The sequence below is a fragment of the Pristis pectinata genome, chromosome 24 (assembly GCF_009764475.1).
Source record: "Pristis pectinata isolate sPriPec2 chromosome 24, sPriPec2.1.pri, whole genome shotgun sequence".
Classification (NCBI taxonomy): Eukaryota; Metazoa; Chordata; class Chondrichthyes; order Rhinopristiformes; family Pristidae; genus Pristis; species Pristis pectinata.
In genome coordinates, this window is record NC_067428.1 from 23,994,464 (window position 1) to 24,121,690 (window position 127,227).

At 41.2% G+C, this 127,227-nt stretch overlaps 1 protein-coding gene across 10 annotated transcripts; it reads right to left on the bottom strand.

Annotated features, from left to right (window-relative positions):
* Positions 1 to 7,973: 7,973 nt before the first annotated feature.
* Positions 7,974 to 81,595, bottom strand: LOC127582749 (interleukin-6 receptor subunit beta-like). Of its 10 annotated transcripts, XM_052038314.1 has the most exons (19): positions 81,471 to 81,595; positions 80,415 to 80,492; positions 80,292 to 80,321; positions 63,585 to 63,651; positions 55,512 to 55,600; positions 46,124 to 46,438; positions 37,325 to 37,457; positions 35,722 to 35,903; positions 33,031 to 33,188; positions 30,038 to 30,191; positions 29,217 to 29,299; positions 27,632 to 27,836; positions 20,523 to 20,708; positions 16,018 to 16,119; positions 14,043 to 14,189; positions 13,349 to 13,489; positions 10,492 to 10,588; positions 10,260 to 10,342; positions 7,974 to 8,892 (listed from the first exon to the last, which is right to left on the bottom strand). In XM_052038314.1, exons 5-19 carry the CDS (start codon positions 55,576 to 55,578, stop codon positions 8,864 to 8,866), a joined length of 2,082 nt encoding a protein of 693 aa, XP_051894274.1. In that variant the 5' UTR covers positions 55,579 to 55,600; positions 63,585 to 63,651; positions 80,292 to 80,321; positions 80,415 to 80,492; positions 81,471 to 81,595; the 3' UTR covers positions 7,974 to 8,863. The 10 variants fall into 10 exon arrangements, with proteins under 10 accessions (XP_051894274.1, XP_051894273.1, XP_051894272.1 ...); XM_052038313.1 differs by lacking the exon at positions 80,292 to 80,321; XM_052038312.1 differs by lacking the exons at positions 63,585 to 63,651; positions 80,292 to 80,321.
* Positions 81,596 to 127,227: the final 45,632 nt, after the last annotated feature.

The window sequence follows — 127,227 nt, forward strand, 5'->3', positions numbered from 1 at the left end:
GGCACAAATTAATATTTGTATCACTATTTACCATTACCTAATTTAAGTGAGATGAAACTTGACGTCAAACTACAATAATATAATATAATTAAGTTTGGGAAAAATAAAAATATATGTAATGGTATTATGTAGGTAATGGTAATAAGACAAGTTTATATGAAAGCAGCCTGCATCTTATATATATATAATGATAATAACATGAGCGAACATTGAATGTAGCATTAATGTGGAGGATCATTAGTTAGGATCTGTGCTGCACCATTCTATGTGCCGATATCAGCACTCTCAATTAGCTATTCAAATAGTTCCATTACTCTGTCCATACCCTGTGGCCCTGCAATTTTTCTTTCTTCACCATATTATCCATTTCCCTTCAGTTGGGTACAGAAAAACTCCAATTATCTGTCACACTTGGGACTTTGGTAATGCCAGACTAGCAGCTTTTCTGCACTATCAGATATTACTCTTACTTATATCCAGCACAATTTTACTTAACTTTACATGTTACATGACAGTACAATATCCATTTTCTAGTGAACCAGTGAGTTTACAGGCAACAAGAAACATACAAACATGATGGACCCCGGCTCCTGTCCACGTTTGTGCCCCTTTGTGTTCTGGACCCCACCCCGGCTCTGGGTGCTCTCCTGAGCCCCATCTCTGACTGCATGCCCTGCTTGTACTCCGGACCTCCCGCTCACATTCCAGACTCATTAGTGAACTAGATGGCAAGCTATCAGGAGTTCCAAACAATAGGACGATGGATTATTGAAGTTTTACTGTATTGCTGAATCGTACATCATCATTTCAAAGTCCATTAAATGGCTGCATAAAAATCAAAATCACCTCAGCTAGCTTCTGATACCCTTGCAAATTAACTAAATGTTAGTTATCTGTGTCAGTGTTTGAACACTTTGCAATGACAGGGACATGGATAATTATTTAAATTCCTTAACAGCAGGTAAAGCCTAGGTAAAGTCTAGCTAATTTTTTTTTAATAGCCTTTTTGAGTCCTGATGCAGGGTCTCAACCCAAAACATTGAGCATCCCTCTGCCTCCACAGATGCTGCTTGACCTGCTGAGTTCCTCTGGCAGTTTATTTTTTGCTATGAGTGTGGATTGTTTAGTTCTTCCTTGTGACAGCATTATTTCATGTATTGCCCGTGATTAAGGGGCTCACCAATTGGGAATCATCGACAGATCTGGAAAAGTCGAGTAGTATTTGACATGAATGTCAGTGATGAACATTAGTGGTTCCATAAAGGCAGCAAGTTCTGCTCCGACGTTTGATCATCATTTTGAACTTGTCCTTCAAGCATAATGGTGGCCCAGCCATTAGTGCTGCTGCCTCAGGACTGGATTCGATCCTGACCTCAGGTGCTGTCTGTGTGGCGTTTCTACATTCTCTGTGACTGTGTTTTGTCTGTATGCCCCGGTTTCCTCCCAGATCTCAAAGGTGCACTGGTCGGTTAATTGGCTGGTGTAAATTACTCCTTTGAGTGTAGGTTAATGGCAAGAAGATTCAATAGGGTGCTGACAGACATGTGAGAGAAAATAAGTTGCAGGAGGACAGGGGAATAAGGAGAAGGGGGAAATCACTTCCCTGGGAACTGGCATAGACCCGACTGGCCAGATGGCTGCCTCCAGTGTCATTATAACGATAAGGAAACAAGTGAGTATTCTCAGTACTTTCAAATATGTAACATCTATTAATTATGAATACATTTGAGCCTCACTCAACAAAATTCAGCACATTTATAAAGAGGTGTGTAAACAGTTATCAATATCAAAGCAACAGGGAATACCAAAGCACTTCTGGCGTCAGCTTGGCTATGATTATCTAACTCAAGGATCCAATGATCCAAAAGATTTTGACCTGTTTGATCTGAACTGCTCTAAACAGCTGGTTGAACAGTGGACTCAGCACTTTGTTAGCTATTAAAATATTAGTTCATTTTTTCGTACTTTACTATTTTGCAAGAAACAGGTTTATGAAAGAACCTGATAATTATATGTAACAAATTAATGTCTATTATTGTATTACTTTCTCTGGCAGCCTGATCTGCACAGATTTTCTGTAACATTTCAAAAATGACTGTACTTCAAAAGTTCTTTGTCGGCTTTAAGGTGTTTTGGGATGTGCCGAGGTGTTTAAGAATTTATATTTTTACGCACCTTTTTGTTTGAAATTAAACTACTGTAAAACTGGAAGAGTTCAAGCAGAAGGAATGACCTGCACTCATGCAATAAAATACCGTCGAATTACAGAAACAATTATTAGTTTAATATATTAAGGATTTAGTGAAAAGTGGAAAGACTGCTGAGTTGACTCAGGAGACTTCACCGTATGAAAGACTCTTCCAAAAATAGAGAGTAGTTACACAAAACAGCCATCAGAGATCTCCACATCAAGTGCAGTAATAAAATAATAAATGTATAAAAATATATTTTTGCTCTAATTTCTTTTTACAAATATTTCTGCAACTTATTAAACTGAACATGGATCGTGCAATCATTAAATGTGAAATAAGTACTTAATTATTTTTTTCCACACACACAAACACACGCACTATATTGAGCCCAGTTGTCCAAATGATATAATATGAAATATGAATAGGAATGACCCATATTCTGAAACAAAGGTTATGAAATCACTACATTGTAAAACAGGTAAATCAAATTCCCTGCTTACGTTGACCACCGGGTGGAGCCAGTGGGCAAATTGTTACCTTATCCATACATAATTTCCTTGAAATTGGATCACATGGTACTGTTTACTTGAGTGCTATCGCAGGGAGCAAAGTGTGGTTATGACCATTTGAGTCATAACACATTTCTTTAGAAATTTGGCTGGTCTTTGAGAATAATTTGCACAGCTGTGGGGAAAGAGTGGAGGAATGGGATCAAAAAGATTGTTGTGCTAGGAACCACCATAGATTCAATAGGCCAAATGGCCTCATTCTATGTTGTATATCCTGGTACAAGCTGGCTGCTAGGCCTTAAGAGCATCAGATGGGCATCGTGTTGTGGCATTCCCCATGCAAAGTTCCTTTTGGTGCACTGTGGAGGAAATTAGTCCCTACAGGCAGTCCCCAAGGTTACAGCCAGTTTTCATTCCTGAGGACTGTTTGTAGGTTGGAAATGAACAAAAACAGTGCATAGGAGAGGATCGCAGGAACAGCTGTGATGAGAAAGTGAGTAGCTGCAGGAAAAACAGTCGCCAGCTGGCCTCACTGACAGTGAGCGAGTAAGACTGCTCAGCGGTCCCAGCTCTGCTCGGCTCCGCCCAGCCTGACTTGGTTGCGTCTCAGGGGTAGGGAGAGAAGGTGCACAGAAATGCCCCATTCCCACCCAGCGGAGGATGCCTGAAGCAGCCGGCAAATCCATCCCCATCCATCCCACCAGTCTTCCAAAACCGTTGATCATAGGTACAGGTTGTCCACAAGCTGGGTGCTCATAATCTGGGAAGGACCTATATTGTCACAGGAATGGTCATTACTGAGCATTAAGGAATGTACCATACTTATCTTTTATCTTTTACTCTCCACTTGTCCGACCATACTGACATTTCCATTTGCTAATCTCCCTCCCAAACCTATGGTCCTGAGGTCCCTACCTCCCTCCCTTCCCACTGATCTTTACTGTGACTCTTTGATCAGCCTAAGCTCAAACCCAGAAATCCTCCAAGGTTCCTCATTCAGATCCTAAACAGATTTCCCATCTGATCGCTGACCCAACCTCCCATCCCCCGACCTCTCCCTTGATTGCTAACCCAACTCCCACTCCCATCTCTCACCTGATCACCGACCCAGTCACCCCATTCCCCTGACCTCTCGTCTGATCAGCTCCCACAGAACGGTCACTTGACGATTGATCCACACCCTCTTCCCTTGACCCATCACTTAACCAACAACATGATCCTCCCTCCCTCTGCTTACTGACCCCATCCCACCTCCTTTGTCCCCTTACCCGATCACTGACCTGTCTCTCCCAACCTTCAACTGACCAGATCCAAGGCAAACTAAAGCGAGGCCTCAGATGTTATTGAAGTTTGCTGCACCCTGCTACATCAGTCTAATACACCCATTTAGGAACTCCAGAATTTCTAGGCCAATTTTGGTTTATGAGAATCCCCCTCATCCACTAAGTATAATGTTAGATTCTGATCAGTTGATGGGCAGTGGATAGTTCATCTATCACTCAGTTAGAACTGTAGCTTTAGTAACAGGCTAACTCAATGCACTCTCCATACACTGAAGGTATTCAGTGAATATTCATTATATTTAATCAAATCAGTAATGTGTAAATATCCCCAGCCTATCACTATTATTCAAAAATATAGTTAATGGTACCAGGAATAAATTGTCCCAAGTTGATTGAATCATTTCTGTTGAAACACTTGCATTCTATTATAAATAATTAAGCATTTATATTTTGCTTCTGTTTTAATTTTAAGTAGCATCTTCATTGTTCTATAGATTTCTCATGTCATTGAAGGAAAGAAGGGGAATTATCTGTGCCCTGGTCAATGTTTATTCCTCAATCAACATTTCTAAAACTGATTATCTCATCTTTGCTGTTAGTAGGAGCCTGATTTATCCAAAATGGTTGTCATGTGTTCTACCTTACAATATTGATTATACTTCATTGGCCATTTGGGACATCCTGAAAGGGATGTGAAAAACACTATATAAATGCAAGTCTTTACTTGTGCCAAGTTTTCTCACTCAGAAATTAAGTGCAAGATGCACATCTAAGTGAGAGCAGTAGACATGAGGGTAATAGATAGATATAATCCATGGCAGATATATCAGAGACACTTATATTTTCAGTAATGTAACCAAGAGAAATTGAGAGATAATGGCGCAAATATTGCAGAAGTAACAACAGTGCAACACTTGTCAATGATCCACGAAATTGAGAGCAATGTTGGGATTTCTGTACCAGCAGAAATCCCAAAGTTTGTCAGTGATTTGGTCAATTGCTTCTCCAATGCTTCTCTAACTCCATCTACAAGTTTGCAGATGATACCACTGTTGTAGGCTGTATCTCAAACAGTGATGAGTCAGAGTACAGGAAGGAGATAGACAGCTTAGTGGAATGGTGTCATAACAACAACCTTTCCCTCAATGTCAACAAAAGAGCTGGTCATTGACTTCAGGAAAGGGGGCAGTGTACATACACCTGTCTACATCAATGATGTGGAGGTCGAGAGGGTTGAGAACCTGTCTTGGTCAAATCACATAGATGCCACAGCCAAGAAAGTTCACCAGAGCCTCTACTTCCTCAGGAGGTTAAAGAAATTTGGATTGTCCCCTTTGACTCTCACCAACTTTTACTGATGCACCATAGAAAGCATCCTATCTGGATGTATCACAGCTTGGTATGGCAACTGCTCTGCCCAGGACCACAAGAAACTGCAGAGAGTTGTGGACACAGCCCAGCACATCACGGACACCAGCCTCCCCTCCTTGGACTCTGTCTTTACCTCTCATTGTCTTGGTGAAGCAGCCAGCATAATCAAAGACCCCACCCACCCAGAGCATCCTCTCTTCTCTCCTCTTCCATCGGGTAGAAGATACAGGAGCCTGAGGGCATGTACCACCAGACTTAGGGACAGCTTCTACCCCACAGTGATAAGACTATTGAACAGTTCCCTTATACAATGAGATGGACTATGACCTCATGACCTCACGATCTACCTGGTTGTGACCTTGCACCTTATTGCACTGCACTTTCTCTGTAGCTGTGACACTTTACTCTGTACTGTTACTGTTTTTACCTGTACTACATCAATGCACTTTGTACTAACTCAATGTAACTGCACTGTGTAATGAATTGACCTGTACGATCGGTTTGTAAGACAAGCTTTTCACTGTACCTTGGTACAAGTGACAATAAGAAACCAATATCAATACCAATGGAATCGGGGGAAATTATCTGACATGAACTTAATCCCACCATAAGATATCTTGAAACTATCCACTTTGTTACATTAGGTCCAAGTGAGTTATTAATGGCTTACAGCACAATTATTGGTTTGAAATGATTTGACCCTAAAAAAAAATTTTCCATGTGCTGATTGTAGTTTCCTGACAAGAATATTTCAAAATACAAGGGATTCTAAAATGATCTTGTTTTTGAGAAAACCTTATCCTTCAGTTTCTCATATTGCGTCAAACTTAATTTGTAATTTTACGATTCCACACCATGAAATTTTGAGGTTAGCGGTGAGCTTAGACAGTCACAACTGACCATAAATACTTGCCTATTAATACCAGATGTTGACTAGAGTTACAAATGATAGAAACGAGATGGATCTGAGCACTGTAGCCTCCAATTTTCTACTGGCACGCAAGAGCTTTGTATGTGCCCAGTAATTCAAGAAAAAAATATTTCTTTTTCTGGGAAATGATACCAATTTACAGGGTTATGTCATGCAGAGTTTCTGGATTTACACTAAGTTGCTGCGATGGTAATTCAACCCAGACTTAACTCAGACTTGGCATGTCTCTGCAAATTTGGAAAGCACCAGCAGGTGAACTACTCACCAGGCCAACAGAACAGCTTAGTGAAGCCTCTGTAACTTGTCTTTTGTTGGTTGCACTAGGCAGTAACCTACCACCAACCTACTTCTCTGTTTCTAATCGTTTGGCATATGTTGACAGTTTATATCAACAGAAAGTATAATCAGACCTCAAAGTAATCACCCATTATATCATCCACTCACCAAGTTATTTCAGCACTTGGTAACAATCACACATGAAAAAAAGCAAAATTGATTCAATCCCTTGACTTTTACATGCAGTGCAGTGCAAAATTGAATCATACAAGATCAGGAAACATCCCAGTCCCATTCTTGGTCGGTGCCTAGTGGGATGACCCTAGTGGAGTGGAGGTAGACTTCAGTACCTCACTGAATGGGAGAACAGATGTTAGTCTGCAGTCCCACTCACAATCCTGCAACCCCTGCTGGAAGAAAATGAGAGAACTTCAAATAAAATTGGACTTAGACCTGCAATCCAAGACCACTAGTTGCATTAGATAACATAGCACCGGTGACTGAAATGGGGGTGAGAAAGGTCTCCCAGAATCAATTAGTTACTTCAATGGAGAAGTAAAACAATGTAGAGATACTTCCTGTTGTCATGTAATTGTGACAAAGTACAAGTGGGGATAATGTGGTGTAAAGTTATAACTTAGTGTTTAAAAAGTTTTATGCTATAGTAGTGGGACTTAAAGGCTTCAGCAAATTGTATGAGTTTATTGATGATGCAAAGAGAACACTTACAGATCACTGCTTTGTTTATTAAGTATATATTTTACACTTCAGAATCTAAGTTGAAATACTCATTTATTGATTGACCGGGGTTTACCACTGAAGAGTCGAGGCGAGGTATTGGAACGTGCCTCTTCCAAAAGTGTGTAACTGACATGCCTGCATTCTGTGTTGTAACTGAATATTAAGATAGAATAATGTTCAGAGAAACAAAGGACTGCAGATGCTGGAATCTAGACGAAAAACACAATGATGCTGGAGGAACTCAGCAGGCCAGGCAGCATCCGTGGAGACAAGCAGGCGGTCAACATTTCGCGTCAGGACCCTGCTTCAGGACTGAAGATAGGAAAAGGGGAGTCCCAATATATAGGGGGAAAAGCAGAGCAGCAATAGGTGGACAAAGAGGGGAGGCGGGGGGGCACGGGTGGTGATAGGTAGATGCAGGTAAGAGATAGTGAGAGGCAGGTGCGGGGGAGGAGGGAAGAGCAGATCCACCGGGGGATGGGTCAAATGTAAGGAGAGAGAGGAAAAAGAAGTAGAAAAAAAGAAAGGCTAGGAAAGGGAAGAAGAGAAGAAGCATGGTGAGGGTGGGGAGGGGTTACCTGTTTACATGAAATTCCTGTCTGTCATTACTTTGAGGGATGATTCCACTTACTTCAAGGCCTTTGAGTTTTAACACCATCCACAATGACAATTGTTCTAGGTTCGATCATATAGTTTTATTTCATCTTGGTCTACCTTTCAGAACTGATGCACAATGATCACTCTGAAAACCCATTAAAATGTTAACACTAACAAGGTTAATCAGATTTTGCTGCACAGGAACTTTTAGAAAGTAGATAAAACTTAAAAGTAGATGAGGGAGAGGTGTTTTTTTTTAAAAAATAAATTCCGATCATTTTCCCTCAGTGATAGAACAAGCAGATTGCTCCAGAAAAGAGCCTTAGGTGTATTTGGTAATGAACCATTAACTATCATGAAGGCACACTATCAGCCAACAATAATACTTCTGGCACAAGTACAATGATTAGCTGGTCCCATGCAACTTTTGCATCACAGTATATGACTTTAAATATTTAAGTTAATATTTCAGAGCTTGAATGATTATGCAAGTTCATTAAAAATGGAAAGCTGCACAACATTTCCTGTTCGTCAAGTACACGACTCGACTCCTGTGGAGTTTTACCGTGGCCGTCACCTGGAATGCTCTGAAATAGCGATAACAGACTATGTTCATCGTGAGGAACAACTTGAGATAAGCAAGTGAGAAGAGGTGATGTTGAGTTTGATGGGAGAACAGCAAATGTTGCATTCCTGTGTTTCTTGTACTCATTTATGGTCACTCTGCTGTGCTCTGGTTCGAGGTGCTGGAAGTGTTCCAGTTCCTGTGGATTGAACTCATTTTGCTGGGCGATGAATTCCTGTGGGGATTGCTTGGTGCTGCTCTTGGCTTCATTCAGGCTGGTGGTGACGCACTTAGCACTGCTCCCACTCTTGGTGCCCTGTATCCAGTAATATTTGGTGCCATTGATGTTGGATTTGGCCAGACCCCCACAATGAACAACTTGGACTTGAGTCTTTGGATTATGATCCTCCTGAAGGTCTTTTACATCCTTTTGAAGCAAAAATTAGGGTAAGTTTCTGTTCTGCAGTGTATATGCCAACATCTGTGCATGCTAAAATAATGTTTCCTTTCTTTTTGGATAAGGCAGCAGGTGCATGGGAACAGCACTCCCTGTATGTTCTCCTCTAGGTTGCATACCACCCTGACTTGGAACTACATTGCTGTTCCCTCATCATCCTGAAACTCCCTACCTCAACAGCACTGTGGACGCACCTTTACCAGACAAACCGCAGTGGTTTAAGGTGACTAACCACTGGGCAATAAATGCTGGCGTGGCCAATTTTACCAACATTCCATAAACAAATAAAAACAAATCTTTGACACATGGCTTGCAAAGTTTAATTAAGAACCAACAACCACTTTGCAACATTGCATCCAGAATTTTCCAAGTATCTTAGATAGTTAGCCAGTATATAGTTCACAAACTCTTTTCCAAGTCTAACGAGGCATTATTAGTAGACATGGGCTACTATTGAATGGACATCAGAGAGTTTAAACAGATGCACGTTGCAAAAGCTTCAGTTCAGGGAAATAAGTTCAGTTCAGTGCCACCCATGAACATGTAATAAAAGACAAACTCCTCCCACAGGAAGGCAGGGTCACACAGTGGCACAGCAGGTAGTGTTGCTGCCTCACAGCTCAACTGACCCAGATAGGAAAGGTTGGTTATCTAAAATTTTTGAACTCAATATTGAGTCTCTAGAGCTGCAATGTGTCCAGATGAAAGATTAGGTTCTGTTCTTTGAGGATATGTTGGGCTTCTTTGGAATAGTATACGAGGTCAAAGATTAGTGTGGGAAAGAAGAATTAATGTGAAAGGCAACTAGAAGCCCAGGGTCACACCAGTGGACTCAATGGAGATGTTTTGCAAAGCAGTCACCAGATCTGTGTTGGTTTCTCCAGTGTAGAGGAGGCCACATCGTGACGGCAAACATATTCTAAATAGGAGAAGTGCAAGTGAATTGCTGCTTCACCTGTGTCAACAAAGATGAGTAATAGTTTGGGAGATGCTGTCAGAGCAGGCTAGGTAGCTTGACTATTGTGACAGTGCCTCCCAAATCATGACTTCAACCATCAAGAAGGACAAGCCCTTCACATTCATGGCAACACCACCACCTGCACACTCCCCTCCAAGTCACACACTATCCTGACATGGAAATATATCACTGTCCCTTTATTGCTCCTGGATCTATGTCCTGGAACTCTCAATCCAACAGCACTGTGGGAGTTCAATCACCAGAACTGCTACTATTCAAGAATATACCTTATCAAGAGCAATTAGTAATGGACAAGAAATGCTGGCCTTCCCAGTGGTGAAACATTCTGACAGATGAATAAATGAAGATAAAGAATTACCTGCCATAGTTTTTTTTGGCATCCACTGAGCGAGGGTGCTATTTGCAGGATCTGGAATGTTGGGCCAGAAATGTTTCTTAATTCTGTAGATTGAAGAGATAAATGTGAAGGATGAGAATGCTGCTTTGCTGTGATTCCACAGGCACTGTTTGCTGATGTTCTGATATCAGCCAGTGCTCCAGCTCAAATATTGTTTGCTACAAGTCAAAGAGAAAACATTTCTGCCTCATACCTGTGTCGTTGGTAGACGAAGGCTGCAATTAAAGCCAGGGCCGTAAACAGAGAGAAAGAAAAGACGCACATCAGAAACAGTTCCACTTCTCCATCATCTGATAATTGAAAATGGTGCATTCATTAACAAAAATCTCACAGATTAATAAACAAAGTATCATGGCATAACTTTTACGGGGGGGGGGGCAATCTACGTATCAAGTATCTGTTGCATTCTGTACAGGAGCAAAAAGAAACAAAGGGATCGAGGGAGTGGGGATAGGGAAGGTTGATGTTGGTTTGGAGTTCCATTCTTGGAGCTACAGTTTTCAGGTGGGCTGTAAGTTCTGCTACTTGGCGCAAGTGTGGGTGATGGAAGGCTCTCCTCAAGGACCATCAGGGTAGAAACACATTGTTATAATCCCAATGCTGTTTTTGTCCATCCACCAGACCGTGCATGTTACTAACTGGGGGAGCTGGCCATCTGCAATATCAGAGTTGCAGAGAGATACAATCCTTCAGCCCATTGTGTATGTGCCACCAATTTACACCAACCCTACATTAATTCCATTGTATTTTATTCTCCCTACATTCCCATTAACTCCCCCTAAGATTCTACTACTCACCAACACACTAGTGGCAATTTATATTGGCAACCTACCAACTCGCATGTCATTGGGAGGTGGGAGGAAACAGCACCTGGAAGAAGCCCACCCATCCACAGAGAAAAAACATGCAAACTCCACACAAGGTCAGGATTGAACTCAGGTCTCTGGTGCTGAGGGAGCAGCTCTACTAGCTGCACCACTGTGCTGCTGCCTGTTATTTAAAAGGGATCATCATCCACCCTGAGCCTAAATATTACAAAGCCTTAGGAGATATTTAGCTGACATTAAGATAATCTAAGTAGCAAAACAAAAATCTAAAGTCTTTGTGGTGACTGTAATCTCTTAAGCAGTTCCTCAGTATGAGGACCACTTGCTTTCAATTCCAGTTTTGTGGGGTCTCAGATGGCTGAGGAGGCCAATGTGAGACCTGCAGAATCTTCTACAGGTAAGGCAGGAGGTGCTCATCAGGACAGGTAGTTGGAGAGTTGGTGTACTCCTCCCACCACTTACACTGGGCTTCTGTGAGCTCACAACAGTTTAACTTCTCAATGCCATCCTGAAGGCTCCTTCTCCATTTTGACTGATCAAGGGCCAGAGATACCCAAGGATCAGTGGGAATGTTGCATTTTTTTCCTCATGGAGGCATTGAGAAATTCCTTGAATCATCTTCTCTGTTCACATGCTAATCTCTTGCAAGACAGAATTTGGAAGTATGCTTCAGGTGTCTGGTGTCAGACATACAAATGCATGGACATGAGCCCTACATGTGTCTGTGTGTGCATTTGCATGTTTGCACGTGTTGTACACGTGTGTGTGTTAAGGGGTTTCCTGACATAGATACATTTCCTCGTACAGGAAGAGCAGTGGAGCAACCGATTCCAGTTGCTCAGGCTTCGTGTGGAAGGAGACTCACTGCCTGTCACACAATCTACAATTGCCTGCCTTGACTGGCACAGCTTTGCTTATGTTGGCTCAGGTCAATGGACCCCTTTTACATCTTTGCCTCCAGCTCCTTCCAGGCTGGACACTGAGGAATTGGGTTCCAAATGTGCAGAAATGCTGCCAACCTGAGAGTGAGCTGTCGCTTGGAACGTCCACTGATGAGCAGGAAAAAGTACTGAAGGGTGTCCTGGATGTAACTACATTAGTGGTCAAAGGTGGAGATGATGCTGAGATCAGCCTTTGTAACCCAGTATGAGCATCCCTAGGAGTTTGTTATTTTGCCATAGACTCCAGGGCACAGCTGCATTGTCCCTGGAGATGACCCCGTTTCTCCATGGTTGGCTGCAATGTCAACATTGATGTGTGAAAACTCCCCACAGTTTGGCAGCAGATTCCTCCATGATCTCTGGTGTGGTACATGCAACCCAACACGATTGGTAATTCATGGGACACTTTCTTTCAACGACTCAACCCAATGTTTCCAGTGCTACTGTGAGAAACATGCAGCCTTTGTTTTTCCATTCATCAGTTATGGGCATTATGAGCAAGGCCAACATCTATTGCTCTTGCACTGAATATTCAGTGAGCTATATCTCCATGTGCAGCTCGCTGTGCTGGGCCATTTCAGTGAGCTGCACATGGAGGTATAGAGATTCCTTGCCTAAATAGCACTTGGTGAACCAAATGGAATTTTATGGCAAACTGTTAGTTTCATGGTCACTATTATCAGTATTAATTTTTGAAAATTAATTTAATTGACTGAATTTAAACTTCCCAGCTACAGTGACGGGATTTTAAACTCCGGCCTAATTAAATTCAGGCTTTTGGATAACGAAGCACTATGCTACCACACCGTGTAGAAGCTCTGTAGAGTACGTGGAGAAAATAACATTAGCAAAAGGTAAAGGTTTTCCAGTCTCCTTGTCCTTCCGTGCTTTGACTTCATCATTAGTAGTTACAAGCCACTAATTCGTGAAGAGACAGTCTGGTGAATGCTACCGTTCAGTTAACCCCATTTTAACCAACTATTCCACTGCAATTCAAACATCAAACATCAAAACCGGAGAGAGAGAGATATATATATATCTATCTTGCCTGGTCTGTTCACTGAGGTGCCCACTTTTTCTCTTGCTTATTAATTTCCCAATTAAGCAAACATTCAGCTTCAATCCAAAACCATATAGGGATTATGCAACCAGAAAGCTTTATTAATACAAGTCTTTAGTAATATACTTCAAAGAAGCTGTAGAAAGGCATTTGGTGCTGTGTTAAACATGGTACATTATTTCTTTTAAACTGTGCAAGACTATGGATCTAGATAATTCTTACCAAATGTCTTGGTAGTAATGGCCAGATTGGAGCCAGTAGCATTTCCTGCATCTGTTGAGGCCACGATGCTCACGTCATACTCTGTGTTTGGTGACAGGCCAGCAAGGATACAATTGTGCTCAGATCCATTGACGACAACAGCTGAGGAACAGAGAAGCTAAGTAAAATGTGTTGAAATTGGCACTCATGCAACCAGGCCTTCAGTCCTGTCTACAGTCTTTCATTAAGTGCGAGAGAGCCAGTGAAAATGGCATTTTCTGAGTGAGTCATGGGTTTGTAACATTGGGAACAGAAGAAACAGAAGGAGAAGGCCTCAAGCTGGTGCCATAATTTAATAACACTGTGGCTGATTTGATCTTGGCCTCAGCTCCTGTTCCCCTAAACCCTCACCTCCTTGTCGATCAAAAATCTATTTATCCTGACTTGAATAAATGCCCCACTGTGGGGGAAACCTCCTCTCAAGATCTATTTTATCAAACATCCCTCAAAATCTTGTGTTTCATTCAGATCACATCTTATTATTCTAGACTCCAATGAGTATAGGCCCAACGTGCTCAAACGTTGCTCATTACAGAATCCCTTTATCGCAGGAATCAACCCAGTAAACTTCTCCAAACTGCCTCCATTGTCAGTGCTAACTAATTTACTTCAACTATTACTATAACTAAATGAACCTTTCAATGGTTTCACTTACATTTCAGCTTGCCAATCCTATTCTTATATAATACTGTATAATTCCTGATGAAACCATTCCGATCATCAATTGGAAGCTCATGCCATTCGAGGTGAACTTTGGTCTTCCAGATCTGTTTAGAGCGAATTTCTGGACTGCGTCTTGGAGCTGTAATAATAATGACACCAACATGTGAGCAAGCAGGATTTTGTAAAAAAAAAATTTCTCACCTTTGTGCTAATTTTCTTTTTTTTTCTTTCCCCATGTTGGGTTTTTCAAAGACTTTACCTAAGTGAACATTCACTTAAAGGAAAGGCAGTAACCAGGAAAAGGTAGGGTTCATTAGGGACCAAAGTAGCAATCTGTGTGTGGAGCCAGAGGATATAGGTGTGGCCTTAAATGAATACTTCTCATCTGCGTTCACAAGCAAAAGGACATCTTATTGTGGAGAATTCAGGGAGAGGGTCAGTGAAATTCTAGAACATGTTAGCATTAACCAAGAGGAGGTATCAGGTGTCTTAGCAGGGCCTGATGAGGTGTGCCCTGGGTGCTAAGGGAGGAAAGTGCTGGGGGCACTGACAGAAATATTTAAATCTTCACTTTTATTCAAGAAGAATAGTAGGGATAAGCCAAGTAATTGCAGGCCAGTGAGTCTTGCATCAGCGACAGGGAAGCTATGGAAAAAAATCCTGAAACCAGGATTAATCTACACTTGGAATGACAGGCATTAATCAAAGATAGTTAGCATGGCTTCGTTGGGGAACATCATGTCTGACCGATTGGATTGAATTTTTCACAGATGTAACAAAATGTGTTGATGAGGGCAGTGCAGTTGATGTCACCTCCATGGACTTCAGTAAAGGCCTTAAAGAAGGTCCCACTTGGGAGACTGGTCTAAAAGGTTGGAGCCCACAGAAACCAAGGCAAATTGGATTCTAATTTGGTTTGGTGATAGGAAGCAGAGGTGATGATGGGGGGTAGTTTTTGTGATTGGAAGCCTGTGACCAGTGGTATGTCACAGAGATTGGTGCTGGAACCCCTTGCTGTTTGCCATATACATTAATGATTTGGATATGAATGTAGGAGGTATGATTAGTAAGTGTGCAGATGACACAAAAATTGGTGGTGTTTTTGGAAGTGAGGAGGATAAGTTACAGAAAAATATTGATTAGTTGTTAAAATGGACAGTGCAATGCCAGATGGAATTTAATCCTAATTAGTGCGAGGTGATGTATTTTGGGAAGACTAATAAAGGTAGGACGTACAAAATATATGGCAGCACCCTAGGGAGCATTGATGAACAGAGGGACCTCAGATTCCTGAAGGTGGCAGTACAGGTAGATAAGGTGATGAAGCAGCATATAGGATACTAGCCTTCATTAGCCAGGGCATTGAATGTAAGAGCAGGGAGGTCATGGTAAAACTTTACCCTTCATCAGGACTGGGAGGACTGAAGAGTCTTGGCCCAAAACGTCAACTGTTCATTTCCCTCCATAGATGCTGCCTGACCTGCTGAGTTCCTCCAGCATTTTGTGTTCGTTGCTCCAGATTTCCAGCATCTGCAGAATCTCTCGTCTAAGTTCTAGTCACCACACTAGAGGAAGGGTGTGATTGCACTGGAGGGGATGCAGAGGAGATTCACCAGGATGTTGTCTGGGATAGAAAGTTTCATTTGGGAGGAGAGACTGGATGGACTGGGTTTGTTTTGCTTGGAGCAGAAGGGGCTTAGGAGGGACCCGATTGGGGTTGACAAAATTATCAGAGCCATGGACAGGTTATACAGTAGGAAACTTTTCCCCAGTACAGAGGTGTCAAAAACTAGAGGACATAGGTTTAGGGTAAAGGTTTAGAGGAGAACTGAGGAAACATTTTTTTCACCCAGAGGGTAGCTGGAATCTGAAACAGACAGCCTGACTAGGTGGTGGAGGCAAGTACTCTCAGAACATTTACAAAGTAAACATTAGGCAAAACAGCAAACTTTATTCATAGTACTTACTGCCTTCTTTTGAATACGCTTGAGTAGATGCTGGAAAGCCTGGTAAGTCATCAAAAACAGGATAAACCAAAATGTTGTATAGATGCATTGGCTTAATGTTATCTAGAAAAGGAAATTCACACCATTTTAGTATTGCTCCAACAAAAAAAAATTCTCTTCTTGTCTAATAATCCTTTAGTATTTTACTTTCAGAGGAATATTTAGAAAGGCTAAGTTAGAGCAGGTCCGTTAACAACATTTTGTTCTGCAGAATATTTCCAGTATTTTCTATTTTCTATTTTTTTAAATTAAGATTGGTCATCAACATATTTAATTAGAAATCTGGGTACTAACTGTGTAGAGGTTAAGTTACTAGGTCAGTTTTTTTTTTACAGGACCATAAGTGTGCAACAGTGAACAATGTTTGAGAATCACCTACATGAATCTCTATCATTCACAATCCTTTAAAAAGTAATTTGAGATTCAATCCAATACAGCAATGTTACCCTTTTGACAAGGTTTTGCAATTTACCTAAATTCAACCAAACTGCCTTTTGGTACTCCACAATGATCCATATTTTTCTTGCATCAATTCAAAGATTTGGCTAAAAGGGTAGCATCCATACATAAACACAACAATCAGGAGATTTGGAGGATTCATTGCTTGCAGAGTCAAAAGATTTCCGGGTGGCCATGATTCCAACCTTACTTTTGGATTTGGGTCAGCATTAAGCTTGCGGGGTCAAAAGGCAATATATAGGTTTTTTTTTGACAGATATGGACACTTGTTCCATTTCTTGAGGCAATATTTCCTTGCTTTATTCTTCCACCCAAACCTTGGCTTTTAAAATAAATAAAAGAACACAAGAAAATAGCAGGAGGAGTAGACCACCAGGCTGCTCAAGCCTGCTCTGCCATTCAATAAGATCATGGCTGATCTATGCTGGTCTCAACTGCTCTTCTGTGCCAGTTTGCCACAACCTTTAGTTCTTAAATCTGGCCTCTACCACACTTGGGGACAGAGTATTCCAAAGATTTACTGTCCTCTGATAGCCAATGATTACTCATCCATAAGACCCAGTTTTATCCTTTTCCCTTCAGAATGAACATATACTTCCAACAGCCAGTGGTACAAGTTAAGGGCAAATATAAAATGGTTCCTTTTAACCTCTCATCTACTATTAATTCACTTTGTGTGTGTGAATCTAGGAGTGATGAAATAATTAGAGCAGGGAATGCAGATTTAATTTAATTCTAAAGCACAACATTCTACTCTGAATACATGATCAATCCTTATCATTTTAAATTATTATGCCCCAGTTAGAATGGACCCAAACAGTCCTTTCAGGTGAGACAGAGATTTACCTGCACCTCCCTTATCATCATCTACTGCATTCGGTGTTCCAATCAAATGCAGACTAGGTGACTGTTTCACAGAACACCTGCGCTCCGTCCATAACAGTGATCTGCATCTCCCCGTTGCCAGTCACTTCAATTCCCCCTCCCACACCATCACTGATAGGTCATAGATTTTCTCAGCCTCCTCCACTGCCGAGAAAATTCCATGCGCAAACTGGAGGAACAGCACCTCATTTTCCGTCTTGGAAACTTGCAGCCACTTTAAGTAACCCCCACTCCCCCATCATGCCTTTTCTTCCCTTTCCTAGCCTCTGTTTTTTCTACCCCCCATTTTTCCTCCTTACCTTTGACCCCAGTGGATCTGCTCTCCCCTCCCCCTTGTATCTGCCTATCACTGTCTCTTACCTGCATCTACCTATCACCACTTTGTGCCCACCCCATCTCCCCTCTTTTGTCCACCTATCACTGCTCTGCTTTTCCCTCCTATATATTTTGCTTCCCCTTTTCCTATCTTCTGTCCTGAAGAAGGGTCCTGACTCAAAACATTGACCTCCTGCTTTTTTCCACGGATGCTGCCTGGCCTGCCGAGTTCCTCCAGCATCTTGTTGTTTTCTCATCTAGATTCCAGCATCTGCAGTCCTTTATTTCTCCAGAATGGAACGGCCATTTTTAACTCTTCTACCTGCAGTTACACTCTCCAGCCTATAGTGGCAGTGTAGCTCACTGTTTCACAGAGATCAGCTCTTCAGTAAACAAAGAAACTTCATTTCCAAAACTACCCTAAATTTTCTAGTTAAATAAAGATACACATGTACCTGACTTTAAAATGATGATTATGTTCTGTCTGCGTTTTCCTGATTCAATTATTTCCACCCACCCCATTCCTCGAAATCTATTTCAACCTAGAAGTTCATAGTCTTGAACCATTAGATTAGAGATTACTTTCATAGGGTCACAGAGATCCAGTAATGGAAACAGGCCCTTCAGCTCACCGAGCCCATGCTGACCGTCAACAACCCATTTACACCAATCCTACATTAATTGCATTTTTATTTATTTATTCTCCCTACATTTACATAATCTCCCCATATTTTATCACTACACACCACAAGCAATTTATAGTGGGGAAAATTTACCTACCAAAGTTTTTGGGATGTGGGAGGAAACTGGAGCACCCAGAGGAAACCCAGGGAGATCATGAAAACTCCACACAGGCAGCACCAGAGGTCAGGATTAAAACCGGATCTCTGGCACAGCGAGGCAGCAGCCCTGCTAGCTGTGCCACTGTGCTGTCCATTTTTCCTATATTCTTTGAATAGTATTATAACAGCATTATGCTTCCCATAAAAATGGCAAACTGAGACTTTGAGAATAATGGTGCATGGTTTCCCTGCATCAGTGTGGTGTGCCAGTTTCAATGTGGCTACTCAATCGATCCACTGCAAGATTATGCTGTTGCTGGCATTTAGCATTACAACTGTGACCTCAAGAGCCAGCCCTTGAAAGGGACATATGTACAATACAATTGGCCCTCTTCCAACTCCTGGAAAATGATGTGACCATGTCAGGAGGAGGGAAGAGTGTTCCCAATGGCTCAGGAGGAACATGCAATGGTCAGTGATGAACAGTTTTGGTCACATGCACCACCCCCCTTCCTGAAGTCACTCACTAGCTCTTTTGCTGACATTGAGGGAAAAGATGTTGTCATGACACCATGTTACTAAGCTCTCTATCTCCTTCCTGTAGTCCAACTCATAGGGTAGTGAATCTTTAGAATTCTTGACTCCAGTGAGCTGTGGAGGTTTGGTCACCGAGTATATTCAAAACAGAAGTCAATAGATTTTTAGATATTAAGTGAATCAAGGGATATAAGGTTAGTGCAAGAAAGTGATAACAAGGTAAGAGATCAACCATTACCTTAATGGCAGAGCAGATAAAAGCAAATGTGGGGAGAGTAAAATTAGTGTCGGATTAGTGTAGATGTGAGCTTGATGGTGGGCACTGACTCTATAGGCTGAAGGGCCAGTTTCTATGCTGTAGGACTTTATGTCTTCTGACATCCACTGGTTCCCCTTTATTCACCAAACCACTTTGACTTTGCCGAATTATTATGAATTTTTTTTTTTAAAGTGTCTACTATAACCTCCTTAATCATATCTAACAATTTCCCCATTACTTCTTAAACGTTGTGAGGGTACCTGCCTCCAGCATCCATCAGCTGAGTATCTCAGGCATTTGAATCGCTTTAGCACCTCTATGGATAAACTTACTGCTATTTTTCTTTGCATTATCATTTCAGAGAACAGATATGACACAAACACATTGGTAAATCTGGAGTCACCTGGAGACCAGACAAGGATGGCATTTTTCCTTCTCCGATAGGCATTAGTAATGGGCTTTTATGACAACCCAGAACTTCATGACCACCTTTAGTGATGCTGACAGTCACACTACTCGACCACATAACCAGTTGTTATTATACTGGGGAACTCCCACTGTATCAGAAGTCTGTTGTTTCCATTTGGAGAAGCAAAAATGTAGGATAGTGAAACCTGCCCAGAGAAAGGCAATTTTGCCCTAAGAGTGTGACACATCTTTTTAAGATGTTTTTTTTCCCCAATTACCTATGGTTATGATCTGTACAAACAGTACACAAGACAAGTTTTTCACTGTACCTCGGTACAAGTGACAATAATAAACCAATACTAATCTTGCTACACATTTCTGGTTGGAATCAGATTTCACTTTAAAGCTAACAAAGACTTCAAGTTTACTTGAATTTAAACATCCTGGCTGCTGTACTAGGATTTGCCTTCAAATCAATCAGGCAGCTCTCTAGATTCTAATCAGTTAACTTACCCACTGTTCTACAGTACCCCTTTAGTGAGATGCTATTCATTCAGATAATTGTTAACCTTGAGGCACAAGATAATATTTCGAAGGAGTTGACCCACAATATAACAAAACTTCTATTCAATCACAATCCAACTTTGCATTAATATTAACTTCTGCCCTTAAACCTGTTACATTGCATTATCTCCTCAGTCCTGCCTATTAACTGTTACATAATGCATCTTTTCTCTATTGCTTTTTCAACCTTCATTATGACCGGTCCTATTGATGATGGTCCAGTTATTCAGCCATGACTTTAACATTCAGTTACTTACCTTGTACAATTACTTCTGTATTATTGGCAGGGACATTTTGCCAGTTGATATTGCAGGCAATTTTCTCAGACACTACACACCATTCGACCACATAACCAGTTGTTGTTGTACTGGGAGGCTCCCATTGTATCAGAAGGCTGTTGTTTCCATTTGAAAAAGCAAGAACATGGGGCAATGATGGCAAACCTGCCCACAGAAAGGCAAAATGATTATTTTGCCCCAAGAATGTGGCACATCTTTTTTAAAAAGTTTCATTTTCTTCAATTAACTTTGGATATCTTGTTACATGCTTCTGTCTGGAATCAGATTTTACTTTAAAGCTAACAAAGACTTCAATTTTATGGCTTGAAATTTGGATTCGCTCTCCTCATTTATAAGGAACTATACCATCGTCCTTGTGGAATTGTGCATTTACTCCAATCACATGGCTAAAGTATTCAAGTGCTGAACAGTTGAATATGTTATTTTCTTGCCCAGGAGACATTAAACCCAGGTCACATCTGCCCTATGGTGGATGTAAAAGATTCCAGGGCATTATTTCAAGGAAGAACAGAGAAGTTCTTCTGGTGCTTTAGTCATTATTTATCCTTAACCCTTAAATTACTTACACTTCTTTTCAACTTTGGTTGTGACCTATCTTATGATGAACCATCATCTAATTAAAGTAGTATTAATGAAACCATTGTTAAGCTAAATAAATGTACCTATGAATTTGTCATTCCTTTGCTTGCCTTGTACAATTAGCTTCTGTAATGATCACATTGCTAATCAAGATATCACCAGGAAGGCAGCAATCGTTGTCCATCCTTAATTGCCAATGCTAGGTCATTTCAGAGAATACTTAAGAGCCAACCATATCAGTGGGTCTGGAACAGATTAGGATAGCAGATTTTCTTTCCCTGCAAGGGATTACTAGATTTTTTTTATTACTATCATATAGTTTAGTCATCTTTACCAATGATTATTGCTTTAATTAAGAGATTATTAACAAAGTTTAAATTCCATAGCTACCATGGAGGGATTTGATCACAGGTCTTTAGACTGTTAATCTAGACCTCAGATTTACAAATTTGATAATTTAACCATTGCAACACCATCAGCACCATAATCCAAAATGGTTACCACATTTTCAACATTGACACAGTAACTGCATTTCGTAAGTTGCTGGCTGTGAATCAGTTTGGGACATTTCAAATTGATTCAGACTTCAATGGAGGGAGTGTGTTAAAGAAATTTGCAGACGCTACAGCAGTTGAACATGTGGTAGACAATGAGGAGGAATATTTCAGGATGCACGATGATATCAATAAACTGGTCAGGTGGCCAGAAAAAAATGGTCCTGTTTTCTTTGGAACAGAGAGGGCTAAGTGGTAATTCTTTGAGATATTTAACTCTGGGGGGTGGGTGGCAGGGCTGGATATAGGAAGGACCCATTTCCCTTTGAAGGAACAGTGTCAAAAGCCAGTGGACATAGATTTAAGATGACTGGTAGAAGGATTAGAGGGAAGATGAGGGTTGTAGGTCTCTGGAACTCACTGCCTGAAAGAGGGGTAGAGGCAGAAACCCTCATTACACTTAAAAACTACTTGGATGTACACTTGAAGATCCGTGACCTGCAGGGCCAGGGACCTGGTCATGGAAGGCGAAATCAGACTGGGTTGTTCTTTCTTGACTGGCATGGACACTGTGTGTAGAAAGACTTCCTCCTGTGCATACATTATTCATGACTATGATCCAGGTGATATAAAGAAGGGTCATTTTCAGTCCTTCTTTTCAAAAACCCCTTTCTTCTCTGGGTCTGATATGTCCTTGCCACAAATTCCCCTCATATCTACAGGTGCATAATCCAGTGCTCAGTTCCCAATTCAATGTATGTTGATGGCACAATGCAGAAATACCAAATACCTCAGATTGCCAGTAATCACATCTCTTATTTTGAGTAATGCACAAAAGGTGGAAATGATACCTCACTTTCAATAAAATAAGCAAATGAACCAAAGCAAAAACCAGAATATAGTTCAATAACAATAGGATCGTGAATATGGCATTCAGCTCTTGATCTTGTTAAGTACAACCATAGCTAATCTTCCATCTTGATACCATATTCCAGATCTCTCCCCATACCCCTTGCTACTTTTCGTAACTAGAAATTGATTAATCTCCTTAAATAAGATAAGATTTCTTTGTTAGTCACATGTACATCGAAACACAGTGAAATACATCTTTTACGCAGAGTGTTCTGAGGGCAGCCTGCAAGTGTCGCCACACTTCTGGCGGCAACATAGCATGCCCACAACTTCCTAACCCGTACGTTTTTGGGATGTGGGAGGAAACCGGAGCACCCGGAGGAAACCCACACAGACACGGGGAGAACGTACAAACTCCTTACAGACAGCGGCGGGAATTGAATACAGGTTGCTGGCACTGTAATAGCATTATGCTAACTGCTACACTAACGTGTATTCATTCGTAATATATTCAGTGACTTGGGCTCCACAACCTTCTGTGGTAAAGTATCTTACACTACACTCCTTTTACCTCAGTTCTAAATGTCTTATCCCATATCCTAAGACTATGACCTTAAGTTCTTAACCCCAAGGCAGAGGAAAACATCCTCCTGTAAAGGCCTGTAAAGTCCTGTCAGAATTTTTCTCCTTTCATTCTTAAAAACTCTGGTGAACAGGTGTCTGGTTGACCCAATCTCTCCTCAAACAGCAGACCTGATGTCTCAGGGATCAGACTAAGGAAACTTCCTTTATGGCAAGTATGTTCTTTCTTTGGTATGTAGACCAAGGTTGCAAAAAAATTCCCTGTAAAATTGTATTAAGATGTCTTTGTTACTGTGCTCAAAACCACTTGTAATGAAAGTCTGTTTAATGCACTTTCATGTTTGCTTTCAGTAAATGATGTACAAGGACACCAAGGTCCCCTTTTACATCAACATTTCCTGATTTTTCACCTTTCACCTACCTAAATGTATAACTTGATCTTTAACCAGAAGATATTGCATATGCCATATATTTGCTTGTTCACAAATACAAGCCTCATTCACAGTGCTGACGCCAAATTTATACATCCACGGAGATATACAGCACAGAAACAAACCCTTTGGCCCATCTTGTCCATGCCATCCAAGATGCCTATCTAAGCTAGTCCCATTTGCCTGCTTTTGGTCCATATCCCTCTACACCTTTCCTATCCATGTGCTGTCCAAATGTCTTTTAAATGGTGTAATTTTACCTGCCGGTATCACTTCCCCTGGTAGCTTGTTCCACATACCCACCACCCTCTGTGTGAAAAACCTGCCCCCAACTTCCCCCTTAAATCTTTCTCCTCTCACCTTAAACCTATGTGCTCTTGTTTTCAGCTCACCTACCCTGGGATAAAGACTGTGACCATCTATCCTATCTATGCCCCTCATGATTTTTACATCTCTGGAAGATCATTCCTCAGTCTCCTTCGCTCCAGGGAAAATAGTCCCAGTCTATCCAATATCTCCTTATAGCTCAAACCCTCCAGTCCAAACAACATCCTTGTGAATATTTTCTGTACCCTCTCTAACTTAATCACATCCTTCCTACAATGTGGTGACCAGAACTGCATAAAATACTCTACATATAGTACAACCAACACTTTGTACAACTGTGACACGATGTCCCAACTCTTGTACTCAAGGCCATTGCCAATGAAGACAAGCATGCCATATGACTTCTTCACCATCCTGTCTACCTGTATCACCACTTTCAGGGAACTATGTCCTTGTACCCCCAGATCTCTCTGTTCAACAACACTCTCCAGGGCCCTGCCATTCACTGTTATTGTGGAAAACTACACATTAAGGCCTGGATATTGATGATATGTGAACTTCCTCTAGACTGGAATGCAACAATGGATTGACAGATTTAACGGGATAATTTACAAAGCAGCAGAATAACATAGTGGAAATTACAATGTAGAACAAGTTCATTCAATTCACTGCATTTGTGGCAGAGTTAACTGTTAAACAACAGCTTCCTATACATTAATCTTATTTTCCTGTACTTTTTCTATTCTTCATTTTTCACACATTTAGCCAATTGCCTTTTGATGGTATAGTAGATTTGCCTCAATAACCATTTGCAGTGAAGCTTTCTTGACTGTGAAGAACAACTAATTTCCTACTTTGTCCCTTAGTGCTGATCTTTAGTTTTTCTGCTTTGTCACTGACTCACATAACAGCAGAAGCAATTTTTCTATGTTCCTCTCTTAAAACCTTCCATAAGTTGAAACAGGTCCAAAATATTCCTACATGTTTGGATGGACTCTTGCTCCCATAAAATAATGAAGCCTTCTGTCATACTGTGAACCTCTCAGCTCCAATCGCTTTACTGAATCTTTGTGATAGAGTCTCCTTGATTCTTACATTATTCTTAAAATGAAGTACCCAAAGATTAAAGTTGTCTAATATACTCAACCCAGAAATTCAGAATTATTTCTGTGCTTCGAAGTTCCTATAAGAAGTTATCACCATTTTTGCTTTCATGATTCTTTGAGAATACATGGAAGAAATCTGTCCTCAGTCATCTGGTGCTAAAGTTATGTTAAAGTAGCATCTGAGTATTGTACTCTGCTTCTGAAATTTGCTTTCACTGACTTCAATGGATCTGCAGTTCAAGGGCTGCTACTGTATTGCATGATTATTAATAGATAAGCACAATTAGCATGTAAAAGGATACAGGGGAATTAAACTAATGTATTAAATCATAGATGCATTAGGTTTGTGTATTAATTTCAATGATTGTTGCAGTGTTCTGCAGAATCAAACAGAACAATATGAAGTTGAATCAATTCTGAATCAACCTACCCCTCATGGTAAATTGATTCAGAAGATAAAGGTGCATGGGATCCAGGGTAAATTGCAAGTTTGAATTCAGAACTGGCTTGCCCTTAGAAGACAGACAGAAGAAAGGCTGTTATTCTGGCTGGAGGTCTGTGACCAGTGGTGTTCTGCAAGGATCGGTGCTGGGACCTATTATTTGTGATATATATTAGTGATTTTGATGAAAATGTAAGTGGGTGGATTAGCACGTTTGTGGATGTCACCAAGATTGGCGGAGTTGTAGACAGTGTAGGACTATCAAAGGATACAATGGGATAAAGGTCAGTTATAGATATGGGCAGAGAAGTGGCAAATGGAGTTTAATCTGGGCAAGTGTGTGGTGTTGCACTTTGGGAGGTTAAATGTAAAGAGAAAGTACACAGTTAAAGGTCGGCCCCTTAATGGCATTGAGGTACAGAGTGATCTTGGGGTCCAGGTCCATAGTTCACTGAAAGTGGCTATGCAAGTGGATAAGGAGGTAAAGGTGGTATATGGAATGCTTGCCTTCATTGGTAGGGGTGTTGAGTACAAGAGTGAGGAAGTCATGCTGCAGCTATATAAAAATTTAGTCAGACTATACTTGGAGTATTGTGTGCAGTTCTGGTTGCCCCATTATAGGAAGGATGTGGAGATGGTGGAAAAGGTGCAGCAGTTTACCAGGATGCTGCCTGGATTAGAGGGTATGAGCTATAAGGAAAGGTTGGACTAACTTGGGTTGTCCTCCTCGGAGAGGCAAAGGCTGAGGGGAGACCTAATAGAGGTTTTTTAAATTATGAGAGGCATAGATAGAGCAGACAGTCAGAATCTGTTTGCCAGGTTAGAAATGTCACATGCTTTTAAGTTTGGTGGGGTGGGGTGGAGTTTAAAGGCGACACGAGGAGCAAGTTTTTTTTTATATATACAGAGAGTGGTAGGTGACTGGAGTGGGTTACTGGGTTAGTAGTGGAATCAGGCAGTTTGGTGGAGTTTAAGAGTCTTTTAGATAGACACATGAATATGAAAGGAATGGAGGGATATGGATGATAAATAGGAGGAGGACATTTAGTATAAATTGGCATCAGTATCTGCACAACACCGTGGGCCGAATGGCCTGTCCAGTGCTGTGTCAATCCAGTGTGTTCTATTTTCTATAAGTTTATCTATGAATCCATTCTCATTATTTCTACAAAGTATTCCTTGTTTGATCTGTGTTGGCCTCCAATCCAGAGGAAGTTTTTATTTTGAAGGCATCCTTAGACTTCTCTATTTCAGAGTTCAATTAAGAATCTGATTTTTTTTATTATTAATCTTCTCAGCTCCCTCCAATCCTCACCACATCCAAAAATGTGCTCCATAATTTTCCGCATTAAGTTGCACCAACTATTCTGCTAGCTTCCTTCTCCCTATTGTCCTCTTCTGTATAATTTCTCAGTTTAGTTCACTCCCCAACTTGGTATTATTATAGAATCTGATGACATTTCTTTCATTGTTATGATTGTGAAAATAATTTATATCAGCAGAAGATGAAAGGTTGAACCAGATAGCAATGGGATTGACCACGAGCCACATTCCACCAATCTGCAAAGCATCTATTTACTCCCAAGTCTTTAGTTTGTTTGTCTTTTCATTATCTGTGCAACGTGGATACCACTGTAGCTTTTTCAGACTTATGACAATTATTAAAGATAAGCATTACCTAAAACCTGCTGTAATGTCATTGTAATATATGTCACATGTAACATTGGTTCTTAAAAATCTTTGCTACTTGAAGCCTACAGCTCTCTGACATGTAACATTGTTTAGTGTGGAATATGCCAGGAGCTGTCTGCTACTATGGAGAAAGTCATAGTAAGAGTGCTTTCCCTTTTATCTAATAAAGTACCCTTGTTATTAGCTTCAATGACCAACTATCTTTCAATATCCTAGAGAGAAAGTAATATTGAGACAGTCATTATCAATTTCCATAGTTAACTTCAGAATATTCGACTAAAAAATTATGACAGTAACAGGAAAGCAACTGCATCTCTGTGCATATTATTTTTATTATGTGCAATAATAAAATATCAAAATAAACCAATTATTTTGTTGCATCTACATCCATCAACTGTTCTAATAGACAGCTATCCAATCATCCAGCAATAACATGTTTAAATTTAATTTACAACTTAATTATATTGCTATTTCTTCTGTATATTTCAGCACAAATCTACTGCTTCAAAACCTAACCAATAATGAGTGGAAATTATTGCTAAAAGCATGCAGTTTGGGTTACCGAGTTTTTTAGATGATGGAATGACAATCTGAGCCTTTGGAGATTCTCCCACTGAATTGTAGGCAGATACTTGGATTCTGTAGTTACCATCAGGCAGATGGAAGGTGCTCTCTAAGAATGAAGTGTTGTATACTTGAAGCTCTGGTTTATGCAACCTGATCCTGTAACCCAAAATCTTTCCATTTGCTGTACTTTTTCTCAGTGGCTGCGTGGAAAACATTAACATGCCAATTTAAAGGCATTAAGCATATGAGAGCAGTACTTCAATGAATACAATTTTAGCAATCTCACAATTTCTTTAGTTGATAGCACAGTTTAAAAAAAAGTCATAATGTTTGCTTTAACTTTCCCTTGCCCCACTGCAACTTGTCACTTTCATTGTCACTTCATTTATAATTTTTTTTTTACAGGCCCTTTGATACCTTACAACATACAAGAGCCTTTGAACTAATGGGCCACTAGTGTACATAGTGAGAAGCCATAAATTTGGCAAAAGGATTTCAAAATACATTATAATGACTTGACATTGCATGTGACCTTAATTGGATAAGACAGTTCCACGAATAAGGGAGTTCAGCTACAAGGTTCACCTGAAGAAAATCAGAAATTTGATAGGGATGTGCAAGATATGGTGAAAGAGCAGGCGAATGGGATTGACGGGATTACTTAGGAGCCATCACAGTTCCAAATGGTTAAAGGGTCTCTTTGTGAATGTTAACAATGCTGCGCTGGGGTGGAAGTTCTGGTATGCTACTGCTGCTGAATTCATGCAAGAATGTTGGCTGCCAGGTGGACTCAATCCCTTGACTTCAAGGGAACTAAACGTGTTCAGGAGAGTACAACTGGATACCGATACTGACCAAGGCCAAATACCTTCCTCACCAATCTAGTCAGAAACGCAAAAAGAAATCTTTATTGATAATAAATTGTCCCAATGCGAGTTATTTTCTGCCAAAGTTAATGGGAATGGAGTCATAGTTAAGCCAGAACAAATAAAGATGGCAGATTTCCTTCCCTGTAGAACATTCATGACCCAGTGGATTTTTACAATAGTCCAATACTTTCATGATCATCATTAATCATAGTGGCTTTGAATTCTTGTTTTATTTAATTACATGTATACCTCAGCTACCATGGTGCCATTTAAACTCATGCCTCCAATGTCCAGCCCTCTGGATACCAATTCCAGTAACATAAACGCTACACTACTATGGCCAAAAATAATAAATGTAAGCAAGTGTTCTTTCTAAAAAGTTACTACCCACGTGGCAAAATTAGAAACATAGCAATGAAAGAGTTCTAACAATTCATTAAGTAATATACTTTCATACAAAAATAATTTCATTTGCTGTACCCTTGTTCTTCATGAATCATTTTAAATCAAAGCCTACTTTTTATTAAGATTTTTTTTAAACTTGAGAGTTGAAAGGTCAAGAATTTGAATTTGCAAGCAATTTGTCACATTGCCTTCAGATTGTTTGTTAAATGTTTTCACATCAAAGCATTGCAAACTGCAGAGGTACCACTAATGCTACCAACAGAAATAGCAACCGCCTTATTCATTTGGTAAAATATGAAAGCATACCTTCCACATTAGGCGCACCCTGCGTATTCCTTCTGAATTGGGCATCTCAATACTTCTCCAGAGTTGTAGTTTTTGAGTTGGAACTAATACCAAAAGAGAAACCAGTGCAAATTAATTACAACATAGCAAGAAAGTAAAACAGCATGAGGTACAGCTGAAGTTAGTCAAAATGCGATTTAGTTCCTCACATTTTGAAATTATTTGAAAGCAGCTAAAACAAACTACATTGTAAAAGGTCATAGGAAAAAAATTTGACATGTTATCCAAATATTTTAAGCACATGTTTTGAAGTGCGCAATTGGAAATCCAGTGGCAGAATCTCACAACAGTACAGAATGGAAATGTAAATCAGGACTCACTTCGTCAAGCCTCTACTCCTCTCCCACGAGGTCAAAACTGTTCAAAACAAGTGCTAATAGAAATGACTTCATTTGATAAAAGTAGGTTTTAATCCATTGATTGTAGAGGACATGCATTTAGGGTGAGAGGGGAAAGTTTAAAGGAAATGAGCAGGGCAGGTTTTTTATTTTACACCGAGAGTGGTGGGTGCCTGGAACAGGCTGCCAGGGGTAATGGTGGGAGCAGATACGATCATGGCATTTTAGAGGCTTTTAGATAAACACATGAATACGCAGGCAATGGAGGGATATTGATCATGCACAGACAGAAGAGATTTAGTTTAATTTGGCCTCACGTTCAGTGCAGACATCGTGGACGGAAGGGCCTGTTCCTGTTCTATACTGTTCTATGTTCTATAATCTGGGACCAACGTTTATGATTTATTACAACTGCAGCAGTTTGGAGTGGATTTTCATACGCACCACCCTCTGCTGTAATGCCTGTGTTCTCATGACTCCATTCACTCCATGGACTGGTCTCAGTTTTCTGCTTACAACGAATCTTCAGCTGGTACTCAGTGTAAGGCAAGAGACTACACTGTCTGAAGAATGTACTATTTATTGTTGTTAAGGGAACCTGAGTAGCAAGAAGAAAAAAGGACTTTAGATAAAAATAGGCATTGCTGCTAGAGCTCTGACGTCACAATAACTAGGATTTTATTGTGCAGGTTGTGGCTTATAATGATTTTCACTGGTTTATAGTCCTTAGCAGTACTAACGTGCTGGGAGGAGACTACAGCTTACTCTCACCCAATATTGCTGGAAAAACTGATCATCTAATGATTTTTATATTGTTGTTTATCGGAGCTTGCCATGCATTAATTAATTGCCTGTGTTACAACAGTGAATATGTTGGGATATCCTGAGGTCATGGTGAAAAGGCACTTTATAAATACAGCTCTTTATTTTCTTTTCAAAGACAATCATCATCTACGTGGTCTTACATCCAGGAGTGTTGTGGTATAAGTGACTATTTAAATTATTTCACAGGACTTGGCAGAGCTGATGCCTCGCCTGCTACTGTGTTTGTGATGCTGTCTGGTTGGGAGTTCCCAGACTGAAATCCATTGGCAATGAAAGAACAGCAATACGTTTCCAAATCAGAATGGCACATGACATAGAGAGTTGGTTTCAGGTGGAGGTGTTCTTGTGCATCTGCTGTTCTTGTCCTTGATGGCAGAGGTGAAAGATTTGGGTGGTGCTAACAGAGTATCTTAAACAAGTACCTGCAGTGCATTTTGCAGATGTTACACATGGCAGCCACTGTGTGCTGTTGATAAGGGAGCACATTTTTAGGAGGAGCACTGTGTGCCAATCAAATGGACTGTTTCTCTGGAATGCTGTCAACTTTGGTTGTCGGAGCTGCACTCATCCATTTAAATGGAGGATAGTCCATCCCGCTGATGGACTGTGCCCCTTAGAAGGTGGAAAGGAGTCAGGAGATGAGTCACATCAAAGGGAACACAGTCTGACTGCTGTTAAAGCCATAACATTTGTGGCTGGTCCAATTTTTAGCCGGCAATGACTCCCATAATGTTGATGGTTGGGGAGTCTTCCTTCGATAATGTTGATTCTTAACTATACATATTATCAATCAAATATATTTTTGGGAAAAAAGGCTCTTAACCTAGTCATTCAGTTAAAGGGCAATTAGGGATGAGTCCTAATACCATGAGAAAAAATAGACTCATTGCCGAAGCAAAACATCCATGGTCACATCCATCCTTTTGCAGTTCAATAAACTGTTTTCCTGTTAAAATTGGCAATGACATCACAGATCACAGTAGCTAATTACTGATTTCTGCATTACTTATTAAGAAAGAACAAGTAACTTGCACGTACATAGTGTTTTTCATGTCCCACAGCAGAGCACATATCCTAATGATATCCTGGTGGGTGCGTGGAACGCACTGTTGGCAGAGGTTGTGGGAGCAGATACATTAGGGACATTTAACAGACTCTTAGATAGACACATGAACGATAGAAAAATAGGGGGCTGTGGGAGGGAAGGGTTAGATAGATCTTAGAGCAGGATAAAATGTCGGCACAATACTGTGGGCCGAAGGGCCTGTACAGTGCTGTAATGTTCTATGTTTGAGAGGTATCAAACAAAAGAGACAATCTGTGTAGATTAAGGTTCCAGAACCAGCGTGGGGACATGTATTGGTCAAGGCATAAATAATGACAGAAAACCAAGAAACCTTCCTACTTTCTTAAAAAGGTCACTTAAATGGCCACATGAGATTGTTTATGTCCCTTGGCACCTCAAGACATCCCATTATATATCTGTGGTGCCAAAGGCTGAATTTGCTTTCGAAACCAAAATACCTTGTCTAATTGTTCATACCTTGGAAAAGGCTTAGAAAAGATTACGTTTTTGACTGATAACATTTCTTCCTACTTCCTGAAGCAGGATCAGAGAGAGATACAGCACAGGAACAGCCCTTCAGCCCATCAATTCCACACTGAGCACCAACCACCTATTTACACTAATCCCACATCATGCCAATTTTTTTATTGTCTTCACATTCTCTGCAACACCCTCCGTGTTCTATCGCACACCTACACATCACGGACAATTTAAGTGGCCAATTAACCTACCAACACATCCCTCTGTTTCTCTATATGCCCCAAGACCCTACGAATCATTGTGCAGGTCTTACCCTTATTAGTGCGTCCAAAGTGCATCACCTCACACTTACCAGGATTAAATTCAGTTTGCCATTGCACTGCCAATCTTGCCAACTGATCAATATCATCCTGTAGTCTACAACTATCCTCTTCATTATCAACACCACCACCAATTTTCACCTCATTTGCAAACAATAAGGATATTGAGCTATTATCGAGAATTTCCCTGGTTTTAAGCTATATGTTTTTAAGTTAATGCACATGATTTCCCACTTTCGAAAGGGGAAATGTGTATTTGGGTTAATCAAATGTGTTAAGACTAATTAATAATAATTAATAAACCATATGTCAAAATATACCCAATACCAAGGAACACTGGAGCAAGAATAGAATTGCTTTTACCTCACAAAATTCCCTTTTGAGGTTGGTTAAAATGATTCCCACATCACAAAAAAGTCACTTTATGTAACATTGTGACTTTCGACTTGAAAGCAACTCTGTTTTTGTTTGCATGATCTAAATGCAAGCAAGCAGGCATTATCAAAATGTTCAAGTTTGTAATCCATCCACAGGTCTGAGCACTACAAAAGATTATGGAGCTAGCTGAAATTAATCTGAATCAGTAAACATTGTTTAATAGGAATGCTCAGGCATTTTCTTTTCACAAATGCATCCTTATTAAGAAATTGATACTAAATGCACTATTACATTTAATCCCTTTATTAATCCCGCACCTGGGATTTGGAGAATTAAAACTCTGGCATTTTTCAATATAGAAAAATCACCTGGATCCATTTCTCTTCATCAAGTGCCTTGTACTGGATCTCAAAAGCAGCCTTGCTATGATTAGTCATCTCAAAGGGCATCTTCCATCGTCCAATTAAGCAGTCATTTTGTTCTGTATCCTGTGTCATTTCAGTTATTTGAGGAGCTTTGAATTTTACTGTGGGATAAATAAAACATTTGTTATTTGTTTAGTCCCCATTTAGAATTAGGGTAATGGCAAGAGATTCAGAGGGGATCGGAGGAGGATCTTTCTCACTCAGAGTGGTGAGTACCTGGAATACACTGCCTGAAGGTGATGGAATCATGGTCACTAACAGCACTTGAGAAGTGTCCAGATGAGTACTTGAATTGCCTAGGCAAAGAAAGCCATGGGCGAAGGGCTGGAAGATGGGATTGGTGCCTTCTGGTTGGCATGGATCTGACGGGCTGAATACCCTGTTTCCATGCTGTATGACTCTATTTGCCAGTATGGATTAATTGAGTCAAATGGCCTGGTGCTGAACCATATATTGTATGTTATCCTAAAGTTAAGGAAGAACATATTTACTTTGGAGGTAGTGCAATTTAGGTTCATTAGATTAATTCTTGTGTCCTTAAAGATAAATTGTGTAAAACTAGCTTAAGCTCATTCAGGTTTAATATAGTGACATTGCTCTTCCGACCTGGATGATGATTAACACTGTTTGGTCACTTATTTTTTTTTATTTTATTCAAAATAAACTTTATTCATAATAAAAGACAAACTATATACAATTTCAAAACAGTGCAAACTTTTACATTCTTGTACAGATCATTCATTAGTGTTACCTTTTTATATAGAAAACAGCACCGATGCCACACGTGTGGCTCCCTGGAAGCTACCCGGTCCCATATTTACAATATTTAGGGGCTTTCTTGCCTATCCCTGCCCCTCCCTCTCCAGTGGCAGAAGAACCCTAAACTGTAGTCCTTCCCCATGGGGGGGACATGTAACTGGGAGGATATAAAAAGGAGGTTGATCATCTTCCCCTCACTTATATGGGAGGCTCAAACTCTAAACATTGAGCAACCCCTAATGTCTTCAAATGGGGGTTTGCCAAACCCAATATTGCGTTGTAATATTTTGTCATTTGCTTCTAAAATATTATTTGCCAACAACAACTGGAGTTCAGAAAAATGAATGGCGAGATAATTAAAATTCGGACAAGAGACTGATTGGCTGATTCCTTTGATTGGCCATTCTTGAAGTGGTGATATATTTCTGGATAAGGGGCCAGTCATTTAGGACTGGAAGGTGAACTTGCTTCTCTCAAGGTGGTTGTGAATCTCTGAAATGTTCTCTCTCTCCCCCCTCCCCCCACACCCCCCTCCACAGAGAGTTCTGAATGCTCAGTCACCGAGTATAATTCAAGGTTGAGATTGATTTTTGGGTTCCAAGGAATCAATGGATGTGGGGATTGGCTAGAAAGTTGGACCCGAGGTAAAGGATTTTACTAAATGGAGGAGTGGACATGAAGGGCCATTGTCATCACTGAAGAAAGAAAAACTGAGTGAAGTATGAAATGGACTGTCTATTCACTATCACCTATGTGGTACTGAAGGACAAGCATAGTTTCACCCCTATTGTCTTCAGCACAAGAAGCAGTGTCATTATTGAGTGACCATAAATATTTCACATCAGGGTACAGTGCTCTAAAGTCAGGTACCTTGACTGAACATGGACACGCCTGCAAACTTGGCTGCAAATCACACAATAACCTGATCTGGAAGTATACTGGCATTTCTTCATCATCAATGGGTCAAAATCATGAAATTCCCTATTCAACAATACTGTATAAGTACCATCATCACAAAGATTGTTATAGTTAAATAAGGTAGTTCATCATCACTTCTCAAGGGTTTTTAGTGATGGACATTAAATACTGTCCTTGCCAACAACATACACATCCTATAAATGAACAATAAAACCAAATATTCATGCTGTAACTTTAGTTTATAGGGACATAATTTTGAACACATTATTTAAAAATGACAGAATGAGCAGATATCATCTTGCTGTGACTGACAATAGCAGACTGCAAAACCATAACCACAAAAAGGTATTTACACCCAGTGTTTGCCAATGTTGTTTTCCCAAGTAAAAATAACACAAGTAGAAGTCAGATGCATGTTCCCAGAATTATCAATTCTGGGTTTTACTTTAGTCGTAATCAACAGATTAGTGAAGCAAACTTCCAGATCAAAAGTTATCAGAGTGATACCAGATTTATCAGCAGCAAATACCAAGGCAGGTACTCTTATATTATAACAACCACCATTGGATGCTAAAGAATCACTTCTAATAAAAAAGGCTCTGAGATAAGAGGGATCTAGTTATATCAATTGGTGAAAGAACAACTTCTTTTACTGTTTCTATATTTATAAAACCTGTTAGAATTTTAAGATTGAATTATTTTCTATATTAACATTTTTTTCAGATAGGTTACAAAAGGTGGCTGAACTGTTGATGTATTTACTTTACCAAAGAGCAAATTAGCTTTTACCTTTATATAATGCAAAATATATCATTTTATCTGCATGCATATTAGCAGTTAATGTTACATCAATCAAAACATCTGTCTAGTTCTTGTCAAAAACTAATAAAATCTTGCACTACAGGACTCTCATTTTAATGCTTCTTTTTAAACATATGATAAAAAATTCCTTATTACCTATTAGCATGCCATCAAGGCACTTGTGGTTGGACATTTCTGTGCCAAGTGCATTCTTAGCTGTAACCCAGATGTCATGGTAGGAAACCAAATTTGAAACAAGAACCATACATGAATTCTTTGTCCTATTTGTAGTACAATTCTTTGGTTTTAAATATCTGGTACTGCAATTTCCAGTGGTTCTGAAATGGTCAACAAATAAAACACTTTAGTTTAAAGTTGCCTGTCTTTAATGTATGTGCTAAGTGCACAAAGACAAAGCTAAATAACTGGCATGGATACTTGAGCAGATCAGAGGATAGGCATCATACAGTACATGGATTCTGACCCCCAAGAACCTTTCCACTACAGTTTATGTGGAACAAATCTTTCATGATGCTTTCTGGACATCCAGGAGTGCTTGCATTCATTTTTTTTAAATTTACCCAATTTGCATGCAGCATGTTCCCAAAAACACCAATGTGATAGTGAATAAATAATCTACCTTGTAGCGATATTGAGTAAATGATCAATACTAGCTAGGACAACAACTCTTCTTCAAAATAGTGTTGGCAAGGTCTTTCACTTCCATGAGAAAGCAGACAGTGTTTCAGTATAATGTCACATTAGAAAGATGGCAGCTCCAATAGTGCAGCACTCAATCAACATTTCGTGGGAATGCTACCCCGGATTTTTGTTCTAAGCCTCTGGGATTTGTGGGTCTTAGAGGTGATGTAAAGAAAAACGTGTACTGCTGCATTATAACACCATTATGTGACTTCTTCAACTCATCCACGTGTCCATTTAGGAATGACATGATGAAAATCCTCTCCTCTCAGCTGACATTATGGGTCCTACATGATGCAAGTTTTAGCAAGCTCAATTAAGTCTCCATTGGATCTGGATCTACTGTAGTAAGTGATCATAATTCAGCATTAATTGGCATTTTCAGACATTTGGCTATCTGGTGCAATTTACAATTGGAACACATTGACTTAGTCTGCTATGGACAATGCCATAGATGCCCCAGGAGCACTTGAGTGAAACAATGTAGTGGCGGTTAGCGTAACACTATTACAGCGCCAGTGATCGGGGTTCAAGTCCCGCCGCTGTCTGTAAGGAGCTTGTACGTTCGCCCCGTGACTGTGTGGGCTTCCTCTGGGTACTCCGGTTTACTCCCACATTCCAAAGATGTATGGGTTAGTAGGTTAACACGGGTGTAATTGGGTGGCACGGGCTTGTTGGGCTAGAAGGGCCTGCTACCTTGCTGTATAAATAAAGTTTTTAAAAAAATGGGAAAAAAAAGTGGTAAATCTGTGGTATGCAAAAATATAACTGAGAAGTCCAAACATCTAAATAAATTAATTAAAAGGGTATCTCGACAAATTTTGTCACTTAAAAAGGCAATCTTAACAAATCAATCTAGTTTTTCCCTTTAATTGAAATTGTTTTAAAAAGATGAACGAGAAGAGCTTGGAAAAACCTTAAATTTAATGGGTTTTGTAAGGTCAGATCAAATTGAGCCTCTCTCAATGTTTTTCTTATGGATCAAGGCATTTCACTGGCAGACTTAGCTGCAGCACCCAGTTTTGAACAGAGTAAAAGACAGAATCATATTACTCACTCCGATACATGCAATGTGTAATTTGTTTCCAGGTGTGTTTCAGATCCTGGATCCCAATTACAAACAATGCTCTGGATTGCAAATGAGGTCCAGTATGATGTGCAGGACAGAAGGCGTGGTTTCATTGGAGGATCTGTAAGAAAGAAAGCGCCATAATTTAGGCACTAATAAATAATTTCTGATTTGATCTTGTCTCTGATTGTGTTTTTTTTGCACTGATGTCTTGTTTTTCCACTTTTTTTCTTCACTGTCTTGTATAGTTTATGTATAATTAATGTTCTGTGTTGTCTAAACCCAACATGATGCTGCTGCAAGCAAGTTTTTCATTGTATCTGTACCTCACCATACTTGTGTACATGACAATAAACTTAATTTGACTTGACTTGACAGACCAGATAGAACAACACCCAAACTGTTCTTTAACTGTTTTCTTTATACATAATGCACAATTTAATTACCAACCTTCAAGGTCATTTGCAGTTTTTTTGAAAACATTTTACGGTTAAGGATGTATGCGAAAGAACACAAGAAGTAGAGGCAGAAGTAGACATGTGGCTCCTCAAGGTAGCTTGACCATTCAATATATTCATGGCTGATCTTCTGCCTCAAGTCTGCCTCTCCCCCATATTCCACCCCCCCCCCATATTCCCCACAACTTCCAATTTCCTTTGCATTAAAAAACCTATCAAAACCCTGAACATAAAACAATGATTTAGCAACTACGGTACTCTGAGGTAGAAAATTCCAAAGATTTAGAAACTCTGTGGAAAAAAAATACTCACTGCAGTCCCACATGGCCTTTCGGAGACTCTGCTCCCCATTTCTTGATACTCCAGCCTGAATAAACAACCACACAGCTTCTCCTCTGCTTGAAATCTTGTATTCTCTGGAAGAGTCCCCTAAACTCCAGTGAAGGCTGAACTTCCTCAAATTCTCTTCACAGGACAACCCTCCATCTCAGAAATTACTCAAGTGAACTCGAACTGCACTTACTCCATGGCAACCATTCTCTTCCTAGGCATGGAGGCTAAAGCTGCACAAAGTACTCCAGGATATGTCACCAAAGATCTGCACAATCTCAGCAAGATCTTTATGTGTGACTAAATCCCCTTGCAATAAATGCCAAGGCACCATCCACTTTCCTAATTGATTGTTGTACCTGTACGTTTACTTCCTATATCTCATGAACTAACACGTCAAGATCTCTCCATTCACCAATATTTTCTAATTGAACCACTATTTAAAAATATAGTGGTTCAATCTTTCAGCACACAACCCCACATTTTCCTGCATCTACTCCAACTATGAGCTTCTCACCCACTTGCTTAACCTGCCTGCAACCTTTTGCAGGCTTTTATCTCTTCCTCACAGCTCAATTTCCCTCCTAAATCTGTATCATCAGAACCTCCTCTGTTTGTTCAATCTCTTCCTGCTCTTTGAAGAATAAAGGAGCTTTATGGCTGGGAATGTTCCTTCAGTGGTGGTATTCTGTTTAGTTGGTACTTTGATTGTACTGCTAAATATACTTCAAACTCGAAAAAAAAGGGACCATATCCCACATCTGTGGAATTATCCTAGTCATGCACCTCTTGTCTCATCTCTGGCAGAGTGTGCAATCCCATACTAACCTCAATCACCTCAGAGCTCACCGAACCAGATCAGAAGCAAATCATCCTCAATCCCAAAAGACAATTTAGGAATAAGAATCCCGATCCGTTCTCTTGGCTTTGGGGCGATTGCAGACCCACAGTGTTCCTGGCCGCACTTTCCCTGCCAAGAGGGTGTTCATCAGTCTCAGACAACAGACGTGCCACTGAGCAATGGCCCAGGAATTGAACAAAGTGAATACTGTTTGATGGGGCTGGAGCCTTTCCGGGTAAGTTGTGGTTTAGGTGGGGAGGGTGGCAGAATGGAAGAAAGAGAACCTTGATTGGACTGTCTCCATCCATGTGCCATTCCTTCCAAATTCCAAAGCTCACTGCCACATGGAGGGCATGGGAAGATGTGGAAGGGGGAGAACCTGACTGGGGCCATTGTCACCTCTACAGCAACAAGAGGAGATGACAGGATCAAAGATACTTCTCCCTTTGTTTATGCTGAGGTGCAGTTTTGAGAAGCTGCAAACTATTGTGTGGCATCAGTGAAGTACTTAGTAAGATTTATTAATACATAAGCACATTTAAAAAAACATTATATCCCCTGCTACAAACGATCTGCAGGAGGAACGCAGAGGGTCAAGTTAGCATCTGCGGGAGGAAAGGAATTGTCAACATTTCGGGTGGAAAGGGTTTCGACCCGAACCGTTGACAATTCCTTTCCTCACACAGTTGTTGCTCGATCCGCTGAGTTCCTCCAGCAGCTTGTTTGTTGCTCCAGATTCCAGCAGTATCATATGTCTACATTATATCCCATGAAGGGAACTACAAAACAATGACAATTAATTTGTTCTTACAGTTTACTTATTGGTTAGCACCTGGGTTACAAATACTACGTTGTGCATCCTTATGTTGAAAGCACTTAAGGCAACTATAACACAGTCTTGCCCTGTGGAAATGATTGCTTCTCACATGATGAGATATCAAGGCAGGCTGATCATATTTCTATCCGCCTTTGTTCGGAGTCTCTCAGCTGAATTTAAGTGCCTATCTATAGCAGAAGTCCATTCAACCCTTCCAACCTGTCCCACCAACCAACCAGATCACAGTTGATCCATACTTCAACAGCAGATACTCTGCTGTGCTCTATTTCTCTTGACACCCTTATCAAACATGACTGATCAATCTCCGTCTAGTTCAATGATCCAGATACAATGTACAGGGTAAGGGCGTGTGGTCACCTTAAGAAGAAGCTGCTTTTCCTGCTATGTCCCAGCTGCTGGACACTCACAGCCCGATGTCCAATTATAAGCCAGTGATAGACTCTTCCAAGTGGAAGTCTGAGGTCCCCATGGGCTTAGTCATAGTGTTAAAGAAAATTCTTTAGCCGTCTTCTTCCTTTCCAGTCCTGATGAAGGGCCTTGGCCCGAAACGTTGACTGTTTATTTCCCTCCATAGATGCTGCCTGACCTGCTGAGTTCCTCCAGCACTTTTTGTGTATTGCTCCAGATTCCAGCATCTGCAGTATTACTTGTGTCATGAATAGGACTTGCCCACTCAAAAGTCTACAGTGATCTTATTTGCCAAACAAATTATACGTCATTCGATAGTTCCGTACAGGATGAAATTTCAATGCTTGTGGAGGAGAGGAGGGGAAGTAATGAAAGGAAGAATATTGCTGGAGGATTTAAATGCTCCATGAAGACTGCAGGATCAGCTACCTCTATACAGTTGGTCACAATGCACAAAGGCAACATTTTCTTCTTCAGTAATTTCTGCAGTAATTTTACTTCTTCAGTAATTTTTTTTACAGCAGGTTTTCACCAGGATGACAGTTTATCGCCCAGTTTAAAGAGACAAACTTGACTTTATGTAACATAGTATCACAATTCTCTACAATGTCTTAAAAGTATTTTCTCCATCCAAGGAATTATTTTGAAGTGCAGTGTTTGGTTTGTAGAGCTGCACAATGCAAGATTCTACAAACAACATGTAGTTAATGTTCCAACTGAAGGCTGTATAGTGGTTAGGACACCAGGTAAACTTTTCCTCATTGACTAGTCACAGACGAGGTGTATCCTGTAACTACAAATTCAAACTTTAGTCCTGTACAGTTCCCATATTTCCAGTAGGTGGCAGTAATTTCCATGATTTCTCAAGATGGTTCTGCTTTGACAAACTCATCAACATACTGTAATAGTCCTTTCCACACTTCAAACCATTTTGTTGCATTAGTGGAGTGCCTAGTAAGATTTATTAATTCTTAACACACAAGCACATTAAATAAAAATGATACCCTATGATCTGAACTACAAAACAATGACAATTGATTTGTTCTTGCAGTTTATCTACTGGTAACACCTGGGTTAGAAATACTATGTTGTGCAGTCTTACCTTGGGGGAAAATACACTGCAACATTTGTTTCTATTTTGTTTTGGAAGTAAATGTTAAGTGTTACCCCCCCACCCCCCAAATTATTTCAATGGTACAGTTTAACTTACAGTATGAGAAAGAGGTAGATGGCACATGGACTGGATTTGAAACTGTACCCAAGTTCTGAGCAGGGTAAGAGGTAAACCTGGCAGAAAGTGCTTTCCTGAGGTCTAGCTGAATTTAACTGCACGCTTCCTGTATGTGGTATTCCTACCCACAGGGTACATCGTCACCTCAAGAAGATGATGATGATATTTTTATTAGTCACATGTACATCGAAACACACAGTGAAATGCATCTTTTTGCATAGTGCTGTGGGGACAGCCTGCAAGTGTCGCCATGTTTCTGGCGCCAACATAGCATGCCCAGAACTTCTTAACCGTATGTCATTTGGAATGTGGGAGGAAACCCACGCAGACACGGGGAGAACGTACAAACACGGGGAGAGTAGCAGGCTCGAAACCTTGTCGGCAGGGAGCCCAAGGTAGAAGAAACCTCACCAAATGAGGCAAGTAGGAATGAAGGAATGGAGTTTTGAATGCATTGTCTAGGGATTGGGGTGGTTTGAAATGCAGATTTTGAGGTTGCTTGCATAAAAATCATTTCTAGTCCAGGTTACTGATGGAGTTCCAGTCATGAAAGGTGCAGAGGTCAGGAATTGGGGGCAGTTTTGATTGTACGCAGAAAGGACAGCCAGGTTAATCACTGTAGCTTCACATCAAACAGATCATATCCAAGATCCTACTGACCCATCACCCTGGCTGATTCAACACTTGCTCCCACACACCCAAATTTTAAATTTCTTGTCTTGGCAGTTTAATTTTCTTGATCACTTTGCTTGTCTCTAATTTTAGACCAAGCTGGGAGGCAGTGTGGGTTGTGAGGAACATGCAGAGAGGCTTCAAGGGAATATAGACAGACTAAGCAAGTGGCAGAGTACGGAACAATGCAAGGTCATCCACTTTGGTAGAAAAAAAATTAGAAAGGTGAATCATTCTTAAATGGTGAGAAACTGCAAGTCGTTGCTGCTTACAGGGACCTGGAAGTCCTTGTACACAAATCACCAAAAAAACCTATCATTTTGTCCAACTTTATGGCCATCCTTTCTAATAATTTGCTTCCTGTAATCATTCAGTTTTTCCTTACACTTTTCTATGAAGGAAATTAAAATGCTTTTCTGTGGTGAAGCTGTTTTGTTTCAGCACTAATGAGGTGAACCCTGTTAATGGATATAATGACGCCAACATGGGATGAATCCTCTACTTGGAAACGAATGTCCTTTAATGGTTCCTGTAAATGTATCACATTGTAGTGACCTATTAGTTATGTTACACACAAACAAACAGCTGGCTGGAGGACAATGCGATTACACCATTCTGTATACACTGGTACTTCGAGTTATAATAACATTAATTTTTTTGCTTTCAAGGCATTTTGAACAATACATTTCTGCTGTTTTTATATTTAGTTCCCGCTGGCTTCATTCCAACAGTTGACCTTTAGCATGAAAATATGAATCCAATACATCAAGCTGCACAGAAAAAATAACCAAGGCAAAAAGAGGCCAGTTGTCCTATTTGCTCTATACTAGTTTTACTCTGGCTCAATTGGAAGCCAAGTACAGTCTTACTCTGGAAACATAGGCCTGGGCTGTTACCTCAGTGGCAGTACCAAGGAAGTGCTGCATTGTCGGCTGTGCTGTCTTACGGAAGAGATATTAAATCAGAAGCTCGTGAGCCCCCCTCAGGTGGATGCAAGATTCCAGGGTATTATTTTGAAGAAAAGCCGGGGAGTTATCCAACCGTATTCATCGATCGTATCACAAAAGAAAAAAGGTTGTCTGGCCATTAATCACGTTGCTGTTTGTGGGAGCTGGCTCCGTCTACACTTCACTGCCTCAGGAAAGCAGCCAACAAATCAAGGACCCTTCCCACCCCGGTCATTCTCTCTTCTCCCCTCTCCAGTTGGGCAGAAAATACAAAAGCTTGAAAGCAGACTCAAGGACGGCTTCTATCCCACTGTTACCAGATTCTTAAACAGACCTCTCATACGGTAAAGATTATTTCTTGATGGTAATAATTTCTTAATCTCCCAATCTATCTAATCGTGGCCCTTGCACCTACCTGCACTGCACTCACTATAGCTGCTACACTATCTTCTGCATGTTTTTTTTTACTTACCTTGATGTGCTAATGTATGGCATGGTCTGCCTGGATGGCATGCAAGCAGGAGTTTTTCCACTGCATCTTGGTACACGTGATAATAAACCAATTCCAACAATTCCAAATTGGTTCCTGCTTTCCTTTTGTTATTGCATAGCCTATAAAAGTACTTTATGTAAAGTGCTTTGGGACCCCTGAAAACTATTACACACACTTCCTTTAAATCAGCTCCACTTCACTTGCTTTTTCCCCAAGATTTAGATTGAAATAAACAAAGCCCAAAAGCTTCAAACTGCAGTTCTGCTAGGATGACTCACAGGGCATTTGCGAACATTGTACAGGTGGGATGGAAACAACAGCTCACAGTACAAGACAAGAGATATTAAGCTGCTCTAAGCTTGTAATAATCTCCATCAAAACCAACATTAAGTGTGATTTGAGAAACCCATTTAACCTTAAAACAAAATAATCTTGTCTCTTTGGGGTAAGAACATCATACACAATGGGGAATGGTGAAATACTGATCATATTTCACAACACAACATCTATTGATGCATCTTAAATGGAGAAATGTGGGTGGGATGCTTCAGAGGCATGGATGATAACCAACCCAAATAAAATATTAGGAAGGGTTGTCGGAAAGGTATGCTTTAAGGCAAGTCTTAAAGAAGAGACTTAAGGGCATAATTATAGAGCATGGTTCTGGACAGTTAGTTAGGAGGCAAAAAGAAAAGAGTGACATGCACGAGAGACATTAGAATGGGAATACAAAAATCAATGGTTCTGAAAGCATCTGGGACCTCTCCACTAATGTAGTATTAGGTAGATGGCACTGAGGGTCTACACTACCAATCCTTCTTGCGTAGTCAAGAGCACTTTCCCCAATTAACTCGGGTATGCCTTGAATGCCCATCAGATGGAGAAAGTATGTGAGATATGCAACCTTGGCCAGTGGCTTGCAAAGAGGCCAGTGTCACAAACCCATGTGGAGACCAGCTAATAATAACATCAATTACCATATTAGAGAATAGATTAAAGTTCTTAATTATGCACCATTTTTTTCCATCAATAACTCCTCAGACAGTTGCAAAACACTTGCATGTCCAAGGACTGTACATGGTAGTGTAGCGGTTAGTGTAACGCTAACGGATTCAATTCCAGCTGCTGACTAAGGATTTTGTACATTCTCCCTGAGTCTGCGTGGGTTTCCTCCACTTTCCTCCCATATTCCAAAGACGTACAGATTAGGAAGTTGTGGGTATGCTATGTTGGTGCCGGAAGTGTGGCGACACTTGTGGGCTGCCCCCAGAACACTCGACGCCAAAAAGATGCATTTCACTGTGTGTTTCAATGTACATGTGACTAATAAAGATTTATCATCTTACGAGACAACTTCAGAACCAGTGGAGATGGTTACAGGTTGTTGGAGGAGGAGGGGAGTTGGGAGTTGGAGGCAGCTTTTATCCATTTGAAATGGTTATGGTGAGCCCAAACAACTCAGCCTATTCGAAGACCCCAGTCAGAGGGAGGTGGGGGTGAAGGGCAATTACATTTTCAGTTTGATGTGTCAATTGAGGTAATGGGGAAGATGCAAGGACCAAACAGGAATCATTCTGCATTTTCTAGTTTTGGAGGATGGTAAAACAGACTGCTTCCCCTTCTGGTTTGACTTTAGGTTGGAGGAGTTGGGAAGAGCTTTACTGAACACAGAACTCTAGACAGTGCAACATTTCCCTCCCTCAAAACCATCACGCTTTTTCTTCAATAACCACTGGCAGTTCACCCACTACCTGCCGTACCACCCTGTAATATAAACCTGACTGGCATATTTAAGTCACCTTATGAGAAAACAATTTGCATTTGTATAGCGTCTATTATGTCCTTTTCTGATTAATCAGAAATGCTTCACAGCTAACAAGTATTTTTGAAGTAGTCACTGTTGTAGTGTGTGAAAAGTGCACAGCAAAATAATTACATCTAAATAAACTATATTTTTGTATAATGGTGCTTGTGAGAGAAAACTGTTCTCCAAAATTCTGCCAGAGGATCCTATACATCACTTGAAAGATTAGAGTTCAGGATCTCATTCAAGAATAGCACTCGTAACAGCACAGCACTCCCTCAGGAAAGCAGAGGCAATGGCCTGCACATTGTGCTGGAGTCTTTTGAAAAGGGACTTAAACCCGCAATCTTCCAACTGAAAGGCAAGATAGCTCCCAACAGAGCCATTGCTGGTACTAAACAATTGATGGCTATTGCTCATGCAGGTACAGGCATACTTTAAAAAATTTATTCCAGATGAGCCTTGGACATTCAATGGGAAGCCAAGATTCCCATTATATCTGTCCTAATTTTTAAATGCCCAATGCCCTATCATTCAGAGGTAGCTGCTCCCAATATCCCTTCCATTAAGTATTTTATGGTTAATCAATTTTGACTATTATGCAAAAGTGAAAAAGAGTAGTCATAAAAGTACAGAAAATGTTTGAGGGGCTCAGTAGTGTTTCCAATTCTATGAAACTGGGGGACAGCAGAATGCCATCTAATGCTACCACATAATCCCTTTGACTTCCATGAACTGTAAGCCCATTCACTCCTCTGAACTTACATCCAGCTCTGACTTCAGCCCACTGAAGTAGCTGCAGTGATCCATTGTAACGGAAAGAACAAGTCAGGTTCCCTCTGAGTTGATTGAAACTGGGTATGGTGACCATGGACACTTGGTCATTCAACACACTGTACTGGGTTCGTGAAATCTCTTCCTTGTTCATTCGCCAGACCACGTCAGTTGGGTTAACCTTGTAGTTAAAAGCGCAAGTTTCACTTCTCAACAGGCAAGTCGCCCTTAAAGGATTACCGAGGCAAAGAACTGGGAAATTCAACGCGATGTGACTACAGTTTTTCCAAATCATGCGGGCAGCATCTGAAGATTAAGGCAACACAATGTCAGTGATCTATGCAGGTCAATCCACACAGTTCCATAAACCTAAAAGCAGAATTAAAATGCTATCAACTTTACTAATGACTAAAGGTTGCTTTTTGTTATGAAAGGGTCTTTAAGCAGATTAACTGGTGATGTTTGTGAGAACCAAGGGAAGGAGTGTTTGAATGCCAGTGGAGGGGTGTGTGTGTGTGTGTGTGTGTGTGTGTGTGTGTGTGTGTGTGTGTGTGTGTGTGTGTGTGTGTGTGTGTGTGTGCGCGCGCACACATAAACTCAGCCATCAGTTGCACGCACCTCTGCACTGTCACCATCACTGAAGTCAACGAAGTGAAACGTGTGAAGTCATTTACAACAGGCAGCCGATTTTTGCATGCATCAGCAGTGTTGGCAACCAAAGAGTTCTGCCCCATGTGTGCATAAAAATGACCCAGTGTTTTTACCAATTATGTCTTCATGAGTGACCAGTATACATGAAATGTGTGTGGAGCTCTAAGCCATCTGAAAAAATGCTTAAACATGCATTTCTTACTTTAGCACAGCTGAGACAGAGTAAAAATCTTTTCAAACTTCATGCAGAAAATGTTAACTTGCAATAGAAGGTTTGATGCAGGGAGAAAAGTAAAATGATTTTAAAAACTCAAACCTGACACCAAACTGCCCTTTTCCAGATTTAAGGAAGGGAAAGGCAACCAGTTCAGTGGCAAGTCAATCATGGAAGATCTCTTTTTTTATTTTTAAGCAATTTTTCTTTTTAAGGATTCCTATAATTGGGATTCCCAGCAAGCAAAAGGAGGTGCAAAGTGCAAGGGCTGTGAGGTAAACGGATTTACTGTACTGAGCCTAAACCAGTGGGAATGCTTCCTTTCAGAGTCAACAACACCGAGACAGACATCAAGTGCTGCTGAAAGGTCATCAGCTTGGTGAAAGACACCCTTTGGTCTGCCCAAAACTTAGTCTTCCAGCACAGCAAGATGTCTGTAAGGGAATGCTGCCAACTGGCTCAGTGCAGGCTGCAGGAGTACTTGCTGAGGGGCGCACTAAAGCTCGGTGCAGCCAATGCAAAGGCTCTGTGGGGAAGGACCACAGTCTGGGCTCCTTCTGCTACTGCACATGGGGAGGCAGAGTTGGGTGGGGAAGCCCCTTGAACAATGAAAGCGGTATCACCTCAGGGAGCCAAGTGAGTGGCAATGGTGCTATGTTTGTGCTTTTTTAAAGAAAGGTTTACACTAGTGAATGTAACGACCACAAATTTAAAGGTTTTTTTGCACTCTTCCCTCCTTTGTATATAATTTTTAAATCATGAATGAAGTCTTTTTTGAAATATAATAAAAAGCTCAAAAAAGAAACAAGCCCACCCCCACATAGCTGGCACCCTGCGATTAGTCAACATCTCCCCTGCTCTCTTCCTCATTGCCCAACCACCAACCCCACCCCCACCCCCACAATGTCTGATTACCCATGTGAGACTTAACTGGCAATCAGTCCCCAGTGTCTTCCTGCCCAACAGGCACCAGCCTACAAGCTGGCCTGTTCTCAGACAGGAAACCTGTTGAAAAAAATTAAGACATATGGCAGCTAATTTCTGCCAGAGAGGTGCTAGAAGCCACTATCGTTAGAACTCATGCCAGCTCTGATAGAATGCTAACTCTAATTGTTGCATTTAATCAGTGCTGTCAGAACTTGTCAAATTTGTACTATTTTGAATATAATATTCTTCCAAAGCTTTGAATAAATTAAGTTCTTTTTCTTTAATCCCCTTCACAGCCAGCGAGCTGATTGAAGCAAGCATGACAGCAAGACTCCAGAAACAGCAAATTTAAGGAATAACCAGTTATAAATTATTCTGTATGGGATTAATTACATTGATCACCACTTAGCTAGTTCTGATGAGGGCACAGTAAAACTACACTCAAGTCTCAATATAATACCATAGCAAGATTAAGGTACTTTGATTCCGAGTTGCAAATTGACAGATTCAATTTGTAAAAGTTATCATGTAGTGATAAATCCATTCCAAATCAAAGTGGACATGAGTGGATAATTCCATTGACAATCAGGCTGGGTGATTGGGTTGCTCTAAATGATTGAGATTGAACTGAAGTACATCTATGAATGGCTTCACTGCCTGCATTTCTGGCAGAGAATACCCTGCTTAGATTGGAAGCAGTTGCTGTAGTTTCTCTCAGAAGTACTGTTTAATCACATTTATTCAAATTTTCTAAGCGATGTGATTTTTGCTATACAACCATCAAAAAGCAATTAAAAACATTTAAGTTGGTCATTTCAAAAATAAATGACATGATGCATTGGTCTTTTGCAGCCTTGTGCCTCTGGTGAGCTGATACAATTTCTGCTCCCATGCTGGACTCAATGAGTCACCCCTCAGGACACATGGGAAAGGGCTGGTGTAAGAATATCACTTTAAATGAAAATCTTGAAGCCACAAGATTGGAAACCGAACTTAAGGAAATTGTTCTGGAATGCCAACATATTTAATCTACACCTTAGAAAAATATAGTTAAAAGTAATGAATGAAATCTTAAAAAGGACAGTCATCAAACACTCAAGATCGATAAGGATGGGTGTGACTAGATCAGGTTGGCCTAGGTAAGCACAGGACAGAGAATCTAAGGAAGGATCAGTCCGAATTCCATCATATCAGGTATTGTTTGACAAACAACAAGCAATAAAATGGAAGTATCAGAAGCTACCAACCTTCTATTGGTACAATGGGATCAGATGACAGAAGCTTTGTTTTAGAAACCTTAACAATAATGCCTGCCATTTTGAATAGTTTCATTCTTTAGAAAAAGTAAAGGGCAAGACTCATCATCATGTACTGTACAAGACAATGAACTGTATGTTCCTCAGGTATACAAACTGTCCTATCAGCAGTAGACAAACATTCAATAAAGGAGGCTCTTTCTCAGTCAAAGCATCTAGACAACTGCCAGCCACCCACAGCAGAGAAGCTCTTCCAGACACAACCTCAAAGCACACCCAGCTGTCTAATTCCTTTCACTTTGTGCTGTGCCCTTGCTCAAGATTTATATTACTTTACAGTAAATGAGTTATAACTGACTGCTTTCAATAAAACCTTCCAAGTTCTCTAAAGAATACTGTTCAGTGCTGAATCATTGGTTACATCAGAATCAGGATAATCCCAACCTATCACGCTAGTATGATAGGGTGGACTCTTGACCTCACAATCTACCTCATTATAACCTTGCACATAGTGCAGTGCAGGTAGACCTTCTCTGTAGCTGTGACACTTCACCCTGCATTGTTTTCCCTTGTACTCCCTCAATGCACTGTATAATGAATTGATCTGTATGAGTGGTATGCAAGTTTTTCACTGCACCTCTGTACATGTGACAATAATAAACCAATTCCAATTCAGACCTGCATGTAAAATAATATGTTCAAGGCTTTTATTTTCCTCAACCATTTCTGAGAACTTGCAGGAAAAACATTACTTTCAAATCCACAAACAAGATGCTGGAGGAACCTGGCAGGTCAGGCAGCATCTGTGGAGGGATCACTATCACCTCCCAGCCTCTGTTGCTAATTCTACTCCCCTCCTCACCTGGATCTTGCTCCACCCTTTCCCCTCACCTCTTTATACTGGCCATCTCCCCTCTATCTTTCAGTCCAGATGAAGGGTCTCCACACGAAACATCAATAGTTCATTTCCCTCCACAGATGCTGCCTGACCCCGAGTTCCTTCAGCATGTTGGTATTACTCCAGATTCCAGCATTTGCAGTCTATCTCTACTTTCAAATCTAGTTTGTTGCATTTAGTCCCAGGTATCGGTTAGTTTTGCTGAGTAACCCTGTTCATTAGATTTGTTCTTTTCAATGTACCACTTTATGAAGGTAGATATTCATTTGGGACCCTCAAATATGCTTCATCAGACAAGTAGGAAGAATGTGCAAGAGACCTACAGATGTGAAAGTACAAGTCCTTGGACCTGCAATGATAGACTTCTCCCTCCTCCATAACACCCAGGCATATCAAATGAGCCCTATATCTGATTCTTATTCATATTTTTTAAATTCATATTTCCTTACAACACAGGAGGCCATTTGACCCATTGAGTCAATGCCGGTTCTCAGAGTAATCCCTTCAGTCCTATAAAGAGAGGTTGGATAAACTTGGGGTTGTTTTTTGTTGGAGCAGTGGAATTCAAGGGGAGACCTGATCGAAGTTTAAGATTATGAGAAGCATGGATAGGGAGACAACTGACATCTCTTTCCCCAGGGCCAACAAGTCTAATACTAGAGAGCATACATTTAAGGTGAGAGGGAGCAAGTTCAAAGGGGATTGTGTTGCACTTAAAAAGAGTGGTGGGTGCCTGGAATGTGCTGCCAGGGTGGTAGTGGAGGCAGTTATGATAGAGGCATTTAAAAGGCTCTTAGATAGGCACATGAATGTGCAAAGAATGGAGGGATACAGACATTGTGTAGGCAGAAGGGATTAATTTAGTAAGGCATTTAATTACTAGTTTAATTAGTTTGGTACAACATCGTGGGCCAAAGGGCCTGTTCTTGTGCTGTAGAGTTCTACCTTCTATGTTCTAGTCCCATTTTCCCCACCCATTTCCCTGTAATCTTTTCTCTCACACGTCCATTAACATTCCTCCGATTCTCCCACCATTCACCCATCTGAGAGTTAGTTCACAGTGGCCAATTAGCCTACCAGACAGCAAGTCTTTGGGATTTGGGGGGAAACTGGAACACTCAGGAGAGATGCACACATAGTGACAGGAAGATGTATGAAGTCTACCCAGACAATGCCGGAGCTCAGGATCGATCCCAGGTCACTAGAGCTGTAGCACCACTGTGTCACCCTTCACAAAACAAGGTGACAAGGGGCTGTACTATTTGATACACAATGGTACATTTGTATCAGGGGTAGCTGTTTGTGTAGAAGTGAATGCTACAACATCATGAAGTTCTCATGCTGCAAGGGCACAAAACGGTTCGTGTGACAGAGGTGACAGTTCAATCGGCTGACCATGAATTGAGAAGAACAATCAGTGCTTCCAATAGGGCCAAGCCTGCAACAATTGCAGGTTGGTTGATGGCAAGTTTAGTTCATTCTAGATGTGCTGTGCATCCTCTCTGCAAAAGGTTGTCAAGTTTCATAAAAGCTGCATTTCAGGTAGCTTGAATATTAAAAATTTGGTACCCATATAGAAGGTGTAGACTTTTCAGATGGTGGATGATGAGATGATAAAGCAGGCTGCTTCTTCTAGATGGTGTCCAGCTTCCCAAATGTTGTTGGAACAGCAAACATCAAATGGAGAGAACACCATCATATTCCTCGATTACATCTCATAGATGGTTAAAAGTTTTGGGGAAGTCAGGTGATGAATGACTTTTGCCACAGTACAAAATATCCAACATTTGGCATGCACTTATGGTCGCAATGTGTGTGCATGTGCGTGCATGCAAGCAAGCGCTTGTGCACATGTGGTTCAAATACGTTTCTGTCAGTCGTGAATCTTCATGCCAATAATTGTTGGATATTCACCAATACCAATGAATATCAAAGGGAGCTCATTTGGCTCTCTTGCCATTTGAGTGGCACAGATCTTACTTGCCATCAGGCACACGAGATCCAGGTAGTGCAATTTGTGCACACAAGCTGTTGCAATATCTGAAGGTTGCAAAAGGGAGTTTTGATCACTGACTACACCTTCTTAGGCTTAGCATCCAATTTTTCATCCTGTAAAATATTTTGGATGTTTTTGATGATAAAGGATGCCATATTAATGTTAGACCATAAGACATGGGAGCAGAATTAGACCATTCGGCCCATTGAGTCTGCTCCACCATTCGATCATGGCCGATTATTTTTCCCTCTCAACCCCATTCCCTGCCTTGTCCCCGTAACCTTTGACGCCCTTACCAATCAAGGACCTATCAACCTCTGCTTTAAATATATCCAATGTCTTGGCCTCCACAGCCATCTGTGGCAATGAATTCATCCTCATTTTTGTTCTAAAGGGACATCTTTCTACTTTGTGGCTGTGCCCTCTGGTTCTCGACTCTCCCACTACTGGAAACATCCTCTCCACGTCCACTCTATCCAGGCCTTTCAATATTTGGTAGGTTTCAATTACATCCCCCTTTATCCTTCTAAATTCCAGCGAGTACAGGCCCAGAGCCATCAAATGTTCCTCATACGTTAACTCTTTCATTCCTGGAATCACTCTTGTAAACCTCCTCTGGACCATCTCCAATGCCAGCACATCCTTCCTTAGATATGGGGCCCAAAACTGCTCAATACTCCAAACGTGATCTGACCAACACCTTATAAAGCCTTAGCATTACATCCTTGCTTTTATATTTTAGTCCTCTCGAAATGAATGCTAACATTGCATTTGCCTTCCTTACTGCTGACTCAACTTGCAAGTCAACCTTTAGGGAATCCTGAATTAGGACTCCCAAGTCCCTTTGCACCTCCGATTTCTGAATTGACTCACCATTTAGAAGATAGCCTACGCCTTTATTCCTTCTACCAAAGTGCATGACCATAAACTTCCCTACGCTGTATTCCATTTGCCACTTATTTGCCCATTCTCCCAACCTGTCCAAGCCCTTCTGCAGACTCCCTGCCCCCCACCTATCTTTGTATCATCTGCAAACTTGACCACAAAACCTTCAATTCTGTCATCCAGATCATTAACATATAACACGAAAAGTAGCGGACCCAACACCAACCCCTGTGGACCACCACTAGTCACTGGCAGCCAACCAGAAAAGGCCCCTTTTATTCACATTCTTTGCCTTTTGCCAGTCAGCCAATCTTCTATGTTGGTACCCTTCCTGTAATACAATGGATTCCTATATTGTTCAGCAGCTTCATGTGTGGCACCTTGTCAAAGGCCTTATGAAAATCCAAGTAAACAATATCCACTGACTCTCCTTTGTCTTTCCTGTCTGTTACTTCCTCAAAGAATTCCAACAGATTTGTCAGACAAGATCTCCCCTTGAGGAAACCATGCTGACTTCGGCCTATTTTATCATTTGCTTCCAAGTACCCTGAAACCTCATCCTTAACGATGGATTTTAACATCTTACCAACCACTGAAGTCAGACTAACTGGCCTATAATTTCCTGTCTTTTGCCTCCCTCCCTTCTGAAAGAGTGGAGTGACATTTGCGATTTTCCAGTCCTCCAGAACATTCCTGAATTTAGTGATTCTTGAAAGATCACTACTAATGCCTCGACAATCTCTTCAGCTACCTCTTTCAGAAGCCTGGGGTATAGTCCATCCGGTCCAGATGACTTCTCTACCTTCAGACCTTTCAGCTTCCCAAGCACATTCTCCTTAGTAATAGCAACTACACTCACTTCTGCCCCCTCTCTCGAATTTCTGGCATGTTGCTGATGTCTTCCACAGTGAAGACTGATGCAAAATACTTTAGTTAATCCACCATTTCTTTGTTCCCCATTACTACTTCTCCAGCATCATTTTTCAGTGGTCAGATATCCACTCTTGCCTCTTTTACTCTTTATATATCTGAAAAAACTTGATATCCTCTTATATTATTGGCTAGCTTACCTTCATATTTCATCTTTTCTCTCCTTATTGCTTTTTTAGTTGCGTTCTAATGGTTTTTAAAAGCTTCCCACTCCTCTAGCTTCCCACTATTTTTTTGAAATATTGTAAGGCCTCTCTTGCTTTTATGCCGTCTTTGACTTCCCTTGTCAGCCACGGTTGCCTCATCCTCCCTTTAGAATGCTGCTTCTTCTTTGGGATGAACTGATCCTGTGTGTTCCAAAAACTCCTGCCACTGCTGCTCTACCATTATCCCTGCCAGGGTCCTATTCCAATCAACTTTGGCCAGCTCTTCTCTCATGCCTTTAGTTACCTAAACTCAATTGTATCCAATTCTATCTTCTCCCTCTCAAACTGCAGGATGAATTCTATCATATCATGATCACTGCCTCCTAAGGGTTCTTTTACCTTAAGATCCCTAATCAAATCTGGTTCATTGCACAACACCAAATCCAGAATTGGCTTTTTCCCTAGTGGGCTCAACCACAAGCTGCTCTAAAAAGCCATCTTGTAGGCATTCTACAAATTCCTACTCTTGGAATCCAGTAACAACCTGATTTTCCTAATCTCCCTGCATATTGAAATCCCCCATTGACCTTTTTACATGCCTTTTCTATCTCCTGTTGTAATTTGTACCCCATATCCTGGCTACTATTCAGAGGCCTGTATATAACACCCATCAGGGTCTTTTTACCCTTGCAGTTTCTTAACTCTACCCACAAGGATTTTACATCTTCTAATCCTATGACACTTCTTGCTAAGGATTTGATTTCATTTTTTACCAACAGAGCCACCCTACCCCCTTTGCCTACCTGCCTGTCTTTTCAATAGGATGTGTAACCTTGGATGTTTAGCTCCCAGCTGTGATCTTCTTTTAACCAAGACTCTGATGCCCACAACATTAAACCTGCCAATTTCTAACTGCACTATAAGCTCATCTACCTTTTGTATACTACCTGCATTCAAATATAGCACTTTCAGTCCTGTATTCACCACTCTTCTTCTCAAATTTGTCTCCACATTGCCTGAAGTTAAATACTAAACTTGGTCTTATTCTTTATTCTGGAGACTTCAGTAACCTCTCCTGCACTCTCCTTCCCTTTTACTTTATCCATACTTTTCTAATATGTTGAACCCATCCCACTACTATTTCATGTAAAGCCCTATCCACAACCCTAGTTATGCGATTCACCAGGACCCTGGTCCCAGTATGGTTCAGATGGAGCCTGTCCCATCAGAACAGTTCCCTCCTTCCCCAGTACTGGCACCAATGTCCCACAAATTCATACCCACTTCTCCCACACCAATCTTTGAGCCACACATTTAACTCTCTGATCTTATTGCTTGATCTTGTCCTGCTTAAAAATCTAAGAATCAGCTGCCAATGCATCTACAGTAATTTCCGTAACTTCAGTAATTTAAAAGCTGGTGATTTTATCTCTGTTCCAGGTCCTAAATTTCATACACAAAGCTTTAAGGTCTTACCTGCACCAATGAGTACCACCAGCAGCAACCAAACCTCCAGGACTGAGAAGCACATCTTGGCTGTCATGGCAATTATAGTTCAGAGAAATCTAGAACAGCAATAGCAACACAATAATGCAAATGATGTACAAAGTGGTTTTGTGAAACAATTCACATTTTACAATAACAAAAATGTTGCAAGAACATTGAAGACAAACAAGATTTAGGAGCAGGCCTGGGTTTGGCCTTTTCAGCCTTCTCTGCCATTTCATACTGATTCACTTCTTCAAATCTCCATTCCCACCCAAACTCCATAACATTGCGATTTCCTTTTGATTCTAATCATTTTATGATCTCAGCCTTGAATATGCTCAGCCTTTCAGGATACCATAGGCTAGCAACACACCAACATATCTCCTCAATCTTAAATGAGCAATCCTCATCCTGAGACTATGTCTTCAGTTAATGAAATAGCCAGTCAGCAGCACTTACATTTTCAGGATATGGACTTCACCAGGAATGGACAGTATTTATTGCCCATCTCTAATTAGCATAATGCTATTACAGTGCCAGTGATCCGGGTTCAATTCCCGCTGCTGTCTGTAAGGAATTTGTACGTTCTCCCTGTGTCTGTGTGGGTTTCCTCCCACATTCCAAAGACGTATGGGTTAGGAAGTTGTGGGCATGCTATGTTGGTGCCGGAAGCGTGGCAACACTTGCAGGCTGCCCCCAGAACACACGACGCAAAAGATGCATTTCACTGTGTGTTTCGATGTACATGTGACTAATAAAGATATCTTAATTGCCCTTGAGAAGGTTGTGGTGACCTGTCATCTTAAGCTGCTACAGGCCTGCTGGTGAATGTTTGCCCACTATGGGGAGGAGGGAGGAGTGAGGAGTTCCAGGATTTTGGCACAGTGATGATGAAGGAACAGCAATATATTTCCAAAACAAGATAGTGTACAGTTTGGAGAGGAACCTGCAGGTGATGTTCCCCTGCACCCATTGCCCTCATCATCTTCGATGGTAGAGTTTGTGGGGTTTGGTGCTGCTGTTGGGGTAGGCTTGACGAGTAGCTGCAGTGTATTTTGTAGATAGCACACTCTGCAGCCACAGAGGCCAGTGGTGGACAGGATGAGTATTTGGCATGGTTAATGGGGTGCCAATGGAGCAGACTGTTTGTCCGAGATGATGTCAGGCTTCTTGAGAGTTGTTGGAGCTGCATTAATTCAGACACGTGGAGAGTATTCCTTCACACTCCTGACCTGCACTTTGTAGATGATGGAAAGGCCAAAGTGTCAGGAAGTCAATAACTTACTGCCAGGTTGCCATGCAGGCACCATTTACACAGCTGGCCCAGTTGTGTTTCTTGTCAGTAGTTACTTCCCCAGGACTCTGATAGTGGGCGATTTGTAGGTGGTAATGCCATTGAATGTTATGGCTAATTGGTTAGACTCTCTTGTTGGAGATGGTCACCATTTGGCATTTCAATGGCCTGATTGCTACTTTTTACTTGTTTTCCTTGTCCAAATCTTGTTTAGCTCCTGCTGCATGCAGCCAATCGCTGCTTCATTTGTAGAGTTATTAATGGAATTGAACATTTAGTAATCAGCAAACATCCCCACTTCTGATCTTATGCTTGAAGGTCATTAATGAAGCAACTGAAGACAAATGGGCCTAGGACACTGCTCCGAGGAACTCCTGCATGATAATCTAGGATTGGGATAATTAATCTCCACCAAACACAATGATCTGTGAGGTAAAATTCCAGCCACGTTATGTACGGTTCTTATAGACCGTTCACTCAAGTCAGAACTCCCTTGAACACTTCTGTATGTCAACCTGCACTGTATCAATTCCTTTCAGAATCAAAATGTTTCACTGAGATCTTGCTTTCCTGTTTAATTGAAAATTAAACATTTCCAAATGACTCAGCCCATTAAATTCACGGAGGACATTTTATTATTTTAGCTTCAGCACAGCCTTGCCGCACAAGCAATTAGCAAGGCACTGAGGACATTCTTTGGAAATGGAAAATACCCACACTTCCCATTAAACAAAATTGTTCACAGGTTTACTTCAGTTTATGGAACAGTTTCTGTGGAGCCTCAGCTTTATTTACAAGAGGCCAAAAGGGAGAAATGTGTCCCATCAATATACACTCTTGATAAATGAACCTACTCAATGACTTCCCCTACTGTTGCAACACTTAAAAAAAAAATTCCATCCAGGTTCCAAGTGTGAAAACTCAGGACTTTATTTTTTGGGCTCCATTGAAGGAGTGGTAGTGGTAGGAGGAGATGGGTGGGTTGGGTGGTTGTACACAAAATATTTTAAAAAACAGAACATGAACCAATGCTGGACACTCTAGGCTCAACTGACATGTACAGCAAATACTTTGAATAATTACTGTTGGCAACATTTAGGAAATGGGTGTCAAGTCCAGAGCACAAAAAAGCAAGCCAGGACTTGGGAGACTTCAATGTTTACTATTTGTGCTCATTAGGGCCAAATTGAATTCATAGCATGACCAACTTTTAGTAATTAAAACTCTTGTTGCAGTAATGAGACCCATTCATATCTATAAGCACAGCCTAACCTTGGAATTTAGAACCCAATCTGCTGGAACTCAGCTTCCCAATTCTATTAACATTGCCTCCAGGAAACCCATCCCAATTCCTAGCTCCAATCCTAGATGGGAAATGCCTGGGCATAATTAGAGGTGCTACCTGTACCTTATTAACAAACTAAACAAAATATTGTTCAGTTTATTGTAATATTTAGATCGAGAGTTTAATAATTTTCATAGAGAAGGCCAGACAGGACTGAACACTTGTTCAAGGATTGAATATATGTTTACATTGGTATTGATTTACAAGATGGGATTCAGCAATACATTTTCAACTCTGAGCAAGGAATGAATGTTGTAGTCTGAAAAATACCTCTTTCCTTTCACTATTTCCTTGTCACTGCTAAAGATTCCAATTGTAATGAATTGGAATCTTAGTTCACTGCTCAATGTCATGACTTTGCAGCAGAAATAAAGGTGAAAAATGTCTCCAAATATGTAAAACCAGCTTTGCCCAACATAGGTAGAATTACAAAACCTGGAGATGCTGGAAATCCAAAATAAAAACAGAAATTGCTGGAAAATATTCCAGGTCAGGAAGCATCTGCAAAGAGAAACAGAATTAACAATAAACAGGTCTTTTTCTGGATGGCAGGCAGTGACTAATGGGCTACCACAGGGATCAGTGCTTGTATCCCCAACAATACATCAACAATTTGGACAAGGGAACAAAGTGCAACATTTCCACATTGCAGACAAAGGTTGAGGGGAATGAGGTGAATGCAAACTATGAGGATGCAAAGAGACTCCAAAGTGAGAGACAAGATGGGTCAGTGGGAAAATGCATGGCAAAATGATGTGGATAAATGTGAGGTTTCCATTTTGGTTCTGAAAGCAGAACAGATTATCTGAATGGTGATAGATTGGGGAAAAGGGGTGATGTACCAAGCCTGGATATCCTTCTACAGTCACTGACAGCAAGTATTCAGGTGCATCAAGCAGTTAATTTGGGGATTGAAGCAAGAATATCTTGCCACATTTCTTGATGTAAACAATGTCAAGAGTATTAGAATCAATGATTCAATTCAACTACAGCCTGGGCCAAAGAAACAATTGAACATGCATTTGGACATTGCAGGTCCCTTTATAGACCCACAGCAGTGGATAGAAGCATTTCCTATGGATACTTCACCTCCAGTGACGATTTCTCAGCTGAGAACACTTTTTGACAGTGGAAACCAGTTTACTAATACTGATTTGGCTAGAAGAATTGGACCTGACCACTTAGATAGAACTCCATGGTACCTGGACTCATACCTTGGTGGAAAGCAATGTAGACTTTAGAAGATGGATTGATCAAAAAAGTTGCATTTTTCTTGTTTCGTGACTGGAATACACAAATACCGGCTGAATTTCAGAATGCTTTTGGGTTTGGTGAAGCCAAAGCAGTGATGCTCTGTTCCCAACAAGCAAAGCAAAAGGAGCAACATGCCAGAGTTCATGACTGCCACCTCAAGTGGTTAGGTTTGGAGATATTGGGAGCATGAGAAGGAGAAAGCAGAATTGAAGAACATGGCAGGATAATTCTTCCCTTGTTAATTACTACTTTTCCTCTCAACCTGGTCATAGCCTTCAATGTTTGTCATTGCTGGGGCAGGAGGGGCTATCAAAGACTTGATTTGCTTGGGGGAATGTACCAAGCCACCCAACTACTTACCATGTCAGCAGGTATCCCACCTCCCTGTGAACTGATCAGTGCCATGTCCAACTCTGACCTGGTCCTTAAATGTTTGGAGTCCAGGCCTCTCAGCCCATCTCAAGACAGACATCAAGTGACTTGACCAAAAGCAAGTGAAAAATCAAATAGCATTCTAGCTGTAACTTAAGCAGGCGCTGGGTCAAGGCCTTAATATTTGGAAGATTGCCTAGTAATCAGGACATTTGGTCATTTTAGTGCCCCCCCCCCCCCAAAATCTCTTGAGGAAGACAGCTTATTTCGTCTGCCCATATGCATTCTGTAGGTCAGGTAGCATCTGTGGAGAGAGAGAGAGAGAGAGAGAGAGAGAATAAACATTTCAAAAGACCCATCACCAGAACATGCTGAATGTTTGCAGCATCTTCTGTTTCAGTAGCAAACAGAGCCTTGCTTTCTCACCTGTCTCTGAAAACTACATGCATTGCAAAGTTTTAAAGCATAGAGCAGACCATTCAACTAAACTTGTACTGATGTTTATGCTCCATTCAATCCTTAAAACCCCTTTGTAATAGTTTTGCACAACTGCAATAAAATATGTACACTCAGAAAATACCTGTACCCAGAAGCTTGCAGGTCCACACACCAAGCCAGAGGAGAGGAATGGATTCACTTGGCCCTGCAAGCACTCTTAGAGGATTTTGTTTTGAAAGGTGGCTCCAGGGATCCAGACCCCTCTGAATTATTAATTTCACCAAGTCCCATTCCTCCAATTTAACATCCTCATTTTCTTCACCGTCATGCTTGCCTTACTCCTATTTGTCCTTTCTTTGGGACATATTGGCTCTTGCTGCCCAGCAGTCAGATCAAAGGACATCTGCATTTCTAACCAGCTCACTCTCTTCAAGGACCCGATTCTGGACTCATGGAAGTGATCAGCTTTTGCTGTGTGGGGGGGGGGGGGATGTGGGCTGGGTGGTGGAGGGATAGCAAGGGTAGGGCTCTCACACTTTTCCTTCCAAATTGTATACATGAAAAATTAACACAAACAATAAGCTGTTAGCAACACAGCAGCCAATGACAGTAGCTTCTGGGATCTGGTGTAGTTGGTCAGTCATCATGGGATCACCCAAGAAGAGCAGCAAATGCATCTGGTCAGAAGACAACTCAGATTTATAAAGCAGGACAATCTAACACTTCATGGCTACTCCAAACAGGGGGTTTGCAGTCTCCCAATCCAGGATTTCTGAATCAGGAACCAATATGCTGCATTCTAACTAAAGGTCAGGTTATCCAGAGTTAGTACAGACCAGATAGTGGCTGGGCAGCTATGCCAACACCTTGACATTCTTGTAAAAGTTTAATATCTCCTCAGAAAGATCACACTAAGAGCCTATTTGTTCTACCAGGTGGATATAAAAGATTATGGGATTACTTCAGCGAACAGCAGAGTTATCACTGGGCTCCTCACTAATTATACTCAACCAGCAACAAGATTGTTGTCTTTATTACATTGCTGGTTGGTGTAAGCTTGCTGTGTGCAAATTACCTACCAGGTTTCCTCCTGTACAATACTGACAATTCACTGGTTGTAAAGTTTTTTTTACAACATCCTGAAAGGCACTATGAAGAGAATAGGAGCAGCTGCTGGTGAGACCTCATGTGGGAGTACTGCATGCAGGTTTTGGTCACTATATTTATGAAATGATATACATGCAGTGGAGGCAGTATGGAGAAAGTTCACCTGGTCAATTCTTGGGAATGAAGGAGTTGACATTTGAAGAAAGGTTGAATAGATTGGGTCTCTCATTCTTCTACTTGAGAATGAGTAGAGGTAGTCTCAATGAAACAAAATTGAGGGTATTTCACTTAACCTGGTATTTGGAATGTGGAGTTATGGTTCTGAGAGATCACCAACTTAAAATAGGAAGGAGGAATTTCTTAGGTTCAAGGATCTTTAGAATTCTCTACCCCAGAGATGGAGTCATTGAACATGCTCAAAGCAGGGATTGATAGACAGTTGATTTGAGTGAACAGGAAAGTGGTGTTTACACCATGACTGGATCAGCCACAATTTTACTGGATGGCAGAGTAGAGTCAAGGGGGCCAGCTGGCTTGCCCCTGCTCCCATTTCTCATGGTCTTGTGTAACTCATTTAGTCTCTTGAACCTGCTCTGCCATTCAATAAGATCATAGCTAATCCTACATCTTAGTTCCACTTTCCCCATATGGTTCCCAAATCCCTCCATTACAAAAATATATCAGACTGTCTTTAGTGAATGCCCTCACACAAGTTCCAAGTTCCCAGGGATTGAATCTTTAGCGCTCTGGTTTGGTGAATTTATCTAGTAAATAGCAGAAATCAAATAGACCAGAGGGTTCATTTTTTAATTTCAGTTTGGATGTTATCAGTGCACAGAAGTATTTCTGCCTCAGCAGCTTGGAGGCATTTAATGGCATTAGCTAAATTACCAGGCAACGGATCTTAATGAAAACACAAGAACAAACAGCTTTTAACCAGCATACATCCTAGGGCTGGGGGGATTAAAATACCAGTAGATTATGAAGCCAGATACCTCGTTTCTCATTTTTCAGATCAACTTCAATTTCAGTCAAAGGAAAGCTGGTTGTGGAAGTAAGCCATGAGTTGCATTATGTGCTGGGTTGTGTGAAGATATCACCACTGTATGTATCTGTATGAATTATTGGGTTAGAATCACAATCATTTGTGGTGGCACAGGCTTGGAGACAGTTTCTCTGCTTTACCTTTTCCAACTCATTTTCATCTCCAGCCAATTAAACCTGTGGAATATGTTAATCCACCATCCTTTGATATTAATTGTTGAACCTTTGAATTTCAGCCAAAGAGGTGCCTGACACTATCCCCTTTCCACTAAGCTTAAGCTAAGCAAACCCAACATTTCCAATAATATCAGGAAAACTTGTTTGATACAAATGCCCACAAGGATGAATGAGATCAGCTTTGTAGTATTAGTGTTTTATGCATGCAACATCTACCCTTTAATATCAGTCTTTGAAACTATTGTGATATTTTACAAACAAGGATAAAACTAGCATGATAGAAACCATCTTTAATTAAAAAAAGAATTTACTGGAGCTGAGAATCCATGATCTTCCAAGTACACTCAGAACAGGCACTAGCTTTCCCTCCAGATCTGAGTCTTTAGAGTGAAAACTTGTTTGGAAACAGAACAGTGCAATGGGGAGCAATGCCAGGCAATCCCAAGCTGTGAACTTTTAAGATCTTAACATAGTGCAGGTCAGAGGAGCAACAATGGAAGCAGCCAGACCAACTGTTGTGACAGTGATATGGGACTCACCCTGGGGCTGCGAGTACAGATCATGAGGACATTTCCCCTTGTAAAGTGGGAGGTAGTCAGGGAAGAGGGTATAGTTCTTGGATGGATACTTGTGTAAAGAGGACACACCAAATACCTTCCTGTCAGGATTTCTGGGATCTTGACTCATTGATGGACTTGTTATTGGCAGGGACATCCATTATTATGAAAAGCACTTGTATCTGATCCCATAAATTGTGAATTTCACCAGGGAATGGATCCTGGTATTCAAGTGCACGCTAAGGTTATTGGCCTCTTTTTCCTTAAGATCTCCTACAAGATTTAGTACTCCTATCCAAAAATGTGGATTCCTAGCTGAATTTGTGTCAACTTGCAGTAAAATTGTATTTCACATAATGATTTAAACACAGTATTAACATCAGCCTCACTGTTGAGCATATGCTCTGGGGAATCTGAACATCCAAAGTTGATCTGCAGAATATGCAGACAAATAAGTGATACAAGGAACTTACAAGGTACGTCCTCTGTGTTCCAAGGCTCCTCAGACCATCTTTCTGGACATTGTTATAAACATTGGTGCTGCCCAGTGACCAATCATGGAACAAATAAGGCAACAATTAATGTTCACAAGCAATATTACAATTCTACATTCCTTTAAATTCCTAAAATCAGCAGATTTGTCACCCCAAAACAGGGAAAATAATATTTTGACTCCATTTGAAAATGTGATCTCTATTCTTGCTATGGAACACATCTGGCCATTTACCCAAAGGTCTTCATAAACAGAAGAATTTTCCAAGGTGGGAAAAATAGGTTCTGCAACTATAACTGCAGAATGACATTTCAAGAAGAGACATTTATAATGGTGGAAAGCATAGTAGTAGCCTAGAACAGCTTGGGCAGCCCCTTGGGATTGATGACCAATTAAAGTTAGCAATGAGGCTATAAGTCTTCCAATGGATGGAGCAGGTATCAAATGAGATGACATGGAAAGTGTACTTGTTCTGCTGTTTATGCAGGGCTTGTGCACTCAATGCATGGACTCTAGACTACCAATACCACCCTGAATACACCTTCTCCATTTTGAAGGATCTCAGGCCAGAGAGTCTCAGGAGTTGTTGGGAATGTTGAATTTCTGCAGAGGCTTTAAGTACATCCTTGAATCTGGTAATCTCATGCTGTGACACAAATAGACTAATACAGAAAGAAAAAAAATGGAAAGGGCCATAATTTAAACCTAAAGCTAGGACTCTGGATAAATAGGAACCATTTTCACACAGGATGCCACAAATCTCTGGCTCTCCCCAGAAAGTGTGAGTGCTGAGAAAACAAACTTAAGACTTGCACCAAAAATTTGTTAGCAGATACAGAACCAAGGCAGATAAATGGAGTTAGGAGACAAAACCATGAAGTGAATGGCTTGGTAATGCTATCACTGCTCTTAAAACCAGGTTAAATCAATAACTCAATGAGAAAATACATTCATCCTAATTTGTCTGTACCACTTTATGAAATGATCCTTTAAATTTCATTGCCTTTGGAGGAAATATGTAAAGATGGGTCATATTTTGCAAGGGAATGTTAGCAATTCCATACAGAATGGTCAACTTCCCAGCAAAAGCACAATTTCAGGATTCCTATGCATCTGTGTAGCTGGAAGCCTCAAACATCCTGGTAACTATTTTCTGAGAAGTCTCCAGTTATACAGCATAACATATTCCTCAAGAGGAATGTGTATGATGGACCTTGGCAAGTTTTGTTAAACTCTCATCAAGAAGTGTTTCATACGTTTGAGGGTTTTAATGAATTTAAATGCTTTGGCTTTGCACTCTAGGATTATGAATACTTTGAAAGTATCGGAATATCAGAAACATTAAGTGCTTAATGCATGGTTAAGCTAGGAGGCATTATACAGAGCCATCTTCAATAAGTGATTGTCCTATGGATTGCCCTGGAGGAAGCTTTAAGGGGGAATGTCAGGGGTAAGCATTTTATTAAAAAACAGTGGTGGAATGCACTGCCTGCAGAGGTTGTGGGGCAGATACATTAGGGAGATTTAAGAGACTTAGACACATGAATGATAGAAAAATAGGGGGCTATGTGGGAGGGAAGGGTTAGATAGATCTCAGAGCAGGATAAAATGTCAGCACCACATTGTGGGCTGAAGGGCCTGTACTGTGTTGTAATGTTCTATGTTCAGTCTGCAGGAGGGCAAGTGTGATCTTGTATCAGAGGAGTGGTGAACCCAGGCAGCCTACCCATGAATGCAAATTCTGGGCCATTTATACAGAAAGTCCCCGGGTTATGAACGGGTTCTGTTTTTGAGACTGTTTGTAACCAGATTTTGTATGCAACTCAGAACAGTGTCCGCGCGTGCGCACTTGGCCCAGGGATTGCGGCCACACATGGCCCCAGTCGCACATATGTGCTTGGCCCAGGGTTCCCCAGCCACACATGTGCACTTGGCCCGGGGTTGGGCCAAGAAGGTGTACCACTGCCATGGTAGGATCAGGGGCCGGGCCTGCTTATGAACCAACCATGAAGGTCGTTCGTAAGTCGGGGACTTCCTGTATATTGTTAGCTCTGGCAGAAGTTTCATTTGTTCAACAGCTATTGCTATATTTATTGGTATTTATTGTCACATGTACTGAGATACAGTGAAAAGCTTTTGTTTGCATGCCATCCAGACAGTTATTCCATACATAATTACACCAAGATAGAGAGAAAACAATAGTGTTATAGTTACAGAGAAAGTACAGTGCAGGTAGACAAAGTGCAAGAGCCACAATGGGGTAGAATGGGAGATGAAGAATTCATCTTTTAGCATACAAGAGGTCTGTTTAAGAGTCCGATAACAGTGGAATACAAGCTGTCTACAAGGTTGTTGGTACATGCTTTCATGCTTGTATTGTTACGGACTCAGTGAAAGTCCCTTTAAGATAGAGAGTGTGTGTGTATGTGTGTGTGGGGCGTGCTTACGTCAATAGAAGATAAAGGACGTAATGACGTTGTTGAAGAAGAAGAAGAGAGAGAGAGAGAGAGAGAAGGGAGAGAGACACCAGCCTGCTTGTTTTCTCTATCGATGGATGAGAAACAATAACTGTGTTTGCCACTGAAATCCATGTATGGAAGTTGGAAGTAATCCGGTGGAGTTCACTTTGTTGCTGACCTGTAGAAGGAAACAGGTATTTGTATGTGGACGACCACGGTTCGGATGCTTTTCGGGGTGAGGAAGTCACTACCGAGTAAACACTGAAGTGTCGTTTGGGTTCCATCCTGGAACATTTGGATTTCGTATGTACTCTCTCTATGTTTTTCTACATCTACATCTTATCTTCAGACAACGGTGGTTGTTGAAGAAGCCCTTGCTCATGTTTCACCTTATGGCTTGCGGAACTGAACTTTAAGAACCATTCAGGAACTGGGAGTTTTGGACTTTGTCACACACACACACACACGAAGAGTTTAGTTTTGGGGTTAACGTTCGAGGTTTAACATTCTTGAATTCTAACATACTAACATTTTTTTTTTAACTTTTATTTTACGTATTATCATAAGTAGTGATTAATAAAATAGTTTTTAACACTGAATCATGCTCAGTGTGTTTCTTTTGTTGCTGGTTTGTGACAGTATCTTCTGCCTGATGGGAGGGGGATGTTGGAGAGTAACCCACTATCCATTACTTGAAGGGCTGCATCTTTAAAAATGCAAAGTTTTGCAGTCTTGATGTAAATGTGCATAAAATATTACTCAGTCAAAATTTGAGAAAGATCACACCCCAGATCTGTTGCATATACAAATTAAACAAATTTTTAAATTGGATTCTGGGGAGTATGGGCAATTAGTGGTGAACTATCTGCTGGCAATATTAATTCTTAGTAATGTTGATTTGGAAGTTCTATGAATTTTCTGACACATTGCACCAAAGTATATACATTTATCCACCGTCATTATCACTTGTTTATTCATTCAAGTCCCACTTGTCATTTTTGCTATTCCTCAAGTTCAATACTGAGTCATACAAGGAATGATTCTCTGCTTTTTCACAGCACAAAAGGTTTCAAAGTTCAGTACAGTCAAACAAAAGTTATCTTTACATTAAGTATCTTGTGACATGAAAATGGTACCGTGTCCCAACCCAAATCCTTTGAAATTTGGGTCCCAGAGGTTCCATCATTCAGTGTGTTCAGTCTGTCTTTATTGATGGATTTCTGGACAATTAAGGGGAAATCAATGGTTTCAGAGATCAGGCAGAAAAGTGAACAGATATAGAATCGGCCATGACTACTGAATGAAGGAGCAGACTTGTGGGGTTGTATGCCATGTTCTCAGTCCCTGTCCCATTCACCCTTTACTAGAGCAGGATGATCCTATTTGGCTCTCATCACAAAGGGTCAACTTTAAAATTTGTGTTGTTTTTTTGAATTCCCCTGCCCCATGTGCTTATTTCTCCCCAACTCTGACCTCCACCAGCCCTTAAATCCTCAGACTTCCAATTCTGGCCTCAAGAATATCCCCAAACTTGATTGCTCCACCACTAGTGACTGCTCAGCAGCCACCAATGCAGCATGCTCTGGAATCCCCTCCCCATGCCCCTTCACCCTGCCTTCCTTTGTCTCAGCCTTAGCTACCCCTAAAGCTCTACTATTATTAATTGCACTGGAATCAGCTGCTTCTGAGAAAATATTCTACTGTTCCATCAACCTTAGAGGAACTGGTTCTTCCATCACTCCTGAATGATCTGCTCTCCCAAGATCATAAAATTAAAAAGTTTCTATCTACCCTATCAAATCTTAAAATCCATAAAATCACTTCTGAATCCTCTATATACCAGGTAATACTCATTTAAATTTATATAATCTCTCCTAATAATCTAACCCTGGCTAACAGTTTGGAGAAGGGAATCTTATCAGGATGAACAAGTCGGGCCAAAGGCCCCATTCCTGTGCTATATATGACTAACATCTTGGGGTTCACACTGATCCAAACCTGGACTGGGCCAGCTACAAATTCTGTGGCTACAAGAGCAGGTCAAAAGCTGGGTATTCTGCAGCAAATGCTCCATCACTTGATCCCCAAGGTCTTTCCACCATCTAAGTCACAGGTCAGGAGCAGGAAATATTCTTGCCCAAATGAGTGCAGCTTCAGTAAGACAGCTCAAACATTATTCAGGTCAAAGCAATCTACATGAATAGCAGTCCATCACTCAAGATACAACTCTTCTACCAGTGTAGAATGCTTGCAGTTTTCACCACCTATACAATGCTTAACACCAACTTACCAAGACTTTGCTGACAGCACATCCCAAGAGAGTGACCTCCACCAAATTAGAACAAGGTAACAGGCACAAGAGAATACTGCAACCCACACACCCAAGTCACATGTGCCTCTACTTGGAAATATTGCCATTCATCTTCACTAGTTCTAAATCCTGTAGCATTGCAATAATAGCTTCACCTCAATGAGGTAAGAAACTCACCACTGCCATTGAGAGTAGTTAGGGATAGGCATTAAACTTCAGTGATACCAAACTTCACATGAATGAGTAATTTAAAAAATTAAGTGCAGAGTTGTAAAGAAGTGTGGTGTAACTATGACTACTTAAACAGCAAGACCAGAATAGAAAGGGAGAAGGTTATCTTGCTATAAAGAGCTAACATTCAATTGTCTGATTTTTTGTATCTATTTACTACATTAAGTGATTTTTGCACAGGGATCCCCAGATGTTTTCAGACAGCCTCTGAACATGGATACGAGTCTTTAAATTCATGGATTTCTAGTATTTGGTTCAAAACTGATAACCTCTCTTAACTGAATTGAAATGCATCTGCTAGCTTTGCATTTTAATCAACATTTCTAGCCTTATGCTCCTGCCTCCACTATATTAACAATCTTTGTATCATAAGCAAACAAAGAATGGAAGAGATTGGCATACATCCAAGCCATTGATAAATTATGTGAACAGGTGAAGCCCCAGAGATCCTCATAGGACACCATTAGCTAATTTCCTTTGAATATAAATAGTACAAACATTGTTTGCCATCTCATTTGTGCCATCACCTGCAATATATGTTATTTAAACAAACATCTACATTAGTAGAAGGGTTTTATTATTTGAAACCTATTGCTAGCTATGATTAATGTCTCCATGTACTCCAATAATAATAAAAGCTATTTTCTGAAGTTCTTGAAAGGGTTGCACAAGGAAGGCAAACATTATTACTGTCTTCACATTTCAACCTATTCACTGTTAACAAGACTGAAGAGGGAAACAAGGTGACTCAATTTCAAGGCATGATATATGTACACTGTTCCAAGAGTCAATGGCAGTGCAGAATGTCACTCAGTTTTATGGTGGGTATAGACGATATGCTGTGAAAAGGTGAATGTTGGTTATCTTCTTTGGCATTCCATGCATGTTCCTGTACATCTTCAATATAGCAATTGCCCTGTAACATGTGGCCAGGGTTGGAGCAGCATTCAAAGGAAATACTAGGTTTTCCACTGCAGGGCAACTCCAATCGTCCTGCAATAAAACTGAAACTAGCTTTTCCCCCAGTCTAAAGCACAGAAAATTTAGTCCCAGTGTTGTACAATTCAGTGTTTTTTCCTCCCTCCAGAATTAAAATGACAATTAATGTTGAGCTGTTTTACACCATATGGCAATTGACTTTGTCAGCAGTTACCCCTGCTCACAGGATGACATCATTCTGCATGCATTGCTTCTTATGGAGTTTTGTAGTGGAACTTGGACCATTTAATTTGAGACACCCATTGTTGGTACTTCCACAACTTATTGATATATTTAAAAAGATTATTACATTATTAAATTATACAGTTTATTTACAATCTATTAAAACTCAGTAAGAAACTACCCAAATGCTCCTCAAGAGCTCTTTCACTAGGTTTTCCTTCAAATTAGATTTTGTAGAAACATTGCAGTTCCAAAGTTCCTATACAAAAGGCTTAATGAGATTCAAAAGACCAAAATTTAGGATGGTAGCAATGGATGGCACAGCTAGTAGAACTGATGTCTCAGCTCCAGGAACACAGGTTCAATCCTAACCCCTGGTGCTGTATGAAATTTGCATGTTACCCCGACTCTGGATTTCCCCAAGTACTCCAGTTTCTTCCCACATACCAAAGACATGCAGCTTGATTGGCCACTACAAGTTTTCCCTCATGTAGGCTAGTGCTAGAATCTGGCAGACGTTGATGGGACTGTGGGGAGAAGAGATGTTACAGGAAAAATTGACTGCACAAAAAGATGGACCATGGACTTGCCCCAGCAGGTCTGGGGACATGTGTTGGAGGATATATACCAAATACCCCAATTGAGCCTATTTGGCCAAAGGTGAGGAAAGCAGAGGCAGAAGCAACTGAAAGCTAATGCTATTCTTGTCCTTCTTGGTAGTGGAGGTGACCACATAGGGAGGCATTGTCAAAGCAATCCTGGTGTATCTTGTAAGTCATCACTGGTGCCCTCTGGGAGTGGGGAGTTTTAATGCACAGAAGTCAAAATAGGTACAGTGGTGGGAGCTATTAATCAGGTAAACATGTCCTTGGTGTTGAGCCTCTTGAAAATGTTGTTGCAATTTCAAATATTCCATCAAAACCTCAATAATGCATACTTTGTCATTCAATGTCCTCTTCGAGAATCCATGCCTGATGGTGATCAAAGAGTAGGGGATATGGTGAGCCACAAAGTTACAGTTTATGACAAAATAGGATGCTTTCACTGACTGTGTCCTGAGTTTATCCTCCAATGTGTTGGAAGAGGTCCTTGCCAGAGACCAGACTGAGTTGGAACAGCCTCCACTCTGAAGAACACTACAGAATCAGTTGAGCTTTCTACCTGAAAGTTTGTGCTTCCTTCCAGCTGACACTGAACAAAAATTACAAGACCATGGTAGAAATTGAGCTTTCCATTTCAGTTTTCCAAGATAATTAAATTTTCCATTTTGTTAAAATCTTAACCACATTCATGAAAAAGAACTACGACTGGTTCTACACCAATCTGTTAACCAGATCTCAGCTGATGTTACATTTTCATTAAAGTTCACCACTGAATGCCTCAACTGCTTTCATGGATTGTCACTGGAAGATTTAACACCCAACACTAAGCTTCAAAGTATAAACATAATTAAAACCATACATGCAGTCAGTTTAATGTTCTGTTTGCACATGGTAAACTGCTTTGGAATAGATTCCTGTTTAATAGTGTCAGCAGAGATCATCTGGTATTATTTACATTTTGATTGTTTGGGTCAATCATCTTGGCTCCAGAACACTATTGTAGGAATTCCTCAGTACAGTGTCATTAGCCTCTTGCTGTTTTATCAATAAAATACCACTAGAATGCTTGATGACTGTATAAGGTACAGTTCTATTCCAAATTCTTCAGATCTGTCCAAATGCAGGCATGGACTTATCATGAATTGATAATGAAGTCACCTAAGTAGCAAACAAGCACTGCTGGGAAGAGGGAATCCCACCACCACCTATTGACATTCAATGGTATTACCATTGCTCAATCTCACCTTGGGCACTGCCATTGAGAAACTCAACCAGACCTGACAAATGCAGCACCAACTAGCTTAAGACAGAGGCCCGGTAATCTGCAGCAAGACTTACTAGGCCTAAGTATCAGGGAATATTCTCTTGCACGATAGAGTTCCAATGACAGTCTTTGCAATAGAGAACAAAGCAATTTTAACATTCATTCCTTCCCTTGCAGTGTTATCCAATGACTATTGGTTGTAAATAGACACCAAGCCTTGATGAAACCCACAATCTCTACTGCCAGTAGATAACAGCAGCAGGTACACGGCAACACCACCACTTCCTAGTCAAAATATCCCAACTTGACAGTTCATTTATCATCAACAGATCAAAACCCTTGCATTCTCTACATTATGTACTGTGTCTGGGTGCTATATCCTGCAATGTTGCCTGGCTGCTCAGTTCAAAGGGCATGCCTTAAGGTGCTCTTCCTAAATGCAAAAAAGTTTGAGGTTATCCCATGAGTCAGCCAAGCATGGCTCCTTTACCTGGTTATCTACAGTACAAGCACAAGTGGAAATTATTCTAAATATCACACTCCAATTCCTATGAAGCATGAACTATTTTATGCAGGATTTAATTTAAGTGGTATGCAAATGAACCTCTCAGAAACCCAGGTATAACCCCTGGAAATTCATTCTGGACATCATCTGCTAAATAAAGAGCCACAGAGCAAAGTCAATAGATTAAAATGGAGACAAAAGATGGAATCTGGAGCAACAAAATGCTGGAGGAAGTCAGTGGGTCAGGCAGCATCTGTAGAGGGAAATGGACATTTCAGGTCAAGACCCTTCATCTGGATTGAAAGAGAGGGGAATAGCCAGGAGAAAGGCGAGGGGAGGGGGTGGAACAAAAGCTGACAAGTGACAGGTGGGTCCAGGTGTGGAGGGAAGAATGGAAGCAGCGACAGAGGCTGGTGGAGGTGATGGGCTGTAGATGATGGAACCTGATAGGAGAGGAAAGTGGAGCATGGAATCAAATAAGGGAGATGAGGTGGGCAGATGGGAACAGTAGCAGGAGGGGTATGTGAGCGATGGGGGGCTGGGATGGGTAGAGGAGGAGCTGGGTAGATCAGAAGGAGAGAGAAAAGGGACAGAGGGAGCAGATTACCAGAAGTTTAGAAATCAATGTTCGTGTAGTCAGTTTGTAGACTACCCAGGTGGAATACAAAGTGCTGTTCCTCTAGCTCGAGTTGAGTTTGGTCTCACCCTGGCAGTGGAGGAGGCAGAGGACAGATGTGTCAGTGGGGGAATGGGGAGGGGGAATTAAAATAGCCAGCAAAAGGGAGCTCCAGAATTGATTAAAAGCCAAACATTTTGGAACAACTTCCTACTAAGGAAGCACCAAAGAACTGAAGGATGTTTGGAGTGAAATATGCAATTATTGGCACTGGAGTAAAACAAATTGCTTTCTTTTAAATGTTTCTTATCACTGCCAGAATGTGCACCAAGTGAATGCAAGGTAAAGGAATGCCAGCAAGAATTAGAAGAATCCTTTCCAGCTGGCAGCCTGGTAGTAGTTAATTTTCAACTAATGGAGTTAATGCAATTGTCAAAAGGGGATCATGACAGCAAGACTGATTTTGCACTTGGGTTTCAAGATTAAGGTTGGTCTTGTGTCAGACAGATGGCAACTGGTATCTCCTGCAGAAGCAGACCTTTCACTTTACTTTTCATGCAGATAGAGGAGACTCCCTCAGGGGAATATCACCATGCTTCACAACTAAAGATCCCTGGTGCCAGCAGAAGATAAAAATCAATTAGCAAGCTCCAAATACAAAACAAACACCCATGCTTCAGCCATTATTGTTGGCCTGCTGGGTGACTTGATAAGATTTCTTTATTAGTCAATGTGTATCGAAACAGTGAAATGCATCTTTTGCAATAGTGTTCTGGGGGCAGCCCACAAGTGTTACCATGCTACCAGCACCAACATAGCATGCCCACAATTTCCTAACCTGTACATCTTTGGAATGTGGGAGGAAACTGGAGCACCCAGAGGAAACCTACAAAGACACGGGGAGAACGTACAAACTTCTCACAGACAGCGGCTGGAATTGAACCAGGGTCACTGGTGCTGTAGTGTTATGCTAACTCCTACACTACTACAAAAGGTTACCTGGCAGGATAATGAAGTAGTTACCCAGCAACACCATCTTTACACAAGTTCTGTTTAGTCTTAGATGATCCACAGGCAATGAACATGGAAAATGTAACCTTCAGAGACAAATAAATCCTTGTTGATCATGGCATTCTAGATGGAAGGCACTGCAGGGAGAGTGTGGAGTGAAGAGGAGAACCAAAATTTAGTCTTGTATTGGCGAGCCTCTCTGCTCCTTACTTTACCATGCCACAGCCTACGATAAACCTTGCTCTTAAAATCATGCACAAGATTTTAAATAGTTGATGAATAATGAAGTTGATGAATAGACTAGTCCTTTATCTTATTCATTTTGTAATTTAACCAGCCTCTCATCTGTTTGACCACAAGTGTTAATTAATCCAGATGTCACACCTCCTGCACAGTGGATCACCTGTATAACAATACATTAACTTGCTAAAAACATTTTACTCCTTTAAAAAGGCAAAGCAATATTTTAATACCCTTTGATACAAATTCTACAGAATACAAATTTCTTCTATTCATAGAAGAGATGCAATCTCACTGCTCTACAAATGGGAAACCTTCCCTGCATCAATTTGGAGATAACTTAAATTTCTCATGTGCTAAACTCTGGCAAATAATTAGTTCATTTTTGTTATTGATAAATTACTGGAACACATTTTATACTGTTGGGCTCAGTTGTGCAGGAATTGATTCACCATTTAATTACCAATCTTGTTACATCCAAGATAATGCAACAAATGCACTCACTAAGGTAAGCAACCAGTCATCTGCTGCATTTCAGCTTCACTTCTCCGTAACTGTTCTCCACAAACATTTGAAGTGTAACTGGGAATGTCAAAGTTTAATTCATGTCAAAGCCCCAGAGGCTCTTGCTCAAGAGCAGGACATTATCACTATGGGAGGGTGTACTAGTGTTGCTCTAAAAGAGTAAACAATCAATTACTGGAAATATTGGTGAAGAGTCATAAGCAAAAGCCTGCAAAGAAAAGGTTTGACCTAACAAATCAGATTATTAATCTAATTAACACATACTATTAATCCAATTAATGCATGCTATAATTATATCTTTGTGCTACCCCATATGCCATGTCCTGCAACAGATGAACCTTGTATTTCAGCTGCAATAACAAATGCAACTTTAGAACAAATTATAATAAGCACTGAACAACTTAAAAGAATGAGCAATACCCCATCTTCCAATGTGACATTACAACATGACTTCAATGAATTCAATGTTTTTATTTTAAATATTTTATTTAAATTTTAAAATGTAATTAATTTTTAATTTTATTACAAATAAATAAAAATAATTAACATTTTAAAATTTAACATAAAATAAAAAACACAAAACAATCTTGCCAGTTTGCATCAGAATTGGTTGTTCAATGAAAGGGAAAGGATGATACTGGTGAGGGGGACTGATTGGGTCTCTGTTCAAGAAAGATGCAAGGAGCCCACTGACCATCCTGGTGGGAACTGGAGGTGCAGAGGAATTGGACATCCATGGCAAAAATAAATTTCCTGGTTACACCTAGTTTAAAACATGGAGAATGGATTAGGGACAGTATAGACAAGGAGAGAAAGAATAGAATGGAGGAAGAAATTCTGTGGGGCAAGAACAGGCTGCAGTAATGGGTCTATCAGGACAGTTCTGCTTGGGGAGACTATAAAGTTAGAGGCTGTTGAGGGAAGATCCCCCAAGGAAGTGAGACCAGTGATTGCCTGGGAGACAATAGTTCAATGTTCTTTGGTTAGGTCATGGCAGAGGGAGGCATATGGAGGTATCAGCCATGTTCAGCTTCTGTGGGATAGAGGTAAGCTCAAACATCAATTGCACTGCCCTTGTCAGCAGGTTTAATGAGAGCAAGTGAGGAGTTGGCCTTCAGTGAGTGGAATGCTGCAAATTTAGAGACGCAAGGTGAATAAGTGCAGTGGAAAAACAGTCACAGTCAATGTTGTATCATTAGTTTGTGATGAATATATCTGCGGAGGGCAAGAGCCCAGGCAAATAAGGAATTCAGAATGTGGGAGAAAGGGTCCAGTCAGGGGTGAAGATCTTGGCTAAAGAAGTGGGCACAGAGGCAAAGGCAGCAGAAAAATCAAGAGAGGTTGGAATTCATTAAGGTGGGGATATAGTGGGGAGGTCTTTGAGGACTGATTATTTAGGATCAGAGAAAAAAATAATCAGATATCAAAACAGGACCAGTAAGGAGGAAAAGAGCCAGAGTATTAGGAGTAGATATGCCAATACAAAGCATTAAGACAGTCCTGGACCAACTTGTGTAGGTAAATACAATTTTTCCCAATTCCAAATTTTGAACATGTGAGTTTTATGATCAAAATCTCACCTGGTTCCCCAAGTTCCTTCAGGGAAGAGAATCTGCCATCTCCACCCAGTGTGGCTTGTGTCACTTCAGACCCAGCAATGTGATAGACTTCCAACAGCCTTTTCACTACAAGGGCAATTAAGGATGGACCATAAATGCTGGTATCACCAGCAGCATCCACACCTCATTTATAAATAAAAACTCCCTGCCTGGAGGAATAAGAGTTGGCAGTAGAAAATGCAGTCAGGAAGTACAGTCCTCTCAAGAGGTCCGATTGTCAGTTCCCAAGCTATATCAAATCAAAACTTAGAGGATATATTCAGATTAATGGAGTAACAAGCAATCTGCTGGAAGAACTCAGCAGGTCGAGCAGCATCTGTGAGGGAAGGAATTGTCGATGTTTTGGGTCAAAACCCTGCATCGAGTCCTGATGACTTGACCTGAAACGTCAACAATTCCTCCCCCTCCCTGCACAGTTGCTGCTCAACATGCATAGTTCTTCCAGTGGATTGTTGCTCCAGATTCCAGCATCTGTAGTCTCTTCTCTCCAGCTTAAGCTAAGCATTTTCCACAAGTTAAAGCAACCTTGTTATAAAGCCAGCAGCAAAGCAGTGTTCAATCTTGATATCCTGAAGAGCAATTGTGCCAAGTAGTAAGATCCACCCCTTGAAATGCTTTGACAGGCAGGTAAGCCACACCTTCAGGATTACTGGCTGTCAAAAGACTTAATGCCTGTGAATGTCTCTTATACACAGGCATTCAAAACCCCATTAAAAAATTAAATTATTAAAAATGTTAAAAATTAAGTCTGCAAAACATTTTAAAACAATTAAATACATTAAGTAAGCTGAAACTGTTCATATCACGAGACTTTCCTCTCCACTGAAGTGAATGGATTAACCAAACTTGCACCATTTATTTTCTGTTGTTTCTCAGCAGTATTGCAAGGAAACATGCTTATGACTGATTTTTCTATATTAGAATATAGAACACTACAGCACAGGCCCTTTGGCCCACAATGTTGGGCTGACATTTTACTAGAGAAAGTTAGTGCTCTGCTACTGAATTCCATTACAAGTTTTGTGAAGTGCAGAGTGAAATGACAGCAGAGAGGACCTCTCAAGAAGTTCAGGGCTTCAAGTTCCCACTTGTGACCCCAAGATGTTTCATGCTATCAATCTGCACCCCCTACTGCTAATTCACACTGAGAACACTGTCAGAGGTGCCAGCTACTGGATGAGATGTTCTTAGGAAGAGTTAGGAACATATGGCATAATTCAAATAACAGGAAACTTTCCAGTGTTCTGGCCAATTCATTTCTCAACAAGATGGATTATCTGGTCCTGTATGATTGGTTTGTATGACAAGCTTTTCACTGTACCTTGGTACAAGTGACAATAATAAACCAATACCATTATCACATCACTTCTTGTGGGGTCTTAAGCAAAAATAAAGCTTCTTACTTTACACAAGTAACTGCACTTCACTTGGCTATTAAAGCCAAAGGTCTTGATTGGTTGTACACAAGTTTGTGTTCAGTTTTACTTTACAAGTCCCACTAATCTCAATAAATTCAATAGCCTTAATTATACAGCTTCCAGCAACCTACAGTTTAGTAGTATCTCTTACCATCATTTAGAAACAACTGCTTTCATGCAATTTTATAAAACAAACCAGAATGTTAATCAGCATGTTAAGATTACTGGCAGCTCCACACAGCTAAATTACTGAGTGCACTTCAGATCATCAATAAATAAATATTTTAATTCCTCATGTACAAGCTGGGAACAGGTTTATCAAAGTTTTACCAAAAAATGTAAAACATTACAGGAGAATAAACTAATCTTGTATTTTACTAGCCTCAATTTAAAAAAGTTGATATAATGGAAAAGACCAAGATGACACAAGATGGATTGTCCCAGTCTCTCCCCCCCCCACCCCACTCCTCCTGGGTAGGAGAGTCTAAAACCAGAGGGCATAGGTTTGAGGGGAAAAATTTAAAGGGGACCCAAGAGGCAAGTCCCCCCCCTCCCCCAAGGGTGATGGGTATATGGAATGAGCTGCCAGAGGGTGTGGTAGAGGCAAGTGCAATTACATTTAAAAGACATTTAGACAGTTACATGGATAGGACCATGGTTGGCATGGACAAGTTAGGCTGAAGGGCCCATTTCCATGCTGTGCAACTTCATTATTAAGAGTCATGGAGTTAAGAATTTCAAGCACTTTATTCCCCTCTTGCTCTCCTCAGATGCAGTTGTACCTTTATTTCTGTTTCTTTTATTTTCTCTCTCCAGTTGAGAGTTTTTAAAGTTAGTGTTACTTTGACAACTTTGGTCTGCACCTTACCACAGACCTTCCCTTGGCCCTCTCCACTTTCGGCAACTTAAGCACTTGTTTTCTCACTATTCCAGTGAAGAGTCCTGAAGCTACAACATCAACTGTTTCTCTGCACTGTTCCTGCTTGACTTAGTGAGTAATTCAACTATCGATCAACACAAGACTGGGCAAAAGCTGGTCATTCTGTTGTGAATGACCAGCTTCCTCAGAACCTCTCCTCCATCTACAAGATACAAGGCTCTAATCTGATGGAAGGCTTCAATTGCCTGGGTCCATGCAGAACTCCAGTAAAGCAAAAGTTCAATATTTGTTTGATTGGCACCCCATTCAGAACCATGAACATTCACTCCTTCCTCCAATGGTGCTCAGTCTGCTGTCCACAGTGTGGAAAATATACTTTGACAACTTAGCAGGGCTTCTACAACTGATCTTTGAAGGACACCATCCCAAGTTAGAGTTATGTCACCATTCCTTCATCACTGCAAGGTCATAAATATCACACACTGCTGAAAAGTTTTAAAACACCTCACACCACCTTCAAGGGCACTTGGGAAAGGGGCAGTAAATTTGTCTTGGAAACAACACCAACAACTCTCAAGGAGACAAAAATAGGAGAACAATTTTGACAGAATGAAATATCCTTGTGATACATCCCAGTACTTAATTACCCTTAATGATCAGCTTCATATTAAATGTAAACATGTAACAGTCACACTGAAATCCTTTGTTAGTGAATACAACACTATTGTCTGGTGCACATACACTGTAGTGTATCCTAATACAATTTATCTTTAGGATTTCAACTTCATTAAATATAAACACTAAAATTTTGTATTAACAGACAGACTGCATTGTATAATGCACATGTCCTGGTGAATTGTGTATTAGTTCATGTTTTTATAACTTTAGTCCCACCCATTACTTAAAGTGCACCTGCTTAGTTGGTTCAATTAAGTTCTAGGTGAATAAATCAGCAGCATCTCAGGTTGACAGCTGTAATATTAATAACAAAACCAATTAAACAGCAGAGATCTCCTATTTAGTCTACAAACACAACTTTAGTCCACTCAAATGGTGCTTGGCTTCTCCATTTATTGCAAACTAATCACTTGCTTTTCTGCTGGCCTTGGGGTACCTGGCCACCCTCCAGACTATCTGACTATTACAGGAAAAGTGGTGCCAGGTGTTAATTTGTTTAAGTACAAGGAATCCTGTATAATACAGGACCGTTGGCAGCCATACCTTTACTGCCCCCATGTCCAACTGCTGCAAGCTGCAATCTGGTCAAAGCACAAGCAAATAAAAAGAGACTTAAATGACGGCGTCCTACCTATGGTGATCCACTAAGCATCTGCATTTACTTTCACTGTCCACAAGTCTTCAGAAAGCATTGAAACCTGCTTCATACCATATTTTTATACTTGAAACAGTTCATAACAGGTTGCTACTATTTAATGCAGCAATCATTAAGATTAATTGTTAGTAAAAGTACAAACAAAATGGGCAGTTCATTTAAACTGCAACTTATTCCGAACCCTAGATTCAACGACTTGCCAGCCAGTCACCTACTGCGCATAACAATAGTGCTGTTTTGAGACTACAGGCCTCATCTTTGCTTTAAGACAATTTGTTAAACCAAGTTCTCTATCTATACAGCATATAGAATGTATTTCCCCCTCTTGAATGATTTTAAATTTCTGAACTTTGTCATTCTAGTTGAAGTTTTTGTTCATTCACTATTTAACAAAATAGTTTTACAAACCTACTAATCTTGTAATTTATTCCTGCACATAATAGGCATGATTTAAAAATACCAAGTACAATTACATAGCAAGGAGGATGAGCGTAACAGGATTTTGCAATTACCTTAAGAGTGATCATTTCAGGGTGGCTTTTCTGGTGAAAGAGTTAAACTATTTCAGAAAAAAATATTCAAGTCCTAAAGACTAGTTCACTATAATCAAACTTACAGTACATCAGTTACATTACCAGGTAGTAATCCAAAGCCTGTATGTACAATCCAGAGGAGAGAATTCAAACCTCACCAGGACAATTTCAGTTCAGAACCTGGAATTTGAGAGAAAACAATTTCTAGTCTTAGTAATGATGACCACAAACTACCACCACTCAGGAATATCCCTCAGCAGGAAGTCTGCCATCCCTAACAGGTCTGGGATATGCAACTCCATACCACCCCATGTAGTTCATTCCCTCAGGAATGGGCAAGTAGGCAGCTCACCCTCTGCTTCTCAAGGGAGCAACTAGGAATGGACAATAAGTGCTGGACTTACTCATGACACCCAGATCCTGAAAAAATGAAAGGAAAACTTACAGGACTGTCAACTCATCCATGCCAGCCAAATGGTGTAGGTTAATCCCACGTTCCTGCTCTCGGTCGCGTGATCCTGTATATTAATTGCTTGTTGGAAGTTATTTTAACTGTAGAGGGCTTTCATCTTCCAGGTAGCAAGTTTGACAGCTATCATCATCCTTACCGCTCCATTATAGTAATCAACTTGCACGTCAGAGCCAGCAAAACCTGAGAAGTGAACTTTGACGTGTGGGTGGGGAGGGAAGATGATGAGCGGGGTTGGAGAAAGCGGTTCTAGTAGTTAGTGGGAGGTAGGCTGAACACCAAGGACTGAACGTGGAAAGTTTATGATCCCAGTGTTTCTATTCCACTAGAACCCATCAGTTACATGCGGCGGTAGATCGTCGCAGGAAACTCCCCGTGGGAAGAAAAACAGTATACAGGAACACCTTTCCGAACTTCCAAAAACTAGCCATGTATACCCTCTGCTTTATAAAAGCCGTATAACTAATGGCAAGTCGGGTTAACAGCCTGCAGGTAAAGCTGGGACCGACTTAGCGGGGTATACAGAATCTTCAACCAAGGTCCTTTCAGATTCGGATTCAAATTAACCTCTGTATGACCATTTATACATAGGTCACTGCCTCCATCCCTTCTCGCCATCCTCATAGAATATATACATTTTCATCAAAAGTATGGTAAATATAAAACATTCTTTCTAGAAAGGAAGTTACCTTCTACTCTGCCGGACCAGCTCAGGTCAAAGTACAATGACCAAACAACTTTCCCCTCGCATTGAAGGCACTTTCAAAACGCCCGCACGCTGCCTGCCAACCTGAGGTAGAATGTTAGTTTCGCGGAAATTTTATTTCGCCTGGCGTGATCCTGTGCATGATTGACAGCGCACCGAACCAATGAGGATTCGAGACGGAGCGACTCTGAGCGTTCTTTCGTCAATCATTTCATTGTGACGTGTTTAGAATGAATGTTCGTGCATTCGAAGATTTGATACTGTTTGCACAGGTTTCGCAGCGCAGTTCCGCTCAGTGGTCTGTTGTTGAAGCTCCTGTCGATTCAAGGGCTCGGCTCTCCGGGAACCGAGAGTTTGCAAGTGCCTCAATGTTCGCACATGAAGAGAAACGAAAATAACTTTTCATAATCCAATGGCTTCTCAAAGTCCTGTTGCAGAAGTTCTTGTGAACTGTGAAACAGGAAGAATGGCTGTCAACTTATGATCCTACAATTCCTCTGCCTTGTTGAAAAGTGCAGTTGGTTGGGGAATAAACCTTGGCCAGGTTGTGTTGAACCGGGGCACTATCTGTGGGCAGAGAAGGATGGGAAAGGTTTAGAAGGATATGGGCCAGAGGCGGGCAAATGGGGCCAGCTTGGATGGGCATCTTGATCGTGATAGACCAGTTGGGCCAAAGGGCCTGTTTCTGTGCTTTATGACTCCATGACTCTATATTCCAACATTTCTTGCCTGTTCAGGCACGTGTCGAAATGCCTCTTTAACGTTGTGATCATATGTGCTTACACCACTCCGCTGGCAGCATGTTCCAGGCACCTACTGCTTTCTCAGGGACACAAGAGATTCTACAGATGCTGGAATCTGGAGCAACATGCACAAAGTACTGGAGGAACTCAGCAGGTCAGGCAGTGTCTATGAAAGGAAATAAACAGTCAACGCTTCAGATCGAGACCCTTCATCAGGACTGGAAAGGAAGATGGCAGAAGCCAGAATAATGTTGGGGGAGGGGGAGGAACACAGGCTGACAGGTGATAGGTGTATTGGTATTGATCTATTATTGTCACTTGTACCGAGGTACAATGAAAAACTTGTCTTGCATACCGGTCGTACAGGTCAATTCATTACACAGTGCAGTTACATTGAATTAGTACAGAGTGCATTGAGGTATTACAGGTAAAAACAATAACAGCACAGAGTAAAGTGTCACAGCTACAGAGAAGTGCAGTGCAGGTAGACAATAAGGTGCAAGGCCACAAGGTAGATTGTGAGGTCAGAGTCCATCTGCAATGTTTTGGGGTGCGACTGTGGGCTGTACATAACTCTGAAACGTACAGGAGGTTAGGATCACTGCTGCTCAGGGGGACCATAGGCTTTCAGTCTTTAAACACCTCTGGTGGCCAAGGACTGTGTTAACCCAGTGAAGGCAACAATGGATTATGTGACTTCACAGAGAGATAATTCCCAACACACACACACACACACACACACACACATTCATACACACAGTTAATACTACTAGACAGAGACAAAGAAAGGTATATTTTCTCCTTACTCCAAAACCATCAAAGACAGTGCCTGCATTATCCTTCTAATTCCGAACAGCTAACTGTGCACGTACCAGGCATCCAGCCTGGTATCTTCCACATCTGAATGGCTCAATTTTGTCCTTGCAATATGCCTCCTCCTGTGCTCATCGTGTCCACATCCTTGACTGACTGAACATTGTCGGGTCAATGAGTAGGATGCACCTCTTTTTACACGTCAGTCTCCAGATGGTGCATCAATTGTGACACCAGCATTTATTGCTCATCCCTAGTTACATTTGCCTTATGTGCCTTGAAGAACCATTTCATAGGGCACTTAAATCAACAAATCCACATGCTAATCTTGGGGTATTCTTTATGGTGAGAACAAATTAGGCTAATGGGACTGCAATAATCACTTTGGCATTCTATGGGGCACCCACTTCAAAAATAAGCACGGACAAAGATCAAAAAGAGCAGCACATTGGGGGATTCTCTCACAGCAAGGAAAAATGAGATGCCAGAGAGCAGAGGTTGATGGGCTACATGGCATTATTTTGTAATTTTGTTTACCTTCATTGCTGATCAAGCGGAACATTGCATGACCCTGATTGGTGAGTTGATTTAACGTTGCAGAGCTGTTCACCATCACACATGTGGCAAGTGCACGGTAGTGTAGTGGTTAGCGTTTCTCACATTGTCATCACTTATTTGCCGACACCTGCCTGTACACAAATGGCAGAGGAAACACCATAAAGAATATAAATCCTGGAATTGGATACGGCTTCACTTGACATATAAGCCAGACCAGCTAACTCTTAAGCACATAGACATGGACACCGAGGAAAAATGCATTAGAGCTCTCTCACACATTTTCTGTACTAACCAGTCCAAATAACCCATGGATGTTTTAAGGCATTAATCACCATGTGGTTATAGAGGCACGTGCCAAGGCTGTGGTCGTAGTCTTGCCTTTTCTTTAAAGGTCAAGACACACACCAGGGGCATGGTTAATCTAGGCTAACACTCCAGTACAGTGCTAAATGGGTATTATGTTGGAGAGGATGTCAGGCATTAGACTGAGAAACTGTCTGCAACCTTGACAGAGATCCAATGGTGTTATTAATAGGTAGGCAGGTTTTCTAGTGTCTCAGCCAGTATTTATTCCTCAACCAATATCATGATCTAATTGTGTTCTTTCTTGTATAATATTGATTATTATGGTTTTCTTGTGAATGTTGTGTCTCTGATGCTATGTGCCTGTTATGCTGCTGCAAATAAGCTTCTCATTGCACCTGTGCAAACATGTACTTGTGCATATGTCAATAAACTCGACTTTGACTTCAGGTGAGATGGTCCCTGGCTTAGGAATTCTTTACAGACTGGAGAAGAGTGTTAAGCAGGCAGTGAAAGGTGAAGCAACAGTTGTCTTAAGGACCTGCTGCTGCATGATTTTATTGTACAGGGCTCAAAGACCTTCCTCTGCTTGCTCTGCTACTGCGGAATGAGTGAAGAAAAACACATCAAAGGGAATGCCACGGAAGAGACATGATGATGGCAGGATAGGGGGAGGAACTTCGGTTGGAGAGGAAAAGAGGACTTCAAGAGTGAGGTTAGGGCAGTGGATGGGTTGGACAGTGCTGCAGTTTGGTTGGGAGTGGTGCAGGTTCACAGGTCCATGCTTGTGCCCTGAAGCCAAGTTGGCAAACAAGGCAAGGGATTTTTAAGTTAAAGCGAACTTTCCAAAAGGCATTATCCACTGCTGGATAGAGACAGTTGTGGACACAGCCCAGCGTATCACAGACACCAGACTCCCCTCCTTGGATTCTGTCTTTACCTCTCGTTGTCTTGGTGAAGCAGCCAGCATAATCAAAGACACCACCCACCCAGGACATTCTCTCTTCTCTCCTCTTTCATCGGGTAGACGATACAGGAGCCTGAGGGCACGTACCACCAGACTTAAGGACAGCTTCTACCCCACTGTGATAAGACTATTGAATGGTTCCCTTATACAATGAGATGGACTCTGACCTCATGATCTACCTTGTTGTGACCTTGCACCTTATTGCACTGCACTTTCTCTGTAGCTGTGACACTTTACTCTGTACTGTTATTGTTTTTACCTGTACTACCTCAATGCACTCTGTACTAACTCAATGTAACTGCACTGTGTAATGAATTGACCTGTATGATCGGTTTGAAAGACAAATTTTTCACTGTACCTCGGTACAAGTGACAATAATAAACCAATACCAATACCAATACCAAGCCCTTGGATTTGCTCAGGTTGACTGAATTTACCTTATAACAATGCAAACCTCGTGTGTTGTGAAGACCTGCTTCTGCAAGACATGCCTGCATCAGAAGTACAGAGGATCAGAGGGAAAATGGTGGACTTCAGGATCCATATAGCAAGTCCTCAAGTTCATTTAAGGAGGTCTTTTCATAAACATTCATCTGCTTAGTTCCTGTATACATCTCAATGTTGTTTGTGAACTCTCACAGAATGTGATTTGGTTATCATGTACCCAACATTACAGTAGCTATACTTCCTCTGGGTACTTCAAATAAGAGTAAGACACCTGGCCCATATTGCTCCTTCAAACAAGATCGCTGAAGAAGATTATCTGGTTGTTTTTAAATTGGGAACTTGTGGCTGCAGTCTTCCTCTATTACAGCAGTGTCTCCACTCCAAAATTTAGCTTCTTTGGCAGATAAGTCTCTGCAATATTTGTTGCATGTTGCAGGTTTAACTGGGAGAGGTAAAGGATAATAGGTCATGGAAGAAAATAAAGTTATAATGGAAAAATAGATCATTCAAACCAACAAATCATGTTGTCATTTCCCCACCATGCACACAGCCCTATTGACATGCATGCCTGTCTTGTTCCACAGTCCTTTTCTCCCTGCTGTTTTTCCTCAAGTCTTTCAATTCATTCTTAAATGTTACCATAGTCTTGGCTTCAATCACCAATTCAGTATTTCATATCATAGCATCAAAACCCTCTGTGTAACAAAAAAGAATCTCTTGCAATGCATTCCAAAACTCTTATATTAAACATATTTATCTCTCTTTGTACAAAACATTTCATTGCTGGATGCAGTCTGATCCTATCGCCATGCCTCATCCAATCATAATTTCAAACACCCCTTGCAGATTAACCCACAGGACAGATAATATTATAAGATTTCAAAAGAGCTGGATGTGTTTTCTCGTTATATACCAGCAGAGATTATTTCACAACTGGGATCTGACTGTTTCTACATTAACAAACAGGTTGAATCCTTGTAGCTTAGTATTTGCTGCAATTACAATATTTCCAATTATGCTGTGATAAATCCCTTGATGCCCTTTCTAAAACAAAACTGTTCAACTACTTCAAACCCACCTATGAATTGCCTTGGTGATGATTCTTGCTTATTGAAGACAAAGCTCCAAGTCTGCAGAAAGTGAGATTATTGCCCTAAGATAATTACGCTCTCTTTGCTCTCCATCTCTCTCTCTCCACTTTCAATTGTCACCCCATTTCCCCATACCCCTTCTCTTCCAGATGACCCGCAGGACCCCTTCCCTCTGTACATTTCTCTATCCCCCGTCCTCATTACACATCCACTCATTTTCCTTTCCCGGTCCTCCATACTTACGCCCTCTATTCTAATTTAATGCACACCCTTTGGTCCCCATTGCAGTTGCCCCCAATCCATATCCCCTTCAACTCTGACCCTTTTCCTCTATCTCCTCCAGTTTCATTCTTCCCTCTCCCCATCATTTTGATTTCCTTTCTTTCCATCTCCCTCCTTATCTCACTTACCTTTACAGCTCCCTTTCTCGTCCCTCCCATATTCCTTCACCTTGTCTGTCCTCACTGCTCCAACACTACGTCTTCATCTGTCTCCTCCCCCTTCCCTGGCTCTAATTATCCTGCTACTTTTTAACCTTGCTTGATTGACCCATGTACCGAACGTGGTCATCATGACTCCCCGTATGCGGAGACCACAGATATTAAAGGAGGATCCTTAATTGAAGCCACATGGGTTCACAAAATCAGGCCACTAACCTCTGTGCCACTGTTGCACGTGTCTTATTTTCCAAAGGCTGCTATCCCTGCCAAAAGATAAGCAGCACTTTGACCTGTTTAATCTTGGTTTCAATGCAAAAGTCGCCAGGCAGGTTTATCAACAATGGACAAGGCTCCAGTCACAATGGGCTTCTTGCCAGTTACAAAGTATGTTTATCTGGGAGCCTGCTGCTTTTAAAGCTGCTACCCTGATGTTTTCTCTGTAACAACTTCAGAGAATTTTCATTTTATTTGCCTTAGCATTTTTGTCCAGTTGCATCTTAGTTATTGTATGAATTATGAATTCTTGCCTGTGATCTTCACTGTTACTGCTGCTGCTTTGGGTTAAACCAGGAAAAATGGCAAAATAGAAATATACCCTATGAGAATTCCAGTCATTATCTGTATTATCTGGGTGAAAAAGAAGGAAAGGGCAGCTCAGGGGCTCTATACACACTTAGTGGTACCCCAGAACTTGAACAGAGCCTCTGCCATACCCATTCTTGAGAATACTGAAGGATACTGATCTTGAGTGAGTCTTCTTCAGTGGAGAAGCGCTGATGCCACTCACTGCAGGAGACATTTGGCAAAGTTAGTCAGGCAGCAGCACACATTTGTTCAATACTTGGCAATCACTCTATTTTCAAGTCGAGTTTATTGTCGTGTGTACAAGCGTGGCGAGGTAGAGGTACAATGAAAACTTGCTTGCAGCAGCATCACAGGCAGTTAGGTGCAGACAACACACAGAATAAAAATTATATATAAATTATACGAGACAGTGGAGAGAGAGGAAAAAAAGACTGTGCAAAAACAAGAGAGTGCAAAAAACAAGGACACAATCAGAGACAAGTCCATGGCAGTGCAAGAGGTAGTCCGTAGTGTTCCATTGCTGAGGGAGGGTTAGGGTTCTGCAGGTTGGTTCAGAGAGTACATTCATGACTCCCTGTGTGGAAATGAGGATGTGAGGACACAAGTGGGTACTATGTTCATCCTGTAATATTAGTGACATGCACATGTACCCCTCCAAAAACCATCAAATTTAAGTTCCCGGGCACAGACCTGATGGAAAGGATCCAGCAATCACAGGGAAAATAGATTAGTTATAATTTGACAGGAATTCCACCAAAGCAGGATGTCACAGATGGGATCTTAGGAGCTTCACATGAGTGCCAGGCAGTTCAAATATATACACAAATGGAGACACAAGAAATTCTGCAGATGCTGAAATCTGGAGCAATACACAAAAAGTGCTGGAGGAACTCAGCAGGTCAGGCAGCATCCACGGAGGGAAATAAACAGTCGATGTTTCGGGCTGAGACCCTTCATCAGGACCGGATAGGAAGAGGGCAGAAGCCAGAATAAGAAGGTGGGGGGAGGGGGAGGAGCACACGCAGGCAGGTGATAGATGAGTTCAGGTGAGAGGGGGAAGGTAGGTGGGTGGGGGAGGGGGAGAAGATGTAATAAGCTGAGAGGTGATGGGTAGAAGAGGCAAAGGGCTGAAGAAGAAGGAATCCGGTAGGAGAGGGCAGTGGATCATGGAATAAAGGATGGCGGAGGGGAGGAGAGGAGATGGGCAGGTCATCAAGGTGGGGGAAGGGAGTCACAGGAATAAGGGAAGACAAAGGAGTTGGGGGGCGGGGTTTACTGGAAGTTAGAGAAATGGAAGTTGAGGCCATCAGGTTGGAGACTCCCAAGGCAGAATATGAGGTGTTGTTCCTCCAATATGCGTCTGGCCTCAACGTGATAGTAGAGGAGGCCATGGATAGACATGTCAGCATGGGGGTGGGATGTGGAATTGAAGTGGGTGGCCACCAGGAGGTCCTGGCTGTTGCAGCGGACGGAGCGAAGGTGCTGGACAAAGCAGCACCCAATCTGCATTGGGTGTCACCAACGTACAGGAGGCTGCACCGGGAGCACCGGATGCAATAAATGATATAAATGATATCAAATATATATAAATGTGTCGGATGACATTGGCCAACTCTGAGGAAAGGCCTGGCTCTTTTTATATTTGTTAACAGAGCACTATCATCAAACATTCACTGCCCATTCCTCACTGCCCTTGAGAAGGTGGTGGTGACCCAATTGCTTGAATTGGTGCCACAGCTGTTGTGTTGGGAAGTCCTGAGTTCTGACCGAAAATGATAATGAAAGAGTACTTCCAAATCAGAAAGATGTATGGCTCGGAGGGCAGCTTTAAACTGGTGGTATTTCAATGTGCCTGCTGTCAATATCTAGGTGACATTTTATTACAGTTCACTATACTGCCACAATTTAATCATTCCTAGCAACAAATGAGAGATAAGTGTAGTAAAATTCTGATAGACTGGCACCTTTGGGACTTGGGTAGTGCTGCACCAGCAGATTTTCTGGACTATTGGATGCTACCCTTATTAATACCCAAACAGACTTTCATTTCACTTTTTTTTTCACCTGTTACACATTAGTATAATAAATTTTCCAGTGAACCCAGTGAGCTTAAAGGGAACACTCTGGACCCCACCTCCAGCCACAAACCTATCCACATTCCTAACCCCTGGTGTTCTGATCCCCAACTCCAGCTGCAAAAAGATCCAAGGTGCAGATCCTAGCCCTGGTCGCACACTCTGTTTGCACCTTGGACCCCTGGCTCACATTCTAGACTATTGAGTGAGTCAGACACCAGATCATTAACTGTCCATTTACAGTTATTTTTCCAGTAAAGGACCACATCATCACTGCAAGAAAACTGATTCAGTAGATACAATATCACTGGATGCAATGACTTTCCCGTCAACTATCGCGTTGCTATTAACAGTTACAACAGTCCAAGGCTATTGGGTACCGACCAAAAACCAACCATTTAATCCTGCCTGTAATTCTCATTCCATGACGTGTATTGTATTTTACATACTATATAGAGTGACATAAGTAGGAGGTTATAGGGAGTATTAATCATATTAAACATATATACCATGCCTGACAAACTTTGTATTACATCCAAGCCACTTGCTGCATGACAACCTTTCTCCTCAGTTGATAGTCACTTAATTCCATATTCCCTGCTCCTCAACCTTTCTAACAAGGTGAAATATTTCTCTTTACCTGTTCAGAGCAGACCGGTTGAGATTTTGAGCTCTTTGATTTAATTATAAGGACCAAAGAAATGGGAGCAGGAGTAGGTCATGTGGCTCTTCAAACCTGTTCTTCCATTCAGTGAGGCTGATCTTGGCCTCAACTCCACTTTCCTGCCTGTTCTCTACCACCCTTGAATCCTCTGTGCCAAAGGATCTCACTATTTACAGCCTTGAATATACTTAGTTACTCGGCTTCCTCTGCTTTCAGGGGTGAAGGATGCCAAAGATTCACCACCCTCCAAGATATTTCTCCTCATGTCCATTATAGATGGACAATCTGTTACTCTACAACTATATTCCCTAGATATGGATTCCCCAACATGGTAAGATATTCTCTCAGCATCTATCCTTTCATGAACCCTCAACATTTTATGTTTCAATAAGACCGCCACTCATTCTTCTAAACTATCGATGGTATAGGCCCAACCTAATCATCGTTCCTTTTGGTACAGCTCTTTCTGCTCTCAAACTTCTGTGCTGCAAGGACAAGCACCCCAGTCTATCTGTGTAACTGAAGTCCCCTTGTCCCTGGAACCATTCTAACAAATTCTTTCAAAGGCTTTCTCATCCTTCCTGTGATTTTTAACAGTGCCCAGAAATGCTCCAGTTGTGAATGATTCAGTGTTTTATTTTAATAGAAGTTTAACAAAAAAAACTTCTTACTTTTGTTACCTATGCTTCTTTATGTTCAAATCCAGTAGGACAATTAGCATCCATCAGCTTTGGACTCCCACCCCTCTCTCACTAGCTACTATAAGTACACAAGAGCAATCTGAATCACCTGACCTTGTGAGAACATGTTGGACAAAAGAATCATAAACTTGTAATGATTGTAGGTATTGGACAATGAAAACAAATTATAAGCAGATAATTAAACACTCCAAGAACATTGAAAGGGCTAACTAACAATGCACACTGTGAGTCAGAGAGCTGTTCCAAAAGGGGTTCCAAACAACATTTAATCAAATATTTAAACAAGCCACTTTATTCACTGAGGAAACGTGGGCAACTTATGAATGTCAAGCACACTATTGACTCAGAAGATCTAATTAAACATTTGGAAAAGTGGTGTGAATTATGAGAATTAATAATCTGATATGTTCAACGAATCAGATAACTGACCTACACAATTTACCTAGTACAGTTACCTTCAAAGGAAACTTTACAACACTTTTAAATCAGTATTACATTATCAAATTATGGTGCAGTTAAAGATCATCCACAAGTCACAGGGATCGTGCACTGATTAGAATGAGATCGAGGAAGAAAGAAAAACACCAGTGCATAATTCAGATGACAGGCTGGCGCAGGGATGGATTCAGCCACAAGGGAGGCAGCCACAAGGGAGGCAGAAGAAGGTGTCAGAAGTTGACATCAAGAATAGATCTGATTGTGACACCAGGAAAACCTTGCATAGCCTACCTTCGAGTAAGCGTGGAGAAGTCAGAGCTTAAGTATGATAAATTGAAGAGTTCTTTTTAACAGTGATGAACAGGTATGGATGCAAAAGTCACAACCATTGTTCAAAATGAGGATATTCGTACTTCCATTAGCCGTTTAATGGTCTGACACCAATCATGACCAGAAATAGCAAAACTTCGAGGTTTGGTCCGATCCCTTGTTTATCTCATCTGTTTTATGCTGTTTGTCGTCTTTAGCACATATGTAGTTATGCATTGCAGCCTCATCAGGTTGCTACCTCATTTTAATCCTGGCTCTGCTCCCAATAACCTTTTCTGGACTCATTGAACCAGAGTTGATTCCCAGGCTTGACTGTAATGGTAGAATGAGGGATACGCCAGCCCAATATGCGGCAGTGTGTATTTCTGTGGCTGACTTCTTGATGCCAAATTTTGAGCTGCCTGATCTATTCTCAGTCTGATCCATTAAGCATAAAGGTAACGCCACACAACACAGTATAGGATGTCTTCAATATGGAGACAGGATTTTGTCTCCACAAGGGATGTGCACTGGTCACTCCTAAAATTGCTGTCATAGACATATGCATATACCACAGGTAGATTAGAGAAGATGAAGGTCAAATAGGTTTATCCCTTGTGTTAGTTCATTTACAAGCTGTCAGTATCCAAGCTGGCAGCTTTGTTCTTGAGGAATCACAAGAACACAAGAAAACTGGAGCAGGAGCTTGTTGGTGGTGCTATCAAGCCACCCTAGGTGATGGACATTGAACTCACGGAACCAGAGTACACCCCATGCCCTTGCCACTTTTATTGCTTCTTCCATGTGAGGACAGTATGTGGTAATCAGGAGGAGGTATGCTTGTTGATGTTTAACCTGATTGATTGATGCAATCATGAAGAAGGCTCGCTAGTGGCTCTACTTCATTAGGAGTTTGAGGAGATTTAGTACGTCATCAAAGACTCTTGCAAATTTCCATAGATGTACAGTGGAGAGCATTCTGACTGGTTGCATCACAGCCTGGTATGGAGGCTCCAATGTGCAGGATTGAAAGAGGCTGCAGAGGGTTGTAGACTCAGCCAGCTCCATCGCAGGCACAACCCTGCACACTATCAAGGACATCTTCAAGAGGCGGTGCCTCAAGAAGGCGGCATCCATCAATAAGGACCATCCACACCTGGGACATGCCCTCTTCACATTACTACCATCAGGAAGGAGGTACAGGAGCCCGAAGACCCACACTCAATGTTTCAGGAACAGCTTCCTCCCTTCCACCGTCAGATTTCTGAACAGTCCATGAATCCATGAGCATTACCTCATTATTCCTCTTTTGCACTATTTATTTATTTTTGTAACATATAGTGATTTTCATGTCTTTATGTCTTGCACTGTACTGCAGCAGCAAAACCACACATTTCACGACATATGTCAGTGATAATAAACCTGATTCTGATTCTGATTCTGATGCCCCAGGACTTCATAAGGTCTAGAGACAATGTTCAGGAGTGAAAATCCCTCCCACCTGCATACCATTGCACTGCCCCCTCTGGTAGGTCTGTCCTGATGTAGAAAGGAATATACCCAGGGAAGTTTGATATGTTGTCAGCAACAATTAATTCTATGAGGGCAACTGTATCAGACTGTTGCTAGACTAGTCTGTTAGATAGCAGTCCCAATTCTTGACATATTCCTCAAGAACATTATAGGAATGTTCTTGAGGAAAGTGATGCAATGTTTACTTGGCTAGTGGTGGTTTTACATGGTGGTTCCAAAGCTGGGTGGTCCGTCCAGTTCTATCCATATTCTGTTTTAATGCAACGTTTTTATATTAACTATAAGAATAGGATGGACAAACTTGGATTGCTTTCTCTGGACCACAAGTAACGACCTGATAGAAGTATGTAAAATTATGAGAGGCATAGATAGAGTAGATAATCAGAGTCTTTTTCCCAGGGTAGAGATGTCAAATACTGAAAAGCATAGGTTTAAGATGAGAGGGGGAAAGTTTAAAGGAGACGTGTGAGACAATTTTTTTAGACCTAGAGTGGCAGGTGCCTGGAACAGGCTGCCAGGGGACATGATAAAAGTGGATACGAGAAAGGTTTAAGAGGCATTTAGTTAGATACACGAACAGGCAGGGAATGGAGGGATATGAACTGTGTGCAGGCAGATGGGATTAGTTTACTTTGGCATTATAGTCAGCACAGACATCATGGGCCAAAGGGCCTGTTCCTGTACTTTTCTTTGTTTCTATATAACTGGGTGACTTCCTGGCCATTCTTTTAAGAATCAATCACATTGTTGCAGGTCTGAAGTCACCCACCTATAGATCAGAGCAAATAAAGGTGGCTGACTTTTCCCCTGCAGACTTTAATGAACAGTTGGTTTTGTGAGACAGTTCAGTAGTTTCATGGTCATCGTTTCTAAGACAAATTTCCATTGCATAACGAATGTGATAGTTTCAACCGTTATCAGTTCTTTAAGAGTATAAGGGAAAGAGGGGCTTACTACTCTATGGGAGTACTTTTGATGTTGGGTGATGATGTAAAACAAGTTGTTGTACCTCTGAAAATACTCAGTAGATCAGGCAGCGTCTGTGACAAAGTTTCAGATCAATAACTTCCCATCAGTTATGAATTACAAGCAACTGTTGTTCTGTCTATGAAGTTGCTTTTGCAATATCCGGTCTCCCTCCTGTTCACATTAGTTGTTAGGGTTATCGAGGAAAAAGCTACACCAAAAGGAGGACTACATGGAGGAATGGAAGGAAATTAAAAGAGGTGTTTAGCAATTCACCATCAATTTATATTATCATCCAGAGTCAATTTTGCACTCTCCATGTAAAAGTTATGAAGATGTTTATTTTTTGTAGCATGCTGTTCAGAGAGAAGACTGCAAAGCATAAAAATAATTTTCACACATGTAAAAGATGCCTGTGCCTGGCAGATGATTAAAGTAAACTCAGCAGTAAACTTTGCTTCATCCTTGCACTTCCAGTGGAACGGTTTAAACTGTAGCAGAAACAGTTGCATACAGTTATCTAATGTCTACAGAGTCCTAAATGCAATGAGCTTGGGAAGACAATTGCAAACCATTGTTATGCTACCTGGAGGACCAGCACAGATTTGAGCAGGAGGAGTCATGCTAATTCAGTGAGAGGTGTTTATATGAAGAGAAATAAAGGACTGTAGATTCTGGAATCTAGATGGAAAAAACAAGATGATGGAGGAACTCAGCAGGCCAGGCAGCATCCGTGGAGAGAAGCAGGCGGTCAATGTTTGGGGTCAGGACCCTTCTTCAGGACTGAAGATAGGAAAAGGGGAAGCCCAATATAGAGGAGGGAAAAGCAGAGCAGTGATCAGTGGACAAAAGAGGGGAGGTGGGGTGGGCACAAGGTGGTGATAGGTAGATGCAGGTAAGAGATAGTGATGGGCAGGTGTGGAGGAGGAAGGGAGACCAGATCCACTGGGGGATGGGTCAAAGGTAAAGAGGAAAAAAGGGGGTATAAAAAAGAGAGATAAGCTAGGAAATGGAAGAAACGAAGAGGCATGGTTGGAGGGGGGAGTGGGGTAGCGTGGTGGTTAAGGGGATTACTTAAAGTGGAAGAATTCAGTGTTCATGCCATTGCAAGGCTCCAAGACAGAAAGTCAGGTGCTGTTCCTCCAATTTGCACTTGGACTTCCCCTGGCAGTGGAGGAGGCCGAGGACTGACATATCAGTGATAGTGTGGGAGGGGGAGTTGCAGTGACTGGCAACAGGGAGATGCAGATCGCGGTTACGGACGGGGTGCAAGTGTTCTGCAAAACAGTCACCTAGTCTGTGTTTTGGTCTCACCAATATAGAGGAGGCCACACTTGAGCACTGAATGCAGTAGATGATCTTAAGGGAGGTGCAGGTGAGTCTCTGTCTCACCTGAAAGGACTGTTTGGGTCCCTGGATGGAGGTGATGGAGGTGGTGTAGGGGCAGGTGTTGCACCTATGGCAGGAGCAGTGGAAAGTTCCCGGGGTGGGAGCAGGATGGGTGGGGAGGGAGAAGTGAACTAGGGAGTTGCGGAGAGCGCGGTCCCTACGAAAGGCAGAGAGGGAAGATATGCTTGGTGGGAGGGTCCTGTTGGAGATGGTGGAAATGGTGGAGAATGATGTGTTTAATACGTAGGCTGGTGGGATGAAATGTGAGGATAAGGGGGACCCTGTCCCCGTGGGGTCTGGGAGGGGTGGGGGTGAGGAGCAGAGGTGCGGGAAATGGTAGAGAAGTGGGTGCAAGCTGTCTCAACTACAGTCGGGGAAGCCAGGGTTGGTAAAGAAGTTGACATCTTGGATATTACTGCTTCGTTGCGAAGTCTCTTCAAGGATGCCCACTTTGGAAAGGATTTCCACTCCAGGACATCCGAGATGTCCAACTTCTTTACTAACCACGGCTTCCCCCCCCCGACTGTGGTTGAGAGAGCTCACACCCACGTCTCTGCCATTTCCCGTCCCTCTGCTCTCACCCCAACCCCTCCCACACCCAACAGGGACAGGGTCTCCCTTGTCCTCACATTTCATCTCACCAGCGTACGTATTGAACACGTCATTCTTTGCCGCTTCCAGCATCTCCAACAGGACCCCATGACCAAGCATATCTTCCCCTCTCTGCCTTTCGCAGGGACCACTCTCTCCGCGACTCCCTAGTTCACTTCTCCCTCCCCATCCATTCTGCTCCCACCCCAGGACTATCCACTCCCCCTGCCGCAGGTGCAACACCTGCCCCTACACCACCTCCATCACCTCCATCCAGGGACTCAAACAGTCCTTTCAGGTGAGACAGAGATTCATCTGCACCTCCCTTAACATCATCTACTGCATTCGGTGCTCCAAGTGTGGCCTCCTCTATATTGGTGAGACCAAACGCAGACTAGGTGACTATTCTGCAGAACACCTGCACTCTGTCTGTAACCACGATCTGCGCATCTCCCCGTTGCCAGTCAATTCAGCTCCCCCTCCCACACTGTCACTGATATGTCAGTCCTCGGCCTCCTCAACTGCCAGGAGAATTCCAAGTGCAAACTGGAGGAACAGCACCTCACTATCTGTCTTGGAACCTTGCAGCCTAACAGCATGACATTGAATTCTCCCACTTTAAAGTAATTCCCTCATCCACTCCCCCTACCACCAACAACCCCCCCTCCCGCACCCCAACCATGCCTTTTCTTTTCTTCCATTTCCTAGCTTATCTCTCTTTTTTCTACCCCCTCTTTTCCTCCTTACCTTTGACCTATCCCCTGGTGGATCTGCTCTCCCCTCCTCCCCCACACCTGCCTATCACTATCTCTTACCTGCACTTTGTACCCACCCCGCCTCCCCTCTTTGTCCACCTATCACTGCTCTGCTTTTCCTTGCTATATATTGGGCTTCCCCTTTTCCTATCTTCAGTCCTGAAGAAGGTCCTGATCCGAAACCGTTGACTGTCTGCTTTTCTCCACAGATGCTGCCTGGCCTGCTGAGTTCCTCCAGCTTCTTGGTGTTTATATAAATCAGTGTGAAAGAGTAGAATGGAAGAGGTAATCATAGCTACCCATTTCAATCTGCAGTAAGGATATTTAGTTTTCAAGGTTTATACTGTTCCCCAGCAGTAAAACGTAACCAATGATACACGTGTACTTTTGATTCCAAGTTATAAATAAATGCCAGTTGGTGTTATAAGAGCTCTTGAACATGTGACAAGTAATTTCTCATGGGAAGATGGCAAAAATCACACTATCTGAATTAGTTACAGAGATCCATGTCCTCGTGGAGTGGATGGTTTGGTGTGATATAGGATAATCAAGATATTAAATGTAGTATGAATGGTCCATCTTTTGCATTAAATAAAACAATAAAAATAATAGAACCTAAACGTATATAATCATATCCATGAGCTTCATTCACTGTTGCTCAATACAAATTCCTCCTAAGGATCAAATGACTGGACATTCTTATATGAAAAAAAGAGCTAACATACTGAGTAGCCTCATGGGGAATAGGAAATGAAATTAAATTCTATAATATGTTCTTGCCAAATATTACACTTCAAGGGATATGTCAGGATGAATTTGTGAGCAGTGGCTTTGTTTAACCATAAGCCTGTACAGTTATCAACAGGCTCTCAGTGAACAATGACTGAGTAATGAAACTTCAGGCTGATTATGCATGGAGTGAAAATTACTGGCTGGAATTATTACCAATTACTAAATAAACTGACACCAGCTATGGGCAGAGTTTATCATTACACAATTAAAAATAAATTCATTCAATCTGCTAATTAAGGCTTTTAAACAATTTCCAACATTGGAATTATGCAAAATGGGTTTCTTATGTATATCAATTTGAATCCATCAGAGTTGTGTACAGTGGCATTATTAAAATAAAAGATAACAATATATTTAAAGTATATTCGTAAAACAAAATGCTTCCTAATTTGTCATCAACTTTCAAAAAGAGCCCTTGAACGTGAGTGCCAGCACAGGAGCAATACATAGTTCCTGGTGTGTGTCACAATATTTCATCTTTCACTGTAACGCCAGGCAACTTAGCAAATAAACATGGTGGAAACATACTTCACAGTTCGAGGTATGAGTAACTGGCTGGGCATAATCACTCAACAGTTAACACACATTGCTTTTTTTAATGAGTTGACTGGATAATGTGTTTCTCCTTCAAACAGATTCCTGAGAAAATGCTAATCTCAACAACTGGTTGCTTTTTCTTCAAGGAATTGTTGACTGCCAATTGATCTCAAAAGAACAACACTGAGCAGTAAACAATGCCAGATAACTGATGCACTTTCTATTCATTTGCAGCTTGAGAACCAAATCTTTGTGCTGGGAGGACTATTCTTACATTGGAGCAGAGACTGCGATTAAGGGTTATGGGGAACGGACACAAAAGAGGAGTTGAGGACAGCAAAGATCAGGCATGATCATATTGAATCGCAGGGCAGGCTTGAAGGATGGGGTGGCCTACTCCTGCTTCTATTTTCTTCTGTTCTTGTGACTATAGCCTGAAATTATTGCCAACACATCTGTGTATATGATGTTCTAGTGCACAGGGACCACTGGGGGCACTAGCAGTGATGCCCAAAGGCCTACAATGCTCATTTGGTCGCACTTGCACAATCTTCTCCAATAGATGGGATAGACATCGACATCTGAAACAAGTCTTACCGAGGGGGACGGTCAACAAAGGCCAAATAACAGTCCTGCTCTACCTGTGTTGTGGCTGGGTACAGACCCCTCAGCTGTCTGCCATTTCTGCGGCCGGGAGGAGTCGGTGTATCGTGTATATATGGAGTGTGAGAGGTCGCAGCCTCTATTTGAGTGTCTGAAGGGGCTGCTCCTCAAGTTTTGGCTGCACTTCAGGCCCCACGCTCCTGATCTTTGGTCACCTGGTGCGGAGGGGGGTGGGTCGGTCGGGGGATCTCCTGGTTGGTTTGCCTCTGGGTCTGGCCAAGGTGGCCATTCATGGGCCCAGGCAGTAGGCAGTCGAGGGTTCTGCCTGAGCCAATTGCCTGCCTCTCTTCTGGGGCTAGATCCGTGCCCTTGTGTCTCTGGAGAATGAGCATGTGATATCTACGGCTAAACTGGGGGCCTTTCAGGATTGGTGGGTGCCACAGGGGTCTGAGTGCATTCTAGATAAAGATGACTATGTTGTAATTGAAGCTGTTGACTATAAATAATGGAATATCGCAGTAATGTAATAATGTGGTATTGGTATTGGTTTCTTATTGTCACTTGTACCGAGGTACAGTGAAAAACTTGTCTTGCATACCGATTGTACAGGTCAATTCAACACACAGTGCAGTTACATTGGGTTAGTACAGAGTGCATTGATGTAGTACAGGTAAAAACATTAACAGTACAAAGTGTCACAGTTACAGAGAAAGTGCAGTGCAATAAGGTGCAAGGTCACAACAAGGTAGACTGTGAGGTCATAGTCCATCTCATTGTATAAGGGAACTGTTCAATAGTCTTATCACAGTGGGGTAGAAGCTGTCAAGTCTGGTGGTACGTGCCCTCAGGCTCCTGTATCTTCTACTCAATGGAAGAGGAAAGAAGAGAGAATGACTCGGATAGATGGGGTCTTTGATTATGCTGGCTGCTTCACCAAGACAACGAGAGGTAAAGACAGAGTCCAAGGAGGGGACACTGGTGTCCATGATGCGCTGGGCTGTATCCACAACTCTCTGCAGTTTCTTGAGGTCCTGGGCCGTACCAAGCCGTGATACATCCAGATAGGATGCTTTCTATGGTGCATCAATAAAAGTTGGTGAGTGTCAAAGGGGACAAACCAAATTTCTTTAGCCTCCTGAGGAAGTAGAGGCACTGGTGAGCTTTCTTGGCCATGGCAGCTACGTGATTTGACCAGGACAGGTTGTTGGTGATGTTCACTCCCAGGAACATGAAGCTCTCAACCCTCTCGACCTCAGCACCGTTGATGTAGACAGGTGCATGTACACCGCCCCCTTGAATAAACCTCCTCCAAAAAAGGAAAAAGTGCTGTGTTGCTGCTGGAGAGTCATCCTCCAGGTGGGTAAGCAAATCTCTGTCACTGCTGACTGCTCTCATCAACCAGGAACCCAATCCCCCATCCCAATGTTGCCAGTCCTCAGCTTACCACCTTCTCTTCTGAATTTCTAACTGTAGCATGGTCGCCTTTCTTTCCTCTTAATGTATTTTTCCTTACAGATAACCAAGAATTACTGCCTTGGCCCCTGGACAGCAAGAGGACAGTAAAGATGGGGTTATACCTTCACTCAATTTAACACTTGCATCCAATAGCTCAGGTACTGAACTGATGCAATCAGGAGGTTACCTTAGAGCTTGGCTCCACACCCAGTGAGACATTAGTAACACATGGTCTGCAAGCTGGACGGGTACCATGGGTGGCAAGCCCCCTGGAAGCTGAGGATGCCCACATGGTCTTGTCAATTCAGTTACCTGAGCTATTGGATGCAAGTGTTAAATCAAGTGAAGGCACAACACTTCAACGTTACCGTCCTCTTGCTGTCCATGTGCCAAGGTTGTAATTCCTGGTTATCCGAAAGGAAAAAGATACAGATGACGGTGGGACAGTCAGGAGAAGGAGGCTGATGGATTTGCCTTGATGGACCTCCCAGGTAAACCATATCATGAAGTGTCCGGCATCAACCTGTCCAACGCAGAAATGGTGATCTGCTCTATTGGTACAGTTGTGGACCCAAACACCTTGCAGTATCCCAGCTTCCAACACAGTACAAGATAACTTGCCTGACATCTGTAGCAGCTCAGACAGCAGATATTTAAGTTCAGGCTGCTGCAATGAGTCAACAAGTGTGCAAGGCAATTGGCAGTACTTGGCGGCAATGTGTCCTCGAACGGGTTACTTTGATTGCTGTAGCACCTTGCAAAACAAAGTTTTTCGCTGTATCTCGGTATATGTGACAATAATAAACCAATTCAAAATCTTATCCTGGGGAGTGGCAGTGCTTCTATGGTGCATACATCGACTGCTCTATTTCAGCATTTGTGGTCCCACCACTGTTCCTTGATCACCGCCCTCTTTGTTGACTGTCAGCTGGGCTGGGCTGCTGCATATCTGGCACGATGGTTCAGTCTACAGCCAGGCCTCCTAGCTCATAGCTGCTCAGTGTCATCCTCAAGGCCGACTGCTGCCTCCTCCCCCAGATACATGAAGGTGAGCACCAGTTCAGGCAAAGCCACTCAGAAGATGGGCCCCAAGGAAATGCACAAGATTTACTAGTTGATGGTTTTATGCAAATTTGGTTTAAACTCTTTATTTTGTGGTGCTTTTATTTTTGTGGCTCCATCCTGGAAGGTGCCTGATGCATAAAGGCTTTTCATCAGCCATTTTGACACTGTGCTCTACTCCAAGGTTGTAGTTGTGACAGATTTCAGTGGAAATTTGTTTTCTGAAGTGCAGACGTCTCACTCATTATTCGTGACTGATGTTCTGGTTTGAGCATTGACTGGAGATAGCCTGAGCACATAAAGCTTCCTGCAATAAGCTCTTCTTGTTCTCCGCCTCCTCATTCTCCTCTGTCTTTCCAGCAGCTTCCTCTGCTCTGCAAATCCTCTGCCTATTCTCCCAGACATCCTCTGCTTCAAAGGGAATGCCTGTTAATGCACTTGTGGTAGGAGGAGCATCTGTTTCCTGAAGAAGCCTTAAACTCAGGGCAAAGTCTCTGCTCTGCTACTCTCTATCGACTTCAGTGAATTTCAAAAGAACTCTGAAACTTATCAAACACTTGTACAATTACAGCAACTACCACAGAAATCAATCAGTGTCAAAGCTGAAAACGTTTGACTGTCCCTTTAAATGGCATTGGTGGGTGAATCCTTCCTGCTGTTGACCTCTTGTTAAACAGAGTGAGGTGAAGAGGCTATTAGCTGGAGTGTTGAACTCCAAATGGCAGTGCTGTTAGTTTGGTGATACATGCTGACAGCTGCTAGCGTACATAGTCATGTAATGGGTGTTAGCTGCACAATACAATCTTCCTCACCATTACAATTTGTGCCTCAGATCGGCATTTGCCACAGCAGGAGCATTTCAGCAATCAAGTAAATAAACCTGTGCCATGGGACCAAGCTCTGTGGCCTGCAAGTTTCCTATACGACGCACCTACCCTGCTCAACTTGGGTGGCACAGCCAGTAGAGCTGCTGCCTCACAGCACCAGAGGCCCAGGTTCAATCCTGATCTTGTGGTGCTGTCTGCGTGGATTTTGCACGTTTTCTCTGTGACCACATGGGTTTTCCCCGGGTGCTCTGATTTCCTCCCACATCCTAAAGACGTGCTGGTCAGTAGGTTAATTGGCCACCGTAAATTGCCCCTAGTGTGTTGCTGAATGGGTACAATCTGGGCGAAGTTGATAGGAATATGGGGAGAATGAAAAATGAGATTAATCTAGGGTGAATGGGTGGTTGATGGTCAACACAGACTCGATGGGCAGAAGGGCCTTTTGCTACGCTGTTTATCACTATGACTCGATGACTCTTTAATCTTGGGCTTGGTCACGTTCACCTTGCTGCTCAGTAGCCTGGCAAAGCACTTCACCAAGGCTCATCCGAAACTGAAGTGAAGGCACAGGAGCAGTTCTCAGTATCGGTTCCATCCCAGCAGAGTAAGAGGATAATTCTTTCAGGAGAGAAGGAGATGAAGCAAAAGTGGTTGAAAGATATTGAAAAACGGGGACAGCTAAAGAAAAAAAATAATAGCACATTTGTAAAAAGAATCATACGAGCTTCTTTTCTGATTTAATGATTGAGATTTTTTTAAAATCACACACAGAAACTATAAGAAGCTTTAGCATTGAGAACAGTAAAATGCAATGTTATGCCAGGTTGAGGATGGGAAAATTCAGTTATTTCACTCCTCATTAATGATTCAAAGCAATAAAATACATCACACACCACAAATCATCTCCTTGACTAGTAGTTAAAGCCTAAAAGATAGAGGTACTCCAAAATTAAAATAACATTACTGGTATAACTTCATCCCACTACTACACAACTAACCTCAGTCAAAAATTGATGAGTTAAGGCTAGCACTTGATAAGAAACTTTTTTCTGGCAGTAACAAGGGCTGTCAATTCAACACAGGCGCCCAGACACAAACACAGAGAGGGAAAAACAAACATGTACTGCGGTCACAAAAGATAAAACTTGAAAAATAGCTGGAATGCCCCATGGCAAATGATTGAAAATGGTAAACACAAAAACGTGATCAACCTTTACTGTCAGCCCATTATCTGAAACGTTTTAACTACAATATCAGCAGAATTTATTGTTTCTGGCCCAAGTATGAATATTTAATTAAGTATTTAAGAGCAAACCTTCCACTGACCCAAAGATCACTAGCCATCCAGCCCTGAACCATACTGTTTCCACCAGCACGGTCCTGGCCTCAGTCTCCCAGAAGTAACCCGTCTCCCAACAGATCACCAAGGCTCAGCGCAGCTTCTCCCCAGCATAAAAAGCCAGGTGCACTAAACGTAATTGTTTTAATAACCAGGCTCATCGGATCTCGAGTCTGCATGGAGTTTGCACCTGTGACTGCATGAGATCCCCCTGGGCGCTCTGGTTTCCTTCCACACCCTGAAGACGTGCTGATTGGTAGGTTAGTCAGCCCTGGTAAACTGCCCCTGGTATGTTGGTGAATGGTAGAATATGGGGGAAATTGATAGGAATATGGGGAGAATGAAAAGTAGGATTAATCTAGGATTAGTATAAATGAGTGGCTGATGGTTGGCACAGACTCGGGGGGGACAAAGGGCCTTTTATTGGTCTGTGCATCTCTATAACTCATAGAACGTAGAGCAGCACAGCTCTGGAACAGGCTGTTTGGCCCACAATGTTTGCACCGAATACGATGCCGAATTAAACTAAATCTCTTCTGCCTGAACATGATCCATATCCCTCCCTTCCCTGCATACTCACATGTCTATCCAACAGCCTCTTAAATGTCACTATCATATCTGCTTCCACCACTACCCCTGGCAACCACTACACAGGCACCTAACACCCTCTGTGTGAAAAACCTGCCCCGCACGTCTCCTTTAAACTTTTCCTCTCTCACCTTAAAGCTGTCACTATTATTGAATGCAAATTGTGTACAAAAGCAAAATGCTTATAGAGGATTCCATTGGATATCTGGCACTGAAGCAGGCCACTTGGTCTAACTAGTCCATGCTGGCACTTATAGAACATAGATCATAGAACATAGAACATTACAGCACAGCACAGGACCTTCGGCCCACAATGTTGTGCTGACATTTTATCCCGATCTAACCCTTCCCTCCAATGTAGCCCTCCATTTCTCTATCATTCATGTGTCTATCTAAGAGTCTCTTAAATGTCTCTAATGCATCTGCCTCCACAACCTCTACTGGCAGTGCGTTCCATGCACCCACCACTCTCTGGGTAAAAAACTTACCTCTGAAATCCCCCTTATACCTTCCTCCAATCACCTTAAAATTACGTCCCCTTGTGTTAGCCATTGTTGCCCTGCGAAAAATTCTCTGACTGTCCACTCAATCTATGCCTCTTATCATCTTGTACACCTCTAGCAAGTCACCTCTCATCCTCCTTCTCTTCAAAGAGAAAAGTCCTAGCTCACTCAACCTATCCTCATAAGACATGCTCTCCAATCCAGGCAGCGTCCTGGTAAATCTGCTCTGCACCCTCTTTAAAGCTTCCACCTCCTTCCTATAGTGAGGAGACCAGAACTGAACACAATACTCCAAGTATGCTCAACTCAAACCCATCTTTCCACGTCTAAATCTATCAGCGGGACCCTCTTGTAACAGGATTTGCTTCTCCCTCAAATACTTCTCTAGATGCTCCTCAAATGTACCTTTAATGTTCACTTCAACCTTCCACATTGGAGGGCCAATTCCTCGTTTGCAACATGGTTTGATTAGAAATGTTTCTTCTGAATCTTCTGCCAGATATCTTGGTGGCTATCTTCAGTGGATGACCTGTGATTACATTCCTCCCTGCAAATGGAAAAATTCTCCCTGCATTAATTTCATTAGGTTAATCTTCACCCTTCTTTACCCATGAATAAAAAGACCCACCTTCTTGATCCTTTCCAGGTTTGTATACCTTCACATTTATGATATTCTCCATGTATGTCTCCTCTGCACCTTCTTCTGCATCTCTCTATCCTTTCTCAGAATCTCAGTTGGTGATGAGAAGGCGTACAGGAGTGAGATAGATCGGCTGAGTGGTGTTGCAACAACAACCTTGCACTCAATGTCAGCAAGACCAAGAAATTGTGGACTTCAGGAAGGGAAAGTCAGGAGAGCACACACCAATCTTCATTGAGGGGTCAGTGGTGGAAAGGGTGAGCAGCTTCAAGTTCCTGGGCGTCAAAATCTCAGAGGATCCATCTTGGGCCCAACACATTGATGCAATCACGAAAAAGGCACGCCAGCAGCTCTACTTCATTAGGAGTTTGAGGAGATTTGGTATTTCACCAGAGACACTTGCAAATTTCTACAGATGTACAAATGAGAGGATTCTGACTGGTTGCATCACAGCCTGGTATGGAGGCTCCAATGCGCAGGATCAAAAAAGGCTGCAGAGGGTTGTAGACTCAGCCAGCTCCATCACAGACACAACCCTCCCCACCATCGAGGATATCTTCAAGGGGCAGTGCCTCAAGAAGGTGGTATCCATCATTAAGTACTCTCGCCACCCAGGACATGCCCTCTTCTCATTACTACCATCAGGGAGGAGGTACAGGAGCCTGAAGACCCACACTCAATGTTTCAGGAACAGCTTCTTCCCCTCCGCCATCATATTTCTGAACAGTCCATGAACCCATGAACACTACCTCATTATTCCTCTTTTGCACTATTTATTTATTCTTGTAGCTTATAGTAATTTTTATATTTTTACGTCTTGCACTGTATTGCTGCCACAGAACAGCAAATTTCACGACATATGTCAATGATAATAAACCTGATTCTGATTCTGATTTCTATAATATGGCAAACAAAAATTTATGCAGTTCTCAAAGCATGATATAAACAATGTTTGATACAGGTTTACTCTAACTTCCCTAATTTTCAATTCTATTCCTCTAAAAATAAACCCAAGTACTTGGTTTGCTATGGTGTGGTCTTTCTAACTATGGTACAACTTTTAGTGACTGGTGTACTTCTGTTCCAGAACCTTTTTGTGAGCTCTACCTCATCTATTCTCACATCTTCCAAACAGTAAGTAACCTTTCCTTTCTCCTTATCAAAATATATTACCTTTCATTGATTAAGGATGAACTTCATTTATCAGTCCTGATGCGGGATTTGACCCAAAACATTGACATTTCCTTTCCTCCCACAGATGCTGTTCGACCTGCTGAGTCCCTCCGGCAGCTGGTTTCTTATTCCAGATTCCAACAGCTGCAATCTCTCGTGTCTTTGTTTACCAGTTATTTGCTCATTCCACAGGTTTATTAATAACCTCCTGTAATGCATTCCTTCTCAGTATTGATTACCCTCCCCCCCGACCCCACTCCCAATAATTCACTATCATATACAAATTCAGAAATTGTGTTTTCAATTCTAAAATCTAAATTGTTAATGAAACTGTGAACAGCAGTGCCCCAGCACTGTTCTTTGTGGAGCCTACTGCCCACTTTCTCCCACTGCACACAGCCATCCTTCATTCCCATTCTCTGCTTCCTGTCTTGAAGCTTGCAATCAATGCCAGTCCTTGTCCCCAGATTCTGGATCCTCTGGGACATTTTGTCGAAACTCTTTTGAGAAATTACATTTACTACAGTACCATTGCCTGCTCTTTCCATTAACTCTTCAAAAAAAAATCAGTCGAATTGGTCAGCAAAATTTTCCCTTTTGAAATCCTTCTTGACCATTATCATACATTTGGTTCTTAGATGATTCCTCTTTCTGATGTTAAACTAACTGCTCTATGATTACCTGGATGTGTTTCGTTCCCCTACTTAAATCTAAGTATGACATTAGATATCCACCAGTCCTCCTGCACTCCACCTTTGTCTGACAAATAACTAAATATGTCTGTTAATGCCTCTGCTATCTCCTCAGTAAAGTCTTTTAAAAATACATAGGTCTGATCTATCTGGACCTATAGTTTAATCCTCTTCTTAAACTCAGTTCTTCAAAATCAGCTCTCCTCTAATCTATTAGACTGCTTCTTTTGTCATACTTGCATTCTTCTCTGTTTTATCTTAAACCATAGATGAAGTCATCTTATGGTTACTATTATCTAAATGTTTCCCTAACCTTCCTTGATTCCCTTAATATCTAACAATTCACCAACATCCGTTTTGAATATACTCAACAACAGAGCTTACTTGAGGAGTCCACCGATGTGTTACACATGTCATAGAGGCAAAGAGCCATAGAGGGATACAGCACAGCAACAGGTCCTCCAGCCAACTATCTCTAACCAAGCATCCATTATTATGCTAATCCTACCCTAACCCATTTTACTATATTCCCATCTACTCCCCCCAGATTCTATCACTCGTTTACATACCAAGGACAATTTACAGTGGCCAATTAACCTACAAAAATGTACATTTTTGGGATATGGTAATAAATCCGAGCACTCGGAGGAAACCGACATGGTCATAGGGACACCATGCAGACTTCAGATGGTCAGGATTGAATCTGGATCATTGGAGCTGTGAGTTCTGGTCTGGGGCTAGAAAGTTCTTGAGATTTGCAGTTATGCTACTGAATAATCAAATTATATGCTTTTCTGATCTTCAAATCAGGGCAGTTCTCAGTGGAAGATTTGATCCAGTATTTCAATCTAATACCATGGCTTTTTACCAGACACTGAATGCTGCACTACTAATCAAAAGTCTGGACTAATGAGCCAGCCACACAATTTCCTCAGAAGGCTAAGGAAATTTGGCATGTCCCCGTTGACCCTCACCGATTTTTATAGATGCACCATAGAAAGCATCCTATCCAGATGCATCACATGGTAACTGCTCTGCCCAAGACTGCAAGAATTGTGTACACAGCTCAGTCCATCATGAAAACCAGCTTCTCCTCCATGGACTCCGTCTACACTTCCTGCTGCCTCAGGAAAGCAGCCAAAGTAATCACAGGCCCCTCCCACCCCAGTCATTCACTCTTCTCCCCCCTTCCATCAGGCAGATGATATAAACGCTTGAAAATACTCACTACCAAGCTCAAGGATAGCTTCTATCCTACTGTTATAAAACTCTTGAATGGACCTCTTATATGATAAACATGAACTCTTGATCTCTCAATTTACCTCATCATGGCCTTGCACCTTATTTGTCTACCTGCACTGCACTTTCTATGTAATTGTAACTATAACACTATATTCTACATTCTGTGATTGCTTTTCCCTTTGTACTACCATGATGTATTTATGTTTTGGAATGATCTGTTTGGATGGCAGGCAAAGCAAAGTTTTTCACTGTATCTCGGTACATGTGACAATAATAAACCAATTACCAATTATCACCAGCTGGAGAATATTAAAATAATTAATTACATAAATCTTATTTTTTAAAAATAAACATAACATCATTGGATTGTTGTGAATATACATTTGGTTCACTAATGCCCTTCAGGAAAAGAAATCTGTCATCCTCATCCAATCTGATTCTGTTTGTAACTCCAGACTCACAGCAGGGATGCTGGCTCCTTCTGCTCAATGAAATGCCATCTGGTTACATTCAAGGATCATTAGGCTGGGACAACAATTAGTGGACTTGCCAGCAATGCCCACACCTTGTGAAAAGAATATCTAAGCCAATTTTAAGTCAGAATGGGTAAATGATTGTGTTCAGTTTGAAGATTTAAATGCAAGCAAATTAAAATTGATTGGAATCGGAATTGGTTTATTATCACTTGACTGAGGTACAGTGAAAAACTTGTCTTGCACACCAGTCATACATTAAAAGATCAAAAACTGTTGTAAACTGTAACTGAGCTGTTTTCCAAAAAATGACAAATAAATGGAACTTCTTGCAGCTGGAAAGTTACGCTGGATAAAGGAGAAACAAAGGACTGCAGATACTGGAATCTAGACAAAAGAGGGGAGGTGGGGTGGGCACAAGGTGGTGAAAGGTAGATGTAGGTAAGAGATAGTGATAGGCAAGTGTGGGGAAGGAGGGGAGAGCAGATCCACTGGGGGATGGATCAAAGGTAAGGAGGAAAGAAAGGTAGAAGAAAGAGAAATAGGCTAGGAAATGGAAGAAAAGAAGAGGCATGGTTGGGTTGGGTGGGGGGGGGGGGTGGTGCAGGATTATTTAAAGTGGGAGAATTCAATGTTTATGCCATTAGGCTCCAAGGTTCCAAGATTGAGGTTCCAAGACGGAAAATGAGGTAAAGTGACGGGTGGCCTCCTCTACATTGGTGAGACCAGACGCAGACTAGGTGACCATTACGCAGAACACCTGCACTCCGTCTGTAACCACGACCTGTATCTCCCCTTCACCAGTCACTTCAACCCCCCCCCCCCCCCCCCCCCCACACTATCACAGGTATGTCAGTCCTTGGCCTCCTCCACTGCCAGGAGAATTCCAAGCGCAAACTGGAGGAACAGCACCTCATTTTCCGTCTTGGAACCTCAATCTTGGAACCTTGGAGCCTAATGGCATAAACATTGAATTCTCCCACTTTAAATAATCCCGCACCCCCCCCCCCACCCAACCCAACCATGCCTCTTCTTTTCTTCCATTTCCTAGCCTATTTCTCTTTCTTCTACCTTTCTTTCCTCCTTACCTTTGATCCATCCCCCGGTGGATCTGCTCTCCTCTCCTCCCCCGCACTTGCCTATCACTATCTCTTACCTACATCTACCTTTCACCACCTTGTGCCCACCCCACCTCCCCTCTTTTGTCTAGATTCCAGTATCTGCAGTCCTTTGTTTCTCCTTTATCCAGCGTAACTTTCCAGCTGCAAGAAGTTCCATTTATTTGTCATTTTTTGGAAAGCTCAATTACAGTTTACAACAGTTTTTGATCTTTTAATGTCTGACTGGTGTGCAAGACAAGTTTTTCACTGTACCTCAGTACAAGTGACAATAAACCAATTCCAATTCCAATCAATTTTAATTAGCTTGCATTTAAACCTTCAAACTGAACACAATCATTTACCCATTCTGACAAAATTGGCTTAGATATTCTTTTCACAAGGTGTGGGCATTGCTGGCAAGTCCACTAATTGTTGTCCCAGCCTAATGATCCTTGAATATAACCAGATGGCATTTCATTGAGCAGAAGGAGCCAGCATCCCTGCTGTGAGTCTGGAGTTACAAACAGAATCAGATTGGATATCACCACGTTGTGCCCACCCCGCCTCCCCTCTTTTGTCCACCGATCACTGCTCTGCTTTTCCCTCTTATATATTGGGATTCCGCTTTTCCTATCTTCAGTCCTGAAGAGGGTCCTGACCCGAAACGTTGACCACCTGCTTTTCTCCACGGATGCTGCCTGGCCTGCTGAGTTCCTCCAGCACCATAGTGTTTTTCATCTTCAAGTTACACTGGATACCTTCTGAACTATAGCTCAGATCTTGTTACACTAACAGAACATGATCAGTTGCTGCGCTGAGGGTTCTTCCTCAGTGAGCTTTGTACTGGAATTCATGTTTTGCCTAAAGTGCAACATTCAAATGCTGGTGGTAGTACATTGGTTAATTTAATGGTCTGGCACCCAGAGATCCCAACTATTTATCTGAAGACATTAACTCAAATCCCACAGTGGCTGGGATAAATAACATCTGGCATAAAACTGTTACTAATACTAGTGATCATAAAAGTACTGGGTTGTCATAAAAAAAACATCTGGTTCACTCATCCCCTTCGGGGAAAGAAATTTGATGTCCTTCTCTTGTCAGGCAATGCATTTAACTCCTGTCTTACCCCCTCTGTTCCTTCTGAAATAGCCTAACAATCCCTACTCAGACGCAAAATATCTTCTCATAGGTGGTAATGAATCTTTGGATTTTTTCTACCCCGCCGCCAGTTCTGGAGGATAGCTCATTAGAAGTATTCGAAGTGAACATAAATAAAATTTTGAAAGGTCGGGGTATTGAGGGCATTGGGGAAATTGGCACAGAAGAGGAGTTGAGGTTTGGGGCAATTGAACCATGATCATATTGGACAACAGGGCAGATATGAGGAGACAGGTAGCCGATTCCTGCTTCTATTTTCTAGTGTTCTTGTGTTCAGTTCTTGTAGTAATTTTGGATGGGCATTGCCTGTGCCATCTACACTCTAAGAACAAGTATCTAAAATATTGGCCTAACTTTATGCAGATTTCTTTTGCCAAACAGGTTGTTTGCACCATGTCTGTGATTGAGGAAAATGCCAGGCCATTTAATGTGGGAAACAATCATTCTGCACATTTCATTATGCAGAAATCAAGCATTGTGGGGTAGGCCTTTCAATCATCTGGTTCTTGAACCAATCTGCACAACCCTAATCACTACCTCAGTATGGCAACGCTATGACCACTTTGATCACTTTGCACTACAATGGACGTTGTTCTAATTGTGTTCTTTTTTGTAAAAATTGTGTGTAATTTATGTTTTTTTTGGGAACACTGTTCATCTGATGCTACGTATTTGTGATGCTGCAGCAAGTAAGTTTTTCATTGCACCTTTGAATACGTGTACGGGCATATGACAATAAAGTCGACTTTGACTTTGTAATCCTGCTTGATATTTTAGAAGACTAAATCAAGAATATTATGGCAGATATGTCAAAAAAGGACGCAACAGCAGTCAAATTGCTCCTGAACTAGCATTTGAGAACAAACTTTCTGTCTCTTTCTGTACTCAGTTATAGGATGTGGGTATTTCTAACAATGACAATGTTACTGTCCATCCTAATTGCCCTTGAAAATGTGGGTGCAGGCCACCATCATGTGAACCATTCCAGTGCTTCTGATAGAGGCATTCCCACAGTGTTATTAGGTAGGGAGTTTGAGGTCTTGGACTCAGCCACAATAAAGGAATGGCAAAATGCTTCTAACTCAGGATGTTATGTGACTTGGAAGGGAATGTGTAGGCAGTGGTGTTCCCACAGAGTCATACAGCATAGAAACAGGCCCTTCAGTGATGACTATCAAGCACCCATATACACCAATTCCATTTTATTCTTTCCACATTCCTATGACTCTCCCTAGATTCTATCACACATCTCACAAGGGGCAATTTACAGTGGTCAAATGCCCTACCAACCCATAGATAGAGATAGATCAGCTGGTTGAGTGGTGTTGCAACAACAACCTTGCACTCGACATCAACAAGACCAGGGAATTGATTGTGGACTTCAGGATGGGGAAATTGGGAGAACACACACCAGTCCTCATTGAGGGTTTAGTGGTGGAAAGGGTGAGCAACTTCGAGTTCCTGGGCTTCAACATCTTGGAGGATCTATCCTGGGCCTAACGCATTGATGTAATCACAAAGAAGGCACACCAGTGGCTCTATTTCGTTAGGTGTTTGAGGAGATTTGGTACGTCACCAAAGACTCTTACAAATTTCTATAGATGTACGGTGGAGAGCATTCTGACTGGTTGCATCACAGCCTGGTATGGAGGCTCCAATGCACAGGATCGCAAGAGGCTGCAGAGGGTTGTAGACTCAGCCAGCTCCATCACAGGCACAACCCTCCCCACCATTGAGAATATCTTCAAGAGGCGGTGCCTCAAGAGGGCGGCATCCATCGCTAAGGACCCTCACCATCCAGGACATGCTCTCTTCTCGTTACTACCGCTGAGGAGAAGGTACAGGAGCCTGAAGACCCACACTCAATGATTCAGGAACAGTTTTTTCCCCTCTGCCATCAGATTTCTGAACGGTCCATGAACCCATGGACATTGCTTCGTTATTCCTTTTTTTGCACTATATATATTTTATTGTAATTTAGTAATTTTATGCCTTGCACTGCACTGCTGCTGCAAAACAACAAATTTCACAATGTATAAGTCAGTGATAATAAACCTGATTCTGATTCAACCCTTGCTGCTTGAGTTTGCTTCCATTGTCCTTCCTGGTGAACATAGAAGAGTACAGCACAAGACAGGCCCTTTGGCCCACGATGTTGTGCTGAACTAATTAAACCAATGACTCCTAATTAATCTAATCCCACTTCTTTGCACCTTGACCATATCCCTCCCTTCTCCACATATTCATGTGCCTATGTAAGAGTCTCTTAAATTCTTCTATGCGACCTGCCTCTACTGCCACCCCTGGCAGTGCATTCCAGGCCCCCATCACTCTCTGCGTTAAAAGACTTGCCTCGCACATCTCCTTTGTACTTTCCCCTCTGGTACTGGAAATTTCAGTCCTGGGAAAAAGATGCTGACTGTCTGCTCTATCTATGGCTCGCATAATTTTATAAACTTCTATCAAATCTCCCCTCAGCCTCCGCCACTTCAGAGAAACCAACCCCAGCTTGTCCAATAGCACATGTCCTCCAAACCAGGCAGCATCTTGGTAAATGTCCTCTGCACCCTCTCCAAAGCCTCCGTATCCTTCCTAAAATGAGGTGATCAGAATTAAATGCAATACTCTAAATGTGGCCTAATCAGAGTTTTAGAAAGCAGTAACATACCCTCCTGGCTCTTGAACTCATTGTCTCAACCTTTGAAGGCAAGTATGCCATACGCCTTCTTTATCAATGGATCAACCTGTGGGGCCACTTTTAGGGAGCAATATACCTGCACCCAAAAATCCCTCTGTTCATCAACGCTGTTAGGGATCCTGCCAATAAGTGTGTACTCTCCCTTTATGTTGGATCTCCCAAAGTGCAGCACCTCATACTTACCTGAATTAAACTCCATCTACCACTTTTCCACCCATATCTACAAATGATCTATTTCCTGCTGTATCCTTTAGTAGTCTTCTGTGCTATCCACAATGCCACCAATCTTTGTGTCGTCTGCAAACTTACTCACCCACTCTACCACATTTTCACCCAAATCATTTATATATATGACAAACAACAGAGGTCCCAGTACAGCTCCCTGTGGAACACCACTAGTCACAGACCTCCATCCAGAATAAGACCCATCCACCACTATCCTTTGTCTTCCATGGGCAAGACAATTTTGGATCCAATGAGTCAAGTCGCCGTAGATCCCATGTTCTGGATAAGCCTACCATGTGGGACCTTGTCGAATGCCTTACTAAAATCCATGTATACAACATCCACTGCTCTACCTTCACCAATCACCTTCGTCACCTCCTCGAAAAACTCAATCAGATTACTCAGACTTGACCTGCCCCACACAACCCCACCCTATTACACAGGAGAGTACATTCTTAAGTTGCATGCTTCCCATACACGTTCATGTTAAGAATTTATCTGGCATGCCAACAGAAATGAAGTTGAATCAACAACTCCAATGGAAGCATGTATTCACTATAGATATCCAGTCTTTCCAACAATACAGAGTGGGGCCCATTTCTAAATCCAATTATTTGCCACCTCCAGGGATCTACCTGATTTGTATGGCACAGACTCAAAAACAAGATTGGATCAGAACCTTGTTGCATATGGAATCATAGAGTTATACAGTATGGAAACAGACCTTTAGCCCAATTTGTCCATGCCAACCAAGTTGACTACCTGAGCTAGTCCTATTTGCCTGCATTTGGCCCATATCTCTCTAAACTTTTTCTATCCATGTACCTGTCTAGATGTCTCCTAAACTTTGTAATTGTACCCACCTATACTACCTCCTATGGCAGCTCATTCCACATATCCACCAACTCTCTGTGTGAAAAAGTTGCCCCTCAGGTCCCCTTTAAATCTTTCCCCTCTCACCTTAAACCTGTTTCCTCTAGTTTTAATTCTGTTCACCTCATGATTTTATATACTGTACCTCTGAAAGGTTGACTCTCAGCTTCCTACGCACCAGGGAAAAAAAATACCCTATTCAGTCTCTTCTTATAACTCGAGCCCTCCAGTCTGGGTGACGTAAGTCACAGCAAGTTACATCATTTCCAATATGTTTGCTGGAAAATTAATTAATCACAGGCTTAATCAGCCCAACTGAAATTGTCGTATTCTACTGCTTCTCATCAGGAATTCATTCTACAATCATGCAACTGCAAAAAGCAACTAACAGCTTGGAATTATAACTAAATCTTTTCCCTTTTGCCAAATAAAAGTACATCAACTTGAGTTGTTCATAAGTATGGTTGCTACATGTGATTTAGGAATTTTCACCATCAAACAAAATGAAGAAAGTAATTTCAAAGTTATTGGCAGGAACTTCAGGGACATGAAAACATTCTTTCTGAGAGTAATACATTTTTTCCATGGAATTCACACTTTGAATTACTTTTACAATGGTTCCATATCCAAACCATGGAAAAACATGATGAAATTTGTTAACATTTACAAATAGATGCAATTGAACAATAATATCATCAATGATTTAATACCTATAACTGGTGAATAAAGGCAATTTTGAATAAATTCACTATTTTTACTTCAAAATGTTTTTAATTATATATCACACAAACCTTTGAGTAGCTAAAACAAACCCTTAGGAACCAAACATCACATGGAAACACTATAATTTACTGCAACATTACAAAGAGTTACTTTATACTAGTAGTTTAATTATCATAGTTGCAGCCACATACAATATTACTCTAATGTCCTAAATCTTCCACAGAGATGCCAGAAGTTCAACTTTGAACTGCTGTTACATACGGTAAAACTCAGGCTTTCGACGAGGCGGCAACAATTCCTTTCCCCCCTCAGATGCTGCTCAACCCGCTGAGTTCCTCCAGCAGACTGTTGCTCCAGATTCCAGCATCTGCTGTCTCATGTCCTCAGGGAATCTAGTTGGAAGTCCCAGTGATATGGCATCTGGCTCACCAGGTCCTTCTGCTCACCAAGGCCCCATTTCCCCAGCTTCCTTTAAACTCACCCGGTTTTGTTTCCCTAGCTCCCTTCAAACTTACTGGGGCCAAATTCCTCACACTGTCTTTAACTTTACTGCATCCACTGCAGTATTAATAGAATAACATCCGATTGTCCAGAAAATCTACTCATCTGTCACCACCAAAGTCCTGAGCATGCTGGATTAATGGGGCTTTATTGTATTTAACCCACTTATGGTGCTCCCATGAAAACCCAGAAGTCCCAAACTTCTGCAAGAACCAATCTCCTTGGATTTCCCAGTTATAGTCCACTGTGGAGTGTTCACTGAACCCAGCAGCAAAGCACAAACTTCCATAGTTTCCTATTTGAATGGAGAAGGATAACTGTGAGAAAGAAGTTCATTTAAATTTATTTAATCATTTGCAAGTGTTTGCCAGTTTTAGTGTTTTAATTCTTGTTAACAAATGTTCAAGCTTTCTATTTGTACCAGGCATTGAACAACAGTTAAGAGTTTGCCAAATTCCTGTCTAAACCTTCTACCTTGGAGCATACAAGACTCTTCCTAGAGACTTAACTTCCATTTCCAGGTTCCAACTGCTGGCTGGTTCAGTGGGAGAACTAGACAAACTCCCAGTCTCATCTGAATGCAAAACTGACTTAATTATTTCAATAATAATTTTCATTTATTTAGTATCCTTAATATGATAACTCTTCCCAAGGTAACTCAAAGACACTTAATTCCATAAAAATTGATGCCAAGAAGAAAGAGACTCTCGGACAGCTGATCAGGTTTTTGGTTGAGGAGTTTGGTTTTGTTTGGGGCCTTAAGGCAGAAACAGAAGGGTTAGGAGTGGAAATGTAAACGTAGGGTCATGGTGCCTGAAGGTGCAGCTGCTATTGATGGCATAAAAAAAGTGGAAAAAGCAAGAAGAGGTCAGAAGTGGAGGAACGAAGATTTCAAAGAGGCTTGGAGGAGGTTGCAAACATAGACTGTACAGGGATTCCTAGAAGATGGCAGTATAGCTCATTGTGAGTTTTAAACTTACCATCCCTATAAACACGACTCTGAAGATTAACCTGAAAAGTGAGGCTTATTCAGTAGTGCTAAGATCCAGGTAGTAGCTGACTTTTGAGTTTTTGCACTTCAGAATTAAACATTTAATTAATGTAACACTTAAGGGTATTCTCAAATGGTTCCTCATTTTTAGTGATCTGTCCTTGAATTTACCCTTTACAAAAAGCCTATGTATTTGATGTTTGACATTATAGCAGAGAAAAAATATTCATAATGATATTTTATCTCCTTTCACAAGCCTTCACAGTAAAGTATTAACTTTGCATCCATTGTTTTCTATGAGACAAAGTGCAATGCCTCCTTCAGTTTCTTTAGTTATATCCAATATTTAAGAATGGTGAAAAAGAACAAATCTCTGCATTGTGTGGTCAAAGCCAAATTTTAATTGAACCTAAATTGGAAAATTTAACAACAAACACGAAAATAAACTCCTGGAATGAGTTCTCAGTCAGGATAATGACTCACGTTTTGCTAAAGACTAAGAATGAATGAAGGTCATTACAAAATGATTCAGGGTTTCTAAAGAGCTAAAGTACAATTCTATTGTATGCCAATAACCACAAATAATCAAACTCATCTATGAGTTGAAGTTTACAAAGTTGCATTCAAATAGATTATGAAATACTTGGACTGTTGGTAAGATGAGTGTAGTGACTGACTCAGATAATAACATACAAATGGTAAGGTATGTCTCAATCAAGATGTTCTATGACAAAGGTGATGGTATTTCATTGATTTTATTGGTTTTGCCTTTCTTGACAGTAGAATGCATGAGTCACAGAATTACAAAAGGGTTATAGCATGGAAAGAGGCCATTCAGCCCATCAGGTTTGTACCACTCAATCCAGCTAATTTCACTGTCCTGAAAATTCTTTCCTTGTACATATTTGGCCAGCTTCCTTTTCAATGCTCCAACTGAATCTGCCTCCACTAGTATCCTAGCAGTGCATTCAGCACCCTAACCAATCACTATGATTCATAGAATCCTCGAGGCCTTGTAGCATGCAGACATAAAACATTAAGGAACATGAAATGACAAGATGTTGTTTTTTTCTTGGAGACCAGCGAGATTGGCTCAGTTGACAAATTCATTAAGAAATAACTAGTTTTAGAACTGTAGCTGACTGAAATGCACAGATTAGAAAAGAAGTGTGGGCTTTCTTGATTACATGAGTGTGAGTAGTGAACCAAGCTCATCGGACTTCTGGGATTGGAATTGCGATTGGCACCAAGGACCTCTGAGATTCTTCGGACCAGTCATCGTAACTCAGAGTCCCTGACGAAAGGAAGGGCATGAGACTTGTTCTTTCATCAATTATTTTACACTGTGTTTTAAACTTACTGTTTTGTACATTGTATATATATATCTTTATTATCTCTTGTTATACTTTAAATAAATACCCTGTAGCAACCTTGAAGTGTTCTTTCTCCCTCATTGATCCGAATCCTCGAAACCTGCTTATTTCCCATTACACCATTCATGCAGATCATTTCATTAGAGCAGTGCATTGAGATAGTATAAGTGAATGACAGAATGCAGAATAAAGTGTTACAGTTACAGAGAAAGTGCAGTGCAGGTAGACAATAAGGTGCAAGGCCATGACAAGGTAGACTGTGAGGTCAAGAGTCCCTCTTATTGTACTAGGGGACTATTCAATAGTCTTACAAGAGCAGGATAGTAGACGCTGTCCTTGAGCCTGGTGGTACGTGCTTTCAGGCTTTTGTATCTTCTGTTCATTTGGGGGTGGGGTGGGGAAGGGAAGAAGAGAGACTGTCCAGGGTGGTGGAGTTAATGTTGGGGTTTATGTTGGCTGCTTTACCAAGGCAATGAGAAGTGTAGAGAGAGTCTATGGAGAAGGGGCTGGTTTCCGTGATGTGCTGAGGCAAATTTCTGTTACCTGAACTACTGTAACACAGGGGTATGCTGTACCATCCTGTCAAGCCATGTCAGGATTTTGGACATTTCAATTAGATCGCCTCTCATTCTTCTAAACTCTAGTGTATGCATGTGTAGCCAACCCAATTTGCTCACATAGTGTAGTCCTGTCATCCCAGATAAGCCCTTCTCTGAGTGATTTAAAACCTTTCTCAAGTACAGAGACCAGAACGGGACACAATCCTCCAGCTGTGATTCCCCCTCTATATTGATATAAGACAGCCTTGCTCCTGTGCTGAACCTAGCAAAAAAAAAGTTTAAAGTTAGGATATCCCTGCTCTGCATTGTTTAGTACTCGATTCATTAACCCACAAAATTATCAAGAAATCCTGAGCACATCTGATAGTGAATATAAATTTCCTCTTTGGGTTCAAACAATTCTAAATTTGAAATATGAAATTCTAAGCATGTGTGTGGCTTTTTGCCAGATATATCACATAAATCACACAAGTCTCCTGAAAGCTGAAGAGACATCTTTCAGACACATTCAGAAATTAAGTCTGAAATCATTTGGTTTGTCTCACATCCAGAAGGCTTGCATGACAAAATCTTTAATAAGTCTGGTTTCAATATTTATTTTGTGTTCTTCCCAAATTGAAGGGAAATACAAATCGCTTTGTTGGGATCCTCTTAGAGTTTCTGAACTGGACTGTTATAGATTCTGTTTCTGTTATACATTCATATTATGTTTTCAATGCAGTGGTGGCAATGCTGTAAATTTTGGAGGTGCTGTGGGTAGCAGCTGTAACTCAACAAGAAATCACTCATTCAGATAAATAACCTGGGTATAGAGTTGATATATAAAACTAAAATAGAACATGCAGTGCATCTTGCGTTTACAGGTTTTACTTGCAGTTCCTCAGATTTACAGTGTGTCTATACACTTATCCCAGTTTTACCTCATTCTTCTCATCAGAAGACATTGCAGAAGGACGGCTTGTTTTACATAGAACAGTACAGCATAGAAATAGGCCCTGCGACGATTCAGAAACAGCTCCTTCCCCTCCGCCATCAGATTGCTGAATTTTTCATGAACACTACCTCATTATTCCTTCTTTTCACACTATTTATTAATTTTGGAATTTATAGTGATTTTATCTATTTGCACTGTACTGCTGCTGCAAAACAACAAATTTCATGTTCTTTAAGTCAGTGATAATAAATCCAATTCTGATCCAATCCATGATGTCTGGGCTAATCATGATGTCAAATTAAAATAATGATGAAAAATTAAACTAATAAACTTGACAAACATTTGTTTGAAACAATAGTTTGAGACTTCTCCCTGGACTGTCAAAGGTTTCTCGGCCAGCTTTTGTTTCTGATGTGCATTATCTACAGTATTTTTCTCTTAATTTTCTTTATTTCCTAATAACAAAAGAGGAAGCCAGTCAGGCCATAAAATCTACACCAGCTCTCAGACCACTCTCATTAATTCCATTCCCTCATTTATTTGCCAATAACCTATTTTTTCATGGTAATAATTTACAGAATCCCAGAATACACACTTCTCTCTTTAGTGATGAAGTCATCATATAAGAACATAACAACACAAGTTCTTAATTTGAGACTGAACCCTGGTTCTATACTCCCCCCAGCAAGGGGAAACAGTATACCTGCAGGTACACTACTGAGCCTGTAAGAATTTTGGATGTTTCAATTGGATAGAGTCACAGCACAGAAACAGGCCCTTCAGTGCAACTGGTCCACACCAACCAAGATTCCTATCTAAGCTCACCCCATTTGCCCACACTGGGCCCATATCTTTCTAAACATTTCCTGTCCATGTACCTGTTCAAGTACCTTTTAAATGTCGTTAATGTCCCTGCCTCAACCACTTCCTCTGGGAGCTCATTCCATATACTGACCACTCTCCCCATGTCTTTTCTATTTAAAAAATAATCTCTTATTCTTAAGAATATTCAGTGACTTGACCTCTATAGCCTTCTGAGAATTTCCTAGAGGATGGTAAATCTATGGAATTTTCTAAGATTTTAAGACTAAGATGGTGATCCCTGATCCTGGACACCTTACTCTGCATGAAAAAGCCTCTCAGGTTCCTATTAAATCTCTTCCCTCTCACCTTAAACCTATGCCCTCTAGTTCTTGATTCCTCAACCCTGGGAAAAAGACTGTGCATTCACTGCTCAACTTTCACTTTTCTAAACTCTGGAGAACAAGGGTTCAGTCTGCTTAATCTCACCTCATAGGGCAATCCCCTATCCCAAAGATGAGTCTGCTGAATTTTTATTGCACTCCCGCACTCACAAGTATATTATCTCTTGGGTGGGGAGACCATGTCTGTACCCAATATCCCAGGTGCAGACTCAGCAGTGCCCACTCTAAGAGCATAAAAAACAGGAGGAGGAGAAAAAAAAATGTAGATGCTGGAAATCTGAAATAAAAACAGAAAAATTTGGAAATAGCAGCTCAGGCCTCAGGCCTCAGACCTGAAACGTTAACGTTTTGACTTTCCATATATGCTGCCTGGCCTGCTGAAGGTTTCCATAGGCCATGTGGGAATCGGCCATCCGACACTTCAAACTTCCTCTGCCAGTTGTCAAGATCATGACTGATCTTCTATTTCTGCCGTATTCCTGTACTGTTGCCATATTCCACGATCCCCTTAATATCCAGAAGTTCATTGATTTCCGTTTAGAATTAACTCAACGACTGATCCTCCACAGTTCTCTAGGTTAGAAAATTCCTCCATTTCATCACCCTCCAACTGAAAAAAATTCACTTCATCTGAGTCCTAAACAGTCTGAGACGGTGTTCCCTGATCCTGGACACCTTACTCGGGAAACATCATCCCTGCATCAACCCTGTCAAGTGCTATAAGAAATTTGTAACATTCAATAAGATCTTCCCTCATTCTTCTAAGCTCCAGAGAATACACAGAAAACATTGAATCATAGAAAATGGGAACAGGAATAGGCCATTCGGATTTTCAAGCTTCCTCCGCCATTCAATACAATCTAAGCTGATACTATATGGGCACTCTCTCCCCATGTCTTTTTCTATTTAAAAAATAATCTCTTATTCTTAAGAAAATTCAGTGACTTGGCCTCTATAGCCTTCTGAGAAATTCCTGGAGGATGGCAAACCTATGGAATTCTCTAAGATTTTAAGATCTTAAAACATCGTAAAATCTTAGAGAATTCCACAGGTTCACCATCCTCTCACTCTAGGAATTTCTCCTCATCTTTGTCCTAAATTTCTTGCCCTGTAATCTGAGTCTGTGACACTTCATTTTGGATTCCCAGCCAGGGGAAACATCTTCCCCATTTCCAGTTTGTCTAGCCCTATCAGAATTTTAAGAGTTTCAATTAGATCCTCTTTTGTTCTTCTACACTATAGTGAATACAAACTTAGTCAACCTAGTCTCTCTGCATACGGCAGTCCCACAATCTCAGGAATCAATCTGGTGAACATTTACTCCACTCCTTCTATGGCAAGTATATACGTTCTTACGCAAGGTTGCAATAGTCCAGGAGTGGTCTTGCCAAGTCCCTCTGTAATTCAACAAGACATCCCTGCTTCAGAACTCAAATCCTATTGCTTTGAAGTCTAACACACAATTTTTTTCTTAATGTTTGCTGCACCTGCATCTTTGCTTTCAGTGACTAATATACAAGGACAACCAAGTTTCTTTCTACAACAACAGTTTCCATTCAATCACCATTTAAATAATATGCTGCCTTTCCATTTATATTGCAGTGGGTGACATCACATTTATAAAGCATCTGCCACATCATACAGGGCAAGTCTACTCAATCTCCCTTCGTATGTCAGAATCATCAAACTTGGAAACAGTTTAGTGAGTTTTTGTTGCAGTCTCTCTATAGCAAGCACATCCTTTCTTGGTAAGGAGATCAAACATGTATTTAATACTCTAGGTGAGGTGTCACTAAGGTCTCATACAATTGTACTCACACTTCCGTACTCCTAAGTTCAAATCCTTTTGTAAGAAAGGCTACCATACCATTTGCCTTCTTAATTGTTTGTTTCACCTGCACATTGTCTTTCAATGACTTGAGTACAGGCACAACCAGATCCCTTTGAATATCAACACTACCTGATCTCTATCTATCTAACAACTAATCTGCTTTTCTTCACATTTTTCCACATTATATTCTTTCTGCTATGCTTTTGCATACTCAGTCAGCTTGTCCATATCCCCCTGAATTCTATTTATAAATGGCTTCATCCTCACAATCCCAGTTAGTGTCATCAGCAAATCTGGAAATGTGACATTTGGCACCTTCAGCCACAGATGATGATCAGCTGGGTCAGAAGCAGCAATCCCAGTGGCACCCACCAACCACAACCCAAGGAGGATCCATTTATTTCCTCACAAATTCCACGTGCACTAATCATGTTGACAAATCTCCTGTAGGGGAACTTGTGGAAAGTCTTCTGAAAATCCAAATACCACGTCCACTGGTTCCCCTTTACCTGTTCTACTAGTCACATCCTCAAAAGAACTTCAATAGGTTAGTCAAACATTATTTTCCTGTCATAAATCTATTCTGTTTCTGCTCAATCTTATTATTCTTTCAAGGTGTTCTGTTATGACATCCATTTGCTATACGTATATTTCAGCATTTTCCCTACCACTGTGTTAGGCTGATGAATCAGTAGTTCCCCATTCATTCTCTCCCTTCTTTCTTAAATAGTGGGGTCACATTTGTTATCCTCCTAAACCACAGGGACAATTCCAGAATCTGTAAAATTTTGAAAGATGATGAGCATCCAGCATCTCTAAAGCTATCTTTCAAAACTTTACATCATCTGTTATAAACCATCAGACCCCTGTGATTTATTGGCTGTCAAGGTTACCAACTTCTCTCATCCTTTTTTGACCACAACTTATTTCCTCTAGTTTCTCATACTTTTTAATATCTATTTATTAAAAAAATAAAAATCAGTTCTTTAATATTTCTGGTGGGTGTAACTTTTCTTCAGTGAAAACAAACACAAAATTATTGCTTAACTCCTCTGCTATTTCCTTATAGCCCCTTACAAATTCTCCTGCCTCGAGCTGTTGGGGACTCTCATTTGCCCTCACTGGTCTTTCCCTTTTTGTGTACCTTTGGAAGTTCTTACAGCCCATTTTGAGGTTTCTCACTAGTCTACTCTCATGTTCTATCTGGTCTTTTTTTTAAATCCATTTTCTGGTCTTCTTTTGCTGTCTTCAAAAATGCTCCCAATACACAGGTTTTCTGCTTGTTCTGTCAACTTTATGAGTCTCTTCCTTTAATGTTATCTTTAATTTCTCATCAGCTGTAGATGAATCATGTTTCCTTTTGTGTTATGCATCTTGAAGTATTATGTCATTCTAATAAGATATCTATTCAAATCATTGTTCAATAAAGGCCAACATACATTTTGCTTTCCTAATTACTTGCTGTACTTGAATGTTAAATGTCAGTGATTCACACATTGGACACCCAGATCTCTGAAAACTCACACTTTTCAATTTCTCACCACTTAAAAGAAAATACTCCACTTAATCAAAGTGGATAACAAACATAATTTTATCTTTCATCTACCATGTTCTTGCTTATACAGTTAGCCGGTCTATATTACCCTGAAGTCTTTCTCCATTTTCATCACGGTACAAACTGTTGCCCAGCTTTGTATCATCAGCAAACTTGGCATTATCATAGCCGATTTCCACACCCAAAAGTTTGATCAAGATCGTGAACAGCTGTGATTCCAGCACCAATCACTGCAGCCCTACATCTCAGCTTCTCATCCCAAAAATAACCCATTTATTCCCACTGTTTAATATTTATTAACCAGTCCTCAATTTACATCTATTACCCCCCATGTTTTAATAACCTCTTGTATGCCACCCAATTGAGGCTTCTGAAAATCTAAAGTACCACATCTTCTGGTTCTCTTCCTCCCACTCTTCAATTATTCTGCTTGTTACAACCTCCAATAAAAATTAACCAATTTGTCAGATATGATTTTCCTTTCATAAATCCATGCTGATTCTGCTCAGTACTATTGTTATTTTCAAAGTGCCCTGCTACGGTAGTATTTTCCCCAACTACTGACATCAAGCTAATTGGTCTGTAGCTCCCACTTCTCTTTGGAAATCATTCTGGAATCAACAGAATTCTGAAAGATGACAAGCAGTACATCCATTATCTCCACAGCCACCTCTTTGAAACTCTGGGATGCAGATTATCAGGTCCTGCAGATTTATCATCTTCCAGTCCCATTAATTTCTTTAACACTGGCTTTTTTTTTAAAGCTAGTGCCAATTTCTTTCAGCTCTTCATTCACTCCAGACCTGTTGTTCTCTACTATTTGAGTAGTTTTCAGACTTCTTTCACGAAGACAGGCACAATCCATTTAATTTCTCTGCCACTTTCTTCCTCCTGAATATTATTTCTCCTGTCTTAGTCTGTAAGAAAAAACACATTAACTTTTGCTAATCTTTTACATACATGTAGAAGATTTTTCCACTGTGTTCATGTTTCTGCTAGATAAGTGGCATATCCTATATAAAAGTGAACGCATTTACTTATTTTCTTCCAAGCCAGGAGTCATGGGGCTCATCTTGTGTCACTGTTTTGATCTTCGGCAGATGCCACTTTGGTTGATCACTGTTAGAGCTGTGTTAGGACATGTGACTTAACAGACCTGTAGAAAGTAAACTTCCTAAAGAACAAAACTCAGCCTACTCTATAATTCATCATTGCTCTTTTCTATTTTTATTCCATTTCTCAGGCTTACTACTCTTCTTGACAGTATTATAAACCATTTTCCTTTAATTTATATTATGCTTAACTTCTCTTGTTCACCATAACTGGGTCATTTTTCTAGTTAGATTTTTGTTCAAAAGAGAGATATACTTGTTGTAAACTATGTATTAGTTCTTTAAGTGTTAGCCTTTGCTTATTTGCTGCCTATCTTTTAATGTAGTTTCTGAATTTACCATAGCCAACACATTTCATATCATGCAGGTTAGCCTTATCCAGATGTAATATCCCAATTTCAGGTTCTTCTAAATCACTTGCAATTCTAGAATAAATCCTCTTCTTTTATGGCAAATAGTTTTCTCATAATGATCACTCTTGCCCAAGGGACTTCAGCTACCAGAATATTAACTAACCCTTTCTCATTGTGCAATATTAGATCGAAAATACTCTGTTCCCCAGTTAGCTCTCCAACATACTGATCTGGAACACCACCTCTTATACACTTCATGGATACATTCAACATGCTATTCCAGCTAATTTAGTTTGCTTAGTCAATATGTACATTAAAGTTTCTCTTGATTATTGTATTACACTTGTTACACACCTCTATTCCTGATCAATACTATGCCTGACATTACTATAACATTTTGGTGGCCTCCAGCTCCTAGTGTTTTCTGTCTCTTAGCTCTATCGAAACAGATTTGACTTCTTGATTTTATGAGCTTTGATCCTTTCTCACTTCCACCTTTATCCCATTCCTTATTATCAGGGCTACCTTCTGTTTTGCCTTTCCCTGCTAAAGGTTAGGTTTCCTTGGTCACTTGCAACTAAACTTTTTTTTTAATGCTTATTAGATCATACCCATTTATTTTTATTTATCCATTTTGTTACAAATGCAGCATGCATACAGATAAAGTGCTTTCAGTTGTCTCTCTTTCCCCAATTTTCTCTGCTTTGATTCTGACTGGAGGCATGCTGTTATGCTTGCAAGCTCTTTCCCTTCATGACAGACTCTGGTGATCATTTACTGATTTTACTACTCTGGACTATTTGCCTTGCCTTTTCTCTTTAGCTTCCCCTCATCAGAACAACTGACCCTAGGGGCAGGTATGGTAGTGTAGTGGTAAGATAACGCTTTACAGTGCCAGAGACACAGGTTCAATTCTGGCCACTGTCTGTAAGGAGTTTGTATGTTCTCCCCTTGTATGTGTGGGTTTCCTCCCACATTCCAAAGACGTACGAGTTAGGAAGTTGTGGGCAGGCTATGTTGGCACCAGAAGCGTGGTGACACTTGCGGGCTGCCCCCAGACCACTCTACGCAAAAGATGTATTTCACTGTGTGTTTCGATGTACATGTGACTAATAAAGATCTTATCTTATTTAAGTTAACACCTCTAAAGTCCTAAGTAACTTGACTTGCGAGGATACTACATTACCAATGTTTCTGATGTGCAGTTTCTTCAGTGGCAGAATATTCAAGTTTTATTCTTTTCAGTTGTAT

Excerpts from the sequence above, each read along its gene's own strand:
- LOC127582749 (XM_052038312.1), bottom strand. The coding sequence starts at position 55,578 with ATGACAGCCAAGATGTGCTTCTCAGTCCTGGAGGTTTGGTTGCTGCTG. Across the intron at positions 30,192-33,030 it reads ATGAAGAGAAATGGATCCAG|GTTCCCTTAACAACAATAAA; the intron begins GTGATTTTTCTA and ends CTTGCTACTCAG. Across the intron at positions 20,709-27,631 it reads TCCATCATCTAAAAAACTCG|GTTTGCCATCATTGCCCCAT; the intron begins GTAACCCAAACT and ends TTCTGTGGGCAG.